The sequence below is a fragment of the Mustelus asterias genome, chromosome 2, assembly GCF_964213995.1.
Source record: "Mustelus asterias chromosome 2, sMusAst1.hap1.1, whole genome shotgun sequence".
NCBI lineage: Eukaryota > Metazoa > Chordata > Chondrichthyes > Carcharhiniformes > Triakidae > Mustelus > Mustelus asterias.
The window spans coordinates 12,956,232-13,100,410 of NC_135802.1; the positions used below are offsets into that span (position 1 = coordinate 12,956,232).

Here is a 144,179-nt window from a genome sequence, read left to right on the forward strand (position 1 = left end):
TGGTAGGTGGTAATTGCCAAGCTGCCCAAATCCCAAAGGGAAACTTGGGACAAGCTATCATACAATTTCATAATGAGAAGGTATCCTCTCTGACCTCGGGAGCAAAGATTTCGAACCATTTCTGGAGATTTTAAATATTAAATTTAATTATTTATTAAAAAAGAAAGAAAACTTAAGCACACAAGATTTACACAGTTAACAGTAATTCTACGAACATTTCCCAAAAGATTTCTGTTTAGTTAAACTCCAAGCTAAACATGTGGAATGGACTGCCTGCAGTGATAGTGGAGTCAGACACTTTAGGAACATTTAAACGGTTATTGGATAGGCACATGGAGCACACCAGGATGATGGGGAGTGGGATAGCTTGATCTTGGTTTCAGATAAAGCTCGGCACAACATCGTGAGCCAAAGGGCCTGTTCTGTGCTGTACATCTCTTTCAGGCAACAATCCTCAAGATTTTAATCTTTAAAAATTCCAGTAAAATTACCACAAATATCCACTGTTGCTATAGGGGAAGTATTACACAGGCTTCTCCTCTCATTCGATTCTGAACAGCCAAAGCTTGTATCAAAACTTTGAGGACACAATACTTGTCTTCTATGAGGGTGGCTGAAAGTTGCTTTCTTCACAGATCCATTTCAGCACATACTCTTCAGGATCTCATGGTCACACCTACCTGTACAGCCTTCAGTTTCTCTTTGAATATGTTTTTTTCCTTTCATCTCTAAATCTGTCATTTCTACATCCTTTGGGAAGTTTCTTTTCCCAAAATATACAAATCATTCATGTTATTTTCGGGCTACTACTTTTGAAAAATGAACAATTATTTTATTCATTTATGATCTTGGTCATGTGTACATTTTTCTTTTGAAATACAAAAGTTAAGCTTCAAGTCAACTCCCTTATTTTCCTAAAGCAAATTTTCATTTGAGTTGCTCACTGGTATCCTATTCTAGTCCTGCTCACCTCCACTTCAAAACACTTGCGTTCACACCAAACCCCTTTATGATTATTTTATTCTTGCAGTCTAACCGTTTTCAGTTTAATTACATGAGTCACACCCACACGCACAGGCCTGTTTCACAGTATATCACAGTAATATGGTGGTGGGCGGGAGCGGACACGGGTGAGGGGTGGGTGGGTGCCGGTATTGACTGTGGGTGGGGGAAAGGGATCCTATGTTCAGGGGAGTTGGGTGGGGGGTGAATGCCATCTCTGGTTGTGGGGGGGGGTGGTCATTGTTTCTTCTGGTCTTTGTTCGCCCTTTAAACATGGCGCCCCAATCTCAGTGCAGCCAGGCTTTGCTGGTGTGTTCAGGCTACCTCCCTCCAGCCCCTGATGGCATGAAACACATCCAGCTTTTTCTTTTGTGGCAGTGTGATAAGATCTGGAGAGAAACGCACTGGAACCAACACACTGCCGTTTTTGGTAAGATTTCGCCCATCAATGTTTGCGTCAACCAGACTGGCACTCCGAGTGCTGGACTGTCAGAGGTGCTGTCTTTCAAATGAGTCATTAGCTGTGGCTACATTTACCTGAGGCTGCCTTCTCGGGTAGATGTAAACTATAGGGAGGTAGTGGCATTGTCTCTGGAATAGTCATCCAGAGACCCAGGATGATGCTCTGGCAGATGGTGGAATCTCAATTCAATTTAAAAAAAAAAACTGGAATTAAAAGTCTAATGATGACCATGAAACCATTCTCAATTATCGCAAAAACCCATCTGGTTCACTAATGTCCTTTTAGGAAAGGCAATCTGTCATCCCTACCTGTCATCCTGGTCTGCCCTCTCCGTGTGACTCCAGACCCACAACAATGTGGTTGACACTTAAATGCTCTTTGAAAAGGGCTGGACAAGCCACTCAGTTCAAAGGCAATTAGGGATGGGCAACAAATGCTGGCCTTGCCAGCAACACCCACATCTCATGAAAAAGTCCTGAGATTGAGAGAAATAGAAGGCCTTTCTTTTCCATAAGCTCCTGCCATCGTGCTGCTATTTAGCTGCTGCTCTGAGTTCGATATCATCTGCAAAATGCAATCATCAATTTATTGTCACTTTTCTTCCTCCTCCCTCACCTCTGGAGCTTCTGTCCTTGTGAGGCACAAGTTTCAGTTCTCTTGTATTTGAGAACTGACCAGGTTTGTTGATAGCTAACTGACAGCTGTTTGGTCTCCACTGGTCAAGCAAGTGAGTCATTGGTGATTGATCACACATTCAAATCCTTTGTGTAAATTCAACACCATGATTGAAATTGGCTGTAACTTTGTGTTTCCAAAATGAATGAGGAAACCTGCTCACTGGCTGTTTGACCTTGGTAAGAATAACTGTCCTCAGCTCTAATGTGTGCTTTAGGACCTTTTAGATGGTAACTCAATATACTGATGATATAAACCATACTGAGTACATAAAACCTATGCCCGGGGAATTTGGTTGTTTGCCTCTTGCTAATGCTTTTAACAGGTGTGTGTCTGTACTAGGAGTTCTGTAAAGTGATACAGTGGTTTTTCTTTCCCCATGTAGAATGGTTCACATACTTCCCTCATGATGTAGGAATGTAATGGCATGAAAAGAAAAAAATAATCATTCAGCCTCTCATCATCTTTCCTTTTTATTGAGTAGAGTTACATGAGTGCTGGACGTTCTGTACCTCACAAGAGTAGCCACTTGTTGAGTATCAGGCTAAATGATGGGCATTAGTCTATTCAACCTTGCAAGCCATCATAGGTGAATGCTTCCCTTCCCAAACTTGTACTTTTTAGTAAAGGTGAGTAAATGCCAAACCCCCCCCCTCGAATCCCCGTACTTTCTGTCCCACCCTCCTATTCAAGGACAGTGGATGATTGTGATTCCATAGTTACTGTCTATCTGGATAGTGCGTGACAGATGCATTGTATTACGCCCAACTGCCTACCACTTCTTCCGAGTTAGCATCTAGACCCAAGTAAGTAGGAGTGCTTCAATGTGCTTCTACTCCACGCTGCACCCTGATAGAGTTGTTGAACATTGAATACAAATTTGGATAAGAACAGGTGCTGCTGCAGATGCGTGGCAACTGATATAAAGAATGGGTTAATGTTTTAAGTGGAGACCCTGTTCAGAACTCTGCAAAATGCTGCTGCCCAGCTATATATTTTAGACATGTCTTGCTGGCTAACTTGTCTGGTACACTAAGAAGTTTCACAACACCAGGTTAAAGTCCAACAGGTTTATTCAGTAGCACTATCTTTCAGAGCGCTGCCCCTTCATCAGGTGAAGGAGCAGCGCTCCGAAAGCTGGTGCTTTCGGAGTTCTTAGATGAATGCACAGCACTATTTCGAAGAAGAGCAGGAAAGCTCTCCCCACTGCTCTGGGTAATATTTGTCCATCAGCCAACATCATTTTGTTTAAAAAGTCAGTATTACGTTGTTTATGGGATCTTACTGTGCACATTTTAGCTGCCGTATTTTCTGAATTACAATAGTGACTGCTTCATAATTAATTAATTTACTGTGAAGAGCTTTTAAAAATTAAATGATGGGACATAGCAGTTGCTGCCAAGGCAAGAATTTAGTGCCTGTTCTTAATTGTCCTTGAGAATGTGGCAGTGAGCTAATGCCTTGAAGTGCAGCAGCCTGTGTCGAGTTCTGTTAGTGTTAGGAAATAGAGCTTGTTGAAATAATTTATATTTGTATTATGGGTATTAGAAATAAGGTGTCAGCATAATTTGTGTTTTTGTACGTATGCCAAGAAAGGTTTAAATCTTTAATTAGTTTAATGTTGAACAAAGATGCCTGCATGTCTATAGGTTTTAGTTTCACTTTAAACTATGCCTGCACTGTATTTGAGGTTTTATGGTATAAAAGCAATTATAGGCTTTAAAAACAAAAGCTATTGCTTAGCAGTCAGAGGCTCACCCCGGCACAGCAAGGACTTTTGAGTTAGTTGTAAGCTGGTGCCAGAGTAAGCTGGACAGGGCAAGGGAGTAGACTTCTCAAAAAAAAAACAAATGGAAGTCTCAGAAACCAGGATGTTGGCACAAATATATATCTCAGGGAGACAGTTAAGTTAAAGGAATAAAGAACAAGAAGTGGAACATGGTCCTGTTCTGGAGAATTCAAGTTAAAAGCAGTGTAACGGCTCTGAGTTAAAGAGACTGCTGCAAGAAGCAGGTTTAAAGTCGGCTAGGTGAGAAGCCACATATCTGAAGTGTTCAAAAGTTTGGTGATACTTTAATACAGTAGTGTACTTTGACGTGGCTGGGTACCTGAGATTGTGTGGAAGCTTGAATGCACATGGAAATCCAGGGCAGAGGAATGCTGAAAGGAAAGGTTGAAATCCTGGCTGTGGATCCTTAGTAAAGGCATCTGAGAGTGAGCCTTGTGTGGGAGAAGATTTCGAAGTGTATTTTTCAAGAGTGGTGATTGGAAACCCTCGTGTGGATGTCAAGAGTCCCAGTGAGACCAGTTGCCTCACAGTGTAATACACATCTGGGGGGGATTTGATGAGAAATCCTCAAGTTGTTTTGGGTAGCATCTGTCACTTGATTTCAGACCACATTTTGCCTTGCGGTTTACAGGGATAGTGGAGTATAAGATGTATGTTGTAACTTGTGTAATTGTTGTTATTCTGTATATTTCTGTGAAAGTATAGTGGGAATGAAGGAGTAGTGTATTATAGTTCATATTTTGTTATTTAATGTTTTATTTTTGTTAAAAGTTAATTGGCAGTCCTGCAACTCTATTCATCCATGTCTCTGAACAGAAAATGCAAGTTAGGATCTATTGAGCCAGGATTCCATTCTGGGGCCTTGACTGTCCAGTAGTAACATCAGAAGGAAGTTCCAGGATTTTGACCCAGCAACCATGCAGGAATGGTGATATAGTTCCAAGTCAGGATGGTGTGTGGCTTGGAGGTGAGCTAGCAAGTGGTGGTGGTCTCATGCATTTGTGTGTTGTTCTTGTCCTTGATGGTGGAGATTATGGGTTTGGAAGGTGCTGTGGAAGGAGCTTTGATGACTTGCTGCAGTGCATCTTATGGATGGTACACACTGTCACCAATATACAGTGGCAGAGGGAGCAAATGTTTAAGGTTTGATTGTTAGAATGTAACCAATGATAACATTGGATCTGTTGTAGTGTGACCAATGGTAACATGCTGTAAGGGTCAGCTGACCCAGTAAACTATGTAACCAATGACAAAAGATGTGGTGGTCAGCTGACTCAGTATAAATAAGGGGTTTGTGGGAGCATGGAATGGCCCAGGGTGAGGCCTCAAGTGTTGGAGTAATTAAGTTTCTTTATTAAAGCTTTTTCTTTAATTTATAAATTGGAGTAAGTCTTGTTTTATTGCCTACAACTGAAGTGTTCCTTCTGGTGGATCAACATTGATTACTGGAGTAATGCTTTTGTGCAGCAATCCCAGATCTAGTACTGATGGAGGAGATAAAGTGGCTGTGGTGGGCTCTTACATTAATGAATTGTTACTACCAGTTTAAATAGATGGAGGCAAATGAATGATGTTCAGCTACCTGCGCTGTCTGCTGAGAGAAATAATTAGAAAAAGAGAGACCAACTCTGGTGGTTCTCCGTTGGGGAGTGCCTGGTGGAGGGTCCTGTTAGAGCTATTCAAAATCCTGAAGGACTTTGATCAAATAAATAAGGAGAAACTGTTTCCAGTGACAGGACAATAACCAGTGTGCAGATTTCAGAATTTGGTCAAAGAATCAGAAGGGAAATCGGGAATTTTGTCTCTTACACAGCAAGTTTTTATTTGGAATGCACTGCATGAAAGGTGGCTGGAAATAGATTCAGTAATAATTTTCAAAGGGATTTGGATATATGCTTGTAAAGGAAAAATATGTAGGGATATGGAGAAAGCACTGGGAAGTGGGACAAAATCACTAACTTGCAAAAATACTGCATAGGCATGATGAGCCAAATGATTTCATTCTGTGCTGTGTCATTGTGTAATTTATAATTAACTCTGCAATATTGGATCATGACAAGAGGTGATTTATGACTTCTAAGTGCTGTTTCATCAGAAATCTTCCACTCACCAAGTCACCATGCTGAACTCTTCAATGTTGAGTACCAGTAAACACAGTAAGAAGTTTAACAACACCAGGTTAAAGTCCAACAGGTTTATTTGGTAGCAAAAGCCACAAGCTTTCGGAGCCTTAAGCCCCTTCTTCAGGTGAGTGGGAATTCTGTTCACAAACAGGGCATATAAAGACACAAACTCAATTTACAGAATAATGGTTGGAATGCGAATACTTACAGCTAATCAAGTCTTAAAGGTACAAACAATGTGAGTGGAGAGAGCATTAAGACAGGTTAAAGAGATGTGTATTGTCTCCAGACAGGACAGCCAGTGAGACTCTGCAGGTCCAGGCAAGCTGTGGGGATTACAGATAGTGTGACATAGAACAGTACAGCACAGAACAGGCCCTTCGGCCCACGATCTTGTGCCGAGCTTTATCTGAAACCAAGATCAAGCTATCCCACTCCCTATCATCCTGGTGTGCTCCATGTGCCTATCCAATAACCGCTTAAATGTTCCTAAAGTGTCTGACTCCACTATCACTGCAGGCAGTCCATTCCACACCCCAACCAGTCTCTGCGTAAAGAACCTACCTCTGATATCCTTCCTATATCTCCCACCACGAACCCTATAGTTATGCCCCCTTGTAATAGCTCCATCCACCCGAGGAACCCAATATCCCAGTTGAGGCCATCCTCATGTGTGGAACTTGGCTATCAGTTTCTGCTCCGCGACTCTGCGTCGTCGTGTGTCGTGAAGGCTGCCTTGGAGAACGCTTACCCGAATATCAGAGGCCGAATGCCCGTGACCGCTGAAGTGCTCCCCAACAGGAAGAGAACAGTCTTGCCTGGTGATTGTCGAACGGTGTTCATTCATCCGTTGTCGCAGCGTCTGCATGGTTTCCCCAATGTACCATGCCTCGGGACATCCTTTCCTGCAGCGTAAATTGAGTTTGTCTCTTTATAAGCCCTGTTTGTGAACAGAATTCCCACTCACCTGAAGAAGGGGCTTAAGGCTCCGAAAGCTTGTGGCTTTTGCTACCAAATAAACCTGTTGGACTTTAACCTGGTGTTGTTAAACTTCTTACTGCGTTTACCCCAGTCCAACGCCGGCATCTCCACAGCATGAGTACCAGCAAATCCAGAGACCTGCTGCTTCTGGTCTGTCTTCATGATTTCTTCGGATCCAGCTTTGTTTAATTGCATTAGATGGTTCATTTTTCATTGCTAATCCCTGGGACGTGGGCATCATTAGCAAGGCCAGCATTTATTGTCCATCGCAAGTGCCTTGATAAACTAGTGGTAAACCACCTTTGAACCTCTAGTAATAGCGTACAACTTTAGAGAGCAGTTACATGTCTGCCTCTTTAGTGAAGGAAACTTGCCCTTCTTACCTGATCTGGTTTATACACAAGTCTGATTGCACACCAAAGGACATTAGTGAATCAGTTAAATGTTTCTAACACTCTGCCAACTTCCTGGCCACTTTTACTGATACTTACTTTTCATTCCTAGCTTTTTTTTTTAACTGCCATGGAGAGGTCTTTACTCATGTTCACAGAAACACAGGAAAACATGTACAGGACTAGGGGGAATAATAGGGGAGTGGGACTAATTGGGTAACCTTTCAAAAGCTGCCTCTGCTATGATGGTCCAAGTGGCTTCCTCCTGCTCAGCATCATTCTGTCATCCTAGGTTCTCTCTATTATTATTCCAATAACAGAACTACAATACTATCATTCTCTGGTAGTAGTAACTCAGAGTTGCAGGTTGGATGTTTATTCCTTAATCATTAATTGCTGAGTTTAAACTCAAAATTGAATCTTTACTTTGTTTCCAGGGGAGAAACCGTATATCTGTGAAATCTGCGGCAAGAGCTTCACCAGTCGGCCAAACATGAAGCGGCATCGTCGGACGCACACGGGCGAGAAGCCGTACCCATGCGATGTCTGCGGCCAGCGCTTCCGCTTCTCCAACATGCTCAAGGCGCACAAGGAGAAGTGTTTCCGGGTCACCAACCCCATCACCGCAGACAGCAACCCCCTGAGCCTCACCTCCGCCACACCACCTAACTCCAGCAACCCCCTCATCTCCCATCCCCAATCGCATCCTCACTCCCTCCCTCTGCCTCTCCTCCACTCCCTCCCTCCGACTCTCCCCCCTCCCCCACACCTCCCGCCGCCACCTCCCCTCTTTCCAGCTGGACGGATAAATGCCAACAACAATTGAATGGCTTTGTGGGGGGGTTTTCACTCCAAACGAAAGAAGAGACAAATGACTGTAGCAAACAGTCAGAAGCGCACACCGGGTGTGACGCTGAATATATTCTGTTACCTGGAAGGAACATAACCAAAGGGGGCATACTTAACGGAGGGGGACTAAGAGTCAAACAACCTTGAAAAAAATCATGATTGATTTATGTAACAAAAAACTATTTTGATGTATTATTTACAGTAAGGATGTAGACAAAGGATTTTTGTTTTTTTAATGTCATATAGGACTAAAGGCTATTACCAAGTAGTCTGAACTACTTTTAAAGGCATCCATAGACTTAAACCGCTCTCACTAAAAAAGACTTGTGTGTTAGCATTATTGAACGCAAATATCCCTGCAGCATATAATGCAAGAAGGATGTGTACAGATTTAATGCAGAGTGCAACTAGAGAGCAAATGTGTTCATGATATACTTAACAAGCAAGGTAATGTGGGATTCTTCCCCTTCCCATGCCCCCCTCCCCTCCCTCTCCCCATCTTTTTGAGTCTCCAAACTGTAACCTGCTATTTTTTTAACAAGTGTTTAGTTAAGTAAAGCAAGCTGTGCTTGTGTGTAGCAAGTTTAACCATTTACTGCAGCGCGCCTAATAGACTTGACGTTTTAACAGCCATTGTCGTGTCCGATGAGTGAACCGGAACAGTGTTTGTTTTACCATGGACTGCATGGCTTACCGCAGAAGCAACTGAAGTGAGAGGATGAGAATCAATGGAACCGAGGGGCTCCAGCTTGTGGCTAATTACAGAAACCAAAGAGTGGGAGACTGATGAGATCAGTCACAGTAAGTAGGACTTCTCTGTCAGGCAGTTAGGAGTCTGGGGGTAGGGATCTGGGTGGATTGTAAAAGAGCTGCTTCCCACCACCACCTACCCCAGTTCTCCTTTACTGTCCGTTTTGCCTCCAAAGTTTGTGGATGTCTTTGGGGAACCTTTTGTTTCTTTGGAGGACCAAGTTAGCACTTGATGATCATGAACACTGTGGCTTTTTAATAGGAAAGCAGAGTTAATAAACGCAGAAGCAAACTTTTTCTTTTAACATTTGAAGAACGGACTGTTCCAATCGTTCTCTCAGAACTGACCAGGAGAGCTTGAAGCTTAATAGTTGTAATGAAACTGGTTAGCGTTGTTCTGGAGGAAATGGAGTAATTCTGCACTACGCCAAACATGAATGAGCGTGTTGGACAGGTCTGAATGCAGCTGGCAGAAGAGGTCAGGCAAGGTGCATCAGGATGTTAAAATCTCAGCAACAAGAAATATTGGTAAATGTGCTTAAAGTTGCAACTGGAGTGAGGGCTTTTGTTCTGTTCATTGGCCTTAAACCTTTGAAGATCCAGGGGGAAAAGGAAAGATGAGATGAAGCTCTCTTGCAAATAGTTGCCTTAAAGGACTCAAGTACACAGTTGCAAAGCTTGGGATAGACAGGATTGCAGTAGTAGATATAGTTACACAGCACCGAGACGATTCTATGCCTCCACCTGCTGCCATCCTAAAATGTAGCTGAAATTCAGTCATCTAAACCATGGATAGGCTTAGCTGTAAAGTCTGGTCAAATTAAATGTGATATGGTACCAGAATTGGGGCTTCTCTTGTGTGTCTGGAGCTAAGGGACAATAGGCAAGCCAGCTACGTCATTGGCTCACACTCTGATGCAAGAATTTCAATACGTACTTCTGTGAGTGTTTCAGATAGTGCCTTGATCAATACATCACTAATCTAGGATTCAACCTTCCTTGATTAATTTCCCACTGACTAAGGGCCTTTTTATTGGCAGAGATCCAGTATAGTTGGGGTCCAGCACAAAAGAACACTTGTGATTGAGGGTTGAGAGGTGCAAGACCGGTGTTTGATGAGGTAACCCTTCCAGTAACTGTTCAGGTTGGGCTGGCCAGTGAATCCAAGGGTATGAACTGTATTGCTGCAGCATCCTTCCTGTCACAGAGTCCAGTTTGTCTGTGGCACCTTGACTTTCAAAAATGGTGTGCCTCTGAAAGGTGTACAAAGAAGGATTGAAAGAGGAGAACAGGATGATGCAGCCTTCCATTGGTGAACCTGGTACTGCTGCTGCTTCAAGTACCTTAACCAGAAAAGTCATCTATTTAATACAACTCTCTGGGTTGTGGGGACTTTTCACATGTAGCTCTTTTCAGACGAGTGGCCCCCAATAACTGAACCGTTTTCACATGGTGCCATTTTAATCTACTTCAGTTCTACTGGAGTAAAAGATAATCGCATCCCTTTAAACTTGAACACTAATCTAGATTTTAAAGCATTATTAAGAGGAGAGTTGTGGGTAATCTCATTTATCTGACTTTTGAGTCCAGCTAAAGCTGCAGTAATTACTCCCTACAGGGCCTGCAAGAGGCCTTAGTTTTCAGAATGATATTTAGCTGAATCAAGTGTACACTACACTGCGTCCCTGCCACAGCTTAATCCTTGTGCAATTATTAAATCTCCCTCCTCTCGCTTGACCCGCCCTTAACACCGGCTAATTGAGTCATGAAGCAAGTTTTTAAAAAATATAATTTCTAAGGAAATAATTGATCAGGAATAATTACTTGATTTAATTGATGTACCTATCGGCTGCTTTAATAATATAAATCACTATTTTGCACCAGGTAGTGGGGGAAGAAATTTTCTGTTTCTGAACTGCAGATTTTAGAGGAATCATTACTATGTTTAATGGTAAGTAACAGCAGAGCAAAGTATGTTTGCAAGTGCACTGTTAAGTCTCACGCAATTTTTCTTCACAGAATTTAACGTGCAGTATTTGTCATTGTACAGAGACAAGGAGGAAAAGTGTCAGTTAAGCATCACAGTATTTTTAATGTGCTCTTATCGGATACAGAGTTTAAAATATTAAATAAAAATAAGAAGTTGATTATTGTAAAGACATAGGACTTTTTTAATATTAAACCTTTTTGATACTTTGGAATTCTGCCTATTTTGCTCATCATAGAGAAAAAGGATGACTGCACCTTTAAGCAATAGCAACCCATGGGATGGGCATCTGATGCTTATTTTCAGTATTGATAATTCAGCGCTTTTTGCCAACCTTTAATTGGAATTTACTGCTCTAACATAGGAGCCCTCGGCTGTCCATTAGCACACAAACCGTACTGGATCCCTCCGTCACAGCAGTGCAGCGCGAGGTAGTGGGATGTCGGCCTACTGTAGGAGCCACCACTGTGACTGCAAATTTTCCTCCCAAGTTTGCCATTCAGGACAAAGCTATAATCGAAGGGGATTAGTCAGATCGTTTGCACAAAGTGGTACAATGTGAATCAATTTCCTGTTCCTTTTCCTTCAGATACTGAAATTTAATTTGCATGCAACATTCATCTTTCATTTATATATAAAAATATATCGCATAGTCACATGTCAGCTAAAGGGAGTGGCTGGTGAGATTCTGTGCTTCCTTTAGTAGCCTTCACTTTATTGAACTTATTAATTCCCTGCAATATATATATATATAAAATCAATTTCTTGTAGCATTCAATTCTATGCTAAAAAAACAATAGCCATAGGGCATTCCAAAGCCAGAGAAAACCATGCAGGCAAATTATGTATTGTACCCAAGTGCAGTCTATCAAACTGCAGCTTTGTGAGTCTCAGTTGACTCCTGTGAGAGGATTACATTAGTTTTATTAGAGCTGTTACCTGTGAGCATCACGTTTTTGCCACAAGTGTTTTTTGAAAATGCATTAAGCACTAGTTCCAATTGCAACAACTCCCAGAACCCATCCCACTTGTTGAGGCTGTGTATTTATTCCATTTATTATGGAAGAACTTCATGTGCTTTGGCCTGGCAAACTCCTGAGCTGTATTGAGTAAAGGTTTGGTCTCCAGCTATGTTCATGGAGTTATTTTGTTCTTAAATAAAAATGTTTAAAGGCTGTTGTTATGTTCCGAGTTTGAGAAGGAGGGGTTAACCGCAAACAAGGTTAACATTGAATTGGAGCCTTTTAACCCTTTGTTGACATCCTTATCTCGCAGTGAATGTTACTTTTGCTGTACAAAATAAAATCATGGGTGAATTGATTCATAAGCTTCATTTAGGTAAGCTGTATTTACAATGAAATCTTGCACCTTATCCCTAATACTCCTTCCTCCAAAGGACCACAGACGAGGGGGAAAATAAACACTGCTTCATACTGTAGTTATTCCACTTTCTTGCGGAGAGATTTTCTTTTGAAGCGAGATTGTATTGATGTAGATGGCTGCGTAGTACTGCCTGATTCAGGTAGTGTTGTACAGCTTGTTGAATGGGGGGGAAATACTACAGTTAATATTCGGTGGATATAAGGCCAAAATTTAGCTTGGCCCATTTAGTAAAGCATTAGGTTTAAGAAAAAAAATTAAAATCAAATTTGTGTATCAGTCATAAGTATGTTAATTCTATATTTTACTACATAAACACAGCGTCTTAGTTATCTTGTGTACATAGCATTAATGTAGAATGTTGTAGTCTTGTGGTTTAAAGGAAGATTATGTCCATAGGTGCTACAATTAACAGTCTATATCTGTCATTTATGTATTGCTTAGTGTATAGTGTAGTCAGGAGTTACTGTCTAATTCCTGAAAAATAAATTCTTTCATTATAATAAAAGCGTGGTTTGCACCTTGTATTTTTAAAAAATTGTTGTCAACCAACTTGGAGCTTACCACAATCTTCGCATATTTTGCCTCTAATTCAAATGCCTCTGATTCATCCCTTTCTGAGGAGCTGAATCAACCTCAGCGCCCTCGGCCTTTCCTCAATCTTAATTGATTTTACAAGAAATATAGGATTAAACTGGGTCTATACTAATTACTAAAACCTCGAGGATGCTGAAAATGCCCAACAGGTCAGGCAGCCTCCGTGGGGAGAGGAGCAGAGTTGATGTTTCAGGGCAGTGACTTTTCATCAGAACTGGAAGAAGTAAGAGAGATAAAGGTTTCCTGCATGGACAGAAGGCTGAATAATATTGTTCATTATGGGAATGGGATGGGTACCAGTGCCATTTTACGTACCGACCCACCCCCACCCCTTGCAGGAAACAGGGGCAAGTAAAACTCAGCCCAGAGCCCAAGGGAGCGGTGGAAGAACCCATCTAGTTCACTGATGTCCTTTAGGGAAAGAAATCTGCCGTTCTTACCTGGTCTGGCCTACATGTGACTCCAGAGCCACAGCAATGTGGTTGACTCTCAACTGCCCTCAGGCAACTAGGTATGGGCAATAAACGTTGGCCAGTCAGCGACACCCCTTGTCCCATGAATGAATAAAAAAAAATGAAGAAAGAAAAAAAAGTGGGAGGCAGAAAATGAATAAAAGGAATACTAGTGCAACAAAACTGGATGTTAGCAAGACAGAAACTTCCAGAGGCAGTCTAAATGGAAATCGTAGATTTATTACCGACACTAAAATAAAGACAAAATACTGCAGCTGCTGGAAATCTGAAATGAAAAGAAAATGCTGGAAAAACGCAACAAGCTTGGCCGTATCTGTGGAGAGAGAAACCGAATTAACATTCCGAGAAAGAGTTACATGGACTTGAAACGCTAACTCTCTTTCTGTCTCCAAAGACACACTGAAGCTCGCTTTGAAGTGCAGCAGAATTGACACTGACTGGCAGGAGCTTGCTACCAACCATTCAGAATGGGGGCAATTCATCCATCAACCTGCATCACGCTTGTGAGTCCCAACATCTTAATGATGATGCAGAAAATGAAGCCAAATCCTGCAGTCCAGATCCCATTCGCTCGTGGGACATCTTGTCTAATGTGCCAAAGACCTGTGGATCGAGAATTAGCCTGATCTGTCACATGAAGACCCATGACAGAAATCTGCTACCCTGATTGGACGTCAGGATGTCATCCTTGACTCGCGGGACAACTGATGATGATAGTGGGCACAGAAGAAGTGAAAGGGTAGTTGTTCCTCCTTCTGTACATGCATGGGAAGATTTTAAGGAATGGGTCTATGTGTCGTGAAGAGAATGATCTCTCTGCAATGGTGGTTGGTGCTGTTCTTTTCAGTTGGTTAATATTTTCATTGTTTATCAACTGATCAGATGAGTTCTGTTGCCTTTGTTTCGGAATCATCTTTAGAATTTTTATCCAAGCTTAACTCCGTGTGGGTATTCATTCATTTCAGAATTTTTCCTTGGTTGCTGACTGTTCCTTTAGATTCTTTCAATTTACTCATCAGAACCTCGATCTGTTTCTTAAAAATTTCCGGATCTGCATTTCTAGTCTTCCATGCTACACACCTCCTCTTTCCCATTCCCCAGATTGCATTTGAGTTCAAGAATTTCATTGCTTCTTTCATGACAAAATTCCAGTAATTCATCGGTCTTCATTTTTAATTCTGCATTCAACCAACTGTTCTGACGCATCTATTACTTTTCTTGTTCAAGACATTTTTCATCCTCAAATAGAGACTTCTGATACTTGAAGTTCATCAGCTATCAATTGAAGATCTATCTTTGTTGAATTTGCTCCTACAAGTTTACCATTTAGACATTTCAAGTGTTCTACAGTCCAATGTTCTCACCAGTTATTTTTAATTAGCAAATTATTTTTTGTGTGTGAAAGTTGGTTCTCCATGTTGATTAGTTTTTTCCTTCGAGCCTAATTCCTCATGCAGCCTTTGACGTTTGTGCATTTCTGCTAGTAACTTTTCTTGGTCCTCAGCATGTGGCTTTTCCACTTCAACCTGTCTAACCTTACAAGCTTGGGCTCTCGCTACCACACAATCAGGGAACAGTTCAGGATGCTCCTCCTGCAAAAATTTGGTTCCTTTCATTATCAACTTGCTTCCTCAACCCCTGAGGTGGTAAAAATTTCAAATTTGCCCAATCATTACCCAGTAAAAAGTCTATCCCTTCCATGAGTAACCCAAGAACAATTCTCAACACAACGATTCTGTTTACAAACTTAAGCAAGGGAACAGGTTTGTAAGTCCCATAATGACCACCCTTCTCTTTCATCAAAGTATCTGGAACACCAATCATATCATCTTAGCCACTATCAATCACTAATATGCCATAGTTGCTCTCAAATTATTAAGTTGTTTACTTGTGTTGGAAGAGTAAGGGAACACTTCTCAGTTTGAGACAAAATCTTTATTACCTCGAAGAACCTGCCTCGCTTTAGCAGTATTCAATGAGGAAGTCCCTTGACTATCTTGAGCCATATCCTCCTTTTGAGCAGGTTTTGAGAGAACACTTTTCAATTCTGTCATTGCCACTGCTTTCCCACCCTTTTCCTTTACTGGTACAGCTTTTCACGAAGAGTCCTTAGACATCCCTGTTACTGACACTGATTTAGCTTCCAACAATTTGCTTTTCCATGCCCTGTCTTACAAACAAGGAGCAGGAGTAGGTCATTCGGCCCATGAACCTGTTCCACCATCTAATATGATGGTTGATCTGATCGTAACCTCCAAACCTGCATCCTGCTTACCTTCCCCCCCCCCCCCCCTTGCTTACCCCATTGCTAGAATCTGTCTACCTTTGCTTTAAAAATATTCAAAGAGTCTGCTTCCACCACGTTTTCAGGAAGAGAGTTCCAAAGACTCTCAACCCTATGAGAGAAAATACTTCGCCTCATCTTCATTTTAAATTTGCACCCCCTTATTTTTAAACATTGACCCATGAATTTTAGATTCTCCCACAAGAGGAAACAGCCTTTCATATCCACCCAGACAAGTCCTCTCTGGATCTTACATATTACAATCAAGTCACCTCTTAGTCTTCTAAATTCCAGTGAATACAAGCCTAACCTGTCCAACCTTTCCTCATAAGACGACCCACCCATTCCAGGTATTAGTCTGATAAACCTTCTCTGAATTGCTTCCAATACATTGACGTCCTTAAATGAGATGACAGTACACAGCACTCCAGATGTGGCCCCACTAGTGCTCAGTAGAACTGAAACACAACCTCCCTACTTTTGTATTCATTTCCCCTCGCAACAAATAATCTGTTAGCTTTCCGAATAACTTGCTGTACCGGCATACTTGTGCACTAGATCACCCAGATCCCTCTATCTCGGAGCTCTTCAATCTCTCATCATTGAGATAATATGCTTCTTTTATTCTTCCTCCCAAAATGGACAAGTTCACATTTTTCCACGTTATATTCCATTTGCCATTTCTTTTTCTGACCGCAAATATTTACGTAGCCTCCTTATATTCTTTTCACTACTTATTTTCCTACCTACCTTGTGTCATCAGCAAATTTGGCAACCATCCCTTCATCCAAGTCATTTATAAAAATTGTAAACAGTTGAGGTCCCAGCACACCACTCATTATATCTTACTACAAAAAGATACCTATTTATGCCTACTCTCTACTTCCCGTTAGCCAGCCAATATTCAATCCATGCCAATATGTTACGTGCTACACCATGAGCTTTTATTTTCTACAATAACCTTTGATGTGGCACTTTATCAAATGCCTTCTGGAAATCTTAAGTACAATACATCCACCGGTTCCCCTTTTCATTCTTACAGTAATTGAAGCACATTAGTTTCTTTACATCACTTTTTTCTACACTATCATACTTATTGATGGGGGAAGCTTCTCTTGAACCAAAACTTTTCTTTAGCCAGTCCATACTGTCAGATATATTTCTCTTTTTGAAGCACTCTATCCCTTATCTCTTTACTCCCTTGCTAACACCTCTCCGGTGTTCAAGTTCAAGCTTTCTCATTTCCATTTATTTTGCTCATTTTTTCCTCTTTTTCAAGTTTCTGCTTTCTTTCCCTCTCGAGCTGCTTCATCTGCAACTGAGTTCCATCTAACTCCAGCTGTGTATTTCTTCAGATTTCAAATGCTGTGGTTTTACCTCAATTATGTCTGCTTTTCTAGCCCCTGCTTTTATCTTCAGCATTTCTGCTAATGTGATTAACCTGAATCACTCCAAGATGAGAGTTTCCTCTCCAGAAAAGTCATAGCCATTGAGAAAGCCATTCTACCTTTCAATAAATATAGTAAAAGTCACTGAAAAACTTATCAATCTTAACCTCGGCAAGCACTAGTATTTTTTAGTTTATTAGTGTACATTAACACTGCAATGAAGTTACTGTGAAAATCCCCTAGTCGCCACACTCCGGCGCCTGTTCAGGTACACTGAGGGAGAATTTAGCATGGCCAAAGCACCTAACCAGCATGTCTTTTGGACTGTGGAAGAAACCGGAGCACCCAGAGGAAACCCACGCAGACATGGGGAGAACGTGCAGACTCCACACAGACAGTGACCCAAGCCGGGAATGGAACCCGGATCCCTGCTGCTGTGAGAATGCAGTACTATACCACTATTTACCAGTACCAGATTTGAAACCCATTAAGAGCCTCCAAATTGTGTTATGGTCCAAGTGTCAAGCTTTTGGTACAATCTGGCTGGGGACCAGTGATTTTTTTGTTTAAAGAAGACAAAGTTTGTGAATCCAAGACGTTTGTTGAGTGAATAATGACCAAGATTCCACACAATAAACAAGGTCAGAAAGATAAAAGCAACTTGCATTATCTCTTGCACTATAAAATTCAGTGTTAATGAGGTCAATGCAAATTAAACATACAAACTGTTGTTGAACACACCGCACTACACAAATAGCAACTTTGATCTCTCGGATTTCTTAGCAACCCACAAATATCAGTAAACACTAAATCAACCAATCTCATTGAAACTCCATCTCTCTCACAAGGGATTCCAGCCTTCATCTTCGAAGATTTAGTTTAGCCTTGGAAGCCTCTTAAACGGTCACTCTGCCTCCATGACGGCACATCTCTCAGACTTGCAATCTCATCTCGCCTCTAGTTATGTTCTCTTTTCTCTCGGCTGAACTGGGATCTCTCCCTGTCTGTAACACTCTGTGGGACCTCTCCCCGTTTCCCCTCTCTGGGACTCCCTGTGGGACCTCTCCCCGTTTCCCCCTCTCTGGGACTCCCTGTGGGACCTCTCCCCCTTCCCCTCTCTGGGACTCCCCGGGGGATCCTCTCCCTGTTTCCCCTCTCTGGGACTCCCTGTGGGACCTCTCCCCATTTCCTGTCTGGACCATTTCTCCTATTATGGTGCTGCACTCCTGGGTCACAATCTAGGATTTGCACCCTTTATTCTTCACACAGGCGCCGGGAGAACTCAATGCTGTGCTCAGTATGTGCAGTTTATTCCTGTTCCACGCATGTACTGAAACTCGCAAGGCTTGGCAGGATGAGTTCCTGGTTTCCCACTCAATGAGAAGGTAAGTGGAATCTTGCAGTATATTCCACAGGGACCCCAGCTGGGACCATTTGTCGTTCAACACTTACATCAATGATTTGGACCTGGGAATTAGGAGTACAGTTTTAAAATATGTAGATGGCACCATACTGAGGAGTGTAGTTTACACCAAGAAAGATTGTGACAATGTAAACCAAAACAAATGAACTTGCAAAGTGGGCCATGTTGGCCAAGGAATTTCAACACAGGCAAGTGTGACATGGTGAAGCTTTTTAAAGGAAAAATAATGACACAAACAGTTTGGATAAGTGTCTAGATGGGGTAGAGGAGCAAAGGAATCCAGGGACATGCAGGTAGACAAATCATTAAAAGTAGTGACATGGTCAGTATTTATCCCTCAGTCAGCATCAACTAATCTCGCCATCACTGTTGTTTGTGGGAGTTTGCTGTGCTCGAATTAGCTGCCGCATTTCCTGCATTATGACACTGACTCCACTTGAGAATTACCTTGAGAGGAGCTTGCTACCAATTGTGATGACTTGTCCATCAAACTTCAAGTCCCAACATCTTAATGATAAGACAGAGTGGCAATAGAGAAGGAAGGAAAAAGAAGCCAATCCTGCACTCCCAATCCCACGCCCCGTGGGATGTCCTGTGCCATGTGCCTGAAGATCTGTGGGTCAAGGATCAGCCTGCTCAGCCTCAAGAGGACCCGTGACAGAAGCTTGCAACCCAAGTAGACATCATCCTTGAATTGAGAGCTGACCACGACAACGGTGATGCTCAAGAAACAGCATTTTGAGACGTCTGGAGGTTGAGGAACACACGATTATAAATCCAAATCTTTTTCTTTTGATGTTTAAGATTCGGTCTCTGGTTCAGTTAAATCCAAAATGGAAATTAAAACCTGAAGCCAAAGTTTAAATTGTTCTGTTTCCTTCCTCTCTATGCAAAGTAGATTCAAGTCACCAAAAAATGTTTGTTTATTAGTCACAGGTAAGGCTTACATTAACACTGCAATGCAGTTATTGTAAAAATCCTCTAGTCGCCACACTCCGGCACCTGTTCGGGTCAATGCAACTAAACAGCACTTCTTAGACTGTGGAAGGAAACCCACGCAGACATGGGGAGAACTTCACAGCTCCAAGGACCTGGGTTCGATTCCTGGCTTGGGTCACTGTCTGTGTGGAGTTTGCACATTCTCCTCGTGTCTGCGTGGGTTTCCTCTGGGTGCTCCGGTTTCCTCCCACAGTCCAAAGATGTGTGGGTTAGGTTGATGGCCATGCTAAAATTGCCCTTGGTGTCCTGAGATGCGTAGGTCAGAGGGATTAGTGGGTAAATATGTAGGGATATGGGGGTAGGGCCTGGGTGGGATTGTGGTCAGTGCAGACTCGATGGGCCGAATGTACTGTAGGGTTTCTATGATTCTATGAACTCTACGCAGACAGTGACCCAAGCCGGGAATCGAACCCGGGTCCCTGATGCTGTGAAGCAGCAGTGCTAATCACTGTGCTACCGTGCCCCCCATCAAAGACCAAAAACTCTTTTTTTTTAATCATTTGTGTATTGACAATAAAGACTTCTAATACTTGAGGTTTGTCAAGTTTTAATTGAAGATCTGCTTTTGTTGAATTTGCTTCTATAAGGTTTACATTTATACATTTCAAGTCTCTGAGCTGACATTTCCCCTCCATTTTGACTGACTCGTCCTTTGATTGTGTTGACCTTATTCCTCAGCCCTCCTTGCGTTGCTGTTCTTTGACCAGCACAGAAAAGTTGTTGCAACTATAAGGACAGCAGTCTTCATTCATGTGTTTCTAAGAGAGGCTTTGATTGAACTGATCTTAAGATGTCTGCCTCCAGAGGTAGACTCATGGAATGGTCACATGACTGGAAAGCCTGAGGTTACAATCTTCAAACCCAAACAGAAGCAGAGTTAGAAAGGGCCACTGGGCATATTGGACTCCTTTCTTCCCCCAGTCACATGCAGTGTGGTCAATTCTTTTAACTTCTGTCAACCTGAGACAAGGTTCTGGAACATTTGTTCCTGTTCTCCAAAAGTTGAGCATAACTCCAGATTTGAGCTCATGGAGTCAGGCTTGCAGTGTAGGTCAACACTTAAAGACAGGATTGAAGGACTTAAAAGGGATACCCTGATGTCTGGTGGTTATAATACTCGACAGGCTGCCCAAAGGCAACTTCCACGTGAAAATGATCATGGAAAGTACTAGACTGTCATTAAAAGTGTTCACTAATTGTCCTTCATGCAAGGGGAGCAGTCTCCAGCCCCTATCAGATTCCAATCAAACGCTAAATGATGACACTCTTAATGACCTCACACATATTGGACTGCAAAATAAATTGCTGCCTTGTCGGTGTCATCCAATAATTTTAAAAGTGTTCCCAATACCTCTTCAAAAACCTCATCTTTCAAATCCTGCCACTGTCTATCTCTGTAAGCTATCAACATCCTGGGAGTTACCATTTACCAGAAATTGAGCTGGACCAGCTATATAAATACTATGGCTACAAGAGCGGCTCAGAGGCTGGAAGTTCTGCAGAGAGTAACTTGCCTCCTGACTCTCCGAAGCCTGTCGAACGTCTACAGGGCACAAGTCCATAAGACCATAAGACCATAAGACATAGGAGCGGAAGTAAGGCCATTCGGCCCATCGAGTCCACTCCACCATTCAATCATGGTTGATTTCAACTCCATTTACCCGCTCTCTCCCCATAGCCCTTAATTCCTCGAGAAATCAAGAATTTATCAATTTCTGTCTTGAAGACGCTCAACGTCTCGGCCTCCACAGCCCTCTGTGGCAATGAATTCCACAGACCCACCACTCTCTGGCTGAAGAAATTTCTCCTCATCTCTGTTCTAAAGTGACTCCCTTTTATTCTAAGGCTGTGCCCCCGCGTCCTAGTCTCCCCTGTTAATGGAAACAACTTCCCTACGTCCATCCTATCTAAGCCGTCCATCCTATCTAAGTCAGGAGTGCGATGGCACACTCAAGAAGCTCGACACCATCCAATGCAAAGCAGCCTGCTTGATTGGCACTCCATCGACAAACATTCACTCCCTTCATCACGGATGCAGCAGTAGCCGTGTGTACCATCTACAGGACGCACTGCAGGAATTAATTAAGGTTCCTTAGGCAGTACTTTATAAACCCACAACTATTATCACCTGGTAGAACAGGGGCAGTAGATAAATGGGCACACCACCACCTGGAGGTTCCCCTTCAAGCCACTTGCCATCCTGACTTGGAAATATATTGCCATTCCTTCACTGTCGCTGGGTTAAAACCCTGGAAGCCATACAACCCTCCTTTCAGAACAACTTTTCTTTTTGCAAAATCATCATTGCTATGGAACTTCACATACACATTTAAAAATTATTGATACAAATGTTTTTGGAGAATAGTTTATTTAATAATCTAACATCTTTACAATTGCATTGCCTATCTGAAAACAATTGGTTCTAAAATGCCATAGCTAATTTTTTTTAGAAAAAAAATACATTATTCCCATCGTCCAATATTCAGATACAAATAATCTGTTTGAAAATACCTCTTGCCCTTCCCTTTCAGACCAGTTCCTATTTCAGAAGCATTAGGTTTATAATTTGTTCATTCGTAAAATATTCAGTCGTACAGGGAGGAAGGTTGCTGTTGCAGCGTAGGGGATCTCTCTCAGAATCCCAATCCATTCCTCCTTGTCATCATCGTACCTGGAAACAAAAAATATATCTTATGGGGAGAAGGTGGCTATTAGACTTATCATCCCTGTGCCAACTCTTTGGATGTAGCGACCCAACTCGTCCCTTCTCACTGTCTGGAACAAGCTGTGGAGATGCCGGCATTGGACTGGGGTAAACACAGTAAGAAGTCTAACAACACCAGATTAAAGTCCAACAGGTTTATTTGGTAGCAAAAGCTTTTCCTACCAAATAAACCTGTTGGACTTTAACCTGGTGTTGTTAGACTTCTTACTGTGGAACAAGCTGCCAGAGGTGGTAGTAGAGGCGGGTACAGTTTTGGCTTTTAAAAAGCAATTAGACATACATGGGTATAGAGGGAAAACGCAGACAATTGGGACTAGCTTAGTGATTTTTTTAAAAAAAAAGTTGGCATGGACAAGTTGGGCTGAAGGGCCTGTTTCCATGTTGTAAACCTCTATGATCCCTTTGCTCCTTCCCCATAGTTCTGCAAATTTTTTCCTTTCCATCTAAAATATTTCCTGTACAGAATTGAGAGGACATTACCAACCTGATTAATCCGACCTGGTCAGATCCAGCCCTTGAATACTGTTTAGTTTTGATCAGCAGAGCATAATCTTGCTGGAGAGACACAGTGGAGATGATCTGTGAGGTTGCTCGCTGGCATGATGACAGTAGCCGGAGGAAGCCCCATTGCCCCACTAGCCTGTTCCACTCTTTTAATAAGGTCATGGCTCACCTGTGACCGAAACCTATATACCTACCTTCACCCCATATCCCTTTGCTAATAGAAGTCTACCAATCTTAGGTGAGATGGTGGAGTAGTGGTAATGTTGCTGAACCAGTAATTCAGAGGCTTGGTCTAATTCTCTGGGTACATGGGTTCAATTCCCACCATGAATTGGAATTTGAATTAAATTAATAAATCTGGAATTAGAAGTTAGTCTTAGTAATGGTGATGTAAAGATGGTGACCATGAGAGTGTTGTCTTAAAAACCAATCTGGTTCGCTAATATTCTTTAGGGAAGGAAAAAAACATTGGCGTGGATCTAGAATCATAGAACCCCTACTGTGCAGAAGGAGGCCATTTGGCCCATCAAGTCTGCACCGACCACAATCCCACCCAGGCGCTATTCCCATAACCCCACATATTTATCCTGCCAATCCCCGACACTAGGGTCAATGTAGCATAGCCAATCGACCTAATCTGCACATCTTTCAACTGTGGGAGGAAACCGGAGCATCTGGAGGAAACTCTCGGAGACACAGAGAGAATGTGAAGACTCTACACACTGACCCGAGGCCGGAATTGAACACCGGTCCCTTGTGCTGTGAGGCAGCAGTGCTAACTACTGTGCCACCGTACAGCCCGTGATTTGTTAGGTTAAATCGCCCATATGTAAATTGCAGGCAAAACTGAGTCACCTTTTAAAGTTTATTTATTTATTGGTCACAAGTTAACACTGCAATGAAGTTACTGTAAAATTCCCCTAGTCACCACACTCTGGCACCTGCTCGGGTCAGTGCACCTAACCAGCACATCTTTCAGATTGTGGGAGGAAACCCACACAGACACGGAGAGAATGTGCAAACTCCACACAGTGACCCAAGCCCAGGAATCAAACCTCGGTCCCTGGCGCTGTGAGGCAGCAGTGCTAACCACTGTGCCACCGTGCCGCCCCAGAGATCCCTCAATCTGTGTATCTTGTGAAGTGTTTGACTGATTTTGCAATGAAGTTTAGAAGGATTGAAGGCTATTTTTTCTTTGGCACTCTCCTAAGTCTACTGGAGAGCCAGTCTCTTGCTCAGCGCTATAGTCATATAGTCAGTTTGAACATCCAAATGAGACTGTCTCACTAAGGCAGTGGAGAGGGAGTATTCTGATCCTGTGACTGGAAGCTGATCTAGGGAGTCTGAGTGGGAAATGTTTAGTTGGTTACGTGGTGTTTTGAACTTACTTCCAAATGTCATTGATTTCAGTTGGTACAAAATCTTCAGATTCCGCTTGAACCATAGCGAATCCACCGATGGCATACAGGCAATTGGACAGGGTGACAAGACTCAGTGAGCTGCGCTCCTGAGGGAACTCCGCCATCTCTTCCCACCTACAGTGTAGAAAAAGGACCAGTCAAACAATACCCAGAAAATGCCACCTTCACTCTTTTAAAAAAAAATCAATTACAGTGCCAACAACAAGCTCAAGACTTTCTTGCATCCGGATGGCTCACCGGAGTAGCTGGATTGAGCAGAGGGTCAAGGACGTTTCCCCCTCTCCCTCACTGCAATTCCTCATCTTAGCCAGGCTGCCGTAAGGATGGTTCTGCTTGATTCTTTTTTGGCTGGAGTTGGGGAACTTGCCTCCAAAAGCTTATTGGTGGCAGGCGATAGACTCAGAAGGTTGAGGGTTCAAGTCCCGCTCCAGAGACTTGTGGCTACAATCTAGGCTGATGTTGGCAATGTAGTACTGTGGGAGCACTGCACTGTCAGTAATGCCATCATTCTGACGAGACCTTAAACCCTCTCAAGTGGATGTAAAAGATTTCACCGCCTTATTGCAAAGTAGCGTTTCACCCCTTATCCTATCCAATGTTTTATCTCTCAATCAACTTCACTTAATGACCAGATAACCTGCCTTTTCTTTCAATGGCATTGCTGTTAATGGGAGCTTGTGTGAGCAAATTGACCGCCGTGTTTCCTATATTACAACATGACTATAATTCCAATGTACTACATTGGCTGTAAAATGCTTTGGAAGGTCAGGAAAAGCACTATATTATTAGAACTTTTTATCTTGTTGAGGATTTTGTGCACTGACTCCAGCATTGTCCTGTACCTCTTCGAATTCAGCAGTACATGGCCTGCACAATCTCTGTGCAGTGCTGCCTTTGTGATTCATTGTATTTCCCCCTGTATGATACAAAGTTATATACAAACCAGGGAGATGACTTGGTCTAACTCCCATTTCGGGTGAGTGAAACTATACAACACATGCTTCAGTACCCACAAAGCTCAGGAGGAGGGAACAGATCAACTTGGGTTCCACCAGGGCTTCCAACCGTGGTCGGAGATATTCCTGGATCTTTCATCATATCAATTCCCAATCTCCAGCCACATACTCAGTCAAACAGCCTTTTTCTAAACATCGCCAATATTTTTATAGCTAATCAGCAAATCTTCCATCAACATCCTGGGGTTACCATTGACCAGAAACTGAACCGGATTAGTCATATAAATACTGTGGCTGCAAGAGCAAGTCACAGGTTGGGAATCCTGCATATAGCAACTCCCCTCCTGACTGCCCAAAATCTGTCTACCATCTACAAGGTACAAGTCAGGAGTGTGATGGAATACTCCCCACTTGCCTGGATGAGTGCAGCTCCAACAACTCTAGAAGGTGGACACCATCCAGGACAAAGCAGTCCACATAATTGGCACCCCACCCACTACTTTCAACATCCATTCCCTCCGAGGTAGCAGTATGTGCTATCTACAAGATGCACTACAGCAACTCACCAATGCGCCTTCCAAACCTGCAACCTCTACCACTTAGAAGGACAAGAGCAGCAGATACCTGTGAACTCCACCACCTGGAGATTTCCCTCCAAGCCACTCAGAATCACAGAATCCCCACGGTACAGAAAGAGGCCACTTGGCCCATCAGGTCCGCACTGACCACAATCCCACCCAAGCTCCACTCCTGTATCTCCTTATATTTACCCTGATAATCCCCCTGACACTCGGGTCAATTTAGCATAGCCAATCAACTTAACCCACGTGCCTTTCAGACTGTGGGAGGAAATCAGAGCACTTGGAGGAAACCCACGCAGACACGGGGAGAATGTGCAAACTCCTTAGGCCGGAATTGAACCTGGGTCCCTGACGCTGTGAGGCAGCAGTGCTAACCACTGTGCCACCGTGCCACCCACTCACCATTCTGATTTTTAATGTCCTGGTGATATACCTCCTGGGTTGCTAACAATAATGACCAGGAGATTAATTGTGGAATTCCTGGAAGTTTGGCAGGTCTGATTACCGCTCTGGGTGCAGAACAAGTTGAACCATGAGGGAAATGGATTCGGATTTGTCTTGGAATTTCCATGGGGATGAAATTCTACTAGTCTGCAGTGTGGGTGCTAACATTCAGGACACTTACTTGTTCGTAGTTATATCATACACCTCGATGCTTCCAGTCAGCCCACTGTCGATGACCCCAGTTGCCACCCAGATTTTGTTTTTGTGGATGGTTGCTCCAAACAAAGAGCGGGCGGTCTTCATAGGAGCCAGCTCCTTCCATTCGAACCTCTGGGGGTTGTACATGCAGACTTTGTTCAAGCACTTCCTGAAATCAATCAGTGGAGAGTCAGCCAAACCTCTGGTTTACCCTCTAGATGGAGCAGCCTGTCCATCACAGAGAAGCACTTAATGTATGCTGGTGTCAGTGTGGTTCAGTTGGTAACACATGTCCCTCTGAGTGGGAAGGTTATGGGTTCAAATCCTAATGCAGAGATTTGAGTACAAAATATAGACTGGCATTCTTTTTAAAAAAAAATTAGATTACAAGATGCGAGCATTACTGGTGAGGCCAAAATTTAAAGTTTATTTATTAGTCACAAGTAGGCTTACATTAACACTGCAGTGAAGTTACTGTGAAAATCCCCTAGTTGCCACACTCCGGCACTTGTTCGGGTTCACTGAGGGAGAATTTAGCATGGCCAATCCACCTTACGAGCACATCTTTTGGACTGTGGGAGGAAACCAGAGCACCCGAAGAAAACCCACGCAGACACTGGGAGAACGTGCAGACTCCGCACAGACTGTGACCCAAGCCGGGAATCGAACCTGGCTCTTTGGCACTGTGAGGCAGCAGTGCTAACCACCGTGCAACCCTAATTATCTTAATTACCCTCACGAAGCTGGTGGTGAGCATAGTAATGATTGGTTAAATCAGTGGCCAGTTAAGTGTCTGGAGTCACATGCAGGCCAAACTGGGTATGGAGGGCAGATTTCCTTCCCTAAAGGACATTAGTGAACCAGATGTTTTTTTAAAAGCGAAAATTCAATAGTTTCATGGTCACCATTGCCAACACTAGATTTTGATTTAAATTTTAACTCCCCAGCTACCATTTGAACTCAAGTCATCACATCATTAGGCAAGGTCTTTGGATTTACTAGCCCTGTTAACATAACCATATGCTATCATACCTCTTGGAAGAATGCTGCTCTGTCAGAGGAGCTGGCATTTGGATGAAATAAGTAAGACCCGGCCATCATGCTTTTCTTTAAGGTGGAAGTAAAACTTCCGGTCACTGCAATGAAGAGCAGGGGCATTTTCCTCTGCATCCTGACCAATATTTACCCCTCAACCAACACCTAAACACATCATCAGACTGATGTTTGTGGGAGTTTTGTGGTGATTGTCCCTTTAAGGGCAACACGGCAGAATAAGGGTCCCCTGTCCTGGGTGACCAATTGGAATTCGGAGTAGGGGAATCACCCCCAGCGGGGGAGGAGTTCTCCTAGGGCCGAGGTATTCCAGAATTAGTTACAAATCTGCTCTTGAACACTAAATAAATGCCTTTTTGTTTAATAATGAAGTCCCTGGGAGTGCATCATTACAAGTTTGCTGTGTGTAAATTGGCTGCTACATTTCATACAGCAGTGACGATACTTCAGAAGTACTCCATTGGTGGTGTGTTGTTTTGGAATGTTCTTGGTGGTGGTGTATCTTCACAGCCACACTGCTTTCAACCTGTGGGGAATTAGAATCATAGAAACCCTACAGTACAGAAAGAGGCCATTCGGCCCATCGGTGGTGTAGTGGTATTGTCACTGGATTAATAATCTAGAGACCCAGGGTAATGCTGTGGGGATCCGGGTTCAAATCCCACCATGGTGGATGGTGAAATTTGAATTCAATAAAACAAAAATCTGGAATTAAAAGTCTAATGATGATCATGAAACAGTTGTCACTAAAAACTCATCTGGTTCACTCTAGATCCACAGCAATGTGGTTGACCTTTAGCTGCCCTCAAGCCACTCAGTTGAAGGTCGATAAGGAGCTGTGGTCCGAGAGAGATGACTGAATATGCCCCACACCCAACGTCCAGGTAACCCTGAGCTGCCCTTCTCACTCAATCCAGCTGTTCCCTACACTGGAAGGATTCTGATCCTATGACCCTCAATATGGAGCTCCAATGGCACATACAGAACTCCTTCGCTGTCTCTTTGTGTGGTACTGTAACGTAAATGTTAACAGACTGTGACAGCTTATCAATCACTGAATTCAGTAAAAACAAAAATATTCCTTTTTATGAGACAGCTTCAGAAATACTAGTCTCAAGTATGAATCTTAAAAGCATGGAGGGATTGTAGGAAGCAAAGGACTGAGGTGGTCAGGAAGCCCATAGTTTAGGAGGCTTGAGGAGGAATGAATGGACTTAAGGTCAGGGAAGACGCAGTGAGATTGGATTTCAACACTGTGATCTCCTTCTAATGACAAAAGTCAAGGACTAAGTGAAGTCCATCATGAGAGGAGCTGTTGCAATTCAAGAGGTCATCATGTAGACTAGTTAAGGGTGGATTTGAATTTAACCAGATCCCAGGTCACTCTCAGAATTGTTTTATGTTACTTGAAAACAATATTTAATGAAAAGACATACTTACTTATCTTTTCCTTTGCCTCCTATTACATACACCCTTTCATTGTGTGACACCACTGAATGGCCGTACACTTCGTATGGAAGTGGATCCGATTCTCCCCACTTAAACGTGCTGGAAATAGAAAGAGATCGTTTTGAAAAAAGATGCAGAGGAAAACTTTCACAAACAAGTTTTTCTGGGGCATGTGTCAGCATTTATAGATGGTCTCACAGAATCTGAGGATGTATTAAGTAGGGTAGATAAAGGGGCATCAGTAGATGTAGTATATTTAGACTTCACAAATACATTCAATAAGGTGCCATATAAAATGTTAAAACTCTGAAGGGTTATATTAATGACCTGGATGAAGGGACAGAGTTTATTTACCAAATTTGTTGATGATACAGATTGGTGTGTAAGCAGATTATGAGGAGGGTACAGGGAGTCTGCAAAGGGAAATAGGTGGGTGAAGTGAGTGAGTAGAAATTCAACAGATGGAGTATAATGTGGGAAAATGTTAGGTTGTCCACTTTGGAAGAAGAATTGAAAAGCAGAACATTATTAAAATGGAGAGAGACTGAAGCATGCTATGGTACAGAGGGATCTGGGTGTCTTTGTACGTGTCCCAAAATGCAAGCATACAGGTGCAGCTAGTAATTTGAAGGCAAATCGAATGTTGGCCTTTATTGCAATAGGGTTGGAGTATAAAAGTAGGGCGTTGGCGAGAGCACACCTGGAGCACTGTGTGCAATTTTGGTCTCCTTACTTAAGGAGGGATATACTCCCTAAGCATTGGAAGCAGTTTAGAGAAGGTTCACTCGGTTGATTCCTGGGATGAGAGGGATTGTCTTATGAGGAAAAGTTGAGAAGGTTGGGCCTGTAGTTTAGAAGATTAAGAGGTGGTCTTATTGGAGCAAAAGATTCTGAGGGATATTGACAGGGTGAATGCTGAAAGGATGTTTCCCTTCAGTTTAATTTTAGATGCAGATGAGGAACATTGTCAGAGGCTACAGAAGGATATATATAGGCTGGAAATTTGGGCAAAGAAATGGCAGATGGAGTTCAATCCAGATAAATGCGAAATGATGCATTTTGGTAGAACTAACGTAGGGGGGAGCTATACGATAAATGGTAGAACCATAAAGGGTGTAGATACGCAGAGGGACCTGGGTGTGCAAGTCCACAGATCCTTGAAGGTGACGGCACAGGTGGAGAAGGTAGTGAAGAAGGCATATGGCATGCTTGCCTTTATAGGACGGGGCATAGAGTATAAAAGTTGGGGTCTGATGTTGCGGTTGTATAGAACGTTGGTTCGGCCGCATTTGGAATACTGCGTCCAGTTCTGGTCGCCACACTACCAGAAGGACGTGGAGGCTTTAGAGAGAGTGCAGAGAGGTTTACCAGGATGTTGCCTGGTATGGAAGGGCTTAGTTATGAGGAGAGATTGGGTAAACTGGGGTTGTTCTCACTGGAAAGACGGAGGATGAGGGGTGACCTAATAGAGGTGTATAAAATTATGAAAGGCATACATAGGGTGAACGGTGGGAAGCTTTTTCCCAGGTCGGTGGTGACGTTCACGAGGGGTCATAGGTTCAAGGTGAGGCGGGGAGAGGTTTAACACGGATATCAGAAGGACGTATTTTACACAGAGGGTGGTGGGGGCCTGGAATGCGCTGCCGGGCAAGGTGGTGGAGGCAGACACACTGGGAACATTTAAGACTTATCTAGACAGCTATATGAACGGAGTGGGAATGGAGGGATACAAAAGAATGGTCTAGTTTGGACCAGGGAGCGGCGCGGGCTTGGAGGGCCGAAGGGCCTGTTCCTGTGCTGTATTGTTCTTTGTTTCTTTGTTAAGACATTTTCTCTCAGGGCTGTTAATCTTTGAAATCCTTTGTAAGTCTCTGGGAGTGTGGCAGTATTACAGGGAGTCACTAGGAGTTTGTTAAACAGTCCCGGGAGTATTTTAGAACCTGTTCATATGTGTTTGGTGGCTGTCTAGTTTTTCCTCTTGTATTCATAGACTCAGAGTATTGGTACAGTGCAGAAGGAAGCCATTCGGTCCATCAGATCTGCACTGCTTTCCTAACATGACTTTGTGCCATTTTCCTGCCTTTTTCCCATATTCCTGCTGATTGTTTCTATTCAAATAATCACTTAATGCCCTCTTGAATGCTTCAATTGAACTTGCCTCCACCACCACACTTTCAGACAGAGCATTCCAGACCCCCACCACTCGCTGTGTGAAAAGATTTTTTTCTCACATCACATTTGCTACTTTTGCAAATCACTTTCAATCTGTGCCCCTCTCGTTCTTGATCCTTTTACGAGCAGGAACAGTTTCTCCCCCTCTACTGTGTCCAGCCCCCTCATGATTTTGAACACTTCAATCAAATCTCCCCTTAACCTTCTTCTCTCCAAGGGGAACAGTCCCAACCTCTCCAATCTATCCTCAGAACTGAAGTTTCTCATCGCTGGAACCATTCTTGTAAAACTTTCCTGCGCACACTCTAATGCGTCCAGCACACTTTATGTGATGAAGAAGATTGCGTATCCTTTTCCTGTTATAATCACTGCTTCCTAAGGAAGCTAAAATGAAACTTTATCAAAGGTTTTCATCCTTAAAAGAGCTTTGTAAAGTTAATAGGTAGCAGATTTGCTCTCAAATAGAAGACTTTGAGCTTTGTTTAAAGTGTTGCCAGTGATCAGATTGGAGTAACAGGTGGAGCTCTTTCGCAACTCGACAGAGACCCGTGGGAACGGAGCAATAAATAGATTTTTAATGTTCCTCTCTCAACCTCAGGATGTCCCAAAGCGTTTCAGTCAAGTAAGTGGACATTACTGTTTTATAGGCAAAATTGCAAATCACTTTAAATCTGTGCCACTTTCAATGTCCACACAATGTCCACTTACACGCACACAAACACATACACAGTCCAACACACACATATGCATGGTCATACATACACATACATACACAGTCTCGCACATACACAGTCACACACGGTCATACACACGCACAGTCACACACATACATGCATGATCGTACACACGCACACACAGTCCTACACGTACACATGCACGGTCATACACGGGACGGCACGGTAGCACAGTGGTTAGCACTGCTGCCTCACAGCGTCAGGGACCCGGGTTCGATTCCCGTCTTGGGTCACTGTCTGTGTGGAGTTTGCACGTTCTCCCCGTATCTACACGGGTTTCCTCCGGGTACTCCGGTTTCCTCCCATAGTCTTAAAGATGTGCTGGTTAGATACATTGACCTGAACAGGCGCCGGAGTGTGGCGACTAGGGGAATTTCACAGTAACTTCATTGCAGTGTTAATATAAGCCTTACTTGTGACTAATAAATAAACTTTACTTTACACACAGTCCACACACAGCAATGAAGTAAATGGACAGTGATCTGTGTCTTTTGTTAATATGGATGTTGGTTGAGGGATAAACATTGGGTGATTCTCTTGGGTGATAGTGCCGTGGCCAATCAGAGTCAACTTGTCAACCAATCAGACACTCTTTTCTCCTGACGTGTAAATAGTTGTGATTGTTTGAAATTTGGCATTCTTGTGTTTGAGCGGATGAGCGTGAGATGAAAAGCGTCGACAACATATTCAAATGTAGCACTCCCTCAGCACAGCACTGGAGTGTCAGCCTAATTATGCACTCAGGTCTGGCCGGAGGGTCCAAATCTGGTTTAGAGATGAGAGTGCTAACCACTGAGCCCAGACTGACACACGTCGGACAGATAGATCGATGTGACTCACTAAGAATTGATTCCATTGAATTGAACCATCGAGGGAACCAGGCTGCTGATTCACAGTGAAACACTGGCTGTACTTTAACCAAATGCTCAAGATATTCCACCTGATGCAGACTCCATTACCTTGACTTATGCCCTGTTCATTGAAACCTACTGTCGATCATAGCACATGACAGTGTCCAGTGTCTTCTCCCTTTCGTTCACTTCTTTCCCTCCGATCACATAGATGGCGTTTTCAGCTTCTCCCAGACCAAAGAGACAGCGTGGAGAGGGCAAGGGTGGCATCCCCAGCCAATCAGAGTCCAGATGATCAAACTGCTCACAGGCCAAGGTGCAACATTAGAAAGAAAGAACAAACTTGTGGTTACATATCTCAACGTCAGGCACTCAATATAAGTTCATAAGATATAGTAGGATTAGGCCATTCGGCCCATCGAATCTGCTCCGCCATTCAATCATGGCTGATATGTTCCTCATCTCCATTTTCCTGCCTTCTCCCCATAACCCTTCAACCCATTACCAATTAAAAATCTGTCCAACTCCTCCTTAAATTCACTCACTGTCCCAGCATCCACCACACTTTGGGATAGCGAATTCCACAGATACCTTGCATCTCATCGGTTACCTTTGAAACACATTCATTTTCCTTCAGCCAACCAGCCCGCCTGCAGAAGGAAAGGGATTTATTTATGTACAGAGTTCCGAGAATTCTGAGCTAGCTAATGCAGGGAGTGGTTGAGTTGGAATGTTGGTCAATGCCGTTGCAATGCATCCATCAGAAACTCCAGATTAACAGCACCGGCCTCATTAGGCCCTGAGTTAAAAGACGTAACCTCCTCATCCCCACCTCCACCCCTGCCCCTTCCTACTCCTCACTCCTCTAACGCTCTTCTCCAGAACTCTCACCCTCCACCTCCTCCCATTTCTACCTGCCACCCACCAGCCTTTCCCCTTCTGAGGGAGATTTTCTATATTTTTTCAGTTCTCTCACTCCACCTCCTCAAGTCTGAGGCTCATATGACTTCTGCCATATAACTATTTCTTGTTTTACAGTCGTTCAATTGCTTTTCTGTGTAATTATATTTTTTAATATAAATATGACTTCGATTTTAGCCTGTGCCTCTGAGAGACCTGCAGCAGTTGAGGAAATACATCCCTCATGGCTTGGTTCTTTTCCTCCCAATTATCTCCATTCTGAACCTGAGAGAACAGGCTTATCTCTGGAAGCTCTGATGAGTAAGAATTAAAGCACCAGGCAGCAACTTGCATTCTATGCAGAATGAATTGGATAAATGGGAAACATGGTGCAGTGTTAGGGGATCGAACTTCGCCTCAACTCACTGAGCATATTAATAAGTGAGTAGGAATTGGGAGTGGTGATGGGGTAGACAGTGAGGCAGATTCTCTCTTCAGCTCAAAGGCACTGAGGCCAATTGGAGCAGTCTGTTTCAGCACAAGCCGGGAACTAAACTGAGGATCTTCCCTGCCAGAGGAAGCATTTAGGATCATAGAATCCCTACAGTTGAAAAGGAAGCCATTCAGCCCATCAAGTCTGTACCGACTCTCCGTCAGATAATCTTAACCCAGGTCCTATCCCCACAGCCCCACATATTTACCCTGCTAATTCCCCTAACCTACACATCTTGGGACAATAAAGGGCAATTTAGCATAGCCAACCAACGTAACCCCCACATATTTGGAGTGTGGGAGGAAACCGGAGCACCCGGAGGAAACCCACACAGGCGCAGGGAGAACGTGCAAACTCCACACAGTCAGTCACCCAATCTGGAATCAAACCCGAGGCCCTGGCACCATGAGGCAGCAGTGTTAACCACTGTGTCACTCTTTTACCCACTACCCAATAAACATTTCTCAGTTGCCTCCCCTTTGAGATGTAGGCTGAGAATAATGATTTAGAATTAGGGGAGTTAACAGCACACAGGTCATTTGGCCCAATGGTCTATGCCAACATTTATACTCCACATAAGCCTTCTTTTGCTCCTATTTCATCAAACCCTATATTCTATTCCACGCACCCTCCATGTAGCTTCAATTTTCAAACATATATATTTCAATTCAACTCTAAATATTGTTTTTTAAAGAACCCCTCCTCATTCTCCTGCCCTTTAAACATCGCCAACATAGTTATTCAGGGGCACAGAAGGAAACAAAGTCAGCTTGAGGTAGAGCTCCGACTCACTCACCTGTAGGAAGAAGGAATGCAATGGGTTTTCCTTTTCACTTTCATTGTAGTAAAGGCCACCGGCTACAAAGATCTGGTTCTGCTTGGTCACTATGCTGGTGTGGTTTTTGGGAATCTTACTGGAGATGGAGGCAAAGTAGCACTCATTATTGGTGGGGTCATAGGCCACCGTGGCCTCATCATTAATCATGAAGATCAGATCTTTCATGAACATGCCGAACCGTAGATTTTCATTCAAGAATCCGGGGACCAGATCTTCCTCTTCCTCCTTGGCCTCGCCGCCGTCTGCGCCTTCTCCATTTTTGGTTTTTGGGGCCACCGCCTTCTCCTTCTTGGTCTTTGCTGGGGGTGCTCTGCCCTCCTGGGCGTCCTTCACCAACTGAATCTTCTTGAGGAGCTCTGGGTTGGCCTTGACCACTGGGTTCCCCTCCACCTTATCCTTCAGATACTCCTTGGCCATCAGACGAAAGCGTACGCAGTCAAACAGCTCGGGCAAGGCCTTGAGGTGGCTCTCGTCGTGAGCCGCCCAGTTCATCACTGCCTCAAAGACCACCTCTTCCTTTTCCACGTTGAGCGAGTCGCTGGCCACGATGGCGATGATCTCACTGGGGGTCAACTGGAGAAAGTCTTGGTCCTTGCTGATCAGGTTGAAGTGGTCGCAGACAAAGTCCCTGGCCCCCACGGCCAGCCGGGGGCAGTCCAACATCAGGCCCAGCCTGAAGATAGCCAGGCAGTTGCTCAGGCCCAGACGCTTCTGCAGGTAGGAGATGCAGACAGTGAAGATGGAGGGGATCTGAAACATGTTGGCCGCCGTGAAGATATCCTGCACATTGTTGTCACTCAGCTGGACCTCCGAGGTGTAGATGTAATGAAGGAGGACCTCCACCATCTCGGGTTCCACATCCTCCAGGGCGATTTCTCGCTTCTTGCTCTCCTCGAGGTCGGAGAGGAACATGGCGCGGAAGTAGGGACTACAGGCCGCCAGCACCAACCTGTGGCACGGGAACTCCTTGTCTTTGACCTTGAGGACGCAGTCCACAAACTTGTTGTTCTCCAGCAGGTCGCGGAGTCCCTCCTGCAGCAGGGTCTGCTGGTAAATGCGAGGTTCCTCCGCTGGGTCGATAGGAATCGCCATGGTCGGTAAGTGAGTCTCTGCGAGAGAGGCGAGACTGATTTGAAGCGGTTCCCAGCCGGAGTGTGCTCGAGTTGATTGCTGCTCCAGCTGTCCCACTCTCTGCGCATTCCTGTCGGGTTTATATATAGGAGCATCGGCACAAAGCTCAGGAATGCAGCCCAGGGTTGGGGAGGGGGAGCAGGGGAGTGGGGGTGGGGAAAATGATCCCATCCTCAGGGACATGGCAGTCGCTCAGACTGAACAACTACAGGAATTCTGGCTGGGACAGTCTGTCCAAAAGCGTGAGTCATATTCTTCCCCTACCGAGGCCATCCCTCGAGGTTTACGATGACTTGCTTCCACTCCGGTTTGGTGAGTTCTGAGGTGGTTGGTAAAGTCCAATGCACATTGGAAGACGCACCCACACATGGGGCAGGTGGTGTTTGAAGGGTTGAGTGGAAAGGTTGTTTTGAGGTTGGTGCACTCTTCCTGATGCCACGGCTTCATCTGTGTGTCTCGACGAATTCTCTTTGCGTACAGTGCCTTCCCAAATCAACCTGCTCCATTTTCATTGGGCATAGACCACAAACCCCCACGGTCATATCCACCCCACCCCCTGCATCCACCCTCCCCCCCCCCCCCCCCCGCCCCCGCCCCCCCCCCCACCCCCAACCACCCCCACCACCAACCGCTCAGAGCACGGCTGACCTGGCTGTAACCTCAACCCCACATTCCTGCCTACCGCCCCAATAACCTTCACCCCCTTGTTAATTGCATCGTGGCACAGTGGTTAGTTAGCACTGCTGCCTCACAACACCAAGGACCCAGGTTCAATTCCCGGCTTGGGTCACTGTCTGTGCAGAGTCTGCACGTTCTCCCCATGTCTGCATGGGTTTCCTCCGGGTGTTCAGGTTTCCTCCCACAATCTGAAAGACATGCTGATTAGGTGCATCGGCCGTGCTAAATTCTCCCTCAGTGTACCCGAACAGGCGCTAGAGTGTGGCAATTGGGGGATTTTCACAGTAACTTCATTGCAGTGTTAATGTAAACCCACTTGTGACATTAATAAATGAATTTTAAAAAAAAACATAATCAAGAATCTACCTAGCTGTGCCTTAAAAATATTCAAAGGCTCTGCTTCCACTGACTTTCAAGGAAGAGAGTTCCAGAGACTCACCACCCTCTGAGAGAGATTTGATTTTGATTTGATTTATTATTGTCACATGTATTAGTATACAGTGAAAAGTATTGTTTCTTGCGCGATATACAGACATAGCATACCGTTCATAGAGAAGGAAAGGAGAGAGTGCAGAATGTAGTGTTACAGTCATAGCTAGGGTGTAGAGAAAGATCAACTTCATGCAAGGTAGGTCCATTCATAAGTCTGACAGCAGCAGAGAAGAAGCTGTTTTTGAGTCGGTTGGTACGTGACCTCAGACTTTTGAATCTTGTATCATTTGTCTTAAATGAGCAACCCCTTATTTTTAAGCAGTGACCCCTAGTTCTAGATTCTCCGACAAGAAGAAACAGACTCTTCACCCCTTTAATTCCCTGAGGGGTCAAGACCCCTCAGGATGTTAAAGGTTTTGATCAATTTGCCTCTTACTCTTCTGAATGCTACTGGATATAAGCCTAATCTCTCCGACCTCTCCTCATAAGACAACTCGCCCATCCCTGGCGTGAGTCTAGTAAACCTTCTCTGAACGATTTCTTCACATCTTTCCTTTAACAAGGATAAATAAGGTACAATAACGGTACAAACCGGGAGCTGTCTCCGTGCTGGCTGAGACACACGGCTCTATCCAGCACAAGAATGACTTTGGGTGTGGGTCATGGGCTCTCTTATATCACCTCACTGTGTGGAGGGTATGGTATTGAGTCCCAAATTAACCCTACATGTGACAGAGCCCCACCATTTGCACAACAAGCTCCCACAAAGAGCAATGTGATAATAACCAGATAATTTATTTCAAGCTAGTGATGTTCACTGAGGAATAAATATTGCCCAGGAAACCAGAGTGGGAGGAACTCCCTTGCCCTCCTCTGTAAGTGCAGTGGGATCTATTATATCTGAGGGGATTTAAAGTCTGATCCACAAAGATGACCCCTCTCTGCCAGTGCAGCACTCCCTCGGAACGGCACTGGAGTGCAGTGTGGATTTTCATGCTGAGGTCTGTGGCGCGGTACTTGAAGTGATGACCCTTTCACGCAGGAGCAAGGGTGTTGCCAACTGGGCCATGGCTTAGGAAAACAGATTTTCACATGAGCTTTCATTCTGTAAGTGTGACTTCACGTGAAAGAAAGGGGCAGGATTTTCCAGTCCTGAGTCCGCCCCTCCCCCCACCCACCCACATCCCTTGCACCTTGCAACTTCCCCCGAAACTAGCCCCCCCCCTCCCCCAACCCCCTACCCCGAGACTGGAAATTCAATGCCAACAGACCTTGCAACAGTCTGTCAAATTGTCCATCTCACCTGCAACGATTCCCGGAGCGGGTGGGACTGGAAAACCCCAACGTCTATGGAAAATGAGCCAGCTCATGGATTGAAAGTGAATTTTCCAGGTAATTGTCTGAAAACTGGGTTGGCTAATGCTACCTGGAATGTTCTAGAAAATTAGCCAAATGTTTATTTGGACTGCAGCTTGTTTAAAAAAAATTCTCTCTGACTCACCACTTGCTCCTTTGCATTTTACAAAGCACAAGTAATTAGAACCAAGCTAATCCTCTCCAGTGACAACGCATTATTATTCACCTTTATTTTTAGCATTTGAGAGCAGAAATCCTCATCCAGAATCTTGTGTCACACATCTGGAACATTTGGGTAGAGAATCTGCCGGCCTTTTTACCAGTACACTCAATGTTAATGTGGAAAATTAACCTATCCCATTTTTATCTCTAATCTTCTTCATCTCTTGTCTGATCCAATTTGGGGCAGCACAGTGGTTAGCACTGCTGCCTCACAATGCCAGGGACCCGGGTTCGATTCTGACCTTGAGTGAATGTCTGTGTGGAGTTTGCACATTCTCCCCATGTCTGTGTGGGTTTCCTCCGGGTGCTTCGGTTTCTTCCCACAGTCCAAAGATGTGCGGGTTAGATGGATTGACCATGGTAAATTGCCCCTGAGTGTCAGGAGGATTAACAGGATAAATTTATGGGGATAGGTTCTGGGTGGGATTGTTGTCGGTGTAGGCTTGATGGGCCGAACGGCCTCCTTTTGCACTGTAGGGATTCTGATTCTGTGATTCCCTTCACTTGAGGATGCTTCCTCTGACTGGAATATTATCCTATGGGTCCCTGGTATCATTCTCACGTGGGGGCCCTAGCTCCACATATAAGCCTGCACCGTGGGGGCAGAGGCCATTGCCATTCACAAGCCCTTAATTGAAGAAGGTTAATTTTCCATATTAACATTGAGTTAATGTGCAAAATTAACAAGGCTGGTGTTTTCTCTATCCAAATGTTCCAGGTGTGTGACACAAGATTCTGGATGAGGATTTCTGCTCTCAAATGCTAAAAATAAAGATGAATAATAATGCGTTGTCACTGGGGGGGATTAGCTTGGTTCTAATTTTAAATCAGTCAACAGTCAGGGATGTTTGTGGGGAGATCTCCCACTCTTCACAGCTTGAGGAACTCAGTTAGATGGAATCTAATTTTCCAGAACATTCCATCCTGGATCAGCCAACCCAGATGTCCATTGAATCAAATGCGCATCAGGGAAAATTCAGTCGACTGCTGGCCTGGGTAAGGTCAACAAACTCCACACCGGCCCCAAATTCAGCATTGAGGTTTTATGGCCCCCTGTTGCCAACCCCCAGTATTCAACTCCAGCTCATTTCTGGAACAAAATCATTAAAAATATTAAAAACCAAATGATGTTTCTGATACATTTACTAATTATAAAAATATTGGCAATGATTTTTTGATTTGATTTATTATTGTCACACTAGTATATGGTGAAAAGTATTGTTTCTTGCGCGCTGTACAGACAAAGCATACCATTCATAGAGAAAGAAACAAGAGAGTGCAGAATGTAATGTTACAGTTATAGACAGACACACATGCTCACTGATACAGGAACACACACACATACAGACACACACGTACATACAGACACATACGCACACACTTATATACAGACATGCACGTACATACAGACACACACACACATACAGACACGCACGTACATACAGACACACACACACATACATACAGACACACACACATACAGACGCACACATACATGGGGAGAAAAGGATGTGAGTCAAAGGTCAGCCGAAAGAACAGCCTGTCTGCTTCCCAATTGTGTACAAGGATAGAGTGAGCGCATTAGGATGTTTTGCTACATTAAAGGTGCTGTATAAATGCAAGTTGTTGTTGTTGCGGTTAGTTAATGGTTAGCAGCGGGGTAACTGGGAGTTCAGGTAATAAAACCTCCAGGACCAGAACAAACCAGAATTGGCAACCCCATATCGTCTTCTACTAACTTTGTTTCCTGTTTGAATTCCCCGGTTCACCTCTCTCATTAAACAACTCCGGACAGTTTGTTATATAAACCTTGAGAATAAAAAGAATTCTGGATGCAGTCAGCAGGACAATCGGTTAACAGAACCAGAAGAGATGGGTTAAGAGCTGAGACACTGACACTCACCTGAAACATTTACCCCCCTTTCATTTTTCAGATGTTTAGGGTCATTTCCTGTTGGAATGGATCGAGTTGTACCAGTTCCAAGCTGTGTCTGCATGTGTCTGTACATATGTGTGTGTGTCTGTATGTGTGTGCTTGTAAGTGTGTGCATGTCTGTGTCAGTGAGTATGTGTGACTTCATTTGTGTGTCAGTCTATGCCTGTGTGTGTGTCAATGTGTGTGAACCTATCTGATTGTCTATGTGTATGAACATGCCTGTGCGTATATCCGTGCGTGTGTTATTGTTTATGTCTATCAGTGTGTGTATGTGTGTGAATGTGCTTATCTGTGTGTGTGTGTGTGTGTATATGCATCTGTCTCAGTGTTTGTGAGAATGACCCTGAGAGTATATGTGTGCATGTATGTGTATTTTTTTATTTGATTTATTATTGTCACATATATTAGTATACAGTGAAAGGTATTATTTCTTGCGCATTATACAGACAAAGCATGCTGAACATAGAATATATAGGGGAGAAGGAAAGGGTGCAGAATGTAGTGTTACAGTCATAGCTAGGTGTAGAGAAAGATCAACTTAATATAAGATAGGTCCATTCAAAAGTCTGACAGCAGCAGGGAAGAAGCTGTTCTTGTGTCGGTTGGTATGTGTTCTCAGACTTTTGTATCTTTTTCCCGATGGAAGAAGGTGGAAGAGAGAATGTCCGGGGTGCGTGGGGTCCTTGATTATGCTGGCTGCTTTTCTGAGGCAGCGGGAAGTGTAGACAGAGTCAACGGATGGGAGGCTGGTTTGCATGATGGACTGGGCTTTGTAGTTTCTTGCGGTCTTGGTCAGAGAGCAGGAGCCATACCAAGCTAGGATACATCCAGAAAGGATGCTTTCTACGGTGTATCTGTAAAGGTTGGTGAGAGACATGCCAAATTTCCTCAGCCTCCTGAGAAAGTAGAGGCATTGGTGGGCTTTCTTAACAATAGTGTCGGTGAGGAGGGACCAGGACAGGTTGTTGGTGATCTGTACATCTAGAAACTTGAAGCTCTTGACCATTTCCACTTCATCCCTGTTGATGTATTTTTAAGGTGTAGTTAGATAGATTCTTATTAGGCAAAGGAATCAAAGGTTATTGGGAGTAAATGGGAACGTGGAATTCGACAGTCAGATTGCCCACGATCTTATTGAATGACGGATTAGGCTCAAGGGGCTGAATAGGCTCCTCCTGCTTCTATTTTGTACATTTGTATGTGTGTGTGACTGTGTCAATGCGTGTGCGCTGATCTGTGTGTTTGTGTCTGTCTGTCAGTGTTTGTACATGTGTGAATATTTGTGTGTCTGTGTCAGAAACAAAAACAAAGTGCTGGAAAATCTCAGCAGGCCTGACAACATCTGTGAGAGAAAATAGAGCCAACGTTTTGAATCAGGATGACCCTTTGTCAGGGGACTTTTTGTTTCAGATTCTAGCATCCGCAGTGTTTTGCCTTTACATCTGTGTCAGTGTGTGTCTGTACCTGTGAGTATATCTGTATCATTATGTGTATTTTCTTGTTCAGTCAGTGGATGCTGGGCCAGCATTAACTGTCCTTGAACTGAATGGTTTGTTAGGCCATTTGAGAGTCAACCACATTACCAAGGCTCTAGAGTCACATGTAGATCAGACCAGGTAAGGACAGCAGATTTCCTTCTCCAGAGGACATTAGTGAACCAGATGAGTTTTTACGACAATTGACAATGGTTTCATAGTCATTGAGTTTTTTAATTAAATCAAATTTCGAACCTGGGCCACCAGAGCATTGCCCTGGCTCTCTAGATTATTAGTCCAGTGACAATACCACCACACCACCGTCCTGGCAGTGCGTGTGTGTCTGTATAAGGTGAAGTCAGTACAATTCAGCAACTTCAATAGGATGTAAGCGCTCAGTGTAATAGAGACTTTACCAGAAGTTGTTTACACGTTGCCTCGGTTATAATTGCATCTCATTCGGGATCTCGTTCTAATTCGAGTGCAGGGAAAGGTCAACTTGAGGTAAATAATTGCTCACTTCCGAAAATATATTTCAGTTTCAGACAGGCACGCATGGAAAGCTCTCACTGTGTAAGTACAGATTTTCCTCCTTTAGTTTCCAGGGCCGTTCACCTATGTGGCTAACTCTGCACGTCAGCCTAACAAGTGGGAACAATTTGGCTCTGGGAGCCATCATGTGAAAGTTGATCCTGTCCCGACATCAGGAGTGAACGGACGCATCAGGAATCCTGGCCAAATTCCACCCTGCCCACGTAGCTCAATGACTCTGTTGTAGCATCCTTAGCACTGGTCTAAATGTGATCAAATTACTGAGCACGGAGCCTGACCTATGGCTCAGAACATGCTCGATTCATACATTGTCAAATTCATACAATGTACACATCTTTCAATGAAGCCCTGCCTGCCCGTTTAGCACTGAGGCTCTGGAGGGATCTGAAAACAAGGGGGAGGTGGCATTTAACCAGGAGGCAGTGTAGGCCCATGAGCACAGAGGTAATGGATAAACAAGGGGAGACAGTGGCATAGTCACTGGACTAGTAATCCAGAGACCCAGGGTAATGCTGCGGGGGCCCAGGTTCGAAACCCACCACGGCAAATGGTGAAATTTAAGTTCAATAAAAATCTGAAATTAAAAGTCTAACGATGACCATAAAACCATTGTCAATTGTTGTAAAAACCCATCTGGTTCACTACAGTTTTTAGGGAAGGAAATCTGCCGTCCTTACCTGGTCTGGCCTACATGTGACTCCAGAGCCACAGCAATGGGGTTGACTCTGAAATGCCTAACAAGTCACTCGGTTCAAGGGGCAATTTAGGGATGGGCAATAAATGCTAGCCCAGCCAGCGATGCCCATGTCCCACAACTGATTAGGGAAAATAGATGAGACTGGGTTAGGGTACGGGCGACAGACTTTTAGATGACTCAAATTGACTGAAAGTAGAGCAATGAGTCAGGACTCAGCATAGTCAGATTCACAGGTAAGAAGGTTAGGGATGAGGTTTCAGCAGCAGATGAGCTGAGGTACTTTGGGAAGAGGTTACTGGGATGGTCTTAGTGACAGCATGAATGTGTGGTTGGAAGCTTATCTTGAGGTCAGATATGTCACCATTTGGTTCTACCTCAACATGGTCTCCAGGGAGAGAGATACTGTCATAGAGGTTTACAGCATGGAAACAGACCCTTCAGCCCAACTTGTTCATGCCACCCTTTTTTTGACCACTAAGCTAGTCCCAATTGCCCGCATTTGGACCATATCCCTCTATACCAATCTTAGGACCATATCCCTCTATACCAATCTTAGCTATGTAACTGTCTAAATGCTTTTTAAAAGACAAAATTGTACCCGCCCCTACTACTACCTCTGGCAGCTCGTTCCAGACACTCACCAGCCTCTGTGTGAAAAAATTACTCCTTTGGACCCTTTTGTATCTCTTCCCTCTCACCTTAAACCCATGCCCTCTAGTTTTAGACTTCCCTATCTTTGGGAAAAGATATTGACTATCTAGCTGATCCATGCCCCTCTTTATTTTATAGACCTCTATAAGATCACCCTGAAGTCTCCTACGCTTCAGGGAAAAAAGTCCCAATCTATCCAGCCCCTTATTATAATTCAAACCATCAAGTCCCGGTAGCATCCTAGTAAATCTTTTCTGCCCTCTTTCTAGTTTAATAATATCCTTTCTATAATAGGGTGACCAGAATTGCACACAGTATTCCAAGCGTGGCCTTACCAATGTCTTGTACAATTTCAACAAGACGTCCCAACTCCTGTATTTAATGTTCTGACCAATGAAACCAAGCATGCCGAATACCTTATTCACCTCCCTGTCCACCTGTGACCGCACTTTCAAGGAGCTATGAACCTGTATCCCTAGATCTCTTTGTTCTGTAACTCTCCCCAAAGCCCTAACATTAACTGAGTAAGTCCTGCCCCGATTCGATCTACCAAAATGCATCACCTCACATTTATCTAAATTAAACTCCATCTGCCATTCGTCAGCCCACTGAACTGATTGATCAAGATCCTGTTGCAATCCTAGATAACCTTCTCTGTCCACTATGCCACCAATCTTGGCATCATCTGCAAACTTACTAACCATGCCCCCTAAATTCTCATCCAAATCATTAATATAAATGACAAATAACAGTCGATCCCTAAGGCACACCGCTGGTCACAGGCGTCCAGATTGAAAACAACCCTCTGCAACCATCCTCTGTTGTCTGTCATCACGCCAGTCACCAGAGAACAGAGCTCGCAACGGGGTTAAAGACAATGGCTTCATTTTTCCCAAACTCAATTTGGAGGAAATTTCTGCTCATTCGGTCCTGGATGTTGAACAAGCAATCTAATAATTATATTGTTGTTTGTGGGAGCAAGAACTGTGCAAATTAGCTACTGTCTTATCTACAATACAAAGAACAATACAGCACAGGAACAGGCCCTTCGGCCCTCCAAGCCCGCGCCGCTCCCTGGTCCAAACTAGACCATTCTTTTGTATCCCTCCATTCCCACTCCGTTCATATGGCTGTCTAGATAAGTCTTAAACGTTCCCAGTGTGTCCGCCTCCACCACCTTGCCTGGCAGCGCATTCCAGGCCCCCACCACCCTCTGTGTAAAATATGTCCGTCTGATATCTGTGTTAAACCTCCCCCCCCTTCACCTTGAACCTATGACCCCTCGTGAACGTCACCACCAACCTGGGGAAAAGCTTCCCACCGTTCACTCTATCTATGCCTTTCATAATTTTATACACCTCTATTAAGTCTCCCCTCATCCTCCGTCTTTCCAGGGAGAACAACCCCAGTTTACCCAATCTCTCCTCATAACTAAGCCCCTCCATACCAGGCAACATCCTGGTAAACCTCCTCTGTACTCTCTCCAAAGCCTCCACGTCCTTCTGGTAGTGTGGCGACCAGAACTGGGCGCAGTATTCCAAATGCGGCCGAACCGACGTTCTATACAACCGCAACATCAGACCCCAACTTTTATACTCTATGCCCCGTCCTATAAAGGCAAGCATGCCATATGCCTTCTTCACCACCTTCTCCACCTGTGACGTCACTTTCAAGGATCTGTGGACTTGCACACCCAGGTCCGTCTGCGTATCTACACCCTTTATGGTTCTGCCATTTATCGTATAGCTCCTCCCTACATTATTTCTACCAAAATGCGTCACTTCGCATTTATCATTGACTACATTTGAAAATGTACTTTTAGTGAAGTGCTTTGGGATGTCCGGGGTGAAAGGTGTTATATAAATGCAAGATCTTTCTTCTACACAATATGGGTATAAAACTGGTCATCCAATATCCACATACAGGCTGTGATTGGAAAAAAGGTGTTTTATTGAGTGGAGCTGAAGTTATCATTCCGGCTGCTGATAACGTGAGAAGTGTTTCTGCATCCAGTGATTGTTCTGTAGAGAGGCCTCCGGCAGCAGATGGCGATGCTGGGGTAGTGCGCTGAGCAGGGGACCTGCTCAGCTCCTGTAGGCTTAGACTATAAGATATAGGAGTAGAATTAAGCCATTCGGCCCATTGAGTCTGCTTCACCATTCAATCATGGCTGATATGATTCTCATCCCTATTCTCCCATCTTTATAACATTTTAAGGGAGCAATGTCTTTGACAAGCTAAGGGGCGGAGTCAGTACCATCGGGTGAGAGACAAAGCAGTGAGGACGAAGCCAGGATTTGAGAGTGGCGGTGGGGAAGGAGCCTCGGGGAGTTTGAAGCCCCTAAGGGTGGCTAAGAAAAGAATTGGAAACCAAATCAAACTGACTAGCAGCACTGTGGAGTCTGTGAAGCCTCACCAGAGAGAGTGAGAGAACAGGCCTGGAGTCAGGAGTTGGGCAGCAGAATAAACCTGGTGAATGACTATGTCGAGTACATTGGCACCTAGCAATGACCTTCTCCATCAGATCCATCTCCCCATGACATTCAATGGCATTATCCCACCATCAAAGGTCATTGGCAATGTGGGGTTGAGGTTACAATCAGATCAGCCATGATCTTATTGAATGGGGGAGCAGGCTCGAGGGGCTGAGTGGCCTACTCCTGTTCATAATTCATATGTTCATACCATGGGAGTTATCATTGACCAGAAACTATATTGGACCAGTCATATAAACACTGTGGCTACAAGAGCAGGTCAAAGGCTGTCGGAAAGCTCAACACCATCCGGGAAGAAGCAGCCCATCCACCACATTCAACATTCACTCCCTCCACAATTCCCTCCCTCCCAAGATTGGTGGCATGGTGGACAGTGAGGAAGGTTATCTAGGATTGCAGTGGGATCTTGATCAATTGGGCCAGTGGGCTGACGAATGGCAGATGGAGTTTAATTTAGACAAATGCGAGGTAATGCATTTTGGTAGATTGAACCAGGGCAGGACTTACTCAGTTAATGGTAGGGCATTGCGGAGAGTTACAGAACAAAGAGATCATGGGGTACATGTTCATAGCTCCTTGAAAGTGGAGTCACAGGTGGACAGAGTGGTGAAGAAGGCATTCAGCATGCTTGGTTTCATCGGTCAGAACATTGAATACAGGAGTTGGGACGTCTTGTTGAAGTTGTACAAGACTTTGGTGAGGCCGCACTTGGAATACTGTGTGCAATTCTGGTCACCCTATTATAGAAAGGATATTATTAAACTAGAAAGAGTGCAGAAAAGATTTACTAGGATGCTACCGGGACTTGATGGATTGAGTTATGAGGAGGGGCTGAATAGACTGGGACTTTTTTCTCTGGAGCGTAGGAGGCTGAGGGGTGAGCTGATAGAGGTCTCTAAAATAATGAGGGGCATAGACAAGGTAGATAGTCAATATATTTTCCAAAGGTAGGGGAGTCTAAAACTAGAGGGCATAGGTTTAAGGTGAGAGGGGAGAGATACAAAAGGGTCCAGAGGGGCAATTTTTTCACACAGAGGGTAGTGAGTGTCTGGAACAAGCTGCCAGAGGTAGTAGTAGAGGTGGGTACAATTTTATCTTTTAAAAAGCATTTAGACAGTTACATGGGTACGATGGGTATAGAGGGATTATGGGCCAAATGCGGGCAATTGGGATTAGCTTAGGCGTTTAAAAAAAAAAGGGTGGCATGGACAAGTTGGGCCGAAGGGCCTGTTTCCATGCTGTAAACCTCTCTGACTCTATGACTCCACCATCGACACAGTGGCAACAGCATGCACCATCTACAAGATGCGGTGCAGCAACTCAGCAGGGTTCCTTAACCAGCACCTTCCAAACCAGCGACCATTTCCATCTGGAAGGACAGCAGATACCTGGGAACACGACGACCTGGAGGTTCCCCTCCAAGTCCTCACCTTCCTGACTTGGAAATATATCGCCATTTCTTCAATGTCGCTGGGTCAAAATCCTGGAACTCCCTCCCTAACAGCACTGTGGGTGTACCTACACCACAGGGAGTGCAGCAGTTTGGTGGAATAAGCAATTAATTATGTCCTCTGTGCAGTCCGTGTGTTTGACTCTCACATTACAGCTCTGAGTAATTACAAACACCGTGAATAGGTCTTCGTGTAAAATGGCACAGTGGTTAGCACTGCTGCCTCTCAGCACCAGGGACAGGGGTTCGATTCCTGACCTTGGGTAACGGTGCGGAGTTTACACGTTCTCTCCGTGTTGGTGTGGGTTTCCTTCGGTTTCCTCCCGCACTCTAAATATGTGCAGGTTCGGTGGATTGGCTATGCTAAATTGTCCCTTAATGTTGCAAGATATATAGGTTAGATGAATTGACCATGCTAAATTGCCCCTTAGTGTCCCAAGATATATAGGTTAGGTGGATTGGCTATGCTAAATTGCCCCTTAGTGTCGCAAGATATATCGATTAGGTGGATTAGTCATGCTAGATTGACCCTTAGTGTCCCAAGATGTGTAGATGATTAGTGGGGTAAATACGTGGGTTATGGAGATAGGGCCTGGGTAAGATAAAAAGGGTGGGTTGGTGCAGACCCGATGGGCTAAATGGCCTCCTTTTACCCTGTGAGGATTCTATAACATTTCATTTTGAATTTGTTCTCAGACGAGGGCGTTGGGAGCGAAGAAAGACACTGCCTTCCTCCAGAAGCAGGGCTGTTTATTTAAGTGATGCTAATGTATTCATTTCACATAACATTGCATCCAACTCACAGAAAACTGGCTAAGAATAAATCTGTGTGATTGTCACATGCTTCATCTTTCCATTTTAATTAACTTCAGCTTTGGTTCAGAAAAAACATCCAGCAGAGCAACTATAGGCCTCCGTTACCATGGATACCACCCCAAAAAAATAGCGATTGTATTCAGATACTAAACAACAAGGATTGCTTTTATTGCCTCATTAACGGCACAATCCTGACAGGTATTGCTTAATTAGAAATTTGAAAAGTGAATCAGATGAGAGGGAAGACGACTGTTTGAAATTCGAAGAAATTTCTCTCTCTCTCTGCTCGAGGCGGTTAGGCCCAATCTAGACGGCGGGGCGGGGGGGGGGGGCTTTTAGTTTCTCCCATTTACCTTATCGCCACAGACTCTGCACATCCAGTATGTTGCCCGGTCCTAGCAGGGTAGGAAAAGAAAATCCAAGTTTGATCAGGAAGTCATATTGGACTCAGAACAGCATTAACTGTGCGCCTCTCTCCACAGGTGCTGCCAGACCTGCTGAGCTTTCAGTTTTTATTTCAGATCTCCAGTATCCGCAATAAGATGTAGGAGCTGGAGTCGGCCATTCGGCCCATTGGGTCTGCTCCACCATTCAGTAAGATCATGTCTGATCTGATGTGATAATCCTCAACTCCACTTTCCTGCCTTATCTCCATAATCCTTGATTCCCTTACAAACCTTACAGATTTTTATTCAGTAACATAAAATTTATTTATTAGTCACAAGTAGGCTTATGTTAACACCGCGATGAAGTTACTATGAAAATCCCCTAGTCGCCACACTCCGGCGCCTGTTCGGATACACTGAGGGAGAATTTAGCATAGCCAATGCGCCTAACCAACACGTCTTTTGGACTGTGGAGGAAAACTGGAGCACCCGGAGGAAACCCACGCAGACACGGGGAGAACATGCAAATTCCACACAGTGACCCAAGCCAGGAATTGAATCCAGATCCCCAACACTGTGAGGCAGCAGTGCTAACCACTGTGCCATCGAGGTGTTGTCAGAGGAGCCTTGGTGAGTTGCTGCACTGCATCTTGTAGATAGTGCACACTGCTGCCACTGTGCATTGATGATGGAGACGGTGACTGTTGAAGGTGATGGAGTGGGAGAAAATAAGTGGGCTGCTTTGTCCTGGATGGTGTCAAGCTTCTCAAGGGTTGGAGCTGCACCCATCCAGGCAAGTGGAGAATATCCCATCACACTCCTGATTTGTGCCTTGTAGATGGTGGACAGGTTTTGGGGAGGCAAGAGGTGAATTATTCTCCGCAGGATTCCCAGCCCCTAACATGCTCCTGTAGATGTCAGGTGTGAATCCCAGAGTCATCGCGAACCCGCGCTCCTTCAGTTGGCGGGCACATGTGAGAGTCAGAAGCACACCTGCTGACAATCAAGCAATCAATTTCATCCGTTACGGGGGCCAACTGGAAGTTATTTTCCATGGCCTGTTGACTTTTAAGGTTGGTGAGTGGACCGGTTGGAGGAGGCCTTCACATTTTCACTGCATCGATCCAGGGCAGGATGAACTGTCGGGGTTGAAGCTGTAAATCGGGAAGGCCCCAGCCTCAGTATAATAATGGCTGACCTCCCTGCAGAGAGGGGAGCCGCTGTCTGTCTCTTTGTCCCACTGAGGTGCCTTGAGGTTGTGTTTGAAATTTACACCTCACCTGCCCGCCCGCCCACCCACCTCCCACAACCCATCCAATTTTAAGGGTTAAGACTCAACTCATTAGCTCTTTCTTTCTCTGCTGATGCTGAGTATTTCCAGAGTTTTCTGCTCTTTTTCACATTTCCAGTATCCACATTGTCTGTGAGGGGATGGTATATTGATGTGATCAAAGAATTGGGTTTTAGAGGTTGTATTAAAACTGTAAGATAAAGTTGGAGCAAAGTAAGCTAAAAGGAACATTATTAGTGTGGTTTGCGCAGCCTCTGCAGTCTGCCCGAGGGACAATTTTACCCAGGTTTGGTTCAGGGGATTTCTGACTGAACATTCCACCATTATAAGACCATAAGATATAGGAGCAGAATTAGGCCATCCGGCCCATCGAGTCTGCTCCGCCATTCAATCATGGCTGATATGATTCTCATCCCCATTCTTCTGCCTTCTCTCTTTAACCCTTGATCCCCCTATTGATCAAGAACCTATCTATCTCAGTCTTAATGACACTCAATGACCTGGCCTCCACAGCCCTGTGAGGCAATGAGGTCCACAGATTCACCACCCTCTGGCTGAAGAATTCCTTCTCTTCTCAGTTTTAAAGAAGCGCCCCTTCACTCTGAGATTGTGTCCACTAGTCTCTCCCACTGATGGAAACATCCTCTCCATGTCCACTCTACCTAGGCTTAAGGTGCAGAAAAGGTCTGCAATCCAGTGAAGGAAGAGGATGAACAATCTCATCCATTCCCACAGGGTAATCTCATCACCCAGAATTCGCATTTTCTCAAGCCCATTCACAGGCTGACACGCCACAGGGATCTCCCACACCATCAGCTGAAGGCACATTCCCACTTTCTCTCACACACCTTCACATTGTCATCTGGGCTCATTTCCTGTGTCGGTCACTTCGTCATCCTGTCTACTGCTCCACTCACCAGCCACACAAGGCCGACACCCTCATCATCTGTCTTGGCACGTGTCCTGCTGACAGTATCTCCATTAGTCCATGCAGGGCTAACACATACACACATTAGGAGGGAGAGGTCCCTGACCGGGATGGGGAGAGGTGGGGGTGTCTATGGTGGAATGGCCAAAATTGATGTCCTCACTCCATATCAGAACTGTGCCATCACAGTGTCTGGAGAGGACAGGGACCATGCATCCTGGGGGTTTCCACTGACCAGAAACTAGCTGTATAAATACTGTGGACTAGCTGTATAAATACTGTGGCTACAAGAGCAGGTCAAAGGCTACAAATCCTGCAGTGAGTAACTCACCTGACTCCACAAAGCCTGTCCACCATCTACAAGGCACAAGTCGGGATTGTGATGGATCACTCTCCACTCCCCTGGATGAGTGCAGCTCCAATAACAATGCAGAAACTTGACAACATTTAGGAAAAAAGCAGCTCGCTTGATTGCTACCCCTTCCACGAACATCCAATCCTTTCACACCAAAGAACAGTGGTAGCCGTCTGTACCATCTACAAGATGCATTGCAGAAACTCATGAAGGCTCCTTAGGCAGCACCTTCCAAGCCACAACCCGCTACCATCTAGAAGGACAAGAGCAGCAGATACCTGGGAACACCACCACCTACAAGTTCCCCTCCAAGTCACTCACCATCCTGACTTGGAAATTTATCACCGTTCCCTTGCTGTTGCTTGGTCAAAATTCTGGAACACCCTCCCTGACAGCAGTGTGTGTGTACCGACACCTCAGGGGACCGCAAGAAGGCAGCTCACCACCTTTTCAAGGTTGGGAGTTGGTGGCATAGTGGTATTGTCACTGGACTAGTAATCCAGAGACCCAGGGTAATTTTCCGGAGACCCGGTTTCAAGATGGTGGAATTTGAATTCAATAAAAATCCCGAATTTAAACGTCTGATGATAATCATGGAATGATGTTGTAAAAGTACATCGGCTTCATTGTGAAGGAAATCTGCTGTCTTTACCTGGCCTGGCTTACATTTGATCCAGATCCTCTGAAATGACCCAGCAAGCCACTCCGTTCAAGGGCACTTAGGGAAGGGCAACAACAACACTTACATCCAATGAATTAAAAAAAAAATCACTTTGCAGTTTGTGGGATCTTGCTGTGTGCAAAGTGACCGCCCCTTTTCCTACATTGCAAAGGTGACCATACTTTGAAAGAATTTCCTGAGTCCATGGAAGACACTGAAAATGCAAGTCTATCTTTTAAAATCAAATTGGTGACATTTGGAGCGGGAGAGCAAACATGGAATGGTGGATCATATGGTCTGTTGAGCCAGCCTCATCATTCAATATGATCGTAGCTGATCTTGGGCATTGTATGGGTTTGGCACAAATAGGGTTAATGTGAGACTGAGTACTGTTGCGCATCACAGACCCAGGGTCAGTGTGTGGTGTTGAGTAGAAGTGTGTATAGACCTAACCATGGAGACAGCTCCTAGCTCTGTACCCTTTACTGCAGGTGTAAATAATTCTAGGAGTTAATAAAGATTTACAGTTCCCAATGAAAGACTGTGGTGATTTTGTGAAGACATTAAAACTAGTTAAACTAGAAAGATTTACTAGGATGCTACCGGGACTTGATGGTTTGAGTTATAAGGAGGCTGGATAGACTGGGACTTTTTTCCCTGGAGCTTACGAGGCTTAGGGGTGATCTTATAAAGGTCTATAAATTAATGAGGGGCACAGATCAGCTCGATAGTCAATATCTTTTCCCAAAGGTAGGGGAGTCTAAAACTAGAGGGCATAGGTTTAAGGTGAGAGGGGAGAGATACAAAAGGTTCAGAGGGGCAATTTTTTCACACAGAGGGTGGTGAGTGTCTGGAACGAGCTGCCAGAGGTAGTAGTAGAGGCGGGTACAATTTTGTCTTTTAAAAAGCATTTAGACCGTTACGTGGGTAAGATAGGTATAGAGTGATAAGGGCCAAATGCAGGCAATTGGGACTAGCTAAGTGGTAAAAACTGGGCGGCGTGGACAAGTTGGGCCGAAGGTCCTGTTTCCATGCTGTAAACCGCTATGATATTGTAAACAAAACCTTCCCAATAGGCGTCAACTCCCATTTGCCTGCCCCCTCTCTATAATTCCTCGATTTCCTGAGACACCATTATATTCAATAATGGAGCATCCACAAACCTGTGGGGGGTGAAATTGCAAAGCTTCATCAATCCTTTGAGTGAAGTAATTTCTCTTCATCTCAGCTCTAAACAATTGGCTCCCGAGACTGCTTCCCCGACCCCAACAAAAACAGTCTCTTAGCATCCACCCTATCAAGGTTTGAGATCGCCTCTCATTCTTCTGAACTCCAGAGAATATAAGCCCAGTTTACCCAGCCTCTCATCACAGGACAATCCCCCTTATCCCAGGGACCAAACTAGTGAACCAAAAGCGCGCACAGTACTCCAGATAGCACGGTGGGGGACATGCCTGTCTACATCAATGGGGACGAAGTAGAAATTTTTGAGAGCTTCAGGTTTCTAGGTGTCCAGATCACCAACAACCTGTCCTGGTCCCCCCATGCCGACACTATAGTTAAGAAAGCCCACCAATGCCTCCACTTTCTCAGAAGATTAAGGAAATTTGGCATGTCCGCTACGACTCTCACCAACTTTTACAGATGCACCATGGAAAGCATTCTTCCTGGTTGTATCACAGCTTGGTATGGCTCCTGCTCTGTCCAAGACTGCAAGAAACTACAAAGGGTCGTGAACGAAACCCAGTCCATCACACAAACCAGCCTCCCATCCATTAACAGTATCTATACTTCCCGCTGCCTCAGAAAAGCAGCCACCATACACCCCGGACATACTCTCTTCCACCTTCTTCCTTTGGGAAAAAGATACAAAAGTCTGAGGTTTACCAGGATGCTGCCTGGTTTGGAGGTAGGTCTTATGAGGAAAGGTTGAGGGAACTTGGGCTTTTCTCTTTGGAGCGGAGGAGGTTGAGAGGAGACTTGATAGAGGTTTATAAGATGATGAGGGGGATAGATAGAGTGAACGTTCAAAGACTATTTCCTCGGGTGAATGGAGCGGTAACTAGGGGGCATAACTATAGGGTTCATGGTGGGAGATATAGGAAGGATGTCCGAGGTAGGTTTTTTACTCAGAGAGTGGTTGGGGTGTGGAATGGACTGCCTGCAGGGATAGTGGAGTCAAAAACTTTAGGAACATTTAAGAAGCTATTGGATAGGCACATGGAGTACTTCGGGATGATAGGGAGGAAATAGCTTGATCTGGGTTTCAGACAAAGCTCGGCACAACATCGTGGGCCGAAGGGCCTGTTCTGTGCTGTACTGTTCTATGTTCTGTGTCACGTACCAGCCGACTCAAGAACAGCTTCTTCCCTGCTGCCGTCAGACTTTTGAATGGACCTACCTCGCAGTAAGTTGATCTTCCTCTACACCCTTGCTATGACTGTAACACTACATTCCGCACTCTCTCGTTTCCTTCTCTATGAAAGGTATGCTTTGTATAGCGTGCAAGAAGCAGTACTTTTCATGTATACTAATACACATGATAATAATAAATCAAATCAAAAATCAGATGTGGTCTCAGCAAATCTCTGTACAGCTGCAGCAGAGTGGGACGGAGGGACATAAACTGTAAACAGCTCAAGATGACAGCTGGAAGCGAGAGATATCGAGCTAAAAAAAACACAGAAAATGGAGAAATGAGTTAAATTTTGCATTTATTTCTCAGATCTGTGAATTGCTTCTAAATGAGTTTATTAACCAGTGCAGTTTGAAGGAGTTTATGAGAGAGCTCACAGTCTGTTACCTGACTGTCACCCTTCACATAAATCTGAGACACACTGGATTTGTGTTATAAAAACCTCAGGACCGAACAGAATAAATTAAGTTAAACCTTTGACAATAGTTAATTACTTGCGTGCCGAGTGTCGGAAACACTTGGACAGAGAAAAAAAAGCCCACAGCTGAATAATTAGGGAACAGTGACTCTTTGCTAATTCTTAGTTAGTCTTTTAATCAGCAATTCCTGTCGGTTAAAACCCAGAGAAAAAAACCAAGTGGCCTTTTCACCATTTTCCCCCCACCTCAGTGACAGGGTGTGGGGGGGGGGGGGGGGGGTTCAGAGAGAGGTTCTCCCTCCGTAACCAAGGGCAGCCCCATGGAAGCTCCCGGAAAATGGCCGTGACCCGATCGTTCCAATGAAGAGTCATGTGGGACTCGGAACGTTAACTCTATTTTTCACTCTCGCTCTCTCTCTCTCTCCACAGATCCTGCTTGACCTGTCGTGTTTTGACCTGGTGGCACACAGTTTTCCAGGATTTCCAGGCACAGTGCCTCCCTGTGAAATAATCCATGAGGTGTTGTGACCTGGAATGCACGGCCCAAAAAGCACGATGGAAGCGGGTTCAAGACTAACTTTCCAAATCGAACAGGGAAGGAAAATGGGGAGAGTTATGAGGAAAGAACAGGAGGAAACGGGATTTTTGAAAGAACTAGAACTGACATGATGGGCCGAATGGCTTCCTTTTGTACCATATAATTCTCTAATTAGAATCATGGAATCTCTACAGTGCAGAAGGAGACCATTCGGCCCATCGAGTCTGCACCAACAACAATCCCACCCAGGCCCTATCCCCGTAACCCCACATATTTACCCCACTAATCCCTCTAATCTACGCATCCTGGGACCCTAAGGGGCAATTTAGCATGGCCAATGCACCTAACCCGCACATCTTTGGACTGTGGGAGAAAACTGGAGCACTCGGAGGAATCCCACGCAGACACGGGGAGAATGTGCAAACTCCACACAGACAGTGACCCAAGCCGGGAATAAACCCAGGTCCCTGGAGCTGTGAGACAACAGTGCTAACCGCTGTGCTACCCTTAATTAATTGTCTAGTGTGGGGTGATGGAATCTCCTGACAGGACGGGGGAGGGGGGGGGGGGGGCGGAGGTGGGGAGGGGGGTGCGGGGGGAGTGCCAGCAAGCCTCCCTACACGAGGACAGTGTGTGCGCCTCACTCAATAGGGGCCCCGGCCTACCCTTGGAGGCTAGTGCACTGGGTGAGAGAGAGGATGGATTGGGGCGAGTGAAAGAAGCCACTGGGTTTTGGGTGGACCGGGTTAAGGATTGGGGATAGGGTGTGTGGAAAGGGGTTACCCGGCTTTCTCCCAGATTGAGGTCTGGCGGATTCACGGCCAAATGGGAGTCTGGGAATTGAGGGAAGGACAATTAAGCAGTTGGGCGATCTCACAATTCAATTGGATAATTGCTTGTTTTGGCAATCGAAACCTTTACACAATCTCACAAGTGGCCAATTAATCAGCGGTTGCAGGGGAGCTTTCCTCTGTCGATTTCCCTTCCTCTCTTGGCGAGTCCTCTAGTCCACCTTCTCTTTGTCAGCTTCCAGAGCTAATTGACGTTCATTCTCCTTGATCAGCTGAACTCCGCAGTAGGTCACAAAGAGGATACTTAACGGGCTCCAGGGAAATCCTGCAATTATAATTTTCAAAGAAAAACAAAGACAATTTCTAAAGTGGCCGGAGCAGGATCCAAAAAATACACAATTACCAAAAACCCCTCAGCGGTGAGAGCGAATCGAGGGCCTTCAAGAACTCTCGGGCCTAGTAAGAGGCAGCTCTCAGTGTGGGAGGCCACTCGTCCCACGTGGCCTTTGCTGGTAATGACAACCATTGCACAGAACAGCAGGTCGGTCTTACTTTAATTAAATGTGTTCGTCTGAAAGAAAAGTGGCTGAATGGTGGAGATGAGGAGGGGGCATATGGAAAAAGAGCCCACACTCATCCCACAAGCGCTCTCTGTACCCACCTCAGATGCTCTCTCTCTCCCCCCCTCTAGACCCACCCACACTCACCCACCCCCAATCCATGCCTACTGAAATTCTCACCTGTACTTTGTCCGAATCGCTATTCTCTTTTGTCAGCCCAGACTGGCATGCTATTTAACTAGGAGAGGCATCACAGTTCCATGTCACCAATGTCCATGCACATGGATGTTTCAGCAGAGTTTTACTGAAAATCAGGAGTGGAATGTGGAGGATACTCCTGTGATTTGACATGTACTGTCCGCCCAGTCATGTATGTTATTTCATGTTGTTTGAGTGACACATCAATAAAGATCTCATTCCCAGACATCTCCCCTCCCCTCTCGCTCAGACCGGCTGCAATCCATGTACTTTCAATGAGGCAGGAAGTGTGAGATCCTCGCTGCAAGTTATATCTCTCTGAGGGTTCGTGACCTCCATCGCGGTGACAACACTTCCTGTCCCTTTCAATGGGCAGTACTCGAAAATAAATTCCTCTAATCATGCAGATTGTCACGGCCATTGTCCTTTTTCACACGCTGTGCGTGGCTTTGATACGTGAACTCCTCTCCATCCCTCGTAACCTCTCACTGTGGCTTCAGAAGCGATCGAACACTCCTACATCCTCCACCCTCACTCAGTATCCTTCACAAGAAGAAAGGGTAACCCTTTCAAAGAGCCAGCACAAGCATGATGGGCTGAATGGCCTCTGGCCGTGCTGTGCTATTCTACAGACGTTTCTCCTATCGCTGCCCGGTTAATTAAAGACACTATTTCACAAAAAAGTGCAGCTTACAGTTTGTCAAGTACACTTGTGTGTGAACAAGAATCATGTGAAGAATGAATGAACCAAATGTTCGAGAGAAAGCTTGAAGCAAATTCACACCCGGATCAGCACAATATGAATTCACTCCCTCCAGGAGATCAGCTCAAAGTCACCTCTGCTCGGAATCTGTTCATCTGTTTATACCGAAAGCAATCCTAATAAAGGGCATAACAAGGGCAAGGGGAAGCCTTACGGCCCATGGAGCCTGCTCTGCCACTCAATATAATCCAGGACTTCAACCCTGCTCCCGGCATGGTGGCACAGTGGTTACCACTGCTCCCTCACAGCGCCAGGGACCCGGGTTCAATTCCCAGCTTGGGTCACGGTCTGCGTGGAGTTTGCACGTTCTCCCCGTGTCTGCGTGGGTTTCCTCCGGGTGCTCCGGTTTCCTCCCACAGTCCGAAAGACGTGCTGGTTAGGTGCATTGGCCGTGCTAAATTCTCCCTCAGTGTACCCGAACAAGCGTGGCGACTATGGGATTTTCACAGTAACATCATTGCAGTGTGACTAATAAATAAAAACTTTAAACTTCAATTCCCCGAGACCCCAGAAATCTCTCTACTCCAACCTTAAATATAGTCAGTGATGGAGCACCCACAACCCTCTGGGGTAGTGAATTCCAAAGCCCGCACGCAGACAGATGTACAAAATACAGCAGCGTTAGTTTGAGAGGAGCGGGGCAGTTCCGTGCATCTTCAGCAACATTTATCCCTCAGCCAATAATCATCTGAGCATCGTCGCATTGCTGTTTGCGGGAGCTCACCGTTTGTCTGTTGTTCACTGCGTCTCTAACATTCGCACAGTGCCCAGAGTTCACAAGTACTTCAGCAGCTCTGCAGCACAAGGTTGTTAAAAGTTGCTATAGATGTAACTTGTTTCTTCCCACTACAGGTCGGGTATTCTTTATCCAAAAATCTTGGGGCTGATTGCGTTTTGGTATTCAGGTACTTTTGGATTTACGGATACTGAATATATACCTAGGCCTACTTACAATACAATAGTCTAAGTCTAGGTTAGCTATGGTCTACAAATACTAGATTGTGTCTCCATTTGCCAACTCTCACGGAGTCATAGAGGTTTACAGCATGGAAACAGGCCCTTCGGCCCAACTTGTCCATGCCACCCTTTTTTTAACCACTAAGCTAGTCCCAGTTGTCCGCGTTTGGCTCATATCCCTCTATACCCATCTTACCCATGTAACTGTCCAAATGCTTTTTAAAAGACAAAATAGTACCCTCCTCTGCTACTGCCTCTGCTACCTTGTTCCAGACACTCACCACCCTCTGTGTGAAAAAATTGCCCCTCTGGACCCTTTTGTATCTCTCCCCCCTCACCTTAAACCTATGTCCTCTAGTTTTAGACTCCCCTACCTTTGGGAAAAGATATTGACTATCTAGCTGATCTGTGCCCCTCATTATTTTATAGACCTCTATAAGATCACCCCTCAGCCTCCTACGCTCCAGAGAAAAATGTCCCAGTCAATCCAGCCTCTCCTTATAACTCAAACCATCAAGTCCCAGCAGCATCCTCGTAAATCTTTTCTGCACTCTTTCTAGTTTAATAATCCTACTTCTTGCCCATTAACACTTATTAAACCTGTAATATATCTGTTTTATTAACCTGTATAGCCAGTTTTTGAATGTGTCCGGTTTTTGGATGCAAGGATGAAGCATATTTGACCTGTATGTAACCATCCTTTAGCACTCCCACCAGTTTTGCTTATTTCTTGTACGAGGTAGTCTGCAGGAAAACTTGCTCTGGGGAAAGTAACTCTTCTTCGACTGGATCTCCAGCAGCCTTATTGCAGGACAAGGACCCTTAATATTTCTGCGTCTTCCTACACACCTTCCTGTCCTGTTCCCAGAGGGTCATAGTTCAGCCATCTTACAGTTTCATATTTATGTTCTTGTACAGTTCTGGACACCTTGAATGCTTGTAAATTTTCTTGACAATAATGTGACGATACTGAGCTTTAAGAAATGTATTTTAATCATATTTCTCTGCAGGATGTTCCTAGTAGTCCCTGGCATTTTATTGGAGCTGTTTTGTCTGCAGCCGGTGTCCTCTATTGTTCCTGCATCAGTATAATTGATACCATGTTTGTTTTAATCTGAACTAATGCAGTATTCTGTTGTTTTAGTGTTCCCCTGGGATTACAGAGTAAAGCTTGATTGGGTTGATTGACAGGTCAGGTCATATGACTGGAAACAGCTCGGCTTTCACAGAGAATTCCAGCCTCGTTGCTGTTTGGAGTTGAGAGAGAGCAGTGTCCCTTCTTACCCATATCTGGAATTGGAGATTCTGCTGTTTGTGTGTTGCTGTTTTGGAAGCTGCAGAGAGGGAGAGAGGTACCCTTTTCTGAATGCTGAAGACTGGAAGCTGCGAGAGACTAGGTTTACTTCCCCGTTTTGCTGTCATGAGGATATATCCTTCTCTAAAAACTGCTGTTTGGATTTCAGTCCATAGGTGTTAAAAGCTGGAAATCTAGTATCATGTGAGCAAACTTGTTTTAATGCTAACTGATTCTGGAGAAGGCTGTATGTCTATGAGGCATTGTTTTAAATTGAAAGACACCGAGGGAAGATTGGTGCTCGGAGTGGATTACCCAATGTGGTGTATCCACCATGTCACTTGTAAACTCTTTTCCTCTGGCGTCTGGGCAATGATTGGCCCTGGCAGATGTCTGGGAGCAGACCATCTATGGAATCCTAGAAACTTACTTTGCTGAAGGCAGCCATTCGGCCCATCACCTCTGTACCAGCCTTTTGTAAAAGCAGGCAAACATTGCAACCCACTGCCTAATTGGACAGAAATGTACAGAACAGAACTGAACTGAACCCGCTGGTTACAGGAAATTGGATCCATGGGGAAATGGGAATTAAGGTAAACCTGTCCGTGCCCAACCTTAATGAGACGCTGTTAATTCACCCACCCCATGATAAAAAAAACTTACCGGTTAGGATCAACCTTCGAGCGACCAGTAGAGCAAAGTCAACACTGTTCAGTGAAAGGATGTTGTACAGAATAATAGCCCAGAAGTTTGCAGCTCCAAACACCCCTCTGATTCGTCGTGACATTGCCTCAGACATTTGGTTAGCCTGGGGGAGAAAGAAAAGACAAGAGTATCATTGGCCGGATGGTTAATGGGGGGCAAGAAAACTGGAAGATGCCAACGGACTGGTCAGGTGGGTGGGAAAGTAGCAAAGGGAATTCCATCTGAAGACGTGTGAGGTCATGTAATTGGGAAGGACAAACGTGACAAGGGAAGTTTTAAGTTTAAGTTTATTTATTAGTGTCACAGGTAGGCTTACATTAACACTGCAACACACTGCATCCAAGATGGCGCAGGAGCAAGATGACTTCTTGCAAGCTGTGCCCAGCACAACTTCTAATTCTATCTTTTACTCTCGTTCTATGACATTCTGCACTCTCTCTTTTCCTTCTCTATGAATGGTATGTTTTGTCTGCATAGCACACGTGACAATAAATCAAATCAAATCAAAATCAATGAAGTTACTGTGAAAATCCCCTTCATTGCAGTGTTAATGTAAGCCTACTAAGACACTAATAAATAAACTAAAAAAAACCCTAGAAGGACAATGGGGAAGTGGTGGTGTAGTAATCCAGAGACCCAGGGTAATACTGTGGGGACCAGCTTTGAATCCCAATATCAGTCCCTTTTTATATTCAACTCCTGAGCGGGGGCTTGAACCCGCAACCTTCAGATTCAAAGATAAGAATGTCACCAAGCGAGGCATTGTCAATACAAGGTCTGAATGGCTCACCATGTACCTACCGAGCCAGGATACTTGCAGGATCTTCCAGCTTCAGGGTGCAGGAACCAACGAGGGAAGTGTTTGAAACTAGGACCTTACCTCAATTGATGCAAAGGGTTCATGCTGGAAGAACTTTTGCACCCAGAGTTCGAAGTTGAGACCAAAGCAGTTACACACGGACCAGATATAGACCACGTTCTCCGGGCCCAGCCACAGTGTAGTGACCAGGAAGGTGCAAACTGTGGCCAGGAGCTCCTTCAGAATATTGTCATGATCTTCTCCCAGATAATCATAAACGTACCTGGGAAAAGGAGAAACTACATGGCAGTGCTTGCTTACGGAGGCTTCTCTCTCTTCATCTCACTGGGATAGAGTCGCACAGTTACCAGCAAGCATCAGCAACCCGCCCACTCACAGAGAGGCCCAGTGTGGTCAAACTTTGTTTTTTAATCTTATTCTTTCATGGGACATGGGCGTCTCTGGCTGGGCCAGCATTTGTTACCCATCTCCAATTGCCCTTGAAGGGCACTTCGAGGGCAGTTAAGAGTCAACCACATTGCTGTGGCTCTGGAGTCACATGTAGGCCAGACTGGTTACGGACGGCAGATTTCCTTCCCTAAAGGGACATTGGTGAACCAGATGTGTTTTTTAAAATGACAATTGATGAGAATTTATAATCTCAGATTGTTTTCAGTTGAATTTTAAATTCCACCAGATGTTTATGGTGGGATTTGAACTTGTGTATTAGTCTGGGCCTCTGAACTGTTATCCACCCCCCCTTATCCTGCTTTCACTTCCCAGCAACAATGGTGAGGATGGGTGGGATTGTGTGTGTGTGTGTTGGGGGGGGGGGGTGGGTGTGTGTGTATGTGTAGGGGGGGATGGGTGGGTGTGTGTGTGTGTGTGTGTGTGGGGGGGGGGGGAATGTGTGTGTGTATAGAGGGGATGTGTGTGTGTGTATAGGGTGGATGGGTGTGTGTGTGTGTGTATGTGTGTGTGGGGAGGCGGGGGATGGATGTGTGTGTGTGGGGAGGCGGGGGATGGATGTGTGTGTATGTGTAGGGGGGGGATGGGTGTGTGTGTGCGTGTGTGGGGAGGGCAGAAAGGGTGGGGGCAGAAATCAGAGTTCAGCATGGAGTTCACTGGAAGGATAGCAGGAGCACCGGCCTGAGTGAGAAGGAGGTAGAGAACGTAGTCACTGTTACAACGTAGGAACTGTGGTTGACAATTTGTCCACAGCATGGGAACATTGTCACCACAATGAGAAAAGCTTTCTAAATAGGGAGAGTCGGGGTGATGTTCTGGGGACCCAGGTTCGAATCCTACCATGGCAGATGGTGAATCCAATAAAATCTGGAATTAAAAGTCTAACAATGACTCTGAAACCATTGCCGTAAAAACCCATCTGGTTCACTGCTGTCCTTACCCGGTCTGGCCTACATGCGACTCCAGGGCCACAGCAATGTGGTTGACTCTTAAAATGCCCTCTGAAATGGCCGAGCAATTAGGGATGGGCAATAAGTAGTGACCCAGCCAGCGACGCCAATGTCCCATGAATGGTTTTTTTCAAAAATGTGACCTTGTCGACATCACCCACATTCCGGGAGCAACTTGAAAGAAATAAAACGAACATTTGTTACTTACTTGCACAGCCAGTCATTTATCCCCCTGTCAAAGTGCCTGAAACATAAAATCACACAGTTAACATTCTCACTGGTGGAAAATATGAAAACAAAGAGAGATGGACCAGCCACAACTTATCTCCCCAACAGCCCACCTTCCGAGGGGACGTGTTACACAATGCTTCCTTAATCAGCAAACATTCAGTACGGTGGTTTCAACTTGTACCATTCCTGGGTCAAAATCGCTCTAACATCTTTGGGGGAGGAGATTCGTCCTGCAGCGGTACAAGGCAGCAGCTTATCGCCACCTTCTCAACGAGGGATGGGCAGTAAACGCCAACAGCACCCATATTCCAAGATTTATTTGTTTTTAAATAAAGTCCTGGATCACCGATTGGCTACCTTGGCCTGAAGTGTCCGTGCTCTCCACAAGATGCACTGCAGGATCTCACCAAGGTAGCACCTTCCAAACCCACAACCACTACCAGCTAGAAGGACAAGGGCATCAGATACCTGGAAACACCACTGCCTGGAGATTTCCCTCCAAGTCATTCATCATCCTGTCTGGGAAATATATCGCCGCTCCTTCATTGTCGCTGGGTCAAAATCCTGGAACCCCCTCCCTTAGGAGTGCTGCGTTTCAAGCATGCAGCTCACCACCACCTTCTCAAGGGGCCATTAAGGATGGGCTGTAAATGCTGGCCAGCCAGCGACGCCCATATCCCGTAAATGAATATATTAAAAAATCAATTCAGTAATCATCATCTTCCACTAAACATTCAATCATCTCCATCTATAGGACTCCTCAATCCTGATCTTATATAGATTCTTAGCTCGTTCTATGTCAAAGGAATTAATTGCCAGTGTTAACTCCTGAAGATATGAGATCAAAACTCTCCAGTTGAAGGGGGCTATCACCTTCTCAAAGGCAATTAGGATTGGGTAATAAATCGTATCGCTAGAAATGCCAACACCCCACATACAAAAGGAAATGGAACCAAGTGCCATGCTCCTCAAAAGAGATGGTACACACTGGATGGGCCGAATGGCCTTTTATAATTCAATGAAGAGTAGGTGGGACATCTATCCGCAGTGTGGAGCTGCCCCAGCCTATCCGCAGTGTGGAGCTGCCCCAGTCTATCCGCAATGCACGTTGGGACATCCTGCGACTCCTAGTCATTTTTCCCATCCGGTAGAAGGCCAAAGAGCTTGGAAACTGAAAGAAATGGAATTTGTATAAAAGCAGACACTTACGTTTCAGCAAACACATACAGCATGGTGATACATTTCGGTGGCTTGGGCGGGTCTAGGTAATCAAGCCTGGCCACCGTTCCGATCACCCCGAACATCACCGCTGCCTTCACCCAGTCATACACCAGGTTGAAATAAGCCAAACAAGCTGTGCCAGATAATCAGGACAAAAAGAAAGACACAATTCATCAGTAAAAATTCCATCAGCACAGGATTTGACTTTCTAGTTTGGTAGCTGCCTTTACATGTGAGGTCTGGTGGCGCAGTGGGTAGCGTCCCTGCCTTTGAGTCAGAAGCTGGGTTTGAATCACACCCCAGGTCTTGGTGGAAAATTCATAATGTGACCGAACGGGTTGAATATCAACCTGCAAAGTCCTCCCAGCCCACACCAATGGCAGGCAAGAAGAGTGATCATAGGAAGAATGTTGGAGCCTCTACCATCACCACCCATAGATCCAGATACATGTAAAAAATTGCATGTTGCCACAGCGACTCAGACTCCCCGAGTGACCAGGTGCCTTTATTTCTCTAAGTGACTAAGGAAGGTCAAACAGCTCCAATAAAAACTGTGGAATGTCTTGGCCTTATACAGACGTTAATCTTCAAATGTTTATCTTGCAGTGTGCAAGTTGATCATGAGCTTCTCTACATTACAGCAGTAGCTACAAGGCAGCACGGTGGCACAGTGGTTGGCACTGCTGCTCACAGCGCCAGGAACCCGGGTTCGATTCCCGGTTTGGGTCACTATCTGTGCGGAGTCTGCACGTTCTCCTTGTGTCTGCGTGGGTTTCCTCCGGGTGCTCCGGTTTTCCCCCACAGTCCGAAAGACGGTCTGGTTAGGTGATTTGGCCGTGCTAAATTCTCCCACAATGTACCCGAACAGGCGCTGGAGTGTGGTGACTAGGGGATTTTCACAGTAACTTCATTGCAGTGTTAATGCAAGTCTATTTGGGACACTAATAAACTTGAAACTTATAAAGTACCTCACTGGCTGTGCCCGCTTTAAAATGTTAATTTTGAAAGAAACTATTTTTAATTTTTGGGAGGAGGGGAATTCTAGTTCCACAGACAAGTGGCCCAAACTCAAAGTAGCAGAGGGGGAGCTGAGGGCAAGGCTTTGCAGAGGGAGGATGGAGCGAGACCAAAGCAAGTTAAGAAGATCACAGAGGAATTAGAAATGGAAGCGGAGGAAGTTCATGGGGGGGGGGGGGTAATTGTTCATTGGAGGCACAGTGAGGTCAGGGATAGAACAAAGAACAAAGAACACAGAACAGTACAGCACAGAAAACAGGCCCTTCGGCCCTCCAAGCCTGTGCCGCTCCTTGGTCCAACTAGACCAATCGTTTGTATCCCTCCATTCCCAGGCTGCTCATGTGACTATCCAGGTAAGTCTTAAACGATGTCAGCGTGCCTGCCTCCACCACCCTACTTGGCAGCGCATTCCAGGCCCCCACCACCCTCTGTGTAAAAAACGTCCCTCTGCTGAGTTATACTTCGCCCCTCTCAGCTTGAGCCCGTGACCCCTCGTGATCGTCACCTCCGACCTGGGAAAAAGCTTCCCACTGTTCACCCTATCTATACCCTTCATAATCTTGTATACCTCTATTAGATCTCCCCTCATTCTCCGTCTTTCCAAGGAGAACAACCCCAGTCTACCCAATCTCTCCTCATAGCTAAGACCCTCCATACCAGGCAACATCCTGGTAAACCTTCTCTGCACTCTCTCCAATGCCTCCACGTCCTTCTGGTAGTGCGGCGACCAGAACTGGATGCAGTACTCCAAATGTGGCCTAACCAGCGTTCTATACAGCTGCATCATCAGACTCCAGCTTTTATACTCTATACCCCGTCCTATAAAGGCAAGCATACCATATGCCTTCTTCACCACCTTCTCCACCTGTGTTGCCACCTTCAAGGATTTGTGGACTTGCACACCTCGGTCCCTCTGTGTTTCTATCGTCCTGATGACTCTGCCATTTATTGTATAACTCCTCCCTACATTATTCCTTCCAAAATGCATCACTTCGCATTTATCCGGATTAAATTCCATCTGCCACCTCTCCGCCCAATTTTCCAGCCTATCTATATCCTGCTGTATTGCCCGACAATGCTCTTCGCTATCCGCAATTCCAGCCATCTTCGTGTCATCCGCAAACTTGCTGATTACACCAGTTACACCTTCTTCCAAATCATTTATATATATCACAAATAGCAGAGGTCCTAGTACAGAGCCCTGCGGAACACCACTGGTCACAGACCTCCAGCCGGAAAAAGACCCTTCGACCACTACCCTCTGTCTCCTATGGCCAAGCCAGTTCTCCACCCATCGAGCCACTTCTCCTTGTATCCCATGAGCCTTAACCTTCTTAACCAACCTGCCATGTGGGACTTTGTCAAATGCCTTACTGAAATCCATATAGACGACATCCACGGCCCTTCCTTCATCAACCGTTTTTGTCACTTCCTCAAAAAACTCCACCAAATTTGTAAGGCACGACCTCCCTCTTACAAAACCATGCTGTCTGTCACTAATGAGATTGTTCTGTTCTAAATGCGCATACATCCTGTCTCTAAGAATCCTCTCCAACAACTTCCCTACCACGGATGTCAAGCTCACCGGCCTATAATTTCCTGGGTTATCCCTGCTACCCTTCTTAAACAACGGGACCACATTCGCTATCCTCCAATCCTCAGGGACCTCACCTGTGTCCAAAGAAGCGACAAAGATAATGGTTGATTAGGATTTAAGGCTGGAGATTTGAACATGGAAGTGGCGCTCCAAGGGGTTGGAGTTTAGGAGGCTATTGCAATGGGGAAATTGATGGTCAGTTGGGTGACTTACCTAATGCCCAGTCGGAAAGACGTGCCACCAACTTCAGATCTGAAGGGATGGTCAGAATGTAGAGGTAATGGAAGACGACATCAACGAGGATTATTACAGCAAGGTGCGCTAAAGCATACTTCCTGATGTTCCACATCTCATTCTCTTTCCGAACTAACTTTGGTTGGTTTATCTGCGGGGCACGAGAGCTCAGAGTGAGAGAACCTTCTGGAACAGGAAAAGCTGATTAGGATAGGTCTCAGCCCTCACCAATGTTACCTCTAATTCCTGTGCACAACCCTTTCATTGCACTGTGTGGCCCCTTTAAGGTTCCCTTAAAGTGACTGCTGCTTGTGCATGACCTATTTCTTCTCTCACATGACACATTCCTTGCTGCAGTTATAGTAACAATGGGTTTATTAAATTAACATAACTATGTACAAGATAAAGGTCGGACAGAATGCATCCACGGGGTCTACTCTCTCCTCCCTGGCTCCAACTGAAGGTTCTCCCCGTCCCAGAATGCGGGTCCTCATTTCCGATTGGCCCGGCTTCCTGCGCAGCCATTCCATAGGGTCACATGGCCTGCAAAGGTTTGCCCCTTAAAGGAGCCATGTTACGACAGCAGTGCAGAGGTGCACCTGCGTAACATAGAGGGAATGTTGTTCAAGACCCACTAGTGACCTGAGCACATAAACTAGACTGACGCACCAATGCAGTAGTGAGGGAGTGCCACACTGCCAGAAATGCCTTCATTCCAATAAGACATTAAACTAGATCTTCCCTCTCAGGCGGGTGCAATAAACCCCATGGCATTATCCTGAGATAATTTTCCATTTTCCACTCCATCTGACGAAGGAGCAGCGCTCCGAAAGCTAATGGTATTTGCTACCAAATAAACCTGTTGGACTTTAACCTGGTGTTGTTAAAACTCTTACATTATCCTGAGAGGCAGCCAGTGAGCGCTCCCCAGTGTCATGTGTTTCTTTTCAAATGTAGACAATAAAAATATAACAAAACTCACTCCAACTTATAAATCAAAGAAAGGGTTTAATAAAGAAACTTCATTACTCCAAACTTGGGGCCTCACCCTGGGCCAATCCAAACTCCCCACAATTCCCAACAGAGTCTTATTTATAGCGAGTCAGCTGACCATCACAGCATTCTATAATTGGTTCCATGGTTTACTGGGTCAGCTGACCCTTACAGCTTGTTGCCATTGGTCACATTACACCCAATACAAAGTTGTCACCGGTCACATTCTAACATCATGGCCGATAGTTTTCCTTCTAACAACATCAAGAAAAAGACCCACTTATTGTTTCTTGGTTGTTTGTGGGGTGGTACTGTTTCCCGAGTTGGCGACAGCGACGAAGGGTGGGATTTTCCAGCCCTTCCTGCCGGCAGGATTTTCTGTCTCCCTCCATGGCGTGTTTTCCAGTGGCGGACAGGGTTTGCCATTAGCCACCGGCGGGATCTCCAGGTTCCGTTGACGTCTATGGCGTTTCATGTTGTTCACCCATCTTGCTGCTGGGGAACCTGGTGTGGGCGGGGAGGGCTGGAAGATCCCACCGGTGGGAAGGACTGGAAAATCCCAGCCTAAATTTCTAAAGTCCTTCACCGGTTGCAAAGCAAATTGGGACATCCCAAGGTTATAAAAGGTGCTACATAAATGCCGGTCTTCCTTGCGTCTCCTGGGCGCTGTTTCTAAGCTTACCTGAGCGTAGAACTGATCAAAAGTCATAACGGGTCCAAAGAAGAAGAAGGGGAGGTAGAAGTTGTATATCAGCAGATCCAGGATCGAATAATTTCCATCTTTCCTCTCGGCATTTTCCAAAGCGAAGCTCATACAGCGCATGATGGTGAAGCCGCTTCCTCCATAAAACAGGACGTCATGCAGCTGGAAGGTGCCCGTCACAAACCCAGTCTAGGACAAGATGGACCAGGTTAGAGTTCAGACAGGGTTAAGCTCCAGGTCAAACTGGAATGCCTTAGCACAGCTTCCAGAGGAAAAGAGGCTAATAAATAGTCTTGGCAGAGTGGAGATGGGGAGCATGTTTCCACTTGTGAGAAAATCTAGAACTAGGGGGGTCACTGTCTGAACATAGAACATAGAACATAGAAAGCCACAGCACAAACAGGCCCTTCGGCCCACAAGTTGCGCCGATCACATCCCCACCTCTAGGCCTATCTATAGCCCTCAATCCCATTAAATCCCATGTACTCATCCAGAAGTCTCTTAAAAGACCCCAACGAGTTTGCCTCCACCACCACCGACGTCAGCCGATTCCACTCACCCACCACCCTCTGAGTGAAAAACTTACCCCTGACATCCCCCCTGTACCTACCCCCCAGCACCTTAAACCTGTGTCCTCTCGTAGCAACCATTTCAGCCCTTGGAAATAGCCTCTGAGAGTCCACCCTATCCAGACCCCTCAACATCTTGTAAACCTCTATCAGGTCACCTCTCATCCTTCGTCTCTCCAGGGAGAAGAGACCAAGCTCCCTCAACCTATCCTCATAAGGCATGCCCCCCAATCCAGGCAACATCCTTGTAAATCTCCTCTGCACCCTTTCAATGGCTTCAACATCTTTCCTGTAATGAGGTGACCAGAACTGCGCGCAGTACTCCAAGTGGGGTCTAACCAGGGTCCTATAAAGCTGCAGCATTATCTCCCGACTCCTAAACTCAATCCCTCGATTAATGAAGGCTAGTACGCCATACGCCTTCTTGACCGCATCCTCCACCTGCGAGGCCGATTTAAGAGTCCTATGGACCCGGACCCCAAGGTCCCTCTGATCCTCTACACTGCTAAGAATGGTACCCTTCATTTTATACTGCTGCTCCATCCCATTGGATCTGCCAAAATGGATCACCACACACTTATCCGGGTTGAAGTCCATCTGCCACTTCTCCGCCCAGTCCTGCATTCTATCTATGTCTCGCTGCAACTTCTGACATCCCTCCAAACTATCCACAACACCACCTACCTTGGTGTCGTCAGCAAACTTACCAACCCATCCCTCCACTTCCTCATCCAGGTCATTTATGAAAATGACAAACAGCAAGGGTCCCAGAACAGATCCCTGGGGCACTCCACTGGTCACTGACCTCCATGCAGAGAAAGACCCCTCCACAGCCACTCTCTGCCTTCTGCAGGCAAGCCAGTTCTGGATCCACAAGGCAACAGCCCCTTGGATCCCATGCCCTCTCACTTTCTCAAGAAGTCTTGCATGGGGGACCTTATCGAACGCTTTGCTGTGTGGAGTTTGCACATTTTCCCCGTGTCTGCGCGGGTTAGAACAAAGAACAATACAGCACAGGAACAGGCCCTTCGGCCCTCCAAGCCCACGCCGCTCCCTGGTCCAGGATTGAATCCTGAATCCAGGATCCCCGCCCAATTTTCCAGCCTATCTACATACCAATATCCTATCCACCGAGCTGTCCCTCACAGCTACGATGCTTTGTTCATCACAACCACAACGGGTTTCCTCCGGGTGCTCCGGTTTTCTTCCACACTCCAAAGACAGATTTCCTACAGTGCAGAAGGAGGCCATTCAGCCCATCGAGTCCGCATCGACAACAATCCCACCCAGGCCCCATCTCCGTAACCCCACATATTAACCCTGCAAATCCCTCTGACACCAAGGGTCAATTTAGCACGGCCAATCCACCTAACCCACACATCTTTGGACTGTGGGAGGAAACCGGAGCTCCCGGAGGAAACCCACACAGACACGGGGAGAACGTGCAAACTCCACACTGACAGTGACCCGAGGCTAGAATTGAACCTGGGTCCCTGGCGCTGTGAGGCAGCAGTGCTAACCACTGTGCCACCGTGCCACTCAGAATTATGGGTGAAGTTGATTGGCCATGGTAAATTGCCCCTTAGTGTCAGGGAGTTAGCAGAGTAAATATATATGGGGTTGCAGGGATAGGGCCTGGGTGGGATTGTTGTCACTGCAGGCTCAATGGGCCGAATGGCCTCTTTCTGTACTGTAGGGATTCTATGATTTGGAAGTTGCAGGCTTATTGAAGGCTGTCAGTCAGCTATTGCTAACATTCTGGACAGGCATCATTGCAATGAGAGGTGATTTTATATTGTGTGGCTGCTGTCAAAGCCAGTGCTATGAATTGAGCAGTGGATTCCACAATGTTCAGTGTCTACGGTCCTCCCTGAATTGTAAAGGACCACAGGAACTCACTCAACAAAAACTAAATCAGATTAAATGTCAGAAAAAAAATCATAAAAATTAATATCAGCTACAGGAAGGTACATTCTAAACCCACGGCCACTTCCATCTAGAAGGACAAGGGCGGCAGATACCTGGGAACACCACCACCTGCAAGTTCCCCTCCAGGCCACTCACCATCCTGACTTGGAAATATATCGCCGTTCCTTCACTGTTGCTGGGTCAGAATCCTGGAACTCCCTCCCTAACGGCACTGTGGGGTTACCGATTTGGTGTTTCAAGAAGGCAGCGCACCACCACCACCACCTCCAGGGCAACTAGAGATGGGCAATAAATGCTGGCCTAGTCAGTGAGGCTCCCAGCCCATGAAAGAATACAAAGTGTGAAGCTAAATTCTCTGGAGCTTAGGAAAATAACAGGTGGAGATCTTATTCAAACATGTAAAATTCTGAGGGGTTTGACAGAACTGAGACAATGAGGCGTATAGATGCTGGCCTTCATCTGTTGGGGCGTTGAGTATAGGAATTGGAAAATCATGTTGCAGCTGTATAAGACTTTGGTTAGGCCGCATTTGGAGTATTGCGTACAATTCTGGTCGCCACACGACCGGAAGGATGTTGATGCATTGGAAAGGGTGCAGAAGAGATTTACCAGGATGGTGCCTGGTTTGGAGGATATGGACTATGAAGAAAGGTTGAACAAACTTGGATTGTTTTCATTGGAGCATCGGAGGATGAGGGGGAACCTGATAGAGGTTTACAAGATTATGACAGGCTTGGATAGAGTGGATAGTCAGAGTCTTTTTCCCAGGGTCAATTACTCAGGGGGCAGAGGTTGAAAGTGAGAGGGGGAAAGTTCAAAAGAGATGTAAGGGGCAAGTTTTTCACACACAGGGTGGTGAATGCCTGGAACGCGCTGCCAAAGGAGGTGGTGGAAGCAGATTCTATAACAACCTTCAAGAGGCATCTGGATAGATACATGAATAGGCAGGGAATAGAGGGATATGGACCAGGTAGAGGCAAGAAAATATTCGAGAGGGATCTGTGTTGGCACAGACTTGGTGGGCCAAACGGCCTGTGCCTGTGCTGCACTGTTCTTTGTTCTTGTTCTAGAGGGACATGGTCTGAGTAAGAGCAAGTGGTTTGTTTTTTTAGTTTAGTTAGGGCATCCTGATCAGCACAGACTTGGAGGGCCGAAGGGCCTGTTCCTGTGCTGTACGTTTCTTTGTTCTTTTGTTTCTCTGGCTGAAGAATTTAGGACACAGGGGGTCACAGCCCCAGGATCAGGGATCAGCCATTTAGGACTGATAAAGGAGGAGTAATTTCTTCACTCGAAGGGTTCGGAATTCTTTACTCCGGTTGATGCTTAGTCATTGAGAGTATCCAAGGCAGAGGTCACAGAATGAAAGGCTAAGGAGAGAGAGCAGGAAGTTAAACTTTAAGTTTATTTATTAGTGTCACAAGTAGGCTTCCATTGACACTGCAATGACGTTATTGTGAAAATCCCCTAGTTGCCACACTCCGGCGCCTGTTCGGGTACACTGAGGGAGATTTTAGCACGGCCAATGCACCTAACCTGCATGTCTTTGGACTGTGGGAGGAAACCAGAGCACCCAGAGGAAACCCATGCAGACACGGGGAGAATGTGCAAACTCCACACAGACAGTGACCCAAGCCGGGAATCGAACCCGGGTCCCTGGCGCTGTGAGGCAGCGGTGCTAACCACTGTGCCACCGTGCTGCCCGATAAAGGTGAGGTTGAAGATCAGCCATTAACTTATCGAATGGCGGAGTGGACTTGATGATGCACCAATTTTTCTGGCAACTTTTGTTGCCCTTCCTTAAACTGAGTGGCTTGTGAGGCCATTTCGGAGTCACACATAGACAAGACTTCCTTCCCTGAACCTGATGGCTTTTTACAACTAACAATGGGAGTTTCATTGTCACCATTAGACTGGTATTTCCAGATTATTGTCGAATTCAAATTTCACCATTTGCCGTGGTGGGATTTGAACTCGGGTCCCCAGAGGATTACCCTGGGTCTCTGGATTGCTACGCCATCGCCCACCCCTGGACTATTCCTGCTCCTATTCCTTATATTCTTACCTGCCAAGAGCTCACAGGCTCTATTTTGAACGTTGCTAAACTGCAAAGTCCAGCAGCAAAACACAGCCACTTCTGTTTAGCCAGGCCAACGCTGTAGAGTAGAATACAGTGCACCAGGATTAAGATGAGGTACGAGGTGCCCATTGTAGCCAGGACTGCAAGTATCCCATAAGTCATAAAATATAAGGATCTGTGCTGTGAAAAAGAGACCATCGGTAATGTAGTAAATAATCACATCAATTTTTACAAAAACCTACATTGTCTGTTGAATCATAACCATGCCCTCAATAATGAACAAACAGGCCCTGGAGAAGCTCAGGTCAAGATCTCTATGTGTGAGGTTTAGACACAGTGTCCACAACACTTGTGTCAATACCAACTGCAAAACCCAATCCCCCATGGGCCTGGAGAGGGCCCCCAATCACACCTCACGCGGGGCTGCATTAGCTGGGTCCTATTCCAGGCACAGGTACGGTGGGCTGAATGGCCTCCTTCAGTTCTCTATCATTCTATGAAGTGCCTCAGAGTTTTCTATTCTTTCCTCATAGAGTCATGGAGTTTTACAGCACAGAAAGAGGCCCTTCAGCCCATCGTGTCTGCGCTGGCTACCAAGCCCCTATCTATTCTAATCCCATTTTCCAGCACTTGGTCTGTAGCTGTGTATCCCATGGAGTTTCACGTGTTCATCTAAATGCTTCTTAAATGTTGTCAGGGTCCCCACCTCTACCACCCTTTCAGGCAGTGAGTTCCAGATTCCCATCACCCTCTGGGTGAAAAAATCTTTCCTCAAATCCTCTAAATCTCCTGCCCCTTCTCTTAAATCTATGCCCCCTGGTTATTGATCCCTCCACTAAGGGGAAAAGCTCCTTCCTATCCACCCTATCTGTGTCCCTCATAATTTTGTACACCTCAATCAGATCCCCCTCAGCCTTCTCTGCTCCAAGGAAAACAACCGATTGGGTCACACGGAGTTGGGGTAGGGTGTTACCCCAACAGAGTTGAGGAGGAACTTCTTCTCCCAGAGGGTGGTGAATCTCTGGAATTCTCTGCCCACTGAGGTGGTGGAGGCTACCTCGCTGAATATGTTTAAAGCGCGGATGGATGGATTCCTGATCGGTAAGGGAATTAAGGGTTATGGGGATCAGGCGGGTAAGTGGTACTGATCCACGTCAGATCAGCCATGATCTTATTGAATGGCGGGGCAGGCTCGAGGGGCTAGATGGCCTACTCCTGCTCCTATTTCTTATGTTCTTATGTTCTTATGTTAGCATGGATTGGGGATTGGCTATCCGACAGGAATCAGAGAGTCGGAATAAATGGGTGCTTTTCTGGTTGGCAGATGGTAACTAGTGGCGTGCCGCAGGGATCGGTACTGGGGCCTCAACTATTTACCATTTATATAGACGATCTGGAGGAGGGGACTGAGTGTAGGGTAACAAAGTTTGCAGACGACACAAAGATAAGTGGAAAAGTGAATCGTGTGGAGGGCGTAGAAGGTCTGCAGAGAGATTTGGACCGGCTGAGTGAGTGGGCGAGGATCTGGCAGATGGAGTACAACGTTGACAAATGCGAGGTTATTCACTTTGGAAGAAATAATGGCAAATTGGATTATTATCTAAATGGAAAGAAATTACAACATGCTGCTGTGCAGAGGGACCTGGGGGTCCTTGTGCATGAGACGCAAAAACCCAGTCTGCAGGTGCAACAGGTGATCGAGAAGGCAAAGGGATGTTGGCCTATATCGCAAGGGGGATAGAATATAAAAGCACAGATGTCTTGCTGCATCTGTACAGGGCATTGGTGAGGCCGCAGCTGGAATACTGTGTGCAGTATTGGTCCCCTTATTTGCGGAAGGATATATTGGCCTTGGAGGGAGTGCAGAGAAGGTTCACCAGGTTGATACCAGAGATGAGGGGTGTTGATTATGAGGAGAGACTGAGCAGATTGCGTTTGTATTCGTTGGAATTTAGAAGGCTGAGGGGGGATCTTATAGAGACCTATAAGATAATGAAGGGGCTGGATAGGGTAGAGAGGGAGAGACTCTTTCCACTTAGAAAGGAAACTAGAACTAGAGGGCACAGCCTCAAAATAAAGGGGGGTCTGTTTAGGACAGAGTTGAGGAGGAACTTCTTCTCTCAGAGGGTGATGAATCTCTGGAATGCTCTGCCCACTGAGGTGGTGGAGGCTACCTCGTTGAATATGTTTAAAACACGGATAGATGGATTCCTGATCGGTAAGGGAATTAGGGGTTATAGGGATCAGGCGGGTAAGTGGAACTGATCCACTTCAGATCAGCCATGATCTTATTGAATGGCGGGGCAGGCTCGAGGGGCAGGATGGCCTACTCCTGCTCCTATTTCTTATGTTCTTATGTTCTTAACCCCAGCCTAACCAACCTCTCTTCATAGCTGAAACTCTCCAGCCCAGGCAACGTCTTGCTGAATCTCCTCCGCACCCTCTCCAGTGCAATCACACCTTTCCTATAGCATGGTGACCAGAACTGCACACAATACTCCAGCTGTTGCCTAACGAGTGATTTATACAGCTCCATCATAACCTCCCTGATTTTATATTCTAAGCCTCAGCTAATGAAGCTCATATGCCTTCTCAACCACCTTATCCACCTGCCTCACATACACCCCAAGATCCCTCTGGTCCTCTGTAATTCCTAGTGTCCTGCCATCCATTGTGTATTCCCTTGCCTTGTGATTCCTCCCAAATTGCATCACCTCACACTTTTCAGGGATAAATTCTATTTGCCGCTGTTGTGCCCAGTCTGTCTATATCGTCCTGTAATCTGAGGCTTTCCCCCTCGCTATCAATCTTTGTGTTATAATCAGAGCCCCCTCCCTGGCCCCAGCACCCTCTCCCTTACCATCATCAGACAGACCTGACCTACAGACTACTTTTCAATGGATGGGAGTCGCTTTCTCATCCAATTCTTTTTGATACGTTTCAGAATCTGGGCCACAAGAACTTTCACTTTGCACATCAATCACCCCGTGACTTCTACAGCTTGGAAAATCCCAGCCCCTCCTCGAAAATTACAGTGTGGAAAAATGGCAAATGGAAGTGGTGAACAAAATTCCGGGAATGTGCCACTGACCTCGGCATCATTGCCCTCGAAGACCAGGGGGAAGCATCAACAATTCAGCTGCCCCAATTTGTGGGGAATTTGCGGCCGTTCAGATCGAGATGGGTGAGGCACAGAGGGTCCACCCCAATTGCATGATTTCGGGACATTCCCCTCCTGCCCTGGTCTCAGCTGCCCCAACCTGCCAGTGTGCTCTGGATGCAGCAGGTGGCGCCACATGTACAAGCAGCTCAGTTGATCGTAAAGGCAAGCTGCCTCTTCAAGGGACGGTGGGGAGGGGGTGGGGGGGGGGGGGGGGGGGGGGGGGAGGGGGGTGGGGGTGAATTGCCGCAGCGGAAATTCTTGAAAAACAAAAGTCACAGAATTGCTACGGCAAAGACGGAGGTCGTTCAGCCCATCGTGTCTGCACTGGCTCTCCAAATGAGCAATTCACCTGGTACCATTCCCCCGCCTTCCCCCTGCGAATCCTGCACTTTCCTCTTTTTCCGATAACAGTTTAATTGCCTTTTGAAAGTTTTGATTGAATCAGCCTCCTCCACATTCCACAGGCAACGCCAGACCTGAACCACTTGCTTGAGTGAAACCTTTTTTCTCACATGACTTTTGCTTGTTTTGCCAATTACTTTAAATCTGTGCCCTCTCGTTCTCCATTATTTCACGAGTTGGAGTAACATCTCCCAATATACTCTGACTAGAGCCCTCCTGATTAATACCTCTATGAAAGCTCCTCTTAGCTTTCACCTCTCCAGGGAAAACAGTACCAACTTCTCCTATTTATAATTGAAGTTCCGTCACAATTTTCTTCTGCACTCTTTCCAATTCTTCTCTCCCCTCCTAGTGACGCACTAAAGCAGACTGTTGTCTGCTTCCAGGAACAGGTCACCAGTCTGTCGCCAGTAGCTTATAGTTTGGCGCCACGGTGGCACAGTGGTTAGTGCTGCTGCCTCACAGTGCCAGGGACCTGGGTTTATTCCCGGCTTGGGTCACTGTCTGTGTGGAGTCTGCACGTTCTCCCCGTGTCTGCGTGGGTTTCCTCCGGGTGCTCCAGTTTCCTCCCAGAGTCCAAAGATGTGCGGGTTAGGTTGATTGGCCGTGCTAAAATTGACCCTAAAGTCAGGGGTTTAGCAGGGTAAATGTGTAGGGTTACGGGAAGAGGGCCTGGATAGGATTGCGGTCGGTGCAGACTTGATGGGCCAAATGGCCTCCTTCTGCACTGTAGGGATTTTATGATTCTTGAGGGGGTGTCATTCCACGTCAAGCGAGGCTGTCCAGGAGTCTCTCCTGCTCTCACCGCCAGCCATTGGTGTGTTTGGAAGGATTTTGCAGGTTGACACACAACCTGTTTGACCACGTTATGAACGCACCTTCCCTGGCCAACAAGTCCTGGGGTGGGATTCGAACCCGCAGCTTCTGGCTCAGAGGCAGGGACGCTAGCCCACTGCGCCACAAGACCGCTTACTCTTTCCAATGCCTTCACATTCTTCTTGAAGTGTGGCCCCAGGACTGAGCACAATATTCCAGATAAGGCTGAACCTGTGTCTTACACAAGTTCAACATAACCTCCTTGTTCTTGTACTCTAAGCCCCATTAATAAAGTCGAGATACTGTATGCTTTATTCACTACTGTCCCCAACTGTCCTGTCACCTTCAATGAGTTATAAACTTATGGAGCACAGAAGGTTCCAGATTGATGGGGTGTGTGTATATGTGTGTGTGTGTGTGTGAGAATATGTGTGGGTGGGGAGGGGGGCAGGAGACCCTCATGGACCACCCTGAGAAGGGAGCGAGAGCAAGAGGCAGGAAGGTTGACTCGGAGCTAATACAAAAAATGCACAGGAAAAATTCAGCAGATTGGAGGTGAATGATCACCAAAAACAATGCAGACTTTTCATGACCCACGATGTCACATGACAACACACACGATCCTGCAATCCCCTCCCTAACAGCACTGTGGGTGTACCTACACCACATGGATGCAGCAGCTCACCACCACCTTCTCAAGAGCAACAATGATGGGCAATAAATGCTGGCCCAGCCAGTGACGCCCACATCCCATCAATGAATAAATGGAGAAAGACCAGGCGAACTCTCGAACGGATCTGTAAATCCTGCCTCCTCAGTACACCCACCTTCCAAAAAAGACAAAGAGAAATGATTTGAACGGCAACTCACACAGAACGGAGATTTGTACCCACCTGAGGTACCATCATGGAAATGGCTTTGCCAAACAGAATGTGACCAGATAAAGCAAAGAGAATGTAGTTTCGGAACTTGGTGAACCACATCACCCACTCAAAATCAGCAACATCCTGCAACACAAAACACAAGGAAATGAGTAACCGGTTCCACCATTCATGGCTCAGTGACACTGAATTCGCAGCACAGGCCATTCAGCCCAATGGTCAGTACTAGTGCATATTCTCCACTGGAGCCTCATCACCAACCTTCTTTGTCTATTTTTTTTTCATTAATTCGTGGGGCCTGGGTGTCGCTGGCTGGCCAGCATTTATTGACCATCCCTAGTTGCCTGAGGGCAGTTGAGAGTCAACCACATTGCTATGGCTCTGGAGTCACATATAGGCCGGACCGGGTAAGGACGGCAGATTTCCTTCCCTAAAGAATATTAATGAACCATTGGGCGGCGTGGTAGCACAGTGGTTAGCACTGCTGCTTCACAGCTCCAGGGACCTGGGTTCGATTCCCGGCTTGGGTCACTGTCTGTGTGGAGTTTGCACATTCTCCTCGTGTCTGCGTGGGTTTCCTCCGGGTGCTCCGATTTCCTCCCACAGTCCAAAGATGTGCAGGTTAGGTTGATTGGCCATGCTAAAAATTGCCCCTTAGTGTCCTGGGATGCGTAGATTAGAGGGATTAGCGGGTAAACTATGTAGGGATATGGGGGTAGGGCCTGGGTAGGATTGTGGTCGGTGCAGACTCGATGGGCCAAATGGCCTCTTTCTGTACTGTAGGGTTTCTATGATTTCTATGAACCAGATGGGTTTTTCCAACAATCGACAATGGTTTCATAATCATCAGTAGATTCTTAATTCCAGATATTTTTTTACTGAATTCAAATTCCACCATCTGCCATGGTGGGATTCGAACTCGTGTCCCCAGAACATTAGCCAAGCTTCTGAATTAATAGTGTAGCAGTAATATCACAAGACCATCATCTCTCCAAATATCTATCTAATCTCGTCAATAAATCGTTTTATTTCTTTCACTCTCATGCACTTAACTAGCTCCCCACAATATGTCCAGGCTGTGTGCCTTAGCTATATTCCTTGCAGCAGTGAGTTCCACATTCTCATCACTCTCCGGGTAGGGTGACCCCATAACTCGACACTGAAAATAGGGCACTTGATAAAATTACCCCTGTTCAAGCAAGTTCAATGGCAATCGATGAGAACTCTGCTGCACAAACGTTCAAGCTTCCCAATCATTGACTCTGTCCACACTTCCCACTGCCTCAGAAAAGCAGCCAGCATAATTAAGGACCCCACACACCACGGACATTCTCTCTTCAACCTTCTTCCTTCGGGAAAAAGATACAAAAGTCTGAGGTCACGTCTCAAACCACTCAAGAACAGCTTCTTCCCTGCTGCCATCAGGCTTTTGAATGGACCTACCTTGCATTAAGTTGATCTTCCTTTACACCCTAGCTATGACTGTAACACTACATTCTGCACTGTCTCCTTTCCTTCTCTATGAACGGTATGTTTTGTCTGTATAGCGCGCAAGAAACAATACTTTTCACTGTATGCTAATACATGTGACAATAATAAATCAAATCTCGTTGAGCCACTGTTTAAAAAGGTGTTTCATTATAATAATATTGATAAGTACAAGAAATACAGTGTTTTTTTCTAACAATTAAGTGGTTATTGTTGTTTGGAAGTTCCTGTCTTCCTGCCCTGTCCTCCGCTGGATTCTGTTTCCTGTGGATTGTATTTCATGCCTGATATGATTTTGTTTGGGGATGTGCTGGCTTTCCAGTCGCTTGCTGTAGAATGCAGTATAGTTCACAACAAACTAGCCTAGGGTGGCACGGTGGTTAGCACTGCTGCCTCACCGCGCCAGGGATCTAGATTCAATTCCCGGCTTGGGTCACTGTCTGTGTGGAGTTTGCACATTCTCTCCATGTCTGCGTGGGTTTCCTCCGCTCCAGTTTCCTCCCACAATCCGAAGATGTGCGGGTTAGGTGCATTGGCCATGCTAAATTGCCCCTTTGTGACCCAGGATGCATAGGTTAGAGGGATTAGCGGGCTACATGTGTGAGGTTACGGGGATGGGGCCTGGGTGGGATTGTGGTCGGTGCAGACTCGATGGGCTAAATGGCCTCTTTCTGCATTATAGGATTCTATGATTCACGGTACACACTCCGAGGTCTGATTTATTTCAAGCGACTGAACTCTCTGCATCACTGAAAAGAGCGGTTCAACAGGGGTTAAGGCGAAAAAAAGCCCAAGGTTTTGAAAGGCAGTAGATATCAGGAGGCAGAAAGTATGGGACAATTTGCTACTTTTTAAAGAGAAAGTCAGGAAAACCTGACATAGGGGCAGCCCCTTTAAAAACAGGGCCTGTGATCATCCTATCATTGGTGTGACGATGCTGTGCCTTTAAGAAATGTATTTGTGTCATGTTTCTTGTGAAGGAGATGTCAAGGTTCAACTCTGCTTAAACGGTGCCAACTTGTCTGCAACCGGCAGCCCACACACTGAGCATGCAGAAGAATAATTGCTCCTAATCATTGGGGTGCTTGTTTTAATCTGAGTTATTTTTAGGGCTGTCCCCTAGGGTTTCAGAGTAGGGTTTAATTAGGTTGATTGATGAGAGAGCGAGAGGGTGTTATGTGAATGGGTGGAGCTAGGCTTTCAGAGATACAAGTAGGCTGTTTGAATTTGAAAGGAGCAGCTCTTTCTCTAGAAATTGACATCTGGGACCTGCTAGAAAATAGGTATCTCTCTCCACAGGGCTGCAAAAGGTGTTTGCTCCCTCTCTGTCTCTCTGGAGTTCTGCTGTGTGAAGACACATCTTTCTCTGGAGTTCTGCTGTTTGAAGAAAGATCTTTCTCTGGAGGCTGCTGTTTGAGAATCAGAAGACAGGTTTCTTTCTGTATCTCTGTCCAGAGGGATTAAAAGGTTGGAAGACTAGCAACTCACATAAGACTGATTGCTAACTGGTTCTGAAGAGGAGTTTCCGTCTATGAGGAATATTGCCTAAATTGGAACTAATTGAGATATATTAGCAGTTAAGAATTATATCTTGTCACGTTTAAGTATTTCAATTGGTAAATACTAATCCTTTGTTATATTTTAACTGTGTTGTTAAATAAAATTTGTTTTAATAAAAGCTTTCCAGTGAGTCAATAGAATCATACCTGGAGTGAAACACCTTATGCTCACACTAACACCAAAATCAAAAATAGTTGGAATCTCGGCTAACTTCACAATATACCTTAGAATTTCTGATCTGGGCCCCAACATTGTGACTATCCCCCACTTATCTCCCCCCAATTTACTACTCCTCTCCTCAACCTTCCCCCACTTAATGCCCCTCTCGCTCAACCTATTTACTGCCCCTCTCCCCCAACCAACCTCCACTTAATGTCTCTTTTCCCAACTCTCCCCCATTTAATGCCCCTCCCCCTCAACTCTCCCACACTTAATGCCCCTCTCCCCTAACTCCCCACATTTATTGCCCATCACCCCAACCCTCCCATTTACAGCCCCTCTGCCTTAACCCCCTCCCCAATTACTACCCCTCTCCCCCAATCCTCCCCCATTTACTGACTCTCTGCCTACCAACCCTACCCCCCACCCCTCAATTTACTGATTTCTGGGGCCCTCGAGTCTGCGGCCAGTTAATGCCCAGCATCTGCACACAATAACTATACAACTAACACCTCCTTCAATCCCCCTCTCTACCGCTGTTCTTCATCAATGCTCCATTCTCTTGGTGCCTTGATCTTATTAATGCACAGGCCATTTTGCGATGTCCAGTCATGTTGAAGCAATCAGAATATCTTGATTCAGGCACAGAGAGAAGCATTTTGGCCTCTTTGGTGTGATCTGGATACTCTAGATTCCCTGCTTTTGTACTCAATGATGTGGAGATGCCGGCGTTGGACTGGGGTAAACACAGTAAGAAGTTTAACAAAGTTAAACTTTGTACTCAATGGGCAGAATTTTCCCATCTCGCCCGGCATGGGAATCATAGCGGGGGGGGGGTGGACCATGTAAAGGTCCATTGATCTTGGGCAGGACTTTCCCGTCTTGGGGCGAGTGCGGCCGGAAAATCCCACCCAATGCTTCTATTTATGAAGCCCAAGGTCCCATTAAAATAAAAGTTGCAAAAACGTAGAACCTTGGTCATTTCTTCATTTGGGAGGTCAATGATAAACTTGGATAAGTCAGTTTAAGGTTTCCCCACAGGATTCTAGCAGCTTGAAATCTGTTATTTGGAAAATGCTAGAATCCATTTACAAGGAAGTGGTAGTGACACATTTAGGAAATTATAATACAATTAAGGTAGAATCAACATGATTTTGAGAAAGCAAAATTGTATTTGACAATTTTATTAGAGTTCTTTGAGGATGGAACATGCAGTGTGGATAAAGGGGAACCTGTGGATGTTGTATATTTGGATTCTCAAAATGCATTTGATAAGGTGCCACATAAAGTTAATTTATTAGTCACAAGTAAGGCTTACATTAACACTGCAATGAAGTTACTGTGAAATTCCCCTAGTCGCCACACTCCGATGCTTGTTTAGGTCAATGCACCCAACCAGTACGTTTTCAGACTGTGGGAGGAAACCAGAGCACCCGGAGGAAACCCACGCAGACACGGGGAGAATGTGCAGACTCCGCACAGACAGTGACCCAAGCCAGGAATCAAACCCGGGTCCCTGGCGCTGTGAGGCTGCAGTGTGCCACCATGCTGCCCATAAAAGGATGTTACTCAAAGATACATTGAGTTAGATAGAGCTCTTGGGGCTAAAGGGATCAAAGGTTATGGGGGGAAAGTGGGAACATGTTACTGAGTTGCATGATCAGCCATGGTCATAATGAATGATGGAGCAGACTTGAAGGGCTGAATGGCCTACTGCTGCTCTCTACGTTTCTATCAGAGCTCATGGAGTTGGGACGTTATATTAGCATAGATAGAGGACTGGCTAACCAATAGAAAATGGAGAGTCTGGATAAGTGGGTTACTTTCAGCTTGGGTGAACTGTAACCTGGGTGAACTCCCTCGATTGCCACAGGGATCGTGCTGGGTCCTCAACTCCTTAATAATCTATATAATGACATGTTTGAAGCTAAACTATATTATAGCCAAATTTAAAGTTTATTTATTAGTGTCACAAGTAGGCTTACATTAACACTGCAATGAAGTTACTGTGAAATTCCCCTAGTCGCCACACTCTGGCGCCTGTTCAGGTACACTGAGGGAGAATTTAGCATGGCCAATCAACCTAACCCACACATCTTTGGAGTGTGGGAGGAAACCGGAGCAACCACGCAGACTACACACATACAATGACCCAAGGCCGGAATTGAACCTGGGCCTCTGGCGCTGTGAAGCACCAATGCTAACCACTGTGCCACCATGCTGTCCCATCAGGGGGATTAACAGGGCACATCATGGGGTTACGGGGATAGGGCCTGGGTGGGATTGTTGTCGGTGCAGACTCGATGGGCTGAATGGCCTCCTTCTGCACTGTAGGGATTCTAAGATTCTACAACTTATTCTGTGCTGCCATCTGCTGGCAAGGGCCTGGAACTGTGGTGACGGTTGACGGAGTGAAGTTGACAAATAGATCAGCACAAGAGTGAGATTCAGAAGCAAATCAGGACAGGCCCTAAACAAGACAGTTTAAATGTATGTTAGCTGTAACTGATGTTATTACAAAATGAAATGAGATAACGAGAATGAAAAAGAGAGTGTGAGAGAGAGGGAGCAGAGTGAAGTTAAAACGGGGAGAACTAGCAGCTGTACATGACAGGATGTTGAGGATAACAATGGAAGTGCTGTCTAAGCTCACATCCTGGAACACTGCCAAATAGCTCGTCCCAAAGACAGCACACTGTGTTACTGCTTGTCTGGTGGCTGTACCTACTGGAAGCTGCGTCCAAACATCAAACACAGGCCAGGCTTAGACAAGGGTGAAATTCCAAATCCAACTGGTGTGAAGATGCCGGTGTTGGACTGGGGTGAGCACAGTAAGAAGTCTCACAACACCAGGTTAAAGTCCAACAGGTTTATCTGAAATCACGAGCTTTTGGAGCACTGCTCCTTCATCAGGTGAGTGGAGAGGGAGGTTCACAAACACAGCAAATAAAGACAAAGACTGTCTTGCAATTGTGTCTCTGTCTATATACGCCGTGTTTGTGAAATCTACCTCTCCACTCACCCGATGAAGGAGCAGCGCTCCGAAAGCTCGTGATTCCAAATAAACCTGTTGAAACCCAACTGAGAACAGGAACATAGGAAATAAGAGCAGGAGTAGGCCATTCAGCCCATCAAGCTTTCTCCACCATTCAAGCAGACCACGGCTGGTCACCTATCTCAGCACCATTTGTCCACACTATCCCCATGTACAAAAAGACTAAAAGATGAACACAATTTTCAGAGAGTTTTGACTGTTTCCGACACAAGCATTTCAATTTTACAGAATTAATTTGTCTTTTCTGGTTTCTCAGCCATTTCCCCATGGCCTTGCTCCCTCCCTGTCTCAAATCCCCTCCAACCCCCAGCCCTGGTGGCACAGTGGTTAGCTCTGCTGCCTCACAGCGCCAGGGATCCGGGTTCGATTCCCGGCTTGGGTCACTGTCTGTGTGGAGTCTGCACATTCTCCCCGTTTCTGCGTGGGTTTCCTCCGGATGCTCCGGATTCCCCCCACAGTCCGAAAGAAGTGCTGTTTAGGTGCATTGGCCGTGCTAATTGGCCGTTAGAAATGGCGGAGGTGCTTAATGAATACTTTACCTCGGTATTCACGGTGGAAAGGGATCTGGGTGGTTGTACTGCTGGATTGCGGAGGACAGAAAGGATCGAGCATGTGGACATAAAGAAAGAGGATGTGTTGGAACTATTGAATGGCATCAAGGTTGGTAAGTCGCCGGGACCGGATGGGATGTACCCCAGGTTACTGTGGGAGGCGAGGGAGGAGATTGCGGAGCCTTTGGCGATGATCTTTGCATCGTCGATGGAGACGGGAGAGGTTCCGGAGGATTGGAGGATTGCGGATGTGGTCCCTATATTCAAGAAAGGGAACAGGGACAGCCCGGGAAATTACCGACCGGTGAGTCTAACCTCAGTGGTTGGTAAGTTGATGGAGAGGATCCTGAGAGACAGGATTTATGATCATCTAGAGAAGTTTAGTATGATCAAAAGTAGTCAGCACGGCTTTGTCAGGGGCAGGTCGTGCCTTACGAGCCTGGTTGAGTTCTTTGAAAATGTGACCAAGCACATTGACGAAGGAAGAGCGGTGGATGTGGTCTATATGGACTTCAGCAAAGCGTTCGATAAGGTCCCCAATGCAAGACTTCTTGAGAAAGTGAGAGGGCATGGGATCCAAGGGGCTGTTGCCTTGTGGATCCAGAACTGGCTTGCCTGCAGAAGGCAGAGAGTGGCTGTGGAGGGGTCTTTCTCTGCATGGAGGTCAGTGACCAGTGGAGTGCCCCAGGGATCTGTTCTGGGACCCTTGCTGTTTGTCATTTTCATAAATGACCTGGATGAGGAAGTGGAGGGATGGGTTGGTAAGTTTGCTGACGACACCAAGGTAGGTGGTGTTGTGGATAGTTTGGAGGGATGTCAGAAGTTGCAGCGAGACATAGATAGAATGCAGGACTGGGCGGAGAAGTGGCAGATGGACTTCAACCCGGATAAGTGTGTAGTGATCCATTTTGGCAGATCCAATGGGATGGAGCAGCAGTATAAAATGAAGGGTACCATTCTTAGCAGTGTAGAGGATCAGAAGGACCTTGGGGTCCGGGTCCATAGGACTCTTAAATCGGCCTCGCAGGTGGAGGATGCGGTCAAGAAGGCGTATGGCGTACTAGCCTTCATTAATCGAGGGATTGAGTTTAGGAGTCGGGAGATAATGCTGCAGCTTTATAGGACCCTGGTTAGACCCCACTTGGAGTACTGCGCGCAGTTCTGGTCACCTCATTACAGGAAAGATGTTGAAGCCATTGAAAGGGTGCAGAGGAGATTTACAAGGATGTTGCCTGGATTGGGGGGCATGCCTTATGAGGATAGGTTGAGGGAGCTTGGTCTCTTCTCCCTGGAGAGACGAAGGATGAGAGGTGACCTGATAGAGGTTTACAAGATGTTGAGGGGTCTGGATAGGGTGGACTCTCAGAGGCTATTTCCAAGGGCTGAAATGGTTGCTACGAGAGGACACAGGTTTAAGGTGCTGGGGGATAGGTACAGGGGGGATGTCAGGGGTAAGTTTTTCACTCAGAGGGTGGTGGGTGAGTGGAATCGGCTGACGTCGGTGGTGGTGGAGGCAAACTCGTTGGGGTCTTTTAAGAGACTTCTGGATGAGTACATGGGATTTAATGGGATTGAGGGCTATAGATAGGCCTAGAGGTGGGGATGTGATCGGCGCAACTTGTGGGCCGAAGGGCCTGTTTGTGCTGTGGCTTTCTATGTTCTATGTTCTAAATCCTCCCTCAGTGTACCCGAACAGGCGCCGGAGTGTGGCGACTAGGGGATTTTCACAGTAACTTCATTGCAGTGTTAATGTAAGCCTATTTGTGACACTAAGAAATGAACTTTAACCTCTGGGCGGACACACTGGGAACGTTTAAGACTTATCTAGACAGCTATATGAACGGAGTGGGAATGGAGGGATACAAAAGAGTGGTCTAGTTTGGACCAGGGAGCGGCGCGGGCTAATTGTTCCTTGTTTCTCGTTTCAAGGCTTCATTCTATGATCATCTTGCTGGTGCCAGTACAGAGCGAGACTGCGGATAGTTGGGAACCTGTCTCGGGGGCAGGGAATTCAGATGGTGTTCGTGGAAGTGGAAATGACTAGGGTTGGGAAGCATTTTCCGATCAGGGCCATTGTGATCTCCTGGACTCGTTTCGATCGCCTCAGGGGGTCGGAGAGGAATTTCCCAGATTTTTTTTCCCCATATTGGCCCTGGGGTTTTTCACTCTGGGTTTTCGCCTCTCCCTGGAGATCACATGGTCTGGAATGGGGGGGTGGGGGTGAGTTAATAGGTTGTAATGAACAAAGCATCGTAGCTGTGAGGGACAGCTCGGTGGATAGGATATTGGTATGTAGATAGGCTGGAAAATTGGGCGGGGATCCTGGATTCAGGATTCAATCCTGGACCGGGGAGCGGCGCGGGCTTGGAGGGCCGAAGGGCCTGTTCCTGTGCTGTATTGTTCTTTGTTCTTTGTTCTCTGAGAGTTCTGTGCTCCTGTTATTCTGGCCTCACGTGTATTCCTGATCTTAATCTCTCCACTCTTGGCGATCATTCTCTGCTGATCCTCAGCTCTGGAATTCCCTCCTCATGAACCTCCCCCACTTACTCCTCTGTCTCGCCCATTCCTCAGCTCACTGTCCCTTTTCAATCCAAGACTAATGTCTCAGAATGACTGAGTCAACAAGATACTCGCCCCCAATCAGTGAGGCAACGTCAATCCCTTCAGCAACTGCAGAGACTCACCATTTTCCGGCCGATATACGACCATCCTCGTTTGACGCTCTGTTTAAAGCTCTGCCGGCCCACATTCTCTGCAGGAGACAAATATAAAGATCAATCCGGGAAACAGACAGGCTGTAAATCAAACCCTTTGTGAGAGGATTGGCATTTCCTGGGAAAAAGCTTTCCTTCGATCCATTCAGGAGAAATCCCAGGCCAGGTGTGACTTCCCTTCACTGCACAACATCACCGAGCCCCCTCGTCCCACACACTCTCCCACACTCCCCCTCGTCCCACACACCCTCCCTCACTCCCCCTCGTCCCACACACTCCCCCTCACTCCCCCTCGTCCCACACACCCTCCCTCACTCCCCCTCGTCCCACACACCCTCCCTCACTCCCCCTCGTCCCACACACCCTCCCTCACTCCCCCTCGTCCCACACACCCTCCCACACTCCCCCTCGTCCCACACACCCTCCCACACTCCCCCTCGTCCCACACACCCTCCCACACTCCCCCTCGTCCCACACACCCTCCCTCACTCCCCCTCGTCCCACACACCCTCCCACACTCCCCCTCGTCCCACACACCCTCCCACACTCCCCCTCGTCCCACACACCCTCCCACACTCCCCCTCGTCCCACACACTCCCCCTCGTCCCCACACACCCTCCCTCACTCCCCCTCGTCCCCACACACCCTCCCACACTCCCCCTTGTCCCACACACCCTCCCACACTCCCCCTCGTCCCACACACCCTCCCACACTCCCCCTCGTCCCACACACCCTCCCTCACTCCCCCTCGTCCCACACACCCTCCCTCACTCCCCCTCGTCCCACACACCCTCCCTCACTCCCCCTCGTCCCACACACCCTCCCTCACTCCCCCTCGTCCCACACACCCTCCCTCACTCCCCCTCGTCCCACACACCCTCCCTCACTCCCCCTCGTCCCACACACCCTCCCTCACTCCCCCTCGTCCCACACACCCTCCCTCACTCCCCCTCGTCCCACACACCCTCCTTCACTCCCCCTCGTCCCACACACCCTCCCTCACTCCCCCTCGTCCCACACACCCTCCCTCACTCCCCCTCGTCCCACACACCCTCCCTCACTCCCCCTCGTCCCACACACCCTCCCTCACTCCCCCTCGTCCCACACACCGTCCCTCACTCCCCCTCGTCCCACACACCCTCCCTCACTCCCCCTCGTCCCACACACCCTCCCTCACTCCCCCTCGTCCCACACACCCTCCCTCACTCCCCCTCGTCCCACACACCCTCCCTCACTCCCCCTCGTCCCACACCCTCCCTCACTCCCCCTCGTCCCACACACCCTCCCTCACTCCCCCTCGTCCCACACACCCTCCCACACTCCCCCTCGTCCCACACACCCTCCCACACTCCCCCTCGTCCCACACACCCTCCCTCACTCCCCCTCGTCCCACACACCCTCCCTCACTCCCCCTCGTCCCCACACACCCTCCCTCACTCCCCCTCGTCCCACGCACCCTCCCACACTCCCCCTCGTCCCAACACGCCCTCCCTCACTCCCCCTCGTCCCACGCGCCCTCCCTCACTCCCCCTCGTCCCACACGCCCTCCCTCACTCCCCCTCGTCCCACACACCCTCCCTCACTCCCCCTCGTCCCACACACCCTCCCTCACTCCCCCTCGTCCCACACGCCCTCCCTCACTCCCCCTCGTCCCACACACCCTCCCTCACTCCCCCTCGTCCCACACACCCTCCCTCACTCCGCTGTTGTGAGCAACAGGCCAGGCAGAATTGCTGTGAGAACACAGCTGCAGAGAGGAGGCTGGTGGGAATAGCAGTGGGTGACCTGCCGGCCAAGACCAGGATTGGAAACAAAGTCATTGAGAGTGGATTCACTCACATGGTGACAGTTCATGGGAAACTGAGGAGAAACATGAGGAGAGGTGGAGTTGGACAGATCCAAAAGGAGGTTTCTTTTCTTTTGAAATCAACGACAGGTATCAACACTGAGCGAGTTAAAAGGTTCGCTTGGAGACCGAGGGGAGAATCAAGGAGTCGGTGGCCTAGTGGTATTGCCCCTGGGGAAGATCTGGGGACCTGGGTTCGAATCCCACCACAGCAGATGGTGACATTTTAATTCAATAAAAATCTGGAATTAAATGTCTACTGATGACCATGAAACCATTGTCGATTGTTGGAAAAACCCATCTGGTTCCATAATGTTCTTTAGGGAAGGAAATCTGCTGTCCTTACCCAGTCTGGCCTACATGTGACTCCAGGTCCACAGCGACGAGGCCGATTCTTAAATTCCCTCTGAAATGGCCAAGTGAGCCACTCAGTTCAAGGGCAATCAGGGATGGGCAACAAATGGTGTCCCAGCCAGAGACGCCCGTGTCCCATGAAGCAGAAAGTGAAGAGGGATTGAAGAGGAGAAAACTGGAGGGAATGATGACCAATGAGCAGTCCCAACCTCACACCCACCCACTTCCTCAACTGCAGGGTGTGAGGCCAGTGGGATGGAGAGGAGGGGAAGAATGAGAAGAATTGTTTTTATAAAATTAAAGGTCAATGGTGCTTGAAATTCGAGTGGAAATCCACATCAGCTAGATTTAACGGAATGGGGAGAACGGCTCAGTTGTCTGAATGGCCAACCTCTGTTCCCATGTTTTGGATGTGGAATTTTGGTGATACTGCTCAGGGAGACTTGTAAAGAGTTCCGGAAGGTTTGCTGCCACCTATCTAATTCCCATGAGTTCTCTCTGTAACCCGCTTACGCAGAGTTAACAGCCGAACTAACCAATGGCAATTTTATTTATTAATTTACCAAATGTGGGTGACACTGGCTGGGCCAGCATTTAGTGGGTATGGAAGGTGCTGTCTAAGGATCTTTGGTGAGTTTCTGCAGTGCATCTTGTAGATGGTACACACTGCTGCTACTGAGCGTCGGTGGTGGAGGGATTGAATGTTTGTAGGTGTGGTGCCAATCAAGCGGGGCTGCTTTGTCCTGGATTGTGTTGAGCTTCTTGAGTGTTGTTGGAGCTGCACCCATCCAGGCAAGCGGGGAGTGTTCCATCACACTCCTGACTTGTGCCTTGTAGATGGTGAATAGAATCAGGAGGTGAGTTACTCACCGCAGTATTTTTAGCCTCCGACCTCTCTTGTAGCCACAATATTTATATAGAATCTCTACAGTGCAGAAGGAGGCCATTCAGCCCATCAAGCCTGCACCAACAACAATCCCTCCCAGGTCCTATCCCCGTAACCCCACGTATTTACCCTGCTACTCCCCCTGACACGAAGAGGCAATTTAGCACGGCCAATCAACCTAACCCGTACATCTTTGGACTGTGGGAGGCAACTGGAGCAGACACAGGGAGAACGTGGCAGTCAGTTACTCAAGGCCGGAATTGAACCCGGGTCCCTGGCACTGTGAGGCTAACCACCGTGCCGAATGCGGAACATGGCTGGTCAGTTCAGTTTCTGCTCAATGATAAAGCCCAGGATGTTGATATGTTTGTACTCCACAGGCACTTCCTTCATCCGGTCATATCAACACACCCTTCTACACCTGGGTCAGAACTATTAGGACATGTGAGAAGAATCACTGAGCAGGGGTCAGGGCGGTGGGGAGGAGGGAGAGTCAGGGGAAACGGTGAACGTGTTGATTGATCAGCCTCACTCCTGTTACCTGTCGAAGCTTCAAAGACCCAGCTGGCTGCCCACACAACGGCCAGAGATAAGGCCAGGGCATAAAGGCACAGCTCTGCCTTGGGTAACGCTGTCTTAATGCCCATGTCTGCAGATCACCCGCTCCAGAACAGAACTGGGGAGAGGAAAGAGACAGAATTAGAAATTAGAGCACAATTGAAACTAAAACATACCATCACCACCGGAGACTCTCTGACTGACTGCTTTATAGAATCTAATTTGCAGTCCTTGAATTAGCGCTGGCAATGATAGAATGCATTTGCTCCCTCTGGGATTTCTCAGTCCACTGTTATAACAGTGAGGTTAAGCCATTTAGAATAAACAGGTTAACATCAGTGTTACAACAGTGAGCAGAGGACAGATATATAACTTAATCACATTTTTGTTGCTTAGTATTGCCAAGAATGAATTAGAGGCTTGCACACGCGTGCATGCTCACACGCACTTACACATGCACACACACACACTTGCTCGCACTCAAACATACACACACTCAAACACACGTACATGCACACACACGTGCACTCAAATGTACGCACCCACACTCAAACACCCGCGCACACACACTTGCACTCAAATACCTGCACACTCAGACGTGCATGCACACACTTGCGCGCGCATTCACACACAATGGCGGAGTCAGTATACACATACACATCTTTTTAGCCTGTCTTGATGCTCTCTCCACTCACGTTGTTTTGTTTCTTAAAGACTTGATTAGTTGTAAATATTCGCATTCCAACCATTATTCATGTAAATAGAGTTTGTGTCTTTATATGCTCTGTTTGTGAACAGAATTCCCACTCACCTGAAGAAGGGGCTTGCAGCTCCGAAAGCTTGTGTGGCTTTTGCTACCAAATAAACCTGTTGGACTTTAACCTGGTGTTGTTAAACTTCTTACTGTGTTTACCCCAGTCCAACGCCGGCATCTCCACATCAGGAGTCAGTATAGACAGAGATCTGGCTCGTTTGGATCCAGTGCTGCCATTTCCCCTGAAAGCAGTCACCTTGAGTTTGCATCCAAACAGGTTTCCCCGCTGAGGCACCTTTAAAGGACGATGAAACGCAGCCTTTGCTGTACAACTGGTGTGACCTGATACAGGAATTTGCAACCTTATTAGCATTCTATCAACGAGTCAAGACATCCAGTCTTCCATTTCGGTTCAGCAGCAGGCAGAATCAGATTTAGCTCTTTGTCACACCCTAGCCAAATAACTGAGCCTTGGCATTGGTCCACGGACTAGTCTTACTGAAAGATTCACTCCGGCAGGGAGAGATCAGGCAAGTATCATGTGGAAAAATGTGAGCTTATCCACTTTGGTAGCAATAATAAGACGACAGGTTATTGCTTGAATGGGTGTAAATTGAGAGAGCTGGGTACTCAATGAGACCTTGCAGTCCTCATGCATCAGTCGCTGAAAGTAAGCATGCAGGTACCGCAGGCAATAAAGGCAAATGGTATGTTGGCTTTCATAGTGAGAGGATTTGAGTATAGGGATAGAGATGTTTTACTGCAATTATACAGGGCGTTGGTGAGGCCACACCTGGAGTACAGTGTAGTTTTGGTGTCCTGATCTGAGGAAGGATGTCCTTGCTATAGGGGGAGTACAGCAAAGGTTTACCAGGCTGATTCCTGGGATGGCAGGTCTGTCATGTGAGGACAGACTAAATCAGTTAGAATTATATTCACTGGAGTTTAGAAGAGTGAGAGGGGATCTCATAGAAACTTATAAAATTCTAACAGAGTTAGGCAGGGTAGATTCAGAAAGGATGTTCCCAATGGTGGGGGAGTCCAGAACTAGGGGTCATAGTTTGAGGATAAGGGGTAAACCTTTTAGAACTGAGGGTGAGGAGAAATTTCTTCACCCAGAGGGTGGTGAATGTGTGGAATTCACTCCCACAGAAAGTAGTTGAGGCCAAAACATTGTGTGATTTCAAGAAGAAATTAGATATAGCTCTTGGGGCTAAAGGGACCAAGGGATATGGGGGGAAGGGGGGGATCAGGATATTGAATTTGATGATCGGCCAAGATCATAATGAATGGTGGAGCAGGCTCGAAGGGCCGAATGGCCTCCTCCTGCTTCTAGTTTCTATAAGGACAAGAATTCTAACTCCACACACAATGCCAAAATGGAAAAACAGGATGTTGCCAAAGGGATTACCTGACAGCTGCGTCACAGCTATTGCTTTTGAATAGTATCAAAGCATTGATCTTAGATCAAATCTAACAATATTTTAAAATAAATTCAGGTGGCACAGTGGCAGGCACTACTGCTTCACAGCAACAGGGACCTTGGTTCGATTCCCGGCTTGGGTCACTGTTGGTGTGGGTTTCCCCGTGTCTGTGTGGGTTTCCCCCGGGTGCTCCAGTTTCCTCCCACAGTCTGAAAGACGTGCTGGTTTAGTGCACTGACCCGAACAGGCACCGGAGTGTGGCGACTAGGGGATTTTCACAGTTACTTCATTGCAATGTTAATCTAAGCCTATTTGTGGCACTAATAAATAAACTTTCCTTTTTTACGGGATGTGGGCGTCACTGGCTGGGCCAGCAGTTCTTGCTCATCCATAATTACCCCAAGAAGGTGGTGGTGAGCTGCTTTCTTGAGTTGCTGCAGTCCATGTGGTGTAGGTACACCCACAGTGCTGTTAGGGAGGGAGTTCCAGGATTTTGACCCGGCGACAGTGAAGGAAGGGTGACATATTTCCAAGTCAGGATGGTGAGTGACTTGGAGGGGGAACTTGCAGGTGGTGATGATCCCGTGTATCTGTTGCCCTTCTCCTTCTAGATGGTAGCGATTGTGGGTTTGGAAGGTGTTGTTGATGGAGTCTTGGTGAGTTCCTGCGGTGCATCTTGTAGATGGGGAGCACTGGTGTAGTGGAGGTGTCAGTGGACTAGTAATCCAGAGACCCAGGGTAATGCTCTGAGACAGGTGACCAAGGAGGTGGATGGGGGCAAGGCAGTGGACGTGGTATATATGGATTTTAGTAAGGCGTTTGATAAGGTTCACCATGGTAGGCTTCTGCAGAAAATGCAGATGTATGGGATTGGGGGTGATCTAGGAAATTGGATCAGGAATTGGCTAGCGGATAGGAAACAGAGGGTGGTGGTTGATAGTAAATATTCATCATGGAGTGCGGTTACAAGTGGTGTACCTCAGGGATCTGTTTTGGGGCCACTGCTGTTTGTAATATTTATTAATGATCTGGATGAGGGTATAGTTGGGTGGATTAGCAAATTTGCTGATGACACCAAAGTCGGTGGTGTGGTAGACAGTGAGGAAGGGTGTCGTAGTTTGCAGGAAGACTTAGACAGGTTGCAAAGTTGGGCCGAGAGGTGGCGGATGGAGTTTAATGCGGAGAAGTGTGAGGTAATTCACTTTGGTAGGAATAACAGATGTGTTGAGTATAGGGCTAACGGGAGGACTTTGAATAGTGTGGAGGAGCAGAGGGATCTAGGTGTATGTGTGCATAGATCCCTGAAAGTTGGGAATCAAGTAGATAAGGTTGTTAAGAAGGCATATGGTGTCTTGGCGTTTATTGGTAGGGGGATTGAATTTAGGAGTCGTAGCGTTATGTTGCAACTGTACACAACTCTGGTGCGGCCGCACTTGGAGTACTGTGTGCAGTTCTGGTCCCCACATTACAGGAAGGATGTGGAGGCTTTGGAGAGGGTGCAGAGGAGGTTTACCAGGATGTTGCCTGGTATGGAGGGGAGATCCTATGAGGAGAGGCTGAGGGATTTGGGATTGTTTTCGCTGGAAAGGCGGCGGCTAAGAGGGGATCTTATTGAAACATATAAGATGATTAGAGGTTTAGATAGGGTGGATAGTGATAGCCTTTTTCCTCTGATGGAGAAATCCAGCACGAGGGGGCATGGCTTTAAATTGAGGGGGGGTAGTTATAGAACCGATGTCAGGGGTAGGTTCTTTACCCAGAGGGTGGTGAGGGATTGGAATGCCCTGCCAGCATCAGTAGTAAATGCGCCTAGTTTGGGGGCGTTTAAGAGATCCGTAGATAGGTTCATGGACGAAAAGAAATTGGTTTAGGTTGGAGGGTCACAGTTTTTTTTTAACTGGTCGGTGCAACATCGTGGGCCGAAGGGCCTGTTCTGCGCTGTAATGTTCTATGTTCTATGTTCTAAATCCCACCATGGCAGATGGTGAAATTTGAATTCAACAACAAAAATAATCTGGAATTATAAGTCTAGTGATGACCACAAAACCATTGTCAATTGTAAAAATCCATCTGGTTTAGTTAAATCCTTTAGGGAAGGAAATCTGCCATCCTTAGATGGTCTGGCCTATATGTGACTCCAGGCCCACTATGGTTGATTCTGAAATGGCCACACAAATCACTCAGTTCAAGGACAATTTGGGATTGGCAATAAATGCTGGCCCAGCCAGTGACACCCACATCCGCTGAACGATTCGTTCAAAGATGGTACACACTGCTGCTACTCTGCACCGTTGGTAGATGGAGTGAATTGGCAAGATATTCCAGTGGTGGAAGCTGCCCACCATTTATTTAAAGTTTATTTATTTTTGTCACAAGTAAGGCTTAAATTAACACTGCAATGAAGTTACTGTGAAAATCCCCTAGTCACCACACTCCGGCGCCTGTTCGGGTACACTGAGGGAGCACATAGCACGGCCAATGCACCTAACCAGCACATCTTTCGGACTGTGGGAGGAAACTGGAGCTCCCAGAGGAAACCCACGCAGACACAGGGAGAACGTGCAGACTCCACACAGACAGTGACCCAAGCCGGACTCGAACCCAGGTCCCTGGCGCTGTGATGTAGCAATGCTAACCACTGTCCCACTGTGCATTGGCTAGTGTTGGGATTTTCCCGTCCCGTTGATGTCTACAGGATTTTGCGTGCCCTGCACTATGTCACCAGGGAAAGTGCAGAGTATGTTACCAGCAGGAAGGGGTGGATGGGATACCAATGAAGCAGACTGCTTTGTCCTGGATGGTGACGAGCTTCTTGAGTGTTGTTGGAGCTGCACCCATCCAGACAAGTGGGGAGTGTTCCATCACACTCCTAACCTGTGCCTTGTAGATGATGGACAGGCTTTGTGGAGTCAGGAGGTGAGTTACTCACCGCAGGATTCCCAGCCTCTGATCTGCTCTTCTGGCCACAGTATTTCCATGGCTAGTCCAGTTCAGTTTCTGATCAATGGTAACCCCCAAAGCTGTTGATAATGGGGGATTCGGCAATGGCAATGCCATTGAATGTCAAGGGTCAATTGTTAGATTCCCTCTCGTTGGAGATGCTCATTGACTGGCGCCAAAGTTGCCTCTGCCACTTGTCAACCCAAGTCTGGAGATTGTCCACATCTTGCTGCATTTGGATATGGAATGTTTCAGTGTCTGAGGAGTCGCAAATGGAACTGAACATCATGCAGTCATCAGTGAACACCCCCACTTCTGACCTTACAATGGAGGGAAGGTCATTGATGAAGCAGCTGAAGATGTTTGGGCCTAGGACACTACCCTGAGGGCAGCGATTAAATCAAACTGTTGTATTTCACCTCCCAATGGGTGAAGTTACTTTGTGTCTGCAGGTGTGATGAGTTCTTCAGTGCTAAAATGTAATCTGCAAAGATCAAAGGCCCCAGCCAGCCAACATTACCTTAAAAAGCTTGGTCCCAGGGCCTGAATATTAGATCTGGGAATACAGGTGCAAAATCCCCTAAAAGTGACGTCACAGGTGGATAGGGTGGTAAAGAGTGCCTTTGGTACATTGGCCTTTATAAATCGGAGTATCGAGTATAAAAGTTGGAGTGTTATGGTAAGGTTATATAAGGCATTGGTGAGGCCGAATTTGGAGTATTGTGTACAGTTTTGGTCACCTAGTTACAGGAAGGATGTAAATAAGATTGAAAGAGTGCAGAGAAGGTTCACAAGGATGTTGCCGGGACTTGAGAAGCTGAGTTACAGAGAGAGATTGAATAGGTTGGGACTTTATTCCCTGGAGCGTAGAAGATTGAGGGGAGATTTGATAGAGGTGTATAAGATTTTGATGGGTATGGATAGAGTGAATGCAAGCAGGCTTTTTCCGCTGAGGCTAGGGGAGAAAAAAACCAGAGGGCATGGGTTAAGGGTGAAAGGAGAAAAGTTTAAAGGGAATATTAGGGGGGGCTTCTTCACGCAGAGAGTGGTGGGAGTGTGAAATGAGCTGCCAGATAAAGTGGTAAATGCGGGGTCACTTTTAACATTTAAGAAAAACTTGGACGGGTTCATGGATGAGAGGGGTGTGGAGGGATATGGTCCAAGTGCAGGTCAGTGGGACTAGGCATAAAATGGTTCGGCACAGACAAGAAGGGCCAAAGGGCCTGTTTCTGAGCTGTAATTTTCTATGGTTTCTATGGTTCTAACTAGCCATTCCCTGGCTGATTTTACCAGGGTCCCCACTAACTGGCGCCGTTACAAACATCAGACCAATAACTTCAGCCCGTAACAAGCCTGGCTAATTTAATTTTCACTCAGAGAACGGTCACTGTAACTAAGCACTTGCTGCAATATCTCCGACTCAATCTGTCATCCAGTCCCGAAATACTTTTGGAGCAAAGAGATCAATGTCTAAACCTCATTCTCCAGAAACCAAATCAGATTTGTGTTGGCCAGCATCACGGAACATTCTGGAATAAGAAGCTGATCTTTTGCTGCAGTTATGGCTGAAGGTAAAATTTGGCTTCACCAGAATCTTCAAACTGATCAACAAACGTCATCGGAAATGGTCTTGTGTTTGAAAGAAATATTGTTATAAATATGGAGGGCTTCCTCTAGAATGAGTATTCTTGGCCCAACCAGTTTTTCAACATCCTTATCAGATGCATTCTACAATCATTTGGAACATCTGCATTTAAAAAAAAGTGATTTCAGAAACTCCTTTGTCTTTACAACAGGGAAGATAGACTCAGAATCCCTACAGTGCAGAAGGAGGCCATTTGGCCCACTGAGTCTGCACCAACAACAGTCCTACCCAGACTTAGTTACCCTGCTAATCAGTCTAAACTATCACAGCCCAGGACACTAAGGCTTAATTGAGCATGTCCAATCAACCTAACCCGCACATCTTTGGACTGTGGGAGGAAACTGGAGCACGCGGAGGAAACCCACGCAGACACGAGGAGAATGTGCAAACTCCACACAGACAGTGGCCCAAGTCAGGAATCGAACCCAGGTCCCTGGAGCTGTGAAGCAGCAGTGCTAACCACTGTGCCATTGTGGCAGAGTGGTGATCCAGAGGCCCAGGCTAATGTTCTGGGGACACGGGTTCAAATCCCACCATGGTAGCTGGTGAAATTTTAAATTCAATTAATAAAATCTGGAATCTAAAGCTAGGCCGGAATTTTACTGGCATGCCCGCTCGAGGTTCGTAAGGTTGCCCCAGGGGGAAATGGAGAATGCCATTCTGCAAGCCTCGCCCACCCCTGGGCCTTAGTCTCAGTAATGGTGACCATGAAAGTATCATTGATTATTGTAAAAAAAAAACCCATCTGGTTCACTAATGTCCTTTGGGAAGGAAATCTGCCGTCCTTACCTGCTCTGGTCTACATGTGACTCCAGAGCCACAACAATGTGGTTGACTCTCTATCCCCTGAAATGGCCGAATGAGTCACTCAGTTCAAAGCCTCATCAGTGACACCCTCATCTCATAAAAGACTAAAGAAAAACAAAATAACAGGGGGATGGTTCATAGAGTGGAACAGATTAGTCCATGTGGGTTCACTGAAGGCCGGTGAGACTGCTTTATATGTGGCAATGCCGCCACTCAGATTAATTAGGTGAAAGATTGCGTGGTTACTGGGCAGTAATGATATTAATTCAGGAGAGACCGTGCACAATCCGATGTCTGACTTGTCAAGGTATACGCTTAGGAGGAAGATATTTAATATTTCTACACTGCCATTTGTGACTAACTGTAGGTCATGTTAGTTCTGTATTTGGAGTATTTTGCCTTTATTTTAGTATTCGATTTACGGATGATCTCATTGAGGGGTGATACGCGGGCATCCCATTAGAAAGTTTAACAGTCTGTTTCATTCAAAATATATTCCAAAAGGGAAGGGATTAAAAGCATAGTTCAAATCAGTCCAGAGCACCCTGAGTTGCACAGCGAGTGGTTTTCATGCATCTTAATCCTTATGCATCATTGTATTGTAGAGTAAGACCACAATCATAGAATCCCTACAGAAGGAGACCATTCGGCCCATTGAGTCTCCCATCCAGGTCCCATCCCCGCAACCCCACATATTTACCCAGCTAATCCCACTAACCTATGCATCAACAACAAAGAACAATACAGCACAGGAACAGGCCCTTCGGCCCTCCAAGCCCGCGCCGCTCCCCGGTCCAGGATTGAATCCTGAATCCAGGATCCCCGCCCAATTTTCCAGCCTATCTACATACCAATATCCTATCCACCGAGCTGTCCCTCACAGCTACGATGCTTTGTTCATCACAACCTATTAACTCACCCCCACCCCCCCATTCCAGACCATGTGATCTCCAGGGAGAGGCGAAAACCCAGAGTGAAAACCCCAGGGCCAATATGGGGAAAAAAAATCTGGGAAATTCCTCTCCGACCCCCTGAGACGATCGAAACGAGTCCAGGAGATCACACTGGCCCTGATCGAAAAATGCTTCCCAACCCTAGTCATTTCCACTTCCACGAACACCATATGAATTCCCTGCCCCCGAGACAGGTTCCCAACTATCCGCAGTCTCGCTCTGTACTGGCACCAGCAAGATGATCATAGAATGAAGCCTTGAAACGAGAAACAAGGAACAATTAGCCCGCGCCGCTCCCTGGTCCAAACTAGACCACTCTTTTGTATCCCTCCATTCCCACTCCGTTCATATAGCTGTCTAGATAAGTCTTAAACGTTCCCAGTGTGTCCGCCTCCACCACCTTGCCCGGCAACACATTCCAGGCCCCCACGACCCTCTGTGTAAAATATGTCCTTCTGATATCTGTGTTAAACCTCCCCCCCTTCACCTTGAACCTATGACCCCTCGTGAACGTCACCACCGACCCGGGGAAAAGCTTCCCACCGTTCACCCTATCTATGCCTTTCATAATTTTATACACCTCTATTAAGTCTCCCCTCATCCTCCGTCTTTCCAAGGAGAACAACCCCAGTTTCCCCAATCTCTCCTCATAACCAAGCCCCTCCATACCAGGCAACGTCCTGGTAAACCTCCTCTGTACTCTCTCCAAAGCCTCCACGTCCTTCTGGTAGTGTGGCGACCAGAACTGGACGCAGTATTCCAAATGCGGCCGAACCAACGTTCTATACATCTGCAACATCAGACCCCAACTCTTATACTCTATGCCCCGTCCTATAAAGGCAAGCATGCCATATGCCTTCTTCTCCACCTGTGACGTCACCTTCAAAGATCTGTGGACTTGTCCTGGGACACTAATGGGCAATTTAGCATCTAACCCACACATCTTTAGACTGTGGGAGGAAACCGGGGCAGCCGGAGGAAGCCCACACAGACACGGGGAGAACGTGCGAACTCCACACAGTTTGATGTGAATGGTTTGCCGTGTGATATTATCATGTCAGTATATTGGTTCCAGTCTGCGCTGGTGTTTCTGCAATATCTCTCCCACACACTTACAACACGGTCACTGCTTCCAACTTTTAAAAAAATGTCTACTGGATGTGGGCATGATTGGCTAGACCATCATTTATTGTACATCCCTAATGGCCCTTCAGAATGTGGTGGTGAGCCGCCTTCTTGAACTGCTGCTGTCCCTGAGGTGTAGGTACACCCACAGTGCTATTAGGGAGGGAGTTAAAGATTTTTTGACAAGTGACAGTGGAGGAACGGTGATATATTTCCAGGATGTTGAGTGGCTCAGAGGGGAATTTGCAGGTGATGGTGTTCCCCAGGTATCTGCTGCTCTTGCCCTTGTAGGTGGCAGAGCTCATGGGGGTTGGAAGGTGCTGCCCGAGGAGTCTTGGTGAGTTGCTGCAGTGCATCTTGTAGATAGTACACACGGCTGTCATTGTGTGTCGGTGGTGGAATGAATGTTCGTGGATGTGGTGCCAATCAAGCTCGATGGTGTCAAGCTTCTTGAGTGTTGCTGGAACTGCACACATCCAGACGCAGCCCCCCCGGCCCTATCCCCTTAACCCCACTGAATTTAGCATGGCTAATCCACCCAACCTGCACATCTTTGGACTGTGGGAGGAAATCTGAGCACCTGGAGGAAACCCACGCAGACACGGGGAGAACGTGCAGACTCCGCACAGACAGTGACACAAGCTGGGAATCCAACCCAGGTTCCTAGCACTGTGAGGCAGCAGCGCTAACCACTGCTCACCAGGTAAGGGAAAGAAAATTTCTGTCCCCAAGAGCATTAGTGAACCGGATGTGTTTTTTTTAAGTCAACTTAAGTGTCCAAAGATGTGTGGGTTAGCTGGATTGGCCATGGTGCACGCACGGGGTCACGGGGATAGGCCTGGGTAAAATGCTCTTTCGGAGAGTCAATGAAGGCTCTGTGGGCCGAATGGCCTCCTGCTGCACTGGAGGGATTTTATGGTTAATACAATCACTATACCACCATACCTTTGTCATTAGTCCCAAGTACGCAAACCTCATTCTCAGTGGATGTGTCTTTGTTTCCAGGAGATTCACATCCCCTTACTCCACACAGCCTCTTCACTGTGCTGAGGTGAGGAGAAGGGTCCCCTGGAGCCCAGTCCACCACACAAACCAGCCTCCCATCCATTGACTCCGTCTACACTTCCCTGGAAAAGCAGCCAGTGTAATCCCTGTAACCCCATGCACCCCGGACATTCTCTCTTCCACCTTCTTCTGTCGGGAAAAAGATACAAAAGTCTGAGGTCACACACCAACCGACTCAAGAACAGCTTCTTCCCTGCTGCCGTCAGACTTTCGAACGGACCTACCTCGCATTAAGTTGATCTTTCTCTACACCCTAGCTATGACTGTAACATTACATTCTGCACTCTCTCCTTTCCTTCTCTATGAACAGTATGCTTTGTCTGTATAGCGTGCAAGAAACAATACTTTTCACTGTATGCTAATACATGTGACAATAATAAATCAAATTAAAAAGTGTAACATATGCTAACACTGAGTTTGGGAACATGACATGCATCAAACGCTTGTCGAGTATTACCCACGCTGTCTCTGCTACTTTTTCAGGCACTTCTATTTGTTACTTTCCTTCAATCGGGATTCATCTGTCAAATATTCACCATTACTGCTGATGTCAGAGGTTGTGTCACGACATCCTTCAGGGAAAGTGCTTAAGAAACTGTTTCTTGCTTATTTGAAGGGAAGGAGAGCTCTGGGTTTCAGTAAAGGAAATTGGTTATTAAGATAATTGCTTCCATCGTTTATTCATCAAGATGCCTATATAGGGTGGCACAGTGGTTAGCACTGCTGCCTTACAACACCAGGGACCCGGGTATGACTCCCGGCTCGGGTCGCTGTCTGTATGGAGTTTGCACATTCTCCCCGTGTCTGCATGGGTTTCCTCCGGGTGCTCCAGTTTCCTCTCACAGTCCGAAAGACATGCTGGTTAGGTGCATTGGCCATGCTAAATTCTCTCTCCGTGTACCCGAACAGGCGCCAGAGTGTAGTGACTAGGGGATTTTCACAGTAACTTCATTGCAGTGTTAATGTAAGCCTAAAAAAGAAAGTTTATTTATTAGTCACAAGTAAGGCTTACATTAACACTGCAATGAAGTTACTGTAAAATTCCCCTAATCGCCACACTCTGGTGCCTGTTCGGGGTAAGAAGTCTCACAACACCAGGTTAAAGTCCAACAGGTTTATTTGGTAGCAAATACCATTAGCTTTCGGAGCGCTGCTCCTTCGTCAGATGGAGTGGAAATGTGCTCTCAAACAGTGCACAGACACAGAAATCAAGTTACAGAATACTAATCCTGATATGGCAGTGTACCCTGTTCGGGTGCACTGAGGGAGAATTTATCATGGCCAATGCACCCTAACCAGCATGTCTTTCGGACTGTGGGAGGAAACTGGAGCACCCGGAGGAAACCCACGCAGACACGGGGAGAACGTGCAGATTCTGCACAGACAGTAACCTAAGCTGGGAATCGAATCCGGGTCTACTTGTGACACTAATAAACAAACTTAAAATATAAAACTCCCTTTTACATTCCTCTTGAGTAAGGAATACCTTTTCCATTTTTCCAAAAACCCGGGTTTGAGATTAATGCCCCAACTATGGTTAATCACCAAACAGAACAATGCAAATGTACTGAATTCAAAATGCACAGAATTCCCAAACCTCAAGTTATAACGTGATTTTAATCGATAGCATTGGATTTGAGCACAGTACTGAAAATATAGATATAACCTCAGCCATCCTTTGCGTGGCTGATCTGCATATTTTTAAATGAATTAATTATAAGAATAGCCAATTAATCTGCACCAGTGGATGTTTGCCCAGCAATATAATTTAATATGGCATTCATATTATTTATTTTATATCTTAAATTAAAATAATTCTGGAGTGTAGGAGGCTGAGGGGTGATCTTATAGAGGTCTATAAAATAATGAGAGGCATCGATCAGCTAGATCGTCAATATCTTTTCCCAAAGGTAGGGGAGTCTAAACTAGAAGGCAGAGATACAAAAGGGTCCAGAGGGGCAGTTTTTTCACACAGAGGGTGGTGAGTGTCTGGAACAAGCTGCCAGAGGTAGTAGGAGAGGTGGGAACAATTTTGTCTTTTAAAAACCATTTAGACAGTTACATGGGTACGATGGGTATAGAGGGATATGGGACAAATGCGGGCAATTGGGACCAGCTTAATGTAAAAACTGGGCAGCATGGATAAGTTGGGCCGAAGGGCTTGTTTCCATGCTGTAAACCTCTATGATTCAAATTGGAAAATCCGCCAAACAAAATATAATATTTCAGGTCAAAAGTGACTAAAATAGGTCAATCAATAATGCAAACGTTTTTTAGAATTCTCTTTTTAAACCTGCGCATTTCACACAGTGCACACAATAATGTGTCACACTGCTGATGAGCAGCATGATCTGTCAGGGTGTATAGTTTCTGCAATTTAAAAGTGCCCGATAGAGTTAGGTCGCCCTCTGGATTACTCATTCCATTACCACTTCAACACTATCTCCCCATAAAAGGTGACCGTAAAAGAGAGAATAGATTATAATTAAATTTTATTAATTTGAGGTTTTCCCGGGTGGGATGTGAACCCATGTCCCCAGAGGGGTTAGAATAGGCATCTGGGTAATGAATTCCACAGGCTCACCACTCTTTGGATGAAGAAATGTCTCCTCATCTCCGTCCTAAATGGTCTACCCCGACTGTGACCCCTGGTTCTGGACTCCCCCCACCATCGGGAACATCCTCCCTGCATCTACCCTGTCTTGTCCTGTTAGAATTTTATAAGTCGCTATGAGATTCCCCCTCATTCATCTGAACTCAGTGAAAACAATCCTAACCTAGTCAATCTCTCCTCATACATCAGTCCCGCCATTCTTGGAATCAGCCTGGTAAACCTTCGCTGCACTCCCTCGAGAGCAAGAACATCCTTCCTCAGAAAAGGAGACTAAAACTGCACACAATACTCTAGGTGTGGCCACACCAAGGCCCTGTATAATTGCACCAACACATCCCTGCTCCTGTACTCGAAACCTCTCGCAATGAAGGCCAACATTAGCCTTCTTTGCATATAGGAAGAGTCTCCAAGGTTCATTTCGGCGAGATCTAGTTCTAATTCCAAGGCCTTATCCCCTAGACTCCATAATCAGTACAAACCGGCTCAATCTATCCACTTCACAGGTTCCTCCTGCTATCTCGCCCATTCAATCATCATTTGTGTTATCTCAATGGAATTCAGAACGTCTTTCAGCCAACACTCTCCTGCCATCGACACCTCATCTACGGCTGCCCTTTGTCAACACAACCCGCAGCAAACAGGGTATTCAGCCTGCACTGGTTAGTTTATGTAAGGTATACCCTATGTGATATATACTTCCATGTGTGCCCTGGTGCCACCCAACCACTCCCACCACTTCCCTCAATCCCACAGCCAACTCTTTACTGCCAGACTGCTCATTTGACAGGAAGTCACACATTATTCCACATAGGTCCACAGTTCCCTAAAAATGGCAACACAAATGATCAAAGTGATTAAGAAGGCTTGCCTTCATCGGCTGGCGCATTGAGTACAAGAGTTGGGAAATCATGTTGCAGCTATATAAAACCTTGGTTCGGCCGCATTTGCAGTATTGCGTGCAGTTCTGGTCACCACACCACCAAATGGACGTGGAAGCTTTGGAGAGAGGGCAAAGAAGGTTCATCAGGATGTTGCTGGGTCTCGAGGGTGTTGGCTATGAGGAGAGGTTGAATAAACTAGGATTGTTTTCACTGGAAAGATGGAGGTTGAGACGAAGATAGAGGTCTGCAAAATTGAGAGGCATAGACGGGGTGGATAGTCAGAGGCTTTTCCCCAAGGTGGAAGTGTCAGTTACAAGGGGGCACAGGTTCAAGGTGAGAGGGGGAAAGTTTAAGGGAGATGTGCGGGGGAAGTTTTTCACGCAGAGAGTGGTGGGTGCCTGGAACGCGCTGCCAGAGGAGGTGGTGGAAGCAGGCACATTAGCAACATTTAAGAGACATCTGAATGGGTCCATGAATAAGGAGGGAATAGAGGCAGACTCTCCAGCCAGACCGTCCTGTAATTCTCTCGCTAAATATTTCTGCTCTCACTATTTTGTTTTCAAAACATTCGCCAAATCCAACTTTTCCACCATGCTTCTCATCATCCCTGCCCATCCACCACCCCCTCTCACCCCCCTGCCCGTCCACCACCCCCTCTCACCCCCCTGCCCGTCCACCACCCCCTCTCACCCCCCTGCCCATCCACCACCCCCTCTCACACCCCTGCCCACCCACCACCCCCTCTCACACCCCTGCCCATCCACCACCCCCTCTCACCCCCCACCCATCCACCACCCCCTCTCACCCCCCGCCCGTCCACCACCCCCTCTTACACCCCTGCCCGTCCCGCACCCCCCTCTCACACCCCTGCCCGTCCACCACCCCCTCTCACACCCCCTCTCACACCCCTGCCAGTCCCGCACCCCCTCTCACACCCCTGCCCACCCCGCATCCCCTCTCACACCCATTGCCCGTCCACCACCCCCTCTCACACCCCTGCCCACCCCGCACCCCCTCTCACACCCCTGCCCGTCCACCACCCCCTCTCACACCCCTGCCCGTCCACCACCCCCTCTCACACCCCTGCCCGTCCACCACCCCCTCTCACACCCCTGCCCGTCCACCACCCCCTCTCACACCCCTGCCCACCCCGCACCTCCTCTCACACCCCTACCCGTCCACCACCCCCTCCTCTCACACCCCTGCCCGTCCACCACCCCCCCTCACACCCCTGCCCGTCCACCACCCCCTCTCACACCCCTGCCCACCCCGCACCTCCTCTCACACCCCTGCCCATCTACCACCCCCTCCTCTCACACCCCTGCCCGTCCACCACCCCCTCCTCTCACACCCCTGCCCGTCCACCACCCCCTCACACCCCTGCCCCCCTCAGACCCCTGCCCCCCCCACACCTTTGCCCCCCCACGTCCACCCCTCACACCCCTGCCCACCCCCCTTTCACACCCCTGCCCACCCCCCTCTCACATCCCTCCCTGCCCAGCAAACCACCGCCCCCACCCCCTCCTCAAAAATAAAAACAAATTTAATTCTCCTGTCCTGGTGGCGTAGTGGGAATGGCATTGGAATAATAATTAGAACAGGCTAATGCCCTGGAGACATGGGTTCAAACCCCACCCACAGCAGTTAGTGGAATTTAAATTCAATTAATAAAAATCTGGAAGTGAAAGCTAGTCTCAGTATTGGTGACTATGGAGCTACCATCAATTGTTGTAAAGAAAAACACATCTGGTTCACTAATGTCCTTTAGGGAAGGAAATCTGCCGTCCTTACCCGGTCTGGCCTGCATGTGACTTCGGGGTGGCACCATGGTTAGCACTGCTGCCTCTCAGCGCCAGGGACCCGGGTTCAATTCCCAGCTTGGATCACTGTCTGTGTGGAGTTTGCACGTTCTCCCCGTGTCTGCAAGGGTTTCCTCCGGGTGCTCTGGTTTCCTCCCACAGTCCAAAGATGTGGGTCAGGTGGATTAGCTATGCTAGATTGCCCCTTAGTGTCAGGGGGATTAGAAGGGTAAATACATGGGGACACAGGGATAGGGCCTGGGTGGCATTGTGGTTGGTGCAGGCGTGACGGGCTGAATGGCCTCCTTCTGCACTGTTGGGATTCTATGAGTTCCACAGCAATGTGGTTGACTGTTAACTGCCCTCTAAAATGGCTCATTAAGACATTTAGTTCAAGGGCAGTTAGGGATGTGTAATAAATCTCAGGAATCCCAGTAAGGCCACACTTGGAATACTGTGTACAGTTCTGGTCACCCTATTATAGAAAGGATATTATTAAACCAGAAAGAGTGCAGAAAAAATTTACTAGGATGCTACCGGGACTTGATAGTTTGAGTCATAAGGAGAGGCTGGATAGACTGGGACTTTTTTCTGGAGGCTTAGGGGTGATCTTATAGAGGTCTATAAAATAATGAGGGGCACAGATCAGCTAAATAGTCAACATCTTTTCCCAAAGGTAGGGGAGTCTAAAACTAGAGGGCATAGGTTTAAGATGAGAGGGGAGAGATACAAAAGTGTCCAGAGGGGCAATTTTTTCACACAGAGGGTGGTGAGTGTCTGGAATGAGCTGCCAGAGGTAGTAGTAGAGGCGGGTACAATTTTGTCTTTTATAAAGCATTTAGATAGTTACATGGATAAGATGCGTGTAGAGGGATATGGACCAAACGCAGGCAATTGGGACTAGCTTAGGGGTTTAAAAAAGGGGCGGTATGGACAAGTTGGGCCAGAGGGCCGGTTTTGAATGTCGTAAACCTCTATGACTCTATATGAATGTTCTATCTCTAACTTGTCTTTTCTCCAGAATCCTGTTCACTCAGATCCATGCCCATCCCTTCTACAATTACACCCGAATCCCTCAGGTCACCCTTTTGTCTCTCCCAGTGACACCATTATGGCTCCAAGCAAAATGAAGAACTACATTCTCTGTAACTGTGGTGCACTAGTTCATCCCAATGTCTTAAGTTAACCACACCTTCTTACTCCAATGTTTCTCAACTTTCTAAAAGATCTCATCCATGGCCCAGTCCTCATTTCTATGCTACCTCTTGGTCACACCACCTCAAGACACAACAACAGCTTCCCAGTGGACACTGACAACACCAAAATTCCCCCATTGTCTGTATCGTCAATACTGAGCAGTCACCACTTTCTCCAGCTAAACACTGGGAAGAAAAATCTCATCACCTTTAGCCCTGCCAGATATTTGTTACCCTCACCATCTCTGGACGCTGCCTTCAGCTCAATCACACTGTTTGCAAATCAGTGTCCATAAGATATAGGAGCAGAATTAGGCCATTCAGCCCATCGAGTCTGCTCCGCCATTCAATCATGGCTGATAATATTCTCATCCCCATTCTCCTGCCTTTTCCCCATAACCCTTCATCCCCTTATTGATCAAGAATCTATCTCTGTCTTAAAGACACTCAATGACCTGGCCTCCACAGCCCTTTGTGCCAATGAGTTCCACAGATTCACCACTCTCTAACTGGAGAAATTCCTCCTCATCTCATTTTTAAAGGAATATCCCTTCACTCTGAGGTTGTGCCCTCGAGTTCTAGTCTCTCCCGCTAGCGGAAACATCATCCCCACACCCACCCTATCCAGGCCCCTCAGTATCCTGTAAGTTCTAATTAGATCCCTCCTTATTCTTCTAAACTCCATCGAGTATATGCCCAGACTCCTCAACTGCTCCTCATGTGACAAACCCTTCATTCCAGGGATCATTCTGTGAACCTCTTCTGGACCCCCTCCAAGGGGACAGTGGTTAGCACTGCTGCTTCACAGCTCCAGGGACCTGGGTTCAATTCCCGGCTTGGGTCACTGTCTGTGTGGAGTTTGCACATTCTCCTCGTGTCTGCGTGGGTTTCCTCCGGGTGCTCCGGTTTCCTCCCACACTCCAAAGATGTGCGGGTTAGGTTGATTGGCTATGCTAAAATTGCCCCTTAGTGTCCTGAGATGCATAGGTTAGAGGGATTAGCGGGTAAATGTGTAGCGATATGGGGGTAGGGCCTGGGTGGGATTGTGGTCAGTGCAGATGGCCTCTTTCTGCACTGTAGGGATTCTATGATCCTTCCTTAGATATGGGACCCGAAACTGGTCACAATACTCCAAAATGGAGTCTGACCGGAGCCTTACACAGCCTCAGCAGTACACCCCAGCTCTTGTATTCTAGCCCTCTCGACATGAATGCTAACATTGAATTTGCTTTCCTAACTGCCGACTGAACCTGCACGTTAACCTTAAGAGAATCTTGAACAATAACTCCCAAGTCCCTTTGTGCTTCACATTTCTGAAGCCTTTCCCCATTTAGAAAATAGTCTCTGCCTCCATTCCTCCTTCCAAAGTGCACAACCTCACACTTTCCCACATTGTATTCCATCTGCCACTTCTTTGCCCACTCTCCTAGCCCAAGTCATTCTGCAGCCTCCCCACTTCCTCAACATTACCTGTCCCTCTACATATCTTTGTATCATCCACAAATTTAGCAACCATGCCCTCAGTTCCATCTTACAGATCATTAATGTATATAGTGAAAAGTTGTGGTCCCAACACTGACCCCTGTGGAACACCACTGGTCACCATGATCCTGAGCTAAGCTCCCAACTTCCTATCCACTCCATCATTAAAAACTCTTTGCTTCTATCTTGTAAATGTGTGAGTGACGCAACCCTGCCTCAGATGGTCTTGCGTGCCTTTTTCCCACCTCAGTTTTCATTCTTCCAGTACTCAGCTGGTTGAGCTACCAAAGCACAGAAACCAGAGCTTTGTTGAAATGTTGTAAAAAGTTGGGCTGAGCTTGGATAGTGGTTGCCTCACAAGGTCCATTAACCATCAAGGCCACCATACATCTCCAGTGTGGAGATATCAGCCCATTGTGTTGCCTGATAACAGGCCTGAGTACAAAAGAGATTATATCAAAGGGTTAGAAGACATTTTTTAAATGTTGTAGGATGTGGGTGTTGCTGGCCAGGCCAAAATTGATTGCCTATCCCCAGTTGCCCTTGAGAAGGTGGCAATTAGGTGGTGAGCTGCCTTCTTGAACTGCTGTAGTCCATGTGGTGTAGGTACACCCACAGTGCTGTTAGGGAGGGAGGTCAAGGATTTTGACCCAGCGACAGTGAAGGAACGGAGATATATTTCCAAGTCGATAGGGTTGTCCCCAGGTTCCTGCTGCCCTTGTCCTTCTAGATGGTAGAGGTTGCAGGTTTGGAAGGTGCTGCCTAAGGAACCTTGCTGAGTTTCTGCATTGTAGATGGTACACAAGGCTGCCGCTGTTCGTCAGTGGTGGAGGGGGTGAATGTTTGTGGATGGGTGGGCCAACCGGGGCTGCCTTGTCCTGGATGGTGTTGAGCTTCTGGAGTGTTGTTGGAGCTGAACCCATCCAGGCAAGTGGGGAGTATTCCATCACACTCCAGACTTTACTCTGGGTAAACTGGGATGTCGTGTACACGGCAGCTCTGTAACTGAGCAATGGAATTTGGGTCAAGTCAATAATTTTTGAGTCTTGGTAGATCAGTTATTGAATAGTAGGGAAGGTTTTTGAGAGAGAGAGTCGCTTTGTATCAGTATGTCTGATGAACAATAAAATCAATGCTTAATGATAACCGTGAGTATGTGCTCCTCACACACAAGGTCAGATTAACAACCCTAACACCATCATCTTTATTTCAACATCTAGTTTGCTTCACAACCTTATGAAGCACCGAGTCTGTTTATAAGATTGAAAGTGCGAAGTAAAATAAAATGTACACAATAAACACTGCTGCCACAAATAATCTTTCACAGAACCTTTCAAAGCCTGAAGAATACAATATTTACCCATCTTCATTTTTTGATAATATACACGTCCATATTTTAAAAAAGCCACTTTAATCTACAAAATACATCTTTACCAACACATATTGGGGTGAGATAGTCATCGACTTCAGGAAGAGTAGGGGAGGACATGCCCCTGTCTACATCAATGGGGATGAAGTAGAAATGGTTGAGAGCTTCAAGTTTTTAGATGTCCAAATCACCAACAACCTGCCCTGGTCCCTCCATGCCGACACTATAGTTAAGAAAGCCCACCAATGCCTCTACTTTCTCAGAAGACCAAGGAAATTTGGCATGTCAGCTACAACTCTCACCAGACGCACCATAAAAAGCATTCTTTCTGCTTGTATCACAGCTTGGGATGGCTCCCGCTCTGCCCAAGACTGCAAGAAACCACAAAAGGTCGTGAATGTAGCCCAATCCATCACACAAACCAGCCTCGTCTGGGGTGATCAGTAAGTTTGCGGACGACACAAAACTGGCAGGACTTGCAGATAGTGAGGAACATTGTCAGAGGCTACAGAAGGATATAGATAGGCTGGAAATTTGGGCAAGGAAATGGCAGATGGAGTTCAATCCTGATAAATGCGAAGTGATGCATTTTGGTGGGAATAATGTAGGGAGGAGCTACACGATAAATGGAAGAACCATAAAGGGTGTAGAGACGCAGAGGGACCTGGGTGTGCAAGTCCACAGATCTTTGAAGGTGACGTCACAGGTGGAGAAGGTGGTGAAGAAGGCATATGGCATGCTTGCCTTTATAGGACGGGGCATAGAGTATAAAAGTTGGGGTCTGATGTTGCAGATGTATAGAACGTTGGTTCGGCCGCATTTGGAATACTGCGTCCAGTTCTGGTCGCCACACTACCAGAAGGACGTGGAGGCTTTGGAGAGAGTACAGAGGAGGTTTACCAGGATGTTGCCTGGTATGGAGGGGCTTGGTTATGAGGAGAGATTGGGGAAACTGGGGTTGTTCTCCTTGGAAAGACGGAGGATGAGGGGAGACTTAATAGAGGTGTATAAAATTATGAAAGGCATAGATAGGGTGAACGGTGGGAAGCTTTTCCCCGGGTCGGTGGTGACGTTCACGAGGGGTCATAGGTTCAAGGTGAAGGGGGGGAGGTTTAACACAGATATCAGAAGGACATATTTCACACAGAGGGTCGTGGGGGCCTGGAATGTGTTGCCGGGCAAGGTGGTGGAGGCGGACACACTGGGAACGTTTAAGACTTATCTAGACAGCTATATGAACGGAGTGGGAATGGAGGGATACAAAAGAGTGATCTAGTTTGGACCAGGGAGCGGCGCGGGCTAATTGTTCCTGGTTTCTCGTTTCAAGGCTTCATTCTACGATCATCTTGCTGGTGCCAGTACAGAGTGAGACTGCGGATAGTTGGGAACCTGTCTCGGGGGCAGGGGATTCATATGGTGTTCGTGGAAGTGGAAATGACTAGGGTTGGGAAGCATTTTCCGATCGGGGCCATTGTGATCTCCTGGACTCGTTTCGATCGCCTCAGGGGGTCGGAGAGGAATTTCCCAGATTTTTTTTTCCCCATATTGGCCCTGGGGTTTTTCACTCTGGGTTTTCGCCTCTCCCTGGAGATCACATGGTCTGGAATGGGGGGGTGGAGGTAAGTTAATAGGTTGTAATGAACAAAGCATCGTAGCTGTGAGGGACAGCTCGGTGGATAGGATATTGGTATGTAGATAGGCTGGAAAATTGGGTGGGGATCCTGGATTCAGGATTCAATCCTGGACCGGGGAGCGGCGCGGGCTTGGAGGGCCGAAGGGCCTGTTCCTGTGCTGTATTGTTCTTTGTTCTTTGTTCTTTTGTTCTCCCATCCATTGATACTGTCTACACTTCCCGCTGCCTCGGCAAAGCAGCCAGCATGATTAAGGACCCTACGCACCCCGGACATTCTCTCTTCCACCTTCTTCCACCGGGAAAATTATACAAAAGTCTGAGGTCATGTACCAACCGACTCAAGGACAGCTTCTTTCCTGCTGCCATCAGACATTTGAGTGGACCTACCTTGCATTAAGTTGATCTTTCTCTACACCCTAGCTATGACTGTAACACTACATTCTGCACCCTCTCCTTTCCTTCTCTATGAACGGTGTGCGCAAGAAACAATTTTTTCACTGTAAACTAATACACGTGACAATAATAAACCAAATCAAAAATCAAATCAAAATGTGACTGGTGAAATTTAAGTTAGGTGGGTTTATAATAAGGAGTTGATTTTTAATCCTCCCCCGAATCCCCAAAGTTCTAAGTTTCGAAGGAATTCTGGGTGACACGATTGGAGAAACATGGGAAGAATTTTAAATGGGAAACAGGAGCAGGGGACCTTTAATTAAATGGTCAATAAATGAAGTATACATGAGAGTGGGTGACACACTCTGCTGGGACAGTGGAACCAAATCAAAACCTCAAAGGAAACTTAACTAACTCAACCCAAATGTCATTCCCGGCGGTGATGTTGCACCACAGCTCTTGTGGTGCCCATCAATTGCAGAAACCCTGGAGCGTGCCAATGGGCACCCCATGCCCCCTCGCCAAGGCCACCCAGCCGCGAATGTAGCCCTGGTGGAGGGACATGCAATCGGGTCAGAACCTAGGTGTATTTGTGCATACAATCACTAAAGGCGGCAGGACAGATCATATTGAGGTATTCAAGATGATAAAAGGTATGGATAAAGTAGACGGGGAGCGGATGCTTCCTCTTGTGGGGCCATTCTAGGACGAGAGGTCACAGTCTTAGGATAAGGGGTAGCAAATTTAAAACAGAGTTGAGGAGAAACTGCTTCTCCCAAAGGGTTGTGAATCTGTGGAATTCGCTACCCCAAAGAACGGTGGATGCTGGGACAGAGAGTAAATTTGAGGAGTTAGATAGATTTTTAATTGGTAATGGGTTGAAGGGTTATGGGGAGAAGGCAGGAAAATGGGGATGAGGAGCATATCAGCCATGATCGAATGGCGCAGTGGACTCGATGGGTCAAAAGGCCTAATTCTGCTCCTCTATCTTATGAACTTATGACAGTTTGAGAAAGTGATTAATAAAGCATACAGTACACTGGGTTTTGTCAATAGGGTTGGAGAGCGCAAGAGCAAGGAGGTTACAACAAGCTTGCACAAGATACTAGTTGGATCTCAGCTGAAGTATTGTGTACAGTTCTGGCAGCCCCATTTTTATGGAGAATGTGAAGGATTTGGAGAAATTCACAAGAATGGTTCCAGGGATGTTGCACTTCAGTTAGAAGATATAGGAGCAGAATTAGGCCATTTGGCTCATCAAGTCTGCTCTGTCATTCAATCATAAGTTTCTTAACCCCATTCTCCCACCTTTTCCCCGTAATCTTTGATCCCCTTCCCAATAAGGCATCAGAGAAAGCATCCTTTCTGGTTGTATCACAGGGTGGTATGGCTCCTGCTCTGTCCAAGACTGCAAGAAACTACAAAAGGTCGTGAATGTAGCCCAAACCATCACGCAAACCAGCCTCCCATCGATTGACTCCGTCTACACTTCCCACTGCCTTGGAAAAGCAGCCAGCATAATCAAGGACCCCACGCACCCTGAACATTCTCTCTTCCACCTTCTTCCGTCAGGAAGAAGACAAAAGTCTGAGATCACGTACCAACCAACTCAAGAACAGCTTCTTCTCTGCTGCCATCAGACTTTTGAATGGACCTACCTTACATTAAGCTGATCTTTCTCTACAACCCTAGCTATGACTGTAATACTACATTTTGCACCCTTTCCTTCTCCTCTATGAACGGTATGTTTTGACAGTATAGCGCGCAAGAAACAATACTTTTCACTGTATCCCAATACATGTGGCAGCACGGTGGCACAGTGATTAGCACTGCTGCCTCACAGCATCAGGGACTCGAATTCGATTCCCGGTTTGGGTCACTGTCTGTGTGGAGTTTGCACATTCTCCCCGTGTCTGAGTGGGTTTCCTCCGGGTGCTCTTGTTTCCTCCCACAGTCCAAAGATGTGCGGGTTAGGTGGATTGGCTATGCTAAAATTACCCCTCAGTATCAGGGGGACTAGCTAGGGTAAATGCATGGGGTTATGGGGATAGGGCCTGGGTGGGATTGTGGTCGGTGCAGACTTGATAGGCCGAATGGCCTCCTTCTGCACTGTAGGATTCTATGTGACAATAATTAATCAAGAACCTATCTATCTCTGATTTAAATTCACAGTAAGATTGGAGAAGTTGGAACTCTTTTCCTTCTCAAAAAGGAGGCTGAGAGGGGATTTGATCAAGGGATTCAAAATCAAGAGGGGTCTGGAGATGGGGTGAAACTGTTCCAACTTGAGACAAGAGCAAGAACAAGAAGGCACAGATTGAAAATAATTGGCTAAAGAAGCAAAAGCAATATGACAAAAAAACCTCTTCACACAGCGAGGGGGTTAGGATCCGGGCATTGCCTGTGAGTGTAATGGAGGTGGGTTCAACTGAGATATACAAAACACAATTACATGATTATCTGAAAAGAAATAATGTGCAGGATGATGGGGAGAAGCCGGGGGAATGGCACTAGGTGAGCTGCACATTCGGAGAGCCAGTGCAGACATGAGCCGAATAGCTTACTTCTACATAAAAATCCAAGAAGGATCTTTGTTTGAATGTGGTTATGGAATCACAGTATGGTTATAGTACGGCCATTCAGCCCGTCACATCTATGCCGGCTCTCATGAGCAACTCAGCTAATCCCACTTCCCTGCTCTTCCCTCAAGCCTTGAGCTCGAGTCTTCCCTGTCCCCTGTAGTTTTAATTGAGAATGAAGTCTCTGCAGTTAATAACTGGGGAGCAACTTTTACATTGTCCCTGTATGTCCTACTCAAATACAGAGTCATAGCGAGCGGAAATAATTCTGTACCAGGATGGATCCACTGGAGCGAGGGGGAAAACAGATTAGTTATGTGACACCAGCGCTGGGTGACTTCATCTGCATGGCTATTCCTCATGTGAGCTCCTTTGTGGAGCGTCAGTGTGTCTGCACATTCAGCAGCAGGGTAACTGGACAGTTACTAAGTGGGAACATCACCCCTGCCCAGCCCAAGAGCATTAATGGCAAGTGCACTAATGTGTCACTTAACAGAGCTCATATCTGGGGCTTTTCTGGTCTCTTCTGGGATGGTTCCACAGTCAGACACATCACTAATGGCAGCCATTTGGAATCTGAACATATAGATAATATAGTGGATTCACCCCAGCAAGCTAAAGTACAAAGGTTTAGACATACACGCCAGTGTAGTGCTGAGGGAGTGCGGCTGCCGCACTGTTGGAGGTGTTTGAGATGAGACATTAAATCAAAGCCTCCATCTCTGGTGGGTTTAAAGGGTCCCATGGCACTGTTCCAAAGAAAGGTAGGGAACTGTCCTGGCCAGTATTAATCCTTCAAACAATAGCTATAAACCAGTGATCTCTTCACTGCGACAGCGCTGCCTGTGGGATCTTGCTGTGCACACATTGATTGCAGCTGTCCTACATTATGACAACAACTAGGCTTCAAGCAGGACTGCAGTGGACACAAAGGCTCTTGGGAGAGACTGCAAGGTCATGAAAGATGCTAAAATAAATCATCTGAAACTCAAATATTTAGAAAACTTGATCGACGTGTCCAAGTGAAGAGGTTTCCTTTGCACAGAGATTATCGGTGATTTTTGATCGCAAGAACAGAAGAAATAGGAACACGGGTGGGTCATTGAACCCAGCGAGTCTGCTCCACCATTTAATAGGATCGAATTCTGGCTGTGGTCTCAATTCCTCACCCAAGACCGCAAAGGACTACAAAAGGTCGTGAATGTAGCCCAATCCATCACGCAAACCAGCCTCCCATCCATTGACTCTGTCTACACTTCCCGCTGCCTCGGCAGAGCAGCCAGCATAATTAAGGACCCCACACACCTCAGACATTCTCTCTTCCACCTTCTTCCGTCGGGAAAAAGATACAAAAGTCTGAGGTCACGTACCAACCGACTCAAGAACAGCTTCTTCCCTGCTGCTGTCGGACATTTGAATGGACCTACCTCGCATTAAGTTGATCTTTCTCTACACCCTAGCTATGACTGTAAGACTACATTCTGCACTCTCTCCTTTGCTTCTCTATGAACGGTATGCTTTGTCTGTATAGCGCGCAAGAAACAATACTTTTCACTGTATACTAATACATGTGACAATAATAAATCAAATCAAAGTCTTGAATATAGAACAAAGAAAATTACAGCACAGGAACAGGCCCTTCGGCCCTCCAAGCCTGCACCGACTGAGTATACTGAGTGACCCAGCCCTCACTGCTCTCTGGGGTGGAGATTTCCAAACACCAACCGCCCTCCGAGAGAAGAAATTCCTCCCCATCTCCGTCTTAAATGGGAGACCCCTTTATTCCCAGGAATGGGAATCATCCTCTCAGCACCCACCCAGCCAGAATACCCCTCAGAATCTGACATTTTCCCCAATGAGAGCAACTCTCATTCTCCTGAACTCCAATGAGTGTGTCGGACTTATTGAGCCCAACTCTTGTTTGTAAAATGAATTTGAGATTGTCTCAATATTTGAGTATCTCCAAATCCACACAATGCCCAGAGGAGCTATGCGTGGAATGGGGGGGGGGGGGGGGGGTGAATACTATTATTCCCAAGGGGCAGAGACATCTCTGAAATATTTATTACTGGGAGTTGCAGCAGTGAATATCTAGTTCATTGGAGGGGAACAGCAGCGTATTTGCCTATTTTAAGGGACTGCAGTGTCTCTCGTCAGCTGCAGCGACACTCAATATAGCCCTTTGGATAGAGGTTCGAGACTCACCCACTCCCTGAAAATGCAGACGATTTGCTTCCCCCACCCTTACCATTTATCCGGCCTTTTAAACACACCATTTGCAAATATACAGCATTGGAAGATAAGCTGTTTAGGGTTAGTTTGCAAACACACACACACAGAGAGTAATGCAGTCAGAATTCTCTGAAAGCCTATGCATGCTTATTATACAGTGGCCAGGCACTTGCTGTTTGGCACCGATTCTACACTGCAGCAGTTTACAGATATTCCCCCCCCCCCCCTCCCCCCAGTTCCTAAATGCACTGACCTTGAATCCAGTACTTTAAAAAGGTAGTGGGGACACTGAAGATTTTGTATCTGCCACGGGTCTAACTCATGCCTTCCTCCCTGGGATTTGCTTTTTTTTTTGCTGATGGGACTGGCAGCAGCCCTCTCTCTCTCCCCCAACCACCCCAGGCTGCGCTGCAGAAGTCAGGAACAGCGGATTATTTTTAAACGCAGCCCCGGCAGAGGAGAATTTGGCTCGTCCCAGGCACCCTGCAGCTGTCCATCAAGCCTTCCTGCCTTCAGCGGCTCCAAGACAGGTGACAGCTTCCTTAACCCCATCCACTGCTGGCTGCGTTATTCATCCCAGTCTCCCCAAGAAAGTAGAAGAGAGAGAGAGACAAATGGTAAACAGCAAATAGGCTCGATATGCTCATCAATTGGCAAATTACCTACTTAATGCTCTATGTTGTCTCCTCACAGTCAGCCCAGGATGTTCCAATTAATCTCACACACCTTGCCCTTTCCCCATAGCCCTGCAATTCTATTTTTGCCCAAAGTAATTTTCCCAATTACCTTTTGAAAAGTTTTTTTTTGACCTGCAGTCAGCAGCCTTTCAGGCAGTGCAATTCAGATCACTACAGTTTCTATATACTGTTGTGCTACGGAATTGCCTTGGCAATCTCTGTTTTGGATCTCTTCCTTGTTAAAGGGCCAACATCATAATTAAGTGTTTGGTGAGTTGGAAAGCTTGTTTACGGTTTGTTTGTTAGTCACAAATCGGCTTACATTAACACTGCAATGAAGTTACTGTGGAAATCCCCTAGTCGCCACACTCCGGTGCCTGTTTGGGTAACACTGAGGGAGAATTTAGCATGGCCAATGCACCTAACCAGCACGCCTTCCGGACTGTGGGAGGAAACCCACGCAGACATGGCGAGAATGTGCAAACTCCACACAGACAGTGACCCAAGCCGGGATTCGAACCCCGGTCCCTGGCGCTGTGAGCCAACAGTGCTAACCACTGTGCTGCCCCAAGCAAAATGATGTTGTAAATTTTGTAAGCTTCAAGTCTGTCAGTCTTTCGCCTCCTCCTCTTCCTTCAGCTGCCCTGCCCTAAGAGGGCATCGGTAACCATGGACTTCCATTGGATTGCTCCATGATTATGCTTTGAATGACTGCAGTGGTTTGCCGTTGCCTTCCTCAGTGTATCCTCACTGGGATACAGTGAAAAAGGCAGCACCAGTGTTAGTCTAGTTATCAGTCTTCTCTGAACAGCTTCGAACACATTTACATCATTCCTTAACTAAGGAGACCAATACTATACACAGTATTCCATATGTAGCCTCACCAGTGCCTTGTACAACTGAAGCATAATCTCTCTAATGTTGTAATCAATTCCCCTTGCAATAAACAATAACACTGGTTAGCTTTCCTAATTACTTGCCTTACTAGCCTTTTGTAATTCATGCACTAGGAAGAAATAATAGGAACCGGACGTCTCTGCATCCTCTCAACATTTAGATAACATACTTCATTCTTCATGCTGAAATGGGCAATTTCACATTTTCCCATATTATGCTGTTTTGCCAGAACTTATTGAAGCTTACAGGATACTGCGAGGCCTGGATAGAGTGGCCGTGGAGAGGATGTTTCCATTAGTAGGAAAAACTAGAACCTGAGGGCACAACCACAGGCTAAAGGGACGATCCTTTAAAACAGAGATGAGGAGGAATTTCTTCAGCCAGAGAGTGGTGAATCTGTGGAACTCTTTGCCGCAGAAGGCTATGGAGGCCAGGTCATTGAGTGTCTTTAAGACAGAGACAGATAGGTTCTTGATTAATAAGGGGATCAGGAGTTATGGGGAAAAGGCAGGAGAATGGGGATGAGAAAAATATCAGCCATGATTGAATGGCGGAGTAGACTCAATGGGCCGACTGGCCTAATTCTGCTCCTTATGGTCTTATCACCTGCTTAACCTACAAATATCACTTTGTAGCTGCCTTATGTCCTCTTCCGAACTTACCTTCATCCAAATCAATTATATAAATTGTAAAAAGGTTCAGGCCCCAGTATCTGTATCCTCTATAGTGAAGACTGATACAAAATACCTGTTCAATTCACCTGCCATCTCCTTAAGTCTCCATTATTAATTCAGCACACTTACTCCCTATGGGACCAACACTCACTTAGTTAATTCTCTTCTTGTTAAATATCTATAGGAACTCTTACTATCTGTCTCCATATTGCTAGCTAGCTTTCTCTCATACTCTAATTTTTCCCTCTTTATCAATCTTCTTGTAATTCTTTGCTTTTAAAAATATTCAGTCCAATTTTCTGACCTGCCACCCATCTTTGCCTATTATATGTTTTTCTTTAAGTGTGATACTATCTTTAATTTTTTTATTTGACAATGGATTGCAGGTCCACCTCTTGGAATTTTTCTTTCTCATTGGAATGCATCTATTTACTGTATTCGGAAATATCCCCTTAAATATCTGCCTCTGTATCTCTACTGAACTAAATTGCCAGTTCACTTTAGCTAGCACTGCTTTCATACCCTCTTAATTTCCCTTAAGTTATGATGTGGAGATGCCGGCGATAGACTGGGGTGGGCACAATAAGAAGTCTTACAACACCAGGTTAAAGTCCAACAGGTTTATTTGGAATCACGAGCTTTTGGACACTGCTCCTTCATCAGGTGAGTGGAGGTAGGTTCACAAACACGGTATATATAGGCAAAGACACAATTGCAAGATAATTATGTTTGAGATACTAGTCTTAAACCCACTCTTCTCTCCCTCAAAATGAATGTAAAATTCAATCATATAATGATTGCTGCTATCTAGGGGTACCTTCACTATGAGGTTATCAATTAATTCTATCTCATTGCATAATACCAGGATTACTATAGCTTGCTTTCTGGTTGGCTCCAGAGCATGCTGTTCTAAGAAATTATCTCAAAACTTTCTATAGATTCTCCAACTAGGCTACCTTTGCCCATCTGATTATTCCAGTCTATATGTAGTTTGAAATCCCCCATGATTATTCCTAGGTTCCCATCATTTCTTCCTTTATACCCCGTCATACCATATTGCTACTGGATAGGTTGGACAAATGACTTCCTGCCTTTATCATTTCTCATCTCTACCCAAACTGCTTCTCCATCCTGGCTTCCTGAGTTTGGGTCACCCCAGTCTATCATTAATTAAGAGAGCCACGCCTCCACCTTTCGTGGCTTCCTGTCCTTTCTAAGTGTCATAAGAACATAAGAAATAGGAGCAGGAGTAGGCCATCTAGCCCCTCGAGCCTGCCCCGCCATTCAATAAGATCATGGCTGATCTGACGTGGATCAGTACCACTTACCCGCCTGATCCCCATAACCCTTAATTCCCTTACCGATCAGGAATCCATCCATCCGCGCTTTAAACATATTCAGCGAGGTAGCCTCCACCACCTCAGTGGGCAGAGAATTCCAGAGATTCACCACCCTCTGGGAGAAGAAGTTCCTCCTCAACTCTGTCTTAAACCGACCCCCCTTTATTTTGAGGCTGTGTCCTCTAGTTTTAACTTCCTTACTAAGTGGAAAGAATCTCTCCGCCTCCACCCTATCCAGCCCCCGCATTATCTTATAAGTCTCCATAAGATCCCCCCTCATCCTTCTAAACTCCAACGAGTACAAACCCAATCTCCTCAGCCTCTCCTCATAATCCAAACTCCTCATCTCCGGTATCAACCTGGTGAACCTTCTCTGCACTCCCTCCAATGCCAATATATCCTTCCTCATATAAGGGGACCAATACTGCACACAGTATTCCAGCTGCGGCCTCACCAATGCCCTGTACAGGTGCATCAAGACATCCCTGCTTTTATATTCTATCCCCCTCGCAATATAGGCCAACATCCCATTTGCCTTCTTGATCACCTGTTGTACCTGCAGACTGGGCTTTTGCGTCTCATGCACAAGGACCCCCAGGTCCCTTTGCACGGTAGCATGTTTTAATTTGTTTCCATTGAGATAGTAATCCCATTTGTTATTACTTCCTCCAAAGTGTATAACCTCGCATTTATCAACGTTATACTCCATTTGCCATATCCTCGCCCACTCACTCAGCCTGTCCAAATCTCTCTGCAGATCTTCTCCGTCCTCCACACGATTCACTTTTCCACTTATCTTTGTGTCGTCTGCAAACTTCGTTACCCTACACTCCGTCCCCTCCTCCAGATCATCTATATAAATGGTAAACAGTTGCGGCCCGAGTACCGATCCCTGCGGCACGCCACTAGTTACCTTCCTCCAACCGGAAAAACACCCATTTATTCCGACTCTTTGCTTCCTGTCGGATAGCCAGTCCCCAATCCACTTTAACACACTACCCCCAACTCCGTGTGCCCTAATCTTCTTCAGCAGCCTTTTATGGGGCACCTTATCAAACGCCTTTTGGAAATCCAGAAACACCGCATCCACCGGTTCTCCTCCATCAACCGCCCTAGTCACATCTTCATAAAAATCCAACATGTTCGTCAAGCACGACTTTCCCCTCATGAATCCATGCTGCGTCTGATTGATCGAACCATTTCTATCCAGATGCCCTGCTATCTCCTCTTTAATAATGGATTCCAGCATTTTCCCTACTACAGACATTAAGCTGACCGGCCTATAGTTACCCGCCTTTTGTCTCCTTCCTTTTTTAAACAGCGGCGTAATGTACCCTTCAATAGTCAGGTTCTAACCTGTGTCATCCTGTAGCCATCTCTCTGTAATGGCTATCAGATTGCATGTATTTATTTCTATTTGTGCTGTCAGTTCATCTGTTTTGTTTCGAATACTACATGTGTTCTACTTTCTCAGGAGGCCAAGGAAATTCGGCATGTCCGCTACGACTCTGACCAATTTTTACAGATGAACCATAGAAAGCATTCTTTCTGGTTGTATCACAGCTTGGTCTGGCTCCTGCTCTGCCCAAGACTGCAAGAAACTACAAAAGGTTGTGAACAAAGCCCAGTTCATCACGCAAACCAGCCTCCCATCCATTGACTCTGTCTACACTTCCCGCTGCCTCGGCAAAGCAGCCGGCATAATCAAGGACCCCACGCACCCTGGACATTCTCTCTTCCACCTTCTTCCATCGGGAAAAAAATACAAAAGTCTGAGGTCACGTACCAACCGATTCAAGAACAGCTTCTTCCCTGCTGCCGTCAGACTTTTGAATGGACTTACCATATTAAGTCGACCTTACTCTACACCTTAGCTGTGACCATAACACTACATTCTGCGCCCTATCCTTTCCTTCTCCCAAATGTACTCTATGAACGGTATGCTTTGTCTGTATTGCGCTCAAGAAACAATACTTTTCACTGCATCCCAGTACATGTGAAAATAATAAATCAAATCAAATGTATTCAGGTACCGAGCCTTAGGTTTTTTTTTCCCTTTTATTATTTTTGTAACCGCTTGCCTTGTTTGCTGATTTACTTTTAGATTTGTACTTTCTGTCCCTTCCTGTCTTTTTATCATTTCCCACATTTATACCTTTTTCTCTTGCCTGGTCTCTATTCTTTGATTTACCACATAGAGTCATAGAGGTTTACAGCATGGAAACAGGCCATTCGGCCCAATTTGTCCATGCCACACTTTTTTTTAAAACCCCTAATCTAGTCCCAATTGCCCGCATTTGGCCCATATCCCTCTATACCCATCTTACTCATGTAACTGTCTAAATGTTTTTCAGAAGACAAAATTGTACCTGCCTCTTCTGCTACCTCTGGCAGCTCGTTCCAGACCCTCACACCCTTTGTGTGAAAAGATTGCCCCTCTGGACACTTTTGCATCTCTCCCCTCTCACCTTAAACCTATGCCCTCTAGTTTTAGACTCCCCTACCTTTGGGAAAAGATATTGACTATCTAGCTGATCTGTGTCCCTCATTATCTTATAGACCTCTGTAAGATCACCCCTCAACCTTCTACACTCCAGAGAAAAAAATCCCAGTCTATCCAACCTCTCCTTATAACTCAAACCATCAAGTTCTAGTAGCATCCTAGTAAATATTTTCCGCACTCTTCCTAATTTAATAATATCCTTTCTATAATAGGGTGACCAGAACTGTACACAGTATTCCAAATGTGGCCTTACCAATGTCTTGTACAACTTCAACAAGACGTCCCAACTCCTGTGTTCAATGTTCCGACCAATGAAACCAAGCATGCTGAATGCCTTCTTCACCACTCTGTCCACCGTGACTCCCCTTTCAAGGAGCTATGAACCTGTATCCCGAGATCTCTTTGTTCTGTAACTCTCCCCAAATGTGATCTAATGTTCGAGTCATAATCCATTGGAACAACAGCATGGGCTCAAGGGGCTGAATGGCCTTCGCCAGATTCTACGTTATAAAAAATAATTTTCAGTCTCACAGAAATGCTCATTGGCGCAACAGATAGATCCCAAATTCTCCCACCCATCTCCTCACCTCGTGCCCTGAGTAACAACTTGCCCCTGTTATCTACTTCAATGGCCTTTCCTAAGAAAGACAGAGTTGCATTTATATGGCGTATTTCACAACCTCTGCACATTCCAAACTCCTTTGCAACGCATGAAATATTTTTGAGGTGACATCAATGGCAGCCAATTTGCATTCAGCAAGCGTCCACCCACACAGAGCAATATGATGATGACCAGGTTACCTAGTGTTTATTGCATAAGTCTAGAATGGGAAAAGCACCTTAGGCCAAGAAACCTACTAGTTTACAGGATCAACCCTATATGCATGGAACATGTGAAAATATCAACAATATCCCTGTCAATTCCCCCCTTTTTTAAGACTTAGCACACAGAAATTTATAAGGTACCATCTAGATTGGAAACATCCCATGGTGCTTTGTAAGAGGAGCCTATGTCATGATGGGAGCGATTAAGGGAGAGAGATTAGGGGCGGAAACCACAAACACAGCTAAGGTGAAAGAGACTGAAGGAAAGAATTCCTGCAAGCAGGAATGTGATGACTAAAGATTCTGTCACAAATGGTGCTGCTCAGTGCAATACAGTACGGAGGGAGTGCTGCACTGTTGGATGAGATGTTAAACCAAGGTCCCGCCTGCCCACTCAGCTGGATAGAAAAGATCCCATCACGCTATTTGGAAGAAGATCTGGGGAGTTGTCCCCGGGGTCCTGGCCAATATTTACCCCTCAACCGACATCCGAAAAACAAATTATCTGGTCATTTGTCTCATTGCTGTTTGTGGGAGTTTGCTGTGCATAAATTGGCTGCCACCTCCAATACGCTCCAACAGTGACTACACGTCAAAAAAGTATTTCACAGGCTGTAATTCACTTTAGGATGTTGTACGATCGTGAACGAAGCTATAAAAATGCAAACCTCCATTTTCTCTCTTAATGGTTGAGGTTGGAGTGGGGAGGTAGGAAACACCAAAAGGCCATAGTTGGTAGAAAAAGAAGTTGCATGTTGGGGAAAAGGTTTGGAGAATATAAGATGGAGCAACGCCATCTAAGAATTTGAAGACATGGATCTAGAATCTAGATTCAGATATCCTTATACTTGAGTTGTTATTGAATTGGACAAGGATGGAGCGACAGGCATGCGAGACTTTGTACAAAATATGAAGCACACCTTTGACTCTGGGTGAGCTGGAACCTCCGCAGGGTGAATCTGGAGATATCGCCCAGAACAGCTTTGGAGACATTGAGCTGAAGGATAATAAAGCAATGGAGAAGATTTCCATGGAGATAGGGATGATGATGAAGGATGTTATGAGAATATTCTCGAGATGGAAGAGACAATTTTGATGAAAGGCCAGATGTGGAGTTTGGAGCAAATTATGAATCAGGACATGGATTACACAGCGCTGGGTTCAACATGTTTTTTTTCATTCAAGGGATGTGGGCATCGCTGGCTAGGCCAGCATTTATTGCCCTTGAGAATTGTGAATTGGTGTGGATTTATGGATTAGAAACTGGACTGAATAAACGGCATTCGAGCTGCTGTACATAGTTTTAAGATGTTCTTTGCACTTTTTAATTTGCACTATGGGTAGGTAGAGGTTTTTAAATCACCATTCTCACTGATGAGTGAGGCTTGGAGGGGAACTTACAGATGGTGGTGTTACCAGGTATCTGCTTTCCTGTCTTTCTAGATGGAAGTGGACTTGGGTTTGGAAAGTGCTGCCATGTGTAAAACCATGTGTACTTGGAGGCAAGCTGCAGGAAAGCAGATCCATGACTCTCACCAACTTTTACAGATGCACCATAGAAAGCATTCTTTCTGGTTGTATCACAGCTTGGTATGGTTCCTGCTCTGCCCAAGACCGCAAGAAATTACAAAGAGTTGTGAACATAGCCCAGTCCATCACGCAAACCAGCCTCCCATCCATTGACTCTGTCTATACTTCCTGCTGCCTTGGCAAAGCAGCCAGCATAATTAAGAGCCCCACGCACCCTGGACATTCTCTCTTCCACCTTCTTCCGGGAAAGTGATACAAAAGTCTGAGATCACGCACCAACCAACTCAAGAACAGCGTCTTCCCATCAGACTTTTGAATGGACCTACCATATTTTAAGCTGATCTTTCTCTACATCCAATCTGTGACTGCAACACTACGTTCTGCACCCTCTCCTTTCCTTCTCCCCTATGTACTCTATGAATGGTATGTTTTGTCTGTGTCGCACACAAGAAACAATACTTTTTACTGTATACCAAGACATGTGACAATAATAAACCAAATCAAATCTGTAGCTATCATTAAAAGCATGTACTAGTAATCTGGCCACAATGGGTTGATGACAAGTGCATGCTTTGAGCAGTTATACAACTACATGAAGCTTGCGGATATGGGGCTGTGATTTAACGATCATTTCAAGGTGCGGGTTAGTGTGTCAATCTCACAATCTTGATGGTAATTAATTAAATTCAAAGTGTGAGAGACATCATAATAAACAAATAATAAACATGGCTAGTGTAGTCAATTCTTCAAAAGGGGACTGGCTGCTCTGAATTTACCTGCCCTTTGCAACCTGTTTGGCACCCCATCCACCACCTTCAACATTCACTCCCTCCAGCACAGACATACAGAGGCAGCCGTGTGTACCATCTTCAAGACGCTCACTATGGATCCTTTGACGGCACCTTCCAAACCCACAACTTCTACCACCTGGGACGGCAAAAGCAGCAGGCACATGGGAACACCGCCACCTGGAGGTTCCCCTCCAAGCCACTCACCACTCGCCGTTCCTTCACTGTCGCTGGGTCAAAATCCTGGGAGTCCCTTCCTAACAGCACAGAGGATGTACCTACAGCACATGGACTGTAGCAGTTCAAGAAGGCAGCTCACCACCACCTTCTCAAGGATGGGCAATAAATGCTGACCTAGCCAGTGACACATCCTCCCCTGAAAGAACAAATATAAATAAAGTCAATCTGTCCAGATGCTGTGAGGTGGTCAGGTTGGTAAGGGTTACTCTGAGCTGTTGTGTTGCTGTCTGTGAGGCAGCAGTTGTTTAATACCAAACATTTGACTCCCTCCCCCATCTGGTGCCAGTGAAGGTCCAGTTCATCAGTGATGGGCAACCTTGGCTAGTAAGTGGGCCGCATGAGTGGCCTTCCTTCATCTCAATGGGCCACGAGATTGAAATCGGGCTTGTTCACTAACCGTGACCCCCTGAATAAGATTAAATACACGGCAGATATTTCATGACAAGTTATAGAAAATGTTTAATCATTTATACATTAATAGAACTGGGTTTCCTCCGGGTGGGTGAACTGGGTGGGAAACTGGGTTTCCTCCGTGGGTTTCCTCCGGGTGCTCCGGTTTCCTCCCACGATCCAAAGATGTGCAGATTAGGTTGATTGGCCAGGTTAAAAATTGCCCCTTAGAGTCCTGAGATGCGTAGGTTAGAGGGGTTAGCGGGTAAATATGTGGGGGTAGGGCCTGGGTGGGATTGTGGTCGGTGCAGACTCGATGGGCCGAATGGCCGCCTTCTGCACTGTAGGGTTTCTATGTTTCTATGTAAAAGAACTCTCATCAACTTCAAATGGGAGAAACTAAAGAGATATTTACACTTTGGACACAGAGGGCGTGCCATCGCCTCTCCTAATATGATAGCTCAGCAGTTATGTTGCTGGACTAGTAATCCCGAGATAGGAATTCAAATCCCATTGTGTCAATTGGAAACTTAAATTCCGTAAATTAAATAATCCTGAATAAAAAGCTAGTATCAGCAATGGTAAGCTTGAAGCTACTGCGTTGCCAATACAACCCCATTTGCGTAGGGAAGGAACTCTGTGCTCCTAACCTGCTCTCACTTACAGGGGAAAGTGATGGCCTAGTGGTATTATCACTGGACTATTAATCCAGAAACTCAGCCAATATTCTGGGGACCGGGTTCGAATCCCACCACGGCAGATGGTGGAATTTGAATTTTAAAAAAGTAAGAATCTACTGATGACCATGAAGCCATTTGCCGGAATTCTATCGCCCTGTCCGCCACGGAATCGGAGCGGGCGGACAATGGAAATATCCGTTGACCTCAGGTGGGATTTTCTGGTCTCGGGTCGGGCAAGGCTGTAAAATCCCACCCATTGCCGATTGTTGGAAAAACCCATCTGGTTCACTAATGTCCTTTAGGGAAGGAAATCTGCCGTCCTTACCTGGTCTGGCCTACATGTGACTCCAGAGTCACAGCAATGTGGTTGACTCTCAACTGCCCTCGGGCAACTAGGGATGGGCAATAAATACTGGCCAGCCAGCTGTGGCCAAACGGGCCATCTAAAATGGCGATTTATAGAGGACTCTGGGACAATTGGGCAAGAACTAAAACGACAGGCTGCAGCCTAAAAGACAGAGATAAACAGGCTGCAACCCAGACGGGTGAATACACAGGATATGGGTCATCTCCAGGACAAAAGAGACTTTCTGGTCAAACTGGGTTGTTTACCAGACATAGGGGCGCTGTAACCCCTTATTTGGGAGGGAGGTGTGAACCCTACGTGCCCCCAGCACCTGCAGACATGGCCGTTGGGGACACACCCAGAGATCGGTGTGGCAGCACCTGATTGGACTCTTATTGATCAAGGTGATCAAGTCCTGGTCGATTGATTAGCAATGGCCAAAAGGAGCGCGAAACCCAATGGGGTATAAAGGGAGCTGCACAACCAAGAATCTCTCTCTCTCTCTGACCCCACGAACGAGCTACAACAACAGTGACCGTCGCCAGCAACGACCAGCACGAGGAGAGCCACCACACCCAAGAAGGAAGGAAGACCAGAGCCAGAGTGCCAGACCAGACCAAAGGACCAGAGGACGACCGAGACCAACGCAGAGATAAAGGCCAATATCTGCTTGGGTACTTGCCCGTCACGCAAAGTTAAGTCACGGTCTTGTATTGGACTTGAACTCCAGTATTTTCTGTAAGATAACTTATTGTTGGTTGGGTGGGTGATTATTGATTGTGTGTCTTAAATAAATATTGGTTGTACTAACAAGACGGCTACACGCAGTTATTTGTCCACCGTATAAGGATTAAAACAGACTGTGCGGCAGCACAACACAGCGACACCCATGTCTCACGAATGAGTATTAAAAAAATGATTCCAAACCAAATGTGGTTGGATTTTAAAATTCTGCTGAGATGGCCCAGCAAACCACTCTGTCATCACAAAACATGGACTGCAGCAATTCCAAAAGCTGACAATTAGGGATGGGCAATAAATGCTGACCTTACTAATGACGCCCACATCCCGGGGAATGAACAGAAGACAAGGCAGTTCACTCCTAGATGGGTAGGAATAATCACAAGTTGTTACACTTCCATGCAAATCATCTGACTCAGTGCCACAACGCCCTTTAAATTGAATTAAAGTTTATTTATTAGTCACAAGTAAGGCTTACATTAACGCCGCAATGAAGTTACTATGAAATTCCCCTAGTCGCCACAGTCCGGCGCCTCTTCAGGTCAATGCACCTAACCAGCACGTCTTTTAGACTCTGGGAGGAAACCCACGCAGACACGGGGAGAACATGCAAACTCCGTACAGACAGTGACCCAAGCCGGGAATCGAACCTGAGTCCTTGGCGCTGTGAGGCAGCGGTGCTAACCACTGTGCCATCGTGCTGCCCCCATCATCACGGGTTTTTAGCATCTACATATTTATCAGGCACTTCACTGAACAAGTGTTTCCCCTGTTGACATTAAAACACTGGGGCTGGGGGGGCGGGGGGGGGGGGGGGGGGAATTATGTCCTCTCCCTCTCTCCTTCTCATGAATAGAATACTAAACGCTTTAAACAAACATTTCCAAACAGAACGTTTTGAGATACTCGTCACACATTGAGTGCCCGGCATTCAGAGCCTGAGGAAAGCACTGCCTCTATTTTTGCTCCATATAAAATGCAACTCCTTACCTTCACAGAGATGGCCCGACAGGGCAGCACCCCGCTAGCTGGAGCTGGGAGTAACATGTCCTGCAGACAATAAAGGCCCCATAGCCAGCTCCAACCCACATTACTGTGGGAAGCTCAGCCTGGCACTGTGTGTGCTGCTGGCTCACGTTCCATTGCTGATGCCTCTCCTCACATCCCCAGGTGTCAGGTTGTACACAGCAAGACTCCAGGGAACTCCCGCTACCCAGAGCTTCCTGATTGTGGCTGATTGTTGAGCGGGAGTGAATTGCCCAATGCTTCTTCCTTGAGCAAAACAAATCTCCACATTAAAGGGCATGTTCTGATTTGTTCAGAGAGAATGCCACAATCTTTTTATCTTTAAAAAAAATCTCAATGTTTGTTCTTCTTAACAAATCCCCTGCTTCCTGAAAAATCCAGTCACGTCCCCAGTTTCACCATCTTCTGCGCTTTAATTTATTTAGTTAGTGTTTAATATCAGGGTAAATACAAAATTACCCTCAGTTATAATCTCAAGCCTAAATCTCATTGGAATCATAAAATCATCCTTTCTCTAATCATTCCAGAAGATAGAACCATTGAATCCTTACAGTGCAGAGGGAGGCCATTCGGCCCATTGAGTCTGCACTGACTCTCTGACAGAGCACCTTACTCAGGCCCTCTCCCCCACCCTATCCCCATACCTTTGCCACGGCCAATCCATCTTTCGGATTGTGGGAGGAAAACCGGAGCACCTGGAGGAAACCCACGCAGAACGTGCAGACTCTGCACAGACAGTGACCCAAGCCAGGAATCGAACCCAGGTCCCTGGCGCTGTGAGGCAGCAGTGCTAACCACTGTGCCACACATCAAGTAGTGTGTGGTCATGGTGACGTCAGTTCAAGGCCACTCGCTTCTGCTTCTGCAGCCAAGATGAGAACCACTTCTTGAAAAGCGCAGGTGCCTGCATTCTCCCTGCATCTGAGAATGAGTCACTCAGTTAAAACCACTTGGCACAGCAAACATAGAAACATAGAAGATAGCAGCAGGAGGAGGCCATTTGGCCCATCAAGCCTGCTCCGTCATTCATCCCGATCATGGCTGATCGTCCAACTCAATAGCCTAATCCTGCTTTCTCCCCATAACCTTTGATCCCATTCGCCCCAAGTGCTACATCCAGCCACCTCTTGAATACATTCAATGTTTTGGCATCAACTACTTCCTGTGGTAATGAATTCCACAGGCTCACCACTCTGGGTGAAGAAATGTCACCTCACCTCCGTAGGATGGACAAAGTCACTCTCTCAGAACTGAGGCTATTTGGCCGGTGAGTTAGTTTTGAGGCCTCTGATAGGGCTGAAATCCCTCTAGTTCAAAATGACACTGGGCTCAAAGGGTTAATTAAATGGCTCCTACTGTTTCTATGTTCCGAAATTCTCCATTATAAATGACAAATGATATCAGTGTGAAAGAAGGGATTAAGTCTCCAGAGCTTATTCTCTGGTTTGACCGTGTTCCATTGGTCCGAAAGCACTTTGCAATGTCCTGAAATTGTGAAGGGCGCTCTGGGAATGCCGTGGGTTCGATGTGCTGACAGTGTTGACCCAGGCCAGTCAGCCTGCCCTCCCACCTGGGCAGGAGTGTGAAGAGACATGAGATCTGTCTTGTTGGGGGGAGCTGGTTACATCTCCCTGATGCTTCAGTGTCAGGTTATATTGGCTGATAAGACCAGAGGCCCCCCCCCCCCCCCCCCCGCCCGCCCGCAGAGATAAAAAGCAATCACACTAAATGTCATTCAGTGAACTCACTGTCCTCAAGGGCAGCGCAGTTTTATAACTGGCTCACTGCAGTCTGAAGTCATGCTGAGTGTCAATGATTTAACAGGGCAGGTATAGCTCACTCTCCAGGGGGTGTGTTTATATGGACAGTGCATGAGAGAGACAAGGCTCATCTTTTCCTTGCGGGAAGGAATATTCTCAGTCGCCAATTGTGCAATTGGTGTTTCTTTACCCCTCCCGTTACCAACCCATTTGACATTCCTCCTTTAAGACGCTCCGTAAAATTTACCTTTTAAGCAAGCCTTTGCCCGTTTATTGCTGTATGTGGCTTTGTGTCAAATTGTGCTTTATAATGCTCCTGAAAGGCCCCTTGTAACATTTTATTACATTAAAGGTGCGATCTAAATACAGGTTGTGTAACAATTATCCCTCCAGCTAATTCATCACTTTATTTTCAGTTTCTTTGTCACAAGTTGGCTTACATTAACAATGCAATGAAGTTACTGTGAAATTCCCCTAGTTGCCACACTCCGGCGCCTGTTCGGGTACACTGAGGGAGAATTTAGCATGGTCAATGCACCTAACCAACACGTCTTTCAGGCTGTGGGAGGAAACCGGAGCACCCGGAGGAAACCCACGCAGACATGGGGAGAATGTGCAGACTCCGCACAGACAGTGACCCAAGCCAGGAATCAAACCCGGGTCCCTGGTGCTGTGAGGCAGCAGTGCTAACCATGGTTCATGAAAGAGGTGGAATGTCTTGTGAAAAGGAAGAGGGAAGCTTATGTAGGGATGAGGAAACAAGGTTCAGATGGCTCGATTGAGGGTTACAAGTTAGCAAGGAATGAGCTGAAAAAGGGGCTTAGGACAGCTAGGAGGGGACACGAGAAATCCTTGGCAGGTTGGATCAAGTAAAGCCCCAAGGCTTTTTACTCTTATGTGAGGAATAAAAGAATGACCAGGGTGAGGTTAGGGCCGGTCAAGGACAGTAGTGGGAACTTGTGTATGGAGTCAGTAGAGATAGGCGAGGTGATGAATGAATACTTTTCTTCAGTGTTCACCAAGGAGAGGGGCCATGTTTTTGAGGAAGAGAAGGTGTTACAGGCTAATAGGCTGGAGGAAATAGATGTTCGGAGGGAGGATGTCCTGGCAGTTTTGAATAAACTGAAGGTCGATAAGTCCCCTGGGCCTGATGAAATATATCCTAGGATTCTTTGGGAGGCAAGGGATGAGATTGCAGAGCCTTTGGCTTTGACCTTTGGGTCCTCACTGTCCACGGGGATGGTGCCAGAGGACTGGAGAGTGGCAAATGTTGTTCCTCTGTTTAAGAAAGGGAATAGAAATGACCCTGGTAATTATAGACCGGTTAGTCTCACTTCGGTGGTTGGTAAATTGATGGAAAAGGTCCTTAGGGATGGGATTTACGACCATTTAGAAAGATGCGGATTAATCCGGGATAGTCAGCATGGATTCGTGAAGGGCAAGTCGTGCCTCACAAATTTGATTGAATTTTTTGAGGAGTGTGTTGATGAAGGTAGAGCAGTTGATGTCATATACATGGATTTTAGTAAGGCGTTTGATAAGGTCCCCCATGGTCGGCTTATGATGAAAGTAAGGAGGTGTGGGCTAGAGGGAAAGTTGGCCAATTGGATAGGTAACTGGCTATCTGATCGAAGACAGAGGGTGGTGGTGGATGGAAAATTTTCGGACTGGAGGCAGGTTGCTAGCAGAGTGCCACAGGGATCAGTGCTTGATCCTCTGCTCTTTGTGATTTTTATTAATGACCTAGAGGAGGGGGCTGAAGGGTGGATCAGTAAATTTGCTGATGACACCAAGATTGGTGGAGTAGTGGATGAGGTGGAGGGCTGTTATAGGCTGCAAAGAGACATAGATAGGATGCAAAGCTGGGCTGAAAAATGGCAAATGGAGTTTAACTCTGATAAATGTGAGGTGATTCATTTTGGTAGGTCTAATTTAAATGTGGATTACAGGGTCAAAGGTAGGGTTCTGAAGACTGTGGAGGAACAGAGAGATCTTGGGGTCCATATCCACAGATCTCTAAAGGTTGCCACTCAAGTGGATAGAGCTGTGAAGAAGGCCTATAGTGTGTTAGCTTTTATTAACAGGGAGTTGGAGTTTAAGAGCCGTGGGGTTATGCTGCAACTGTACAGGACCTTGGTGAGACCACATTTGGAATATTGTGTGCAGTTCTGGTCACCTCACTATAAGAAGGATGTGGAAGCGCTGGAAAGAGTGCAGAGGAGATTTACCAGGATGCTGCCTGGTTTGGAGGGTAGGTCTTATGAGGAAAGGTTGAGGGAGCTAGGGCTGTTCTCTCTGGAGCGGAGGAGGCTGAGGGGAGACTTAATAAAGGTTTATAAAATGATGAAGGGGATAGATAGAGTGAACGTTCAAAGACTATTTCCTCGGGTGGATGGAGCTATTACAAGGGGGCATAACTAAAGGGTTCATGGTGGGAGATATAGGAAGGATATCGGGGTAGGTTCTTTACGCAGAGAGTGGTTGGGGTGTGGAATGGACTGCCTGCAGTGATAGTGGAGTCAGACACTTTAGGAACATTTAAACGGTTATTGGATAGGCACATGGAGCACACCAGGATGATAGGGAATGGGATAGCTTGATCTTGGTTTCAGATAAAGCTCGGCACAACATCGTGGGCCGAAGGGCCTGTTCTGTACTATACTGTTCTATGTTCTCTATGTCACTGTACCGCCACTTGCTCTCCAGCCTATCACAGAATCATAGAATTGTTGCGACTCAGAAGGAGGCCATTTGGCCCATCAGGTCTGCACCAGTTCTCCAAAGAACTTATGGCTTAGTGCCATTCCCCTGTCCTTCCCCCATACCCCCATTTATTGATTCAGATAAACATCTAACGCCCTCTTGAATGTCTCAATTGAACCTGCCTCCATCACACTTCCAGGCAGAGCATTCCAGACCTCAACCACTCTCTGTGTGGAAATGTTTTTTCTCACATCACATTTGCTTTTTTGTTCTTTCCTTGACAACCTATCCCTACTTAACCCACCCCCACCCCGCTTCCACCCTGCCTAACTACCACCACTTTTCCAAGCTACATACTTGCTTAAAAGCAGAAATATAAAACCAATCTCAGTAATTGTGACCATGTAACCATAGTTAATTGTTGTAAAGAACCGTCTGCTTCACTGATGTCCTTTCGGGAAGGAAATCTGCCGTCCTTACCCGGTCTGGCCTACATGTGACTCCAGAGCCACAGCAATGTGGTTGACACTTAACTGCCCTCTGAAATGGCCGAGCAAGCCACTCAGTTCAAAGACAATTGGGGATGGGCAATAAATGCTGGCCTTGCCAGCGACGTCCACATCCCCTAAAGAATAAAACTCTCAGTGTTGCACAGCGCACAGGAGGTCAGTTGATCTATCGGACCTGTGCCATGTTTTTGAAAGAACAATTTAATTTGTCCCACTTGACTGTACCTTCCCCCTCGCCCTGCAAATGCTTCTTTTACAAATATTCATTCAATTCCCTTTTGAAATTTACCATCCACTGAGAACCGTACTCCAGATCACAATAAACCCCCGTGTAAAATAACATTTTCCTCATCCGCCATCCGGTTCTTTCGCCAATTACATTAAATCTTTTTCCTCAGGTTACCGGAAACGCTCTCTCTCTCTATCTACTTTACTCAATTCCCTCCAAATGTTAAACACCTCGAATCATTCTCTCCCTCAATCTTATTTGCTTGAAGGAAAACAAGGTCTAGCCTTTCCCGTCTCTTCATGTAACCGAGATCCGAATCCCTGATACCATCAATTTCAGTTTCAATATTAGAATTTGATGACTTAAAATTAGGATCGCCGATGATTCACAAAAGAAAACACCGGCTTTTAGTTTTCCCCTGAAGCTTCGGGGTAGGCGTGGTGTGACAGGTGTCCAATTAGCCGATTCCCTTAAACACACATCCTTGCTCAGGTGGTTGTCATAAACACATTAAATCTGCCAACGCCGTAAGCTCGAGAACTCAGTCCTCATCATCTCGGTATTGCTGTGCCATTTTCCAGTTGTGGCATTTTAAGCCTCCGACAGTGCGAGTCTCAACAACTTCACAAACAAAGGTTAAAAGTTGACGTCACCACAATATCAAATCACTCCAAGTCAGCAGCTGAAGTCTGTGGTTATCGCGCCAATTAACCCTTTCTTTTCCTCTTTCATAGAATCATAGAATCTCTACAGTGCACAAGGAGGCCATTTGGCCCATCGAGTCTGCACCGACAACAATCCCACTAGGCCCAATCCTCGTAACCCCATATATTTACCCCGCTATTCCCTCTAATCTACACATCCCAGACACTAAGGAATAATTTAGCATGTCCAATCAACCTAACATAGAAATCATAGAAACCCTACAGTGCAGAAGGAGGCCATTCGGCCCATCGAGTCTGCACCGACCACAATCCCACCCAGGCCCTACCCCTACATATTTTACCCGCTAATCCCACTAACCTACGCATCACAGGACTCTAAGGCGCAATTTTTAACCTGGCCAATCAACCTAACCCGCACATCTTTGGACTGTGGGAGGAAACCGGAGCACCCGGAGGAAACCCACGCAGACACGAGGAGAATGTGCAAACTCCACACAGACAGTGACCCGAGCCGGGAATCGAACCCGGGACCCTGGAGCTGTGAAGCAGCAGTGCTAACCACTGTGCTACCGTGCCGCCCAACGGTAACCCTCATATCTTTGGATTTGGGAGGAAACCGGAGCACCCGGAGGACATCCACGGGAGAACATGCAGACTCCACACAGACAATGACCCAAGCCGAGAATCGAACCCAGGTCCCTGGCGCTCTGAGGCAGCAGTGCTAACCACTGTGCTGCCCCCACTTCAGTTACGTAATTTATCATTCAATTATTTTAAAATATTCATTCATAGGATGTGGGCATCGCTGGCTGGACCTGCATTTATTGTAAATTCCTGGGGGCAACTAAAGTGAACCACATTGCTGTGGATCTGGAGTCACATGTAGGCCAGACCAGATAAGAAGGCAGATTTCCTTCCCTAAAGGACATTAGTGAACCAGATGGGTTTTTCCGACAATCGACAATGGTTTCATGGTTTGATTTGATTTATTATTGTCACATGTGTTAACATACAGTGAAAAGTATTGTTTATTGCGCGCTATACAAACAGAGCATACCGTTCATAGAGAAGGAAAGGAGAGTGCAGAATATAATGTTACAGTCATAGCTAGGGTGTAGAGAAAGATCAACTTAATATGAGGTAGGTCCATTCAAAAGTCTGACAGCAGCAGGGAAGAAGCTGTTCTTGAGTCAGTTGGTACATGATCTCAGACTTTTGTATCTTTTTCCTGATGGAAGAAGGTGGAAGAGAGAATGTCCGGGGTGCGTGGGGTCCTTAATTATACTGGCTGCTTTGCTGAGGCAGCGGGAAGTGTAGACGGAGTCAATGGATGGGAGGCTGGTTTGAGTGGCTTTGTTCACGACCTTTTGTAGTTTCTAGCAGTGTTGGACAGAGCAGGAGCCAGACCAAGCTGTGATATAACCAGAAAGAATGCTTTCTATGGTGCATCTGTAAAAGCTGGTGAGAGTCATAGTTGACATTCCAAATTTCCTTAGCCTCCTGAGAAATCGTTGGACTTTAAATCCAGATTTTTATTGAATTCAAATTTCACCATCTGCCGTGGTGGGATTTGAACTCAGATCCCCAGAGTATTACTCTGGTTCTTGGATTACTAGTCCAGTGACAATACCACTTCGCCACTGCTTCCTTTTCCCCGTAGAATATTCAAGAGAGAATTATTTAATCAAGCTCCATGCCAGATCCTGTAGAGTTTCTCACCAGGCTGTACCTCTCGTTACTGTCAACCTTATAATATGCAGGTTGGTACTGCCATGCAGTATTGAAGGAGTGCTGCACTGCTAGAGGCACTGTCCTTCAGACTTTAAACTGAGACCTGGTCTCTCTTGGAGGGAGTGGGCACAGGTCATTTTCTTGGGAAATTGGTCATTTTTCCCCCTTTATTTTCCATCTCGAAGAGGAATGCAACAATGACCAATTTCTCAACTCCTGTGGTCGCAAATATAAGTTATCGATTATGCAAGGAACCAGAGGGACATCAGCACCTGTGAAACCCAGTCCAAGAATAAGTCAGCATGCCTAGGAGAAGGGAAGAAGGGGAGAAAATTAGAAGCATAAATGTAAAGGTTAATTTGATAACCTTTGGAGTTGGAGTTTGAAAACAAACAATCATGATACAGAAGGTTCCTTCTGCCCGTTCTCCCCATGTCTGCGTGGGTTTCCTCCGGGTTCTCCAGTTTCCTCCCACAGTCTGAAAGACGTGCTGGTTAGGTGCATTGGCCATGCTAAATTCTCCCTCAGTGTACCTGAACAGACACTCGAGTGTGGCGATTTTCACAGTAACTTCAATGCAGTGTTAATGTAAACCTACTTGTGACACTAAAAAATAAATTAGAAAAATGTCTGCCCTGGTCTCCAAGGTTTGAAGGGACTGCTACAGCTGGAAGTGCAAGACAACTTCCAATTTGATGCGTCGATAATGCGCAGACAGATCCTTTGCTTCTGCACATCATTGAGAGTCTGGAAGAAATGTATAGATCTGAGGTAACAGCACACACTAAACCTGTTAGCCAATTTCACCCCTCTATCTGCCACAATCACAGGATTTGAAATTGCCTTGCCGTTTCCAGGGACCTGGAAGACTTTGCTGATTTGATTCTTAATGATTTTTGTCTAACCTGGGCATTGATTTTCATTCTCTGAGAGGTGAATTGCTTTGACCTCCTGTATGACAGGAGCCAGGGCTGTCAGTCTCTTAACTCTTTCATTGCTGATTTGCTGCCAGAGGGATGGCAAACAGGCACATGGATTAAAACTGCAAACTTCCCTCTACCCAAATGCTGGAAATGTGAAATAAGGACAGAAAATGCAGCAGGTCAGAGGTCGAAGGTCATCGATCTGAAATGTAGCTTTATTTCTCTCCCTGAGTGGTTCCCAGAATTTTCTGTTTCTACTGCATCGAAACCAGATTGTGTGAGTACGGATTAATTCTGAGTTCGCGTTTACAGGAGTAACGCTGTCCAAGACAAGCCCCAATCAGATGCACCATAGAAAGCATTCTTTCTGGTTGTATTACAGCTTGGTATGGCTCCTGCTCTGCCCAAGACCACAAGGAACTACAAGAGGTCATGAATGTAGCCCAATCCATCACGCAAACCAGCCTCCCATCCATTGACTCTGTCTATACTTTCCGCTGCCTTGGAAAAGCAGCCAGAAAAACAAGGACCCCACGCACTCCGGACATTCTCTCTTCCACCTTCTTCTGTCGGGAAAAAGATACAAAAGTCTGAGATCACGCACCAACCGACTCAAGAACAGCTTCTTCCCTGCTGCCATCAGACTTTTGAATGAATCTACCTCGCATTGAGTTGATCTTTCTCTACACCCTAGCTATGACTGTAACACTGCATTCTGCACTCTCTTGTTTCCTTCTCTATGAACGGTATGTTTTGTCTGTTTAGCGCGTAAGAAACAATACTTTTCACTGTATGTTAATACATGTGACAATAAATCAAATCAAGTCTCTTGATCTCATGGCGGCTGAGAAGTGAGAGATGTAGTGGGTTGTGAGGTGGCAGGATTTGATGTGTACAATTCTGCTGTTACTGATTTGGTTTTGATTTGGTTTGATTTTTTTTATTATCACATGTATACAGTGAAAATTTTCTTGTGCGCTATACAGACAAAGCATACTCTATATAGAAAAGGAAATGAGAGTGTGCAGAATGTAGTGTTACAGTCATAGCTAGGGTGTAGAGAAAAGTCAACTTAATATAAGCTAGGTCCATTCAAAAGTCTGACAGCAGCAGGGAAGAAGCTGTTCTTGAGTCGGTTGGTACGTGACCTCAGCCTTTTGTATCTTTTTCCCGATGGAAGAAGATGGAAGAGCATATGTCCGGGGTGCGTGGAGTCCTTAATTATGCTGGCTGCCTTTCCGAGGCAGTGGGAAGTGTAGACGGAGTCAATGGATGGGAGGCTGGTTTGTGTGATGGACTGGGCTTCGGTCACGACCCTTTGTAGTTTCTTGTGGTCTTGATCAGAGCAGGAGCCATACCAAGCTGTGATACAACCAGAAAGAATGTTTTCTATGGTGCATATGTAAAAGTTGGTGAGAGTCATAGCGGACATGCCAAATTTCCTTAGCCTCCTGAGAAAATAGAGGCATTGGTGGGCTTTCTGAACTATAGCGTCAGTGTGGAGGGACCAGGACAGGCTGTTGGTGATCTGGACACCTAGAAACCTGATGTTCTCGACCATCTCCACTTCATCTCCATTGATGTAGCCAGGGGCATGCCCTCCACTTCGCTTCCTGAAGTCGATGGCTACCTCCTTTGTTTTACTGACACTGAGGGAGAGATTATTGTCAATGCACCGATGGCCCACAGCACCGCATGGATAACCAAATTTGGGTTGCTAGATCTGTCCTAAGTCTCTCTCATTTAGCGCAGTGGATTCCACACAACAGAATGGAGAATGTACTCACAAAGAGTGCAGGATGGCCACTCCAACCAATGCCATCAGCATTGTCTGGAGCAGGTGGGTTGGGGAGATGAAGATGCGCATTTGTTCCCAATTGTCGTTCCTTCATCATCTTTCTCAGACTCAGGGGGTGATTTTACCGGCTGGTCGATTGGTGCACTCTGGGAAAGACAATTCCAAACACTAACAACCCTCAGAGAGAAGAAATTCTTCCTTTTCTCCATCTTAAATGACAACCTGTTATCTTGAAATGTAAGTGGGAGATCCCTCATTCTGAAACTGTGCCCCCTAGTCCTAGATTCCCCAATAGGGTTACATGGCTGTAGGCCAAATATGAACCAATTTTCCACCAGTGTCCATTTATACATTCCTTCTATCAGAGAACCTCGGACATAGAGACCGGGATTTTACCGCCCCGTCTGCCATGGAAATTGGAGCAGGCGAGGGGAGGACAATGGGAAGGTCCATTGACCTCGGGTGGGATTTTACGGTTTTGGGACGGGCGAGGCTGTAAAATCCCACTCAATGTCAGAGAGTCAGAGAGGTTTCCAGCATAGAAACAGGCCCTTCGGCCCAACTTGTCCATGCTGCCCTTTTTTTAAAAACACTAAGCTAGTCCCAATTGCCTGTATTTGGCCCATATCCCTCTATACCCATCTTACCATGTAACTGTCTAAATGCTTTTTAAAAGACAAATTTGTACCCACCTCTACTACTACCTCTGGCAGCTTGTTCCAGACACTCACCACCCTCTGTGTGAAAAAATTGGCCCTCTGGACACTTTTGTATCTCTGCCCTCCAGCTTTAAACCTATGCCCTCTAGTTTTAGGCTCTTGATGATCTAACTGATCTGTGCCCCTCATTATTTTACAGATCTCTATAAGATCACCCCTAAGTCTCCTACGCTCCAGGGAAAAAAGTCCCAGTCTATCCAACCTCTCCTTATAACTCAAACCATCAAGTCCCGGTAGCATCCTTGTAAATCTTTTCTGCACTCTTTCTAGTTTGATAATATCCTTTCTGTAATAGGGTGACCAGAACTGTACACAGTATTCCAAGTGTGGCCTTACCAATGTCTTGTACATGTCTTCAACAAGACGTCCCAACTCACATATTTACTACGTGAAAGGTGCCATATAAATGAAAGATTTTGCTGTTGTTGTTTTTGAGATCATTGGATGTTGCTCAGCATTGGGAATTTAATTTTACATTTCCCTAACTCAGGAAGTCTGAGACTAACAAACTTCTCCATTCGCTCAGAGTTTAGTCAGCTTGGTTCAACTGGTAGTGCTCTGGGTCAGAAGACTGTGAGTTCATGTCCCATTTCAAGATGTAAGCGCATAATCAGGACTGACGTTTCAGTGTGAGGTTTACTGGGCGGAACTTTACCACCTCGCCGCGTCAGGCTGAAACCGTGGCCAGCTGGGAAAATTGCATGCAAAGCTAAAAATCCGATTCGCACCCGGCACCGAGCAGTTTGCAATCTTCCCGGTCCCTTTCGAACAGCATGAACAGTATCATGTCCCGAATGTGCTAGAAACTTATTAGCATGAGTTTGACTGGATTTCAGTATCATTCGTGAGCTTGACACGCAATCATCCCCCCTCCTGGAAGCTCCTCACCTCTCCGGCGTGATCCTGCAGCCACTTTTCTGTAATGGCAATCATACCCATTATTAGGAGGTGCATTCAATGCTACAACACAGAAAAATCTTCTTTACATCAACTTTACATTAACAGAACAGTGAATAATCACAAGCAGCTTTTATCATTTTCTACTTCTGATGATAGATACTCATATTTCATGTATCTGTCTCCATTTTCTTTCAAATTCCTATCAAATGTCCCCTCTATTCTTCACCACATCTTACTCTCCTAATCTGAATCCCATTAGAATTTATTAGTTACCCCCATGTGAGTCAGATGACTACATTCATAGAATCATAGAATCCCTACACTGCAGGAAGAGGCCATTTGGCCCATCGAGCCTGCACCGACAACAATGCCGCCCAGGCCCTATCCCTGTAACCCCACGTATTTACCCTGCTAATCACCCTGACACCAATGGGCAATTTAGCATGA

At 46.2% G+C, this 144,179-nt stretch overlaps 3 protein-coding genes across 7 annotated transcripts in view; 1 reads left to right on the forward strand and 2 right to left on the reverse strand.

The window, feature by feature from the left end:
- zbtb47b (zinc finger and BTB domain containing 47b) overlaps positions 1–13,544 on the forward strand; it is a 271,167-nt gene extending 257,623 nt beyond the window's left edge. For all 4 annotated transcript variants that reach the window (XM_078231490.1, XM_078231486.1, XM_078231502.1 and 1 more), the window contains exon 6: positions 7,863–13,544. In XM_078231490.1, the coding sequence (XP_078087616.1) occupies positions 7,863–8,251 (389 nt within the window). In that variant the 3' untranslated portion in view covers positions 8,252–13,544. The remainder of the gene's footprint in view (positions 1–7,862) is intronic.
- A 6,505-nt stretch (positions 13,545–20,049) lies between these two features.
- klhl40b (kelch-like family member 40b) lies at positions 20,050–36,066 on the reverse strand. Its single transcript, XM_078231508.1, has 6 exons — positions 34,833–36,066; positions 32,783–32,943; positions 28,878–28,985; positions 26,368–26,553; positions 24,173–24,319; positions 20,050–22,226 (listed from the first exon to the last, which is right to left on the reverse strand). Exons 1-6 carry the CDS (start codon positions 35,964–35,966, stop codon positions 22,115–22,117), a joined length of 1,848 nt encoding a protein of 615 aa, XP_078087634.1. The 5' UTR covers positions 35,967–36,066; the 3' UTR covers positions 20,050–22,114.
- Positions 36,067–55,083: 19,017 nt separating this feature from the next.
- hhatlb (hedgehog acyltransferase like, b) lies at positions 55,084–119,612 on the reverse strand. 2 transcript variants are annotated; one of them, XM_078231552.1, is made up of 12 exons: positions 119,392–119,612; positions 92,231–92,365; positions 88,574–88,641; positions 79,089–79,202; positions 73,800–73,994; positions 69,219–69,428; positions 67,523–67,694; positions 64,684–64,828; positions 63,452–63,487; positions 61,907–62,108; positions 60,985–61,129; positions 55,084–56,874 (listed from the first exon to the last, which is right to left on the reverse strand). In XM_078231552.1, the coding sequence occupies exons 2-12, from the start codon at positions 92,334–92,336 to the stop codon at positions 56,762–56,764; spliced, it is 1,506 nt and encodes a 501-aa protein (XP_078087678.1). In that variant the 5' UTR covers positions 92,337–92,365; positions 119,392–119,612; the 3' UTR covers positions 55,084–56,761. The 2 variants fall into 2 exon arrangements, with proteins under 2 accessions (XP_078087678.1, XP_078087686.1); XM_078231560.1 differs by lacking the exon at positions 119,392–119,612 and adding an exon at positions 93,059–93,296.
- Positions 119,613–144,179: the final 24,567 nt, after the last annotated feature.

What these genes read in the sequence shown, in the direction of transcription:
- hhatlb (XM_078231552.1), bottom strand. Translation starts at nt 92,336, where the DNA reads ATGGGCATTAAGACAGCGTTACCCAAGGCAGAGCTGTGCCTTTATGCC. An exon ending in TTGATCAGTTCTACGCTCAG is followed by an intron (nt 67,695 to 69,218) that starts GTAAGCTTAGAA and finishes CGTGCCCCGCAG; the next exon opens with ATAAACCAACCAAAGTTAGT. An exon ending in AACCCTTTGCATCAATTGAG is followed by an intron (nt 61,130 to 61,906) that starts GTAAGGTCCTAG and finishes TTTCTCCCCCAG; the next exon opens with GCTAACCAAATGTCTGAGGC.
- klhl40b (XM_078231508.1), bottom strand. Translation starts at nt 35,966, where the DNA reads ATGGCGATTCCTATCGACCCAGCGGAGGAACCTCGCATTTACCAGCAG. An exon ending in TGCATTCCTTCTTCCTACAG is followed by an intron (nt 32,944 to 34,832) that starts GTGAGTGAGTCG and finishes GCCTGTGAGCAG; the next exon opens with TTTGATCATCTGGACTCTGA. An exon ending in TATGATATAACTACGAACAA is followed by an intron (nt 24,320 to 26,367) that starts GTAAGTGTCCTG and finishes TCTACACTGTAG; the next exon opens with GTGGGAAGAGATGGCGGAGT.